Source organism: Bombina bombina, chromosome 7, assembly GCF_027579735.1.
Source record: "Bombina bombina isolate aBomBom1 chromosome 7, aBomBom1.pri, whole genome shotgun sequence".
Taxonomy (NCBI): domain Eukaryota; kingdom Metazoa; phylum Chordata; class Amphibia; order Anura; family Bombinatoridae; genus Bombina; species Bombina bombina.
In genome coordinates this window covers 628,376,677-628,520,855 of record NC_069505.1, presented here as the reverse complement: position 1 = coordinate 628,520,855, position 144,179 = coordinate 628,376,677, and the positions used below count along the sequence as shown (strand labels likewise).

The window sequence follows — 144,179 nt, the reverse complement described above, 5'->3', positions numbered from 1 at the left end:
CCCGCACTTACATGGTCCTAGACCGGGAACGAGCACCTCTCTGACCGCTTGCCCCTGCTGCACGGAGGGTCGGGGCTCCGCTCCGGTGCGACAGGGGTGATACCACCTGTGATCGTCAGTGACGGAGGACCAGCCGACACCTCCGGTGAACCAACTACCCATAACAGAAGGCCTTACCGAGTGAGTCCGGTGGTGTGCGGCGGTTGAGACTGATCCGGCGGTGGCCGGCCCGGGACTGAGAGGTTTGCGGCCTACGGAGGTGTGCCTAGCGGAGACGGGCCGGGATCATTTGGCGCGAACATCCGCCATCTTGGGGCCTGTGTCTACACAACATCCCTGTAGCGCGGCCCACCAGCTAACGAACCCCATCTGTCCGGGCCTTCGCAGAAAGTTGCTGCTACAGAGAGGTAAGAGAAAGCAGCTGGTAAGACACCACACAACACCTCTCCTTCAAATGTGATTCACGCCACTGTGCGCCACTAGCCAGGCCAGGTCCCATCCAGCCTCCTAACGAACATTACCTTGGGGACACATGCTTGTAAGGGGAATCATCTCATCTCCTGTCTAAACCCATAAAGGATCTCACAATATCCCCTCATAGCTGAATTTAATATTCTTACTAGCCTGTGGGGAGTGCTTCTACCACATTTGTGTCCCCTCCTTTTGCAACAGGGAAACTTTGGAGACTGTCGTTTAAAATAAAAGTGAAGCTCTGACCTACTGTTCAGCATTATTATTTTTTTTCTTTTTCCTTTGGAGAAGGAATTTCACTGGCAAGCAAAATTTATGTTTCAGTCCACCCGGCTGCATCACAACAACAACACTTTCTCACCCTCTTAAGCAGGTTCTCTGCAGATTATCTAATTCTCCTTATTAATAAAAACCAAACCTTTTCACTGGTTCAGAACTAGGACCCAAGGTTACAACTGCAAGGCTACACCCCAGGACTCTTTTCAAGTCCCTTAAAGCACAGTACCTACTAGGTGACAAACCTTGTTCTTAATTAATGCTGTTCTCATGAACTGAGGCCACTGCTGTTGAATTGTGTCTTATTGTGCTGCTGCGTCAGCTTTTGTTTCTCTGCAGCCCAGCTCAGAGTGGAGTGTCTTGTTGTGTACTATTTAGTGTGGTGACCTTGCTTAACTTACTCTTTTCCTTTCACAGGACGCTTGATATTTAACTTGTTTGGATCCAGTTGCTCCTGCCCGTTTGCCGCACTTATGTAACTCTTTGACTAATAGTGAGAGCATATTTTGCTTCTCACCTTGTGCGCTGACTGGCAGAAATAACTGTTTCAGGTACTCTGGGCTTAGTCGCCCATATGTGGGTTGTTTTCAATTTCTACCACTGACCCCCTCCTCTCGGACTCATCCTTTCCGGCCTGCTTACGCGGGCTGGTCACTACCACTCTCCTTTTCCCCTTCCTCCGGGTCGTATCCCTCCTTCCCCGAGTCCGGGGGGCTTACCCCCCCTTCAGAATTTCAGAGGCATCTCTCTACAAGTATAAGGGTAATATTAATAAGACGCCTGCCTGGCCTCTCTCTCCACCTAAGTTGGCATCTTTTGATACATACAAAGTCTTGTGGGGCAGTATGTGGCCCATAAACGCTGCTATGGGGAGATAGAGGTTACGGGTGGACGGCTGGCCCTACTCCGTTATGTAACACTATTGTGCATGTGTATTATGCTCTTTTTATTTTTATTAGCCTGTGGGGTCCAATAGCCCTCTCATTTATCCCTAATTCGGGCTCACTGGTTCAGCAAGAGGCTCTCTCTCCTCCTATGAAAATGCCACACAACGCCAGGAGACACTCGAAGCCGCCAGGTTCTGTGAAAAAAACAGTCCTGGATCATTTCACGCAACACCCCAAAGACCAGAATGAGGACTCCAATGAAGGTCTGAGTGAGTCTGAGTCTCTGGGAGATGGTTCCCAACCTGACCTCACGCCTCAAGTGAAATCACAACACCTAATAACGGAAGCAACACTTAAAAAAATGCTTGCAAACCAAACTATCTCCATAACCAAGGAAATCCAACGCAATCATGCTGAACTCCGTAAAGACATCTCTGAGATAGGTGACAGAGTAGACTCCCTGGAAAGAAAACAGGACGATCTTGCCACTGACCATACAAATTTATTAGAAAAAACGATCCAAAGAACAAAGGAGTATATATTAAAACGTCAATTCTTTATTGTAAGATTAAAAAGTATGGGCATCAAAATAGGGGTAGAGGAAGAAAAGAGCAGGTCTTACGCGTTTCGGCAAGGTTCAGCCGTACTCATAGACCATACATGCTCACAGGTGATACAAACTTATATACCTTACAAAGATTACCCATTGGTTAAAACATCACACACCTCCTAAACGCCCTTTTGGAAGGGATAATATCACAAACATTATATATATATATATGTAGAAAATTGGTGATTACAGTACTCAATGGCTTTGTATATGTTAATGAATAATTGAAATAAAATAAAGAAAAATACCTAATTCAATGAAAATATGTGCAAGTATATATACAAAAAATGAAAAAAAAAAAAAAAAAAAAAAACAACACAAAGCAAAATATGTACAGACCAAAAAATATAATAATAATAAAATAGAAGAAACCTATAGGTATAGATCTAATCAGATGATCACACTAATGGATGGCAAATATATATTGGATATATATTGATTATATAATTGAATATATTACAGTTGTTTATTCTGTCAATAATAATAAATTATCTGAATAAATACTAAACATATGCTTGATTATTATAGCTTGATATACATAATGAATATACATAGTTAAATATACAATTCATTCAATATAATTACCAAATATATTATTTTTATATAGTTCAGTGGTATACATATAGATTAATTCTCCCAAAAGTTAATAAGGTCATTCTCTGAATTAAAGCCATCAGGTTTTAATGTGCACAGTTTATGGATCCAATAAACCTCCTGGCGTGCCAGGGTGGACCATTTATCACCACCTCTAGGATTATTCTTAATGATTTCTATGGCATTCCATTTGAAACTGCACACATTTCCATGATGAATATCTATAAAATGACTTGCTAGATCAGAGCAATGTTGTTCATTTCTAATGTATCCCAAATGTTCACGGATACGAGTACGAATATCACGGGAGGTCATACCCACGTACTGGATTTTATGTTCCGTGCAGCAGATGAGATACACTATATATGAAGAAGAGCAATTGATGCATCCCCTGGTATCAAACATCTGGTTAGTAACATAGGAACTAAAAGAACTACCTATCTTTATATGTTCACAGGCTTTACAATTCTTTCCACATTTATAAGTTCCATTATGTCTAAGCCAAGAGCTTTGACTATCAGGTTTACGCAACTGGCTAGGTGAGATCAAATTACCCAATGTAAGCCCCCTTTTGTATGTAAACCTGCATCCTCCTTTGACCACATCCTTAAGAGCGTCATCTCCATATAACATAGGTAAATATTTTTTAACTATGTTACAAATTTGATAGTATTGGTTAGAATACCTTGTAATAAAATTAGGTTTATTGTTGAATTTGGTCTTTCTATCACTGGACTTATCAACTACTGAGAGTAAACTACTTCTATCACATTGTGTTGCATAGTCATGAGCCTGTTTGATAACTTTCTTACAATAACCCCTCTTACGGAGTCTAGTGCCTAGATTGTTACATTCAGAATTGAATACTTGTTCATTTGAACAAATTCTTCGATTTCTCAGGAACTGTCCCTTCGCTATACCCTGAAACACATGTCTTGGATGGGAGCTGGAAGAATGTAGGATTGAATTTCCAGCTATTGGTTTACGAAACAATTGAGTTTCAACTTTATCAGAGTTCCCATCAATGACCAACTCCACATCCAAGAAATGTATTTTATGCTTTTGCCATTCATAGGTAAACTTAATTTCAGGGATGCAAGAATTAAGATACCCAACAAAACTCTGAGCCTCAGAGGAATTGAATTTAGTAAGAAATATAAGATCGTCTATAAATCTTTTGAGTATAAATACCTCTTTGGACCTAATGTCGACTCATCTGGGGGAATTGTTTGCTACAAAAGATTTATAGACGATCTTATATTTCTTACTAAATTCAATTCCTCTGAGGCTCAGAGTTTTGTTGGGTATCTTAATTCTTGCATCCCTGAAATTAAGTTTACCTATGAATGGCAAAAGCATAAAATACATTTCTTGGATGTGGAGTTGGTCATTGATGGGAACTCTGATAAAGTTGAAACTCAATTGTTTCGTAAACCAATAGCTGGAAATTCAATCCTACATTCTTCCAGCTCCCATCCAAGACATGTGTTTCAGGGTATAGCGAAGGGACAGTTCCTGAGAAATCGAAGAATTTGTTCAAATGAACAAGTATTCAATTCTGAATGTAACAATCTAGGCACTAGACTCCGTAAGAGGGGTTATTGTAAGAAAGTTATCAAACAGGCTCATGACTATGCAACACAATGTGATAGAAGTAGTTTACTCTCAGTAGTTGATAAGTCCAGTGATAGAAAGACCAAATTCGACAATAAACCTAATTTTATTACAAGGTATTCTAACCAATACTATCAAATTTGTAACATAGTTAAAAAATATTTACCTATGTTATATGGAGATGACGCTCTTAAGGATGTGGTCAAAGGAGGATGCAGGTTTTCATACAAAAGGGGGCTTACATTGGGTAATTTGATCTCACCTAGCCAGTTGCGTAAACCTGATAGTCAAAGCTCTTGGCTTAGACATAATGGAACTTATAAATGTGGAAAGAATTGTAAAGCCTGTGAACATATAAAGATAGGTAGTTCTTTTAGTTCCTATGTTACTAACCAGATGTTTGATACCAGGGGATGCATCAATTGCTCTTCTTCATATATAGTGTATCTCATCTGCTGCACGGAACATAAAATCCAGTACGTGGGTATGACCTCCCGTGATATTCGTACTCGTATCCGTGAACATTTGGGATACATTAGAAATGAACAACATTGCTCTGATCTAGCAAGTCATTTTATAGATATTCATCATGGAAATGTGTGCAGTTTCAAATGGAATGCCATAGAAATCATTAAGAATAATCCTAGAGGTGGTGATAAATGGTCCACCCTGGCACGCCAGGAGGTTTATTGGATCCATAAACTGTGCACATTAAAACCTGATGGCTTTAATTCAGAGAATGACCTTATTAACTTTTGGGAGAATTAATCTATATGTATACCACTGAACTATATAAAAATAATATATTTGGTAATTATATTGAATGAATTGTATATTTAACTATGTATATTCATTATGTATATCAAGCTATAATAATCAAGCATATGTTTAGTATTTATTCAGATAATTTATTATTATTGACAGAATAAACAACTGTAATATATTCAATTATATAATCAATATATATCCAATATATATTTGCCATCCATTAGTGTGATCATCTGATTAGATCTATACCTATAGGTTTCTTCTATTTTATTATTATTATATTTTTTGGTCTGTACATATTTTGCTTTGTGTTGTTTTTTTTTTTTTGTTTTGTTTTTTTTCATTTTTTGTATATATACTTGCACATATTTTCATTGAATTAGGTATTTTTCTTTATTTTATTTCAATTATTCATTAACATATACAAAGCCATTGAGTACTGTAATCACCAATTTTCTACATATATATATATATAATGTTTGTGATATTATCCCTTCCAAAAGGGCGTTTAGGAGGTGTGTGATGTTTTAACCAATGGGTAATCTTTGTAAGGTATATAAGTTTGTATCACCTGTGAGCATGTATGGTCTATGAGTACGGCTGAACCTTGCCGAAACGCGTAAGACCTGCTCTTTTCTTCCTCTACCCCTATTTTGATGCCCATACTTTTTAATCTTACAATAAAGAATTGACGTTTTAATATATACTCCTTTGTTCTTTGGATCGTTTTTTCTACTACTTTGGGAGGGAGAGGAGCCCTCCTATCCTGTGAAGGAACAAGATTATTCCCAGCTTTGGATTTTGTCCGGTCAATAGAGGTTGTATACACAGCATTTGGATTACTACGCAAGCGAATTGGAAGGGACAGCGTCTGACGTCACCCGGAAGTGCTGAGAAGGTACATGCTGGCCGGAGACGCCGAGGAGGAGAGAACGCTCAGACCTCGTGGAAAGGTGTATTGCCACGGAGCTAATGTTTACACCATAGAGGTGAGCAATACGTCCTCTGACTGTGTGAAGTGGATGGTGGCTGTATACCCACTTACCGTGCGGAGAATTGCCGTAATAGACTTCCTTGGAGTGGTGAGTCAGGACTGCTTTTGATATTGCTGTCTGTTTATTCCTACCCTTCTCTGCTGTGTATACTGAGCAATGTGTTATACCTCTTCTATCTGACTATACAGAATACGTTGGACATATTTATATCCATTTGCCTAACTACACACACGGACTCTGCACATGTGTTTTTCATACAAATTTATTGTCCTACTCAGAATCTCTTGCGGATCAAATCAGCCAGCTGGAGTTCAAATTGGCCGATGTGGAGGATAGGGCACGCAGAAACAACATAAGGTTTAGAGGAATACCTGAGGATATCCAACCAGCAGAGATACAAAATTTCCTGAAAGATCTTTTTAAAGAACTGCTGGGACCAACAGAGGGGCTGACAGACACCATGGAAAGGGCCCATAGAGCCCTACGTCCTAGAACTGTCTCTCAGGAGAAGCCGAGAGATGTCATAGTCTGTTTCCACAGTTTTATCTTTAAGGACAGACTCATGCAGGCGGCCTTTCGGAAGCCGCAAACATCAGAAAGATTTAAAGACATACAACTGCTGCCCGATCTATCCGCACACACTCTCCAACACCGGAGATATTTCCAGCCAGTCACACAGATTCTTCGCAGGGAGAACATTAAGTACAGATGGGGTTACCCTACTAAACTAATAATCACAAAAGACAACAAATCAATCACCGTGACCTCTCTTTCTCAAGGGACTTCTCTCCTTGGCCAATGGGGCCTCATGGCAATAGACTCACGGGGACCTCCGGCTGTACAATCTAAGCTGAGAGTCACAGCCCCCGAATGGTCGGTTAAGGAACAAAGGCCTAAGAGGATGAGAACACAGCAATCTACTGATGAAATCCAACTAGAGTCTCCACCCACCTGAACATGAGACAACTTCTGTTATATTTTGCAGGTCTGATAGGATATAATATGCTTCCCCCACTCTCATTGCCTTGTATTGATGTGTTAACAAGTAACGGAGTAGGAGCCATAGTGTCTGAAAAATGTGACTTCTCACTCATATATGCCCACTTGCTATTGTTTCATGTTAGACTTATGTGTTTTCACTGTCCATTGCCTCCTGATGTTTCATGTTAGATCTTTCAGCCCACCTAGTCTTACATAATACTGACATGACACGATATAATGTCCTCACCTCTGCTCATTCTATCTTATGCTGACACGCAGACGTGTTACTGAGTGAGGTCTGCATTAACTGCAAATACGAGTTCTACATCGTTCGTCACATTCTGTCGTTTCATGTCAGCCCTCTGAGCTCACTATGCTATATATTTTTACAGGCACGATTCGACAAAATGCCCTCACCCCAATCTTCTCACCCTTTGTCGTTATTATGTTGTGTCTTTGAATGGGGTCCGCATTATCCAAATTATGCAATCTTTAATTATATGAAACCAGATTCTTTTGCTTTGAGTTGGCATGTACATGTAGATAGCTTATTGTATCCAATGTTTCCTATCAGGTTCCTGTATTCATTTTAGTTAATTATGCTTTTTTTATTGCACCTTGTTTCATTCCCCATTGTCTAGTTACTTAGCTAGCGGAGTGGGGCTGGACCTTCCAGCTCCTCTCACACATTTGCTCTTAGCTCCCCCCCCATAGGTTAACCCACACCAGGGTTCCGCCTAGGTGGACTATTTCCACCTGTGTTGTCAGTACATTTCCACCTCACATTCTGAATAACCCTCCCCCCCCCCATTCCCCCTACATACCTCTTTCCAAGCCTTTAACCTAAACCTTCCGGATATCCCCACTGCCCACCCACCCCCCTGGGCTAGAAGTGAACTATGTCCCGATTACGAGTATGCACACATAATCCCAGGGGCTTAAACTCTCCCTTCAAAAGGAGCCTACTCACTCGCATGCTTAATCACCATAACCCCGATATTGTGTTTCTACAAGAAACGCACTGGCTGTTAGATGCTCCCCATAGATTTCATTCTCGCTCATACACGACCATAGAATGCTCTTCATTTACAAAAAAAGCTCGAGGGACTGCGGTCCTGATTCACAGAAGGGTAGCTTATGAGGAAATTGAGGTAATAAGGGACCCCCAGGCTAGATACACTATAGTAATCTGCAAGCTTGATCACGTCACGCACACCCTAGTTTCAATATACCTTCCCAATACCCAACAGCCTGCTTGCCTTAGAAAAATCCTGAGATTAATTGACCACCACAAACAGGGCAGAGTTATAATAGCGGGAGACTACAACATGATATGGGACACTAAACTAGACCGCAAGACGTTATCCCCAACCAAGATCACCCCCCAACTAACTCTCCTCTCCACACGCTTTAAATCCATCATGTCTGAATTTGGTTGTTTTTACATCTGGCGATCATTACACACCACAGACAGGGACTTCACCCACTTCTCCCAGGTACACAAAACCTATTCTAGGTTAGACCATATTTTCTGTTCGGCAACGACCCTGGACTCAGTACTCCAATCTAGTATTCCCCTCTGCTCATGGTCAGATCATGACCCGGTGCTTGTAGATCTTCACACTAGTGACCCCTGTCTTCATAAAAGTAGGTGGTCTCTTCCACATAACATCCTAGCAGACATCCCCTTCAGGGAAGAACTACGCAGAGATCTTATAGAACTTATTCGACTTAATGACAATGGTCAGACATCTGATGATACCCTCTGGGGCGCCATCAAGGCGGTCTCCAGAGGTTATATTATCCGTAAGCAAGCTCGCCTTAGGAAACTTGCTGGACTCTCCTTAGCCCAAGCCCACTGCAAGCTTCGGCTACTTGAATCATCCAATAGAGCTAAAGTCTCTGAAGAACTGACCTCCCAGATCTCAGCCGTACGTGCACATATTAACCACCTAGAGTTGAGACGCACCCAAGAGAACCTTACAAAACTTAAGCAATTATTTTATTATAAGGGCAATAGAGCCGACACTCTGTTAGCACACAAATTGGTTCAGCGGAATAGCTCTTCCCACATACACCAAATCATTCACAACAACAAGACTCATAAACTACCCTCACAGATAGGGGAATGTTTCTCAGACTATTATTCTAAACTCTACAACCTTGAGGGCAATGAAATTAAAGCCCCTGCCTCCACACAACAGATTAAAACATTTCTAGAGTCCCTAAAGTTGCCGTCCTTAACCACGGAACAACAAGAGTCACTGTCCAACCCATTTACCCAGCTGGAAATCAAGCAGGTCATCCAGCGCCTTAAACCTCTTAAGGCCCCCGGCCCAGACGGGTTCCCCGCACAGTTCTACAAAACTTATAGTCAAGAACTAATCCCGCTTCTTCTTAGATTTTTTAATACTGCCAGGCAAGAGGGTAGTTTCAATCGAGAATTCTTGGAGGCTGAAATCATCATGATTCCCAAGCCAAATAGGGACCCCTCCTTCTGCCCCAATTATAGGCCCATCTCGCTTATAAATGTTGATATAAAAATTTATTCCAAACTTCTCGCTAATCGAATATGCAAACTTCTGCCCACCCTAGTCAACCCAGACCAGGTGGGATTTGTACTTAATCGTGAAGGCCCGGATAACACTAGGCGCCTTATCAATATCACCTGCGAATCGACAAGAATGAACAAGCCCTTCTCGGTTATCTCTCTGGATGCCGAGAAGGCTTTTGATAGGGTTAGATGGAGTTACCTGTGGGAAACTCTTGTCGCCTTTAAATTCCCATCTGGCATTCGCCTCGCGATCCAAGCTTTATACTCTAACCCCACGGCAACGGTCAGGGGGGTAGGGTTCCAATCGTCCTCATTCCCCATTTTTAATGGCACGAGGCAAGGCTGCCCACTCTCTCCGCTCCTGTTTGCATTGGCAATCGAGCAGCTAGCGGAAACAATACGTACTGATAGGGACATAGTAGGAATCACACTCTCTGGCTCCAAACATAACATCGCCCTGTTTGCGGATGATGTGACTGTATTCTCTGCAGATCCGCTCCGCACAATACCTAGACTTCTGAAGATTCTTGAGGTCTTTGGCTCCCTTTCCTTTTACAAGCTGAACACCCCCAAAACGGAAATTTACTTATGGGGCTTCCCCCAAACATATGTTTCAGCCCTCCAAAGTCAGTTTGACTTTAAATGGTCTAGCAAAGGGATTACCCACCTTGGAGTCCGAATCTCTAACGACTTGAAACAGATGGTTAAGGATAACTATTTACCCCTCTTGGCGGACTTGAGAGCGCTAAAACATGTTTGGGATCATAAGAACATCTCTTGGATGGGCCGCATAGCGTCCCTTAAGATGTCATTCCTCCCTCGGCTCACCTATATTTTCAGATGCCTCCCAATCAGAATTCCCACTCATCTTTTGTTGCAGTTTCAAAGTGAGTGCACAAAATTTATTTGGCAAAATAAAACACCTAGAATAGCCCACGGAACTTTGCAGTTCCCTGTCCAGCTTGGTGGTCTGGCTTCCCCATCCATAGTAAAGTACTACGAGGGTGCTATGCTCACACACATCTCCCAGTGGGGAGTGCTTCACTCACAAGACAGGTGGAGAGACATTGAGCAAGCCTCATTACCATTCGATATCTACCTAAAAGACCTCATCTGGACTCCGGTCCATAGCCGCAGAACCCTACAGATACATAACTCTGTAGTTTTGGAATGCCTGGCAGTATGGGATAAGATCCGGCACCGTAAACTAATCGCGCCGCACCCCTCCCCGATTACTTCCATTCCGGGCCTCTTTACAGGTCTAACAGAAACACACCCCAATACGTGGGTTAGGCTGGGTGTAAAACTTGTTTCAGACTTTTGGTCAGAGACTAACGAGGACGGATATCTATCGCTGTCTAAAGACAGACCAGGCGAAGACATCCCACCCTACCTCTTATTTGAGTTTACAAGGATCAAGAGTTTCCTCTCTAGCTGGGGTTTCTTTCCCTCTGCTCCGCGTCAGCTTACCCCATGGGAGACTGTTTGGAAAGGAGGACGTAGACTCCACAAACCTCTTTCAAGACACTATAGCTTGCTGGACGGTACTGTGCCCCCAGACTTGGCCCCACATTTACGTAAGTGGGACACTATTCTTCACTCTCGAATCCCGGCAGATGCCTGGCAGAGGTCCCTCACCTTAACTAAAAAATCATTACATTGTGTGACAATGTTTGAAACCTATTATAAAGTTATCTCCCAATGGTATTTGGTCCCTGCTCGGTTATCTAAGATGTTTTCGACATCTTCTCCGCATTGCTGGAGAGAATGTGGCTCCCACGGAAATATGCTTCATATATGGTGGGAATGCCCTAAGTTGACCCCCCTGTGGAATATCTGCTTCCGTACTCTGTCTGCTCTAGGGATTCAGCTGCCAAAAACCCCTGCCACTGCACTTCTGCACCTAAACTTACAGGCCCTTCCTAAACACCAGCAGATTCTCTGCGTTTATCTCCTGTCGTCGGTTAAAGCTAATATCGCTAGGCACTGGAAAAAAATATCCCTCCCCCGCTGGCCTGATACCCTCAAAACAATGGCTTACTTACACGCCATGGAAAAGGACATATTTTACAGTCTGGATAAAAGTGACCTTTTTGAAATGGTTTGGGCGGACTGGACAGATATACATAACACCTCATGGCTCCCCCAGGTTAGAGATTAAGATTCCTTGCACCAGGCGCCTCTAGCGACCCCCTGTAGTATACCCCCCCGCCCCTCCCCCCCTCTCTCTCCCATCCTCTCAGATGAACCCTTCCCCCACCCCCCACCCCCACCCTCTTATCCTTCTTTTACAGCTGTTTGGAAAATGTACTGGCTCCATCTATGAGACTTGAATACCTCAGTTGTAATTTTTCCTTAACACTTTTCTACATGTTTTGCACTGAAATTTGCAGGGGTCCTGCGAGTCCCCATTTATTGTTATATATTGTTAAAAAACAAATAAAAACTATTTGGAAAAAAAAAAAAAAATCTGCGACATAAGGTTGTCTGCCACCAGAATACCGAAAAGTAAATAAACAATATTCTAAGATTTCTGGGAAAATGCACATTCTTATACATGTCAGCAGCCAGACGTTGCCGCTTGTCTGACGATTATGACACCTAGATCGTCACGTGGGTAAAGAACTAAATCAATCAGGTCGCAGACTGCTTCTTAACTTTGCTCTTTCGCGCCAAACGAAGCTTCAAAGTTATCAATAATCCGATTGTCTTCGACACACAATAGACGCGAAAATTTACGGCTTGGTTTTTAGTACATTCATGTAACGAAGTCCATCCGCATGGTGCGAATGCCGGCGGGTTATTTCGATACGGTCTGTGCGAAAAAATTGACGCCTTAGTACATGGCGCCCACAGATTCTAACTTAATAGTAGCAGGTGATTCTAAGTTAACTCCTAGATACCAGATTGACAGGAAAAGTTTGAGAAGTAGAGAGAAGGATTATAGAATATCAAAATAAATTAGAATTATACACACATATAAAAGAGCACTCATAATACACAATATTTGGAGGATTCAGAGTCCGGATAATAAATGCTACACATGCTTATCTAAATCGCTATCATCACTGTCTAGGATTGACTATTTCTTAGTAGCGGATGTGTTATTAAAGGAAAATCTAAAAGCTGAAAACAAGGAATTTACAGTGTCAGATCATGCACCTATAACATTAAAAATCTCCATGGGAGATATAAAAAAAGGGTTCAAGAGGAATTCCTTTGTTTTCCCCTAATTATTTGCTGAAAATGTATCCTTTGTTGCTATGCTAAAAGAAAAATTGAACATTTTCCTCAATTTGAACAGAGAATATGAGGATAGGATAGAAATTCTATGGGAAACAGCGAAAGCGGTATTAAGAGGAGAGATAGTTAGTTTCATGGATTTATTTAAAAAAAAAAAAAAAAAGAAAATGGAGGTAGGAACAACTCAATAATCAACTGACCAGTGCATATAATAGTTATCTTCAAATAGCCTCAAAGAATAATTGGTCTAAATACATACAGGCTAAACAAGAAAGGGACGCATTCTTTCTCCAGGAAACTATAAGAGAGGATTTGAAAAGCAAAGCTAAATTTATGAAATTTGGCAATAAAACAGGTAGTTATTTAGTGAAGCTAGTAAAATCTTGGAAAAAAAATATATATAATTAATAAAAATAAAAGTAGGGGAAACATATATACATTACCCGGAAGAAATAAATGATACCTTCTACAAACAATTTGGGGAATTTTATAGTGCTAGCAAGATAGGCAGCTTTAAAAAAGAGCTTTTTTGGGACACTATAACCATCCCCAAACTATCAGCAGAAGAGATAAATATCAACCAGCCAATAACAGAAGAGGAGGTGGAGATAATAATTAGTAAGATTATACTCAATATGGCTCCTGGACCAGATCAATTGCCAGCTGAATTTTATAAAGTATTAAGCAAAGAAATTGTATCCAAACTGACAAAATTATTTAATTATTATTATAGGGACAACGGAGTAAAGTCAAGAAATTTAGAAATTTTACCAAAGCAGTAACTATTTTGATTCTATAAAAAAGGAAGAGACCCCTAATTTCATTGCTCAATACAGATTACAAGATTTTAGCATCAATAATGGCGGGAAGATTAAAGAAAATATTAGGCAATATCATTTACCCGAACCAGGTGGGTTTTATAAATGGCCGAAGCTCTGTAGTTAATATTCGCAAAGCCTGTATTATTCTCAAGCATTTTAATCAATCTGATAAATATAACGAATTTAATCAAGATGCTGTTATGATTGCAATAGACGCAGAGAAAGCAATTGATGCTGTGCAATGGGATTACCTGTTCACATCATTGGCAAAGTTTGGCTTTTTGGGGTCTTTTATTAAGTATATTAAAGTTATATATAATAATCTGATATCACTGATTTCAGTTAATGGCATAGAACCTCCTGATATAAAACTGGAAAGAGGTACCAGACAAGGTTATCCACTCTTGCCGCTATTGTTTAATTTATCTGTTTAATCACTAGCTGTAAAAGTCTGTAAGGACCTACAAGGGGTTGTTTGTAAGAACAGAGGACATTGTTTTATTATATACAGATGATGTGTTAATATTTTTAAGGAATACCAAGCAGAATATTCCCAGGTTAATGGAAATAATAAATATATATAGTGCATTCTCGGGCTATAGAGTTAATATTAAAAAACAGAGTCTTTATGGATAAAGAAAAATAGGGAATCTATAATGAAAAGCCCCTTTAAAATTGTGGACCAAGGGGGGACGGAGCTTGCCAGCAAAGAGAGTGGCAGCACTTCTGTTTAGCTCTGCATAGAAAGTGACAAATAACACTGGTTTTACGCCTTTTCTGGCGGAATATCACCCTAAAAAGCCCTCTAGATGATAGATGCACTCATAGAGATTATCTGATGTAACTTTGGAGTGGATCCCTGCCGATTTCCGGTATACCCGCAAACGAGAACCAGCAGATTTCTAGGAAAGGCTGCGGCTGCGGCCTACTCCGGATCCTCCGGTCCTGAAAAGAGGCTCAAAGAAGCGAGTGACCCACCCGATTACAGGGAGGCAATAGAGAAGGACCCCAGGAGACTACAAATGGTGAGATTGAACGCATTTATTGACAGCAACCTGTTTTAAACACTCCGGGACCTATCTCCCATTACATAACAGGAGGACATTAGCTGCACAAGTTCAGATAACTAACCTCACTTTGGGACACTTTGCTGCTGAAATATAACTTTTTGGGGGTTTATAAGGCCACTTGAAGGACTCACACTACAGTTTAGCAGGACGGCCAGTGGCGGAAAAGGAGGCCATCTTATCTTGCAGCCTTGGCTATAGAACAGCAATCTCTTTTAAATAATGCAGCCTTCATTTACTCAGTTGATTTTCAAACAAGCTGCAGAGAACTGAGAGCCTATATTGCTGTTTATTTTTCTCCTTTTCCAAATAATTTGCAGCTATCAACACACACGACTGTGTGAAGCAGAAACTGCTGACCCCCAATCTGGTTTTGCACATTAAATCTGACACAGAACAGCCGGAGCCCTAGAAGTCTCATCTGAGCAGCAATAAATTAATACCAGCACGGTACTACTCTCTCCCCTCCCTTTTCCTGCCATACTTTGTGGTGGTGGGTCATATCCTGCAGCCCTTTTTCCGTGATCGTCCTGCGAGGACAGTGCCCCTGGGGAGTAGAGATAGGCCGGGAGCGGGGTGAATTCTTACAGAGGCGGTGTGACTAAAGTCTAATAATATGCTGAACGCTTAGCTGCTGACCTTATGCTGTGCAAGTGGGGACAAATACCCTGCTAGCCTGTAAACATGAGTCATACGAAAGTATCTGGGGACATGTGTCCCGGAATATAGTACCCATAGCAGGGCAGAGAACATCAACATTACACCAAGACCACCTTTATAATCCTTATGCATCTCTAGATAGCGACAGTGCGGTGGGAACCTTCCCCTCCAACCTTTAAGAACCTCACAAGTTTCCTTTTTTGCACCAAACGGATCATACTCCTATTGACATCTGCTCCCTGACTCACGACAGTACTTCATAGAGGGAACCTAGGGGTTTTCACAGGTCTCCCGAAATGTCTGCCAGGAAACCCTCTATGGACAAAAGAAGTAAATCTACGTCCTTGAACACATACTTCAAGTCTTCCAAAACAATGAAACAGACAGACCAACCAAATACTGAAAACCCAGAAGATATGGACTCAGATTCAGAGTCTGCAGTATCAAACACAGATCAGACCCCAGTAACTAAAGCAGACTTACAATTCTTAGTTTCAAAACAAGACATCTCAACTAGCTTTGATAAACTATGGTCTAAAATTGATTCTATGCACACGGCAGTTACAGCTAGTCTAACAGAGATCAGGTATGACATTGCAGAACTAGGAGGAAGAATGGATACAATCGAAGAACATACAGAAGCAATTACTGAGGATGTGAATGGACTTTCACAAACCATTGCCTCACATCACCAACTGTTCATAGAGATGCAAGACAATATTGAAGACCTAGAGAACAGGAGTAGAAGAAGCAACCTAAGACTAAAAGGTATTCCGGAAACAGTAGATGGTAAGGAACTACCCACTTATCTGCAACAACTCTTCAGAAGTATAACAGGAAATCGAGGAGACAGTGATTTTACAATGGAAAGAGCTCACAGAGCTCTGAGGGCTAAACCTAAGGGGGAGGCTCCACCGCGAGATGTGATAGTGAAGATGCTACTCTTCCAGGACAAAGAATTAATACTCTCGGCAGCTAGAAATGCTCCTACTTTAAAATTCCAGGGGTCAGTTGTTCAATTCTATCAAGATCTATCCTTTAGAACTCTCCAAAGATGGAATTCTCTTTGTCCCTTAACTCAGCTATTGAGAAAACAACAGATTCAATACAAATGGGGGTTCCCCTTCACTCTATATATCTTGAAGGATAACTTGACTGTGACTATCAAGGAAGCTGCCGACATCCCTGACCTATGCCAAAGACTGGGGCTCGAAACACCAAAAATGCCTGACCTACCGGTCTCGGCCCTACAACTGGAACCCCAGGCATCTCTGAAATCAAACACCATTCCTAGATGGAAAACAGTCAGTAGAAAACGTTCTAAGAATAAGTGAAATACAGTTTCTCTTCAGGTGGAAAACTGTTCTGGAAGTTAAAGAAATGAAAAGCACAGGGTTACAAAAGCAGGAGGAGCATAGCGATATACCATGAACCATCCTTTAATGTGACTCTCTAATGAGTAGGTGGTAACTTTGAAACCTGCTATGGAAGTTTTGTAAGTTTAATAGTTATGATACGGGACTCCCTGTATGGACCTTCAGGTTATATATGAAGATATATGCAGGTAATGGGGTAAAGCAGGGAGTTGGGAGAGAGATGAACTGCAGTTACCATATGCCTGTAAGAAGAGATAGGGCTTACGCCCGTTGTTTTTGTTCTCTATCGCATAGATATAGCACTTGCACAGTTATTTAAATTTGAAATGTTAAGGTTATTTGTCTTATTATCTTGCCCTCGTCAGAGGGAATTATCATGTTTTTTTTTGTGGTTAACTTCTTACTTTGTTATTGTACTCACACTACTTACTATACCCTCCTCTTGGAGCCACATATTGTTGTAACACACCACACACGCCCACATGAACTAGTCATAGAATGGATGTAGGCTTACTCTGGTCAGGGGAGCTTGGATGCACACACCTTTTTTTTTTTTTTTTTAAATAATTTTTATTGAGGTATTCAAAACATACATAAACATAATCAGACATTACTCATGGCAACACGCCTATAGACATACAGCAGGGTTCATACATATAATACATAGGCATGTCTTAACACCTTGAATAACAATGGATTCTCAACAGGAGAATATGCACCTGGCCACGTGTGGTACCTCATTTTACGTATAAACATGTTAGCTTGGACAAGTCAAAAATAACTCAACAAGTGTAGAATCTGAGACCTGGTGTTTGCAGAAGGGTTGTGAACAAGGAAATGTAGGTCCTTATGGGTCCACATCGTTTACCATCAGATATTATAGGAAACATCCCTCTAAATTATATAAAAAAAAAGGGGCACATACCCCATTAAAGGGATAAGTGGTGAGGATTACAGTGAGAGGGTGTTAAGTTTAGTTTCTCCAAATACCTTTAAGGTTACTATAGGCTTGTGCCAAGCCTCAAATTACAGAAAAATTAAGGAAAGTACATCACTGAGTTCACATATTTACATTAGAACATTCAAACAACAATAAAAGTAATATTATAAATTATGTGCATGTTGTTCTAAAAAGCATTATCATTAGCTGTATATGCCGCTTCCAAGCCTCTAAGGTATGTTAGTTCTATTGTACGCAGAACTTAGAAAAAAAAAAATAACACAACTGTAACATTTTCTAAATGCCATCCTGAAGATAACAAGCATAAATAAAATTCCTTACCGGGTCTTACTGATCTTCAAAGGATGATAAAACATCGTTATATAGGTATCTCCACCTTAGAATCTCTCCATACTGCATATATTTCGCTACAAACCCATATGGATTACTTATTTTCTATTGGGAGGATATAACCGGACCAATATTTATATTTATATCAGGGCCTATATTTATGTTCATTTCCCAGTTGTAGGAAGACCTAGATATTTAGCCCTGGAGGAGAATATATAGATTGCTATAACCACTATTGCAGGGGGACATTTATCCATATGAATCAACAGAGCATAAAGACATAAGTAAAACCTCTTATAACCTTTTGAACTAATAATAAATAAATATAGGATAACGTTGGTTAAGAGGTACGAATTGTCCCCCCCCCCCCCTTAAGGCAGGAAAAAACCTTTTGCAAATCAGTGGGAGCACATTGTAAACACATCAGACCAAAAAGTCGTCATTAGTCCCAATAGGAGGAACACGGTGGCCATTTACAAGTAGTTCTTATTCAGGAATAAATAGGAACTGAAGGCCACTAACTATAGGCCCAGGGGGGATTTCCATTGCTACATTGGGAGTTAATATTATACTGAAGCTAAGGAACGATACTGCAACAACTCTAACACAGCAAGGTGTCTATATTTAAGTAAAGTACAGTGTACTGGGTTAGCAACATAATACAGCCAATAATCCTAAATCAACAAGTTTTAAATGCAGAAGTATAGGTATGCAAACACACCAGCAATAATATGTACAACAACCCAATAGTATTTACAAAAAAGACATAACATGGATATATATCTGAAATTCACAGCGTTACCTTGCTCTAAGCATTTTTTAATTTTACACGTGCGGGGGGGACATAATAAACGAAAGTACATATAGGCATGGCTCTAATAATCAGAGGAGAACAATTCAGATCAATTGCGCACTGTGAATGCTTAGTGTCAATCGGGTTACTAAGAGTATACTTAGCCCATAGTCCACCAGCGGGGAAAACAAATCTAGCCGATACCGGCTCTGAGGAGTCCGCAAAGTCCCAACCTGGTCAGCAGAACAATCTCAGAAGAGTCAATCCTTCCTCTCAGGACCCCCTGCTGTATTCGCCAATGTGATCTTGCGCCAGGGTGCTCTCCGGTAAGTGCCACCATGGTAGCCTGAATGAGCACAGGACTCTTCATGTCTGTGTGGACGCCAGTCTGCGACGGAGCATTCCGTCCTGCGGCTCTCGGCCCATATTCTTGAGCAGTGTGGAAGCGCAGCAGGTCTCTCTGTGAAGGGGCATCCCAAGCTGCGCCTGTCTCAGCATTTGGAATGGTGTCTCCAGATTCAGTTGCTAATGGGCTGATGCCTGCCTGCCTCACACGCTGAATGTGCAGGGATTCAAAATGCCGGGACATCTGCCGATCGCCACGCTGCAGGGAGCAACCCCTCCTCTCAGCCATATGTGACTCATCGTCTTCTTCCTCTTCCATATTCTGGGTTCCTGCCAGTGCCATCAATCGATCAAATCGGCTGTGCATTTGCCGGTCGGATTCAGCAAATAAAGCCTGTATCTGGCATAATAGGAGGTCCCCCATATTCAGAAAATAGTGTATAGAGCTTTAGGTCAACTCTCAATGCAGGTAACCTTAGTTTACACTGCTTACCCGGTTTCCCGGGGGGGGTGCTGAGCCCTTTCTCCACCAGAGCCGCCAAAAGAGCCCAGCAGTCCAGTCTGGGAAAGTCTGATTTGTTCAATATATATATTATCCAACTCAGGGGATCATTAGTTCTGTCGTAAGGCACAATTGCAGGCTGGATGGGTACACAGTTTTCAGATAACAAGGCGGATTGTAGATCTGGATACAGAGCTTCCCAGTTTAGCGGCCATCTTGGGTCCAAGCCCGGACACGCCCCCCCCCTGCACACACCTTCTTAATCTGTGCTCTAATATATTTATGGTACGTCTTACACCCACTTAGATGGCCCCAAAAATTAAATTAATTTCTCACAATGTGAGAGGCCTGAACACTGATGTGAAGAGACGAGTGGCAATGAACCAATATATAAATATCAAAGCTAATATTCTCTTCCTACAGGAGGCTCACTTTCTTAATAATCAGGTTCCTAAATATTGGTCCAGACACTTTCAACAACACTACCATGCCACAGCCTCTACCAAAAAAAGAGGAGTGTCCATCTTAATTCACTTGGCCCTTAACTTTGAACTTGAATCTATAATCACAGATGAGGAAGGAAGATATTTAATAGTTAAAGGTCAAATTGATAACACAGACATAGTATTCTGCAATGTATATGCACCTAATACAAAACAGACAGAATTCTTTGCCCATATATCATATCTTCTAACTTAGTGGTCCCAAAATAGGATCATAGTAGCTGGAGATTTTAACATTAATTTGTCTCCGATCCAGACACCCAACCGAGAGACTTTGTCACATAAGAAACAGCAACACAATCGGGACATAAACACATTCAGGAACACCTGGCGTCCCACACTCTTATAGATACCTCGCAGGCCTTATATGGAACTACAAACGACACTACCTATTACTCTGCTGCGCATAAATCTTATACAAGAATTGATTATATCTATACCAGCCAAATCTTTCACCCGATCCTACTATCCTCTGAGATTCACCCCTGCATGTGGTATGACCACTCTATACTGACGTTAGCATTAGATGGGGTACAAGATCATAAACGGGAAAAATCGTGGTCTTATGACCCACAATACTTTAAGCAGCCCCTGGCACAGGACCATATCCTAAAATATCTTAAAGAATACTGGGACATAAATGTAGATACCACCTCCAACCCTTTATATACATGGGCGGCTCATAAAGCATATCTAAGGGGAATGTTAATGCAAGGGAAAGCGGCACATATCAGACAACTTCGAAAACAGATATCTACACTCCACCAAGAGATAGCCACCTTAGAGAAGTCACACAGACTTACACATAATGAGACTACTTTGAGAACCTTACAGACAAAAAGAACCACATTAGCTAACTTACTCACTACCAATGCAACTTAAACACTACACAAACTAAAAGTACAATATTTCATATTTGCCAATAAACCAGACAGATATCTGGCTCATAAATTACAGGAGAGAAATAGGGTCATGGCTATTCCCTCTTTACAGTTAGCTAATGGAGAAACAACAGCATCTCCCCAAGAGATAGTAGATGAGTTTGCAAGATACTATGGCCAACTTTATGGACACAAAACTGAACACTCACCAGCCATTGAAAAAGACACACATAACTTTTTAATTGACGCTCATCTCTCAGTTATCTCAGACGAAGATAAAAATATCCTAAATGCCCCCGTATCTTCAATAGAGGTTATACAGGTTATAAAAGAATTGAAAGTGGGAAAGGCAGCGGGACCAGACGGCTTCCCGGGAGATTATTATAAGTTATTTCGTACAACACTATTGGCTCATCTCACAAAATTTTGTAATAATTTTTTAGAGGGCCGGGAAATACCACAGGAATTACTAGGGACTAAAATCGTGGTCATTCCTAAAGCAGGGAAAAATCCCAAACTTTGCACCAGTTATCGCCCTATATCGCTCATAAACCAGGATCTAAAGATATTCACCAAAATATTGGCCAATCGCTTAAAAACCATATTACCCTCACTTATCCATCCGGACCAGGTGGGTTTTGTAGCAAATAGAGAGGCCCCGGATAACATAAGAAGAATGATAAATATCATAGAACATCTGGGAAGAGAGGAAACGCCTTCTCTGCTCCTATCTTTGGATGCAGAGAAGGTGTTTGATAGAGTAGATTGGGGCTACATGTTGATGGTACTGCGGCATATGGGGTTTGATGGTCCCTTTATTAAAGCAATCCAAGCGATTTATTCTAATCCCACTGCACAGGTAGTATCGGCAGGATACAGGTCTAGGCCTTTTCCCATAAGGAATGGGACAAGACAGGGGTGCCCTCTGTCTCCCCTGATATTTGCTCTCTGCATAGAGCCCCTAGCAGCTAGAATAAGACTGTCTCCAGACATTACAGGCGCCACAATAGCTAACCATGAATACAAGCTCACCCTCTTTGCGGATGATATTTTGGTTACAGTTACGAAACCCCTGTTGTCTCTCCCGAATTTATACAACCTTCTTGATAAATTTTCACAGATATCGGGATATAAAATCAATCTTGAGAAATGTGAGGCATTACCAATAGCTTTACCCCCTCATACAAAGAAAACCATAGAGCTTAATTTTGAGTTTAAATGGGTGAAACACTCACTTAGATACCTGGGGATCCAGCTGTCAGCTCAATATCACCAACTATATAAATATAATTACACGCCGTTATTTAAAACTATAAGAAAAGACCTCCAGAGTTGGAAGAGACATTCCTTTTCTTGGTATGGCCGACTTTCCGCAGTCAAAATGAATGTTTTCCCACGTTTACTTTACCTATTCCGCACACTACCTATACCAATTCCGATTCTGGAACTATCTACATTACAAAAGGAACTAATAGCCTATGTTACGGGTAGCAAAAAAGCAAGGATCCCTTCAGTGGTTTTGACACAACATAAAACTTTAGGGGGGGTGGGTGTCCCAAACCTAATTGACTACTACAAGGCAGCCAGAATTTCACAAACAACTCTAATGGGGAGGAGACTAGAGGACATTATCTGGCCCTAAATAGAAGCAGGGATAGAGGGACTACCACATGCAGACAACGTGTTATGGAATGACCAAACAAACAATACACATATATTTAGATCACCAATTTATGCATCCACCAAACAAGTTAAAAAATGGATAGCAGACCACCACAACATACTACCTCTTTGATCAGTGATGATTCCACTCAGGAAAATTATGCCTCAAGAGCTTCATACCTCTATAGATAAATGGGCCAATAAAGGGCTCTATAGGGTGGTGGACGCCTTACTTAATAACACACTGATGACCTACACTCAGATTCAAGATAAACTGACCCCAATGAAGATAAGGTGGTTTCAATATCTAGTTGTCCACCTCCATTCGTAAATACATGGGCAGTGCTAGGGCCTCTTCCCCCACAACACTGGAAAGTATATACTCACAAACCTCTAGACCTAAACATACAATCTCTATACTATATATTGCTATACAGAAAGACCACAATGTCCCTAAAACAACTCTGATGCGCAGGTGGGAAGGTGACATTAATGTTACTTATGATAGACCTACATGGGAGAATATATTTAGCTCCATGGGAAGAGGGTTGATCAGTGCAGATTTACGTGAAAATGCCCTCAAGATTGCATTTCGCTGGTATCTAACACCAAATGTTACCTCTCACATGTCACAGGCGGCATCCAATCTATGCTACAGGGGATGTGGGAATATAGGCACCTTTAGACATATGTGGTGGGACTGTGATGGAGTAAAACAGATATGGCATTCCCTTTCCACTTTACTTAGCTCGATCCTAGGGGAAGAGATAGAGCTTGATATTTCTCAAGCTTTATTACACACAGGTTTTAAAAAATATAATAAAGAAATTAATGCCTTTATTAGAATTTTATGCACGACCACAAGAATAGCAATAGCATACCACTGGAAAACGGGGGGTACCAACATGGATGGAGGTGAGGAATAAAATAAATAACATGTTTAGCATGTACGAATCTGCCTCATGTATCATGAATACCAGAGAGTCATTTGAGAAGGTGTGGTTCTATTGGGTCCTGAATAACTCCACTACCACTTAACCACTATATAGTCTGGAGGCCTGATTTGGGTGTTGGATCGATAGAAAACATATATACAATAGCAGCGGTGTGTTGGCTCGAGAGGAACTAAGTAGCTTCTACAGAATAATTTCTAAATGCTTCTTTCTTTTGCAAAATGAGATACATGATAGTGTTGCATATTACTTTGATGTGAGTACAAAACCTGTTCTCCCCCCCCTACTACTTTTGAAGTCTATTTTTATTTTCTTTATTATTTTTTTTTTGTCTATATCTCTTTATTTTTAAAGATATGTGTCCAATCCTGCCCATATATTATTTAATTTTAACCTTTTTTGAAACCTCAGGGCAACTCCCTTACCTTCCCATTCCTTCTTTTTATTTTATTTTTTTATTTTTTGTCTTTCCCTTTTTCTATGTTATATTGAGAGGCATTCATATGAACATGTGATACAAGCTACCCCCCACTTACTGGGGTTTTTATGTACTTGCCATATGTAACAGTTCACTTGTTGTTATATTCATGTTGGAAAAAACTTAATAAAAATATTTAAACATAAAATTGTGGACCAAATTATATACCTAGGGATTAGTCTTAATAAGAATCCAAAACTCTGGTATGATCAGAATTTTAAGCCAATATTTCAAAAGATACGTGACCAGATCAATGCCTGGAAACATTTGCCTATGGCTCTATCGGGCAAGATTGGTTTAATTAAAATGATCTTATTTCCAAAAATGTAGTATAAATTACAGAATTTTCCACTACAAAAAAATAAGTCAGACATAAAAGCTTTCAATAAAGATATGACTAAGTTTTTCTGGGGAACAAAAAGGAAAAGAATTTCATTAAAAATATTATCACACCCCAAACAATGTGGAGGTTTTGCGCTCCCAGATTTGGAAAAATATAACATCTTGTCTTGTTAAAATAGCTGCTGAATGGTTATTAGACATGGAATATTACACATGAAAACATTTAGAAGAGGAGCTAGTAAAACCCTTTTCATTAAAAGCTTTATTACATCCTAGGTGAATTTTTTTTTCTTCTTTTGAGTATATAACCTCAGGATTTGATAAAATGTATTGGTTATTTAAGGGAGTGTTTTTTAATATGTTTCTCGTCTATTTTAATTTATGGCTGGTTAAAGCAAAGAGTCTCAAAACTCTTTGTGGGGAAGGGGGGTGCTCCTTTTTTTTTTCTATCTTTTTTCTAAGAAAAGTTAACTCCACAATATTGTTAAATGGACCCATGTTTCACGGGCCCTCTGATGGGATTTGGAAGGGTTGTTGTAGAATGTCTGTGTGTTTTTTTTTTTTTTTTTAATTTAGTTTGGTATTTCAACATATATTGTCACTTGGGGATAGTATACCCAATATTTTTTTTTAAAGCAACACCATAAGTGAGCCGGATGTTTGGAAATTATAAATATAGGTTAAGATGCACGAGGAGGGTTTTTTTTTCTTTTCTTTTCTCCTTCTCTGCTCCTCGCCCCTTGTTTGTTCGCTGCTTCCTCCCTCTCCTCTTCCCCTTCCATATTTATTATTAATGTATTATGGTATGCAGTACCTAAATTATGTCTTTCAAGAATAGTTCATGCCATTTAAATTCATGTCGTGGAATGTGGGAGGTTCTCATTCAACTATCAAAAGCACATAATACTAAACCATTTAAGAAGGTTAAATACAGATGTAGCTTTCTTACAAGAGACACATTTGTCCGATCAGGAACATGTAAAATTACATAGGGACTGGGTGGGGACAGTAGTCTTCTCCTCTTATTCTAGAGCAAAAAGGGGCGTGGCAATCTTGGTGGATAAACGTCATGTGGTAAAAGTGATCAATACTATTTATCTATATCTATATATGTGATAGCTCAAATTAACATAGGAGTTGGGATATAAACTATCTGCAACATTTATGCTCCAAATGAAAAATCTTATAGATTCAGGACTAAATTAGTCTACACATTGCTTCCATATTAAGATCAAAATCACATGTAAGGAGATTTTGGAGGAGGTTTGGCCCTATGTGCCCTCTCTATAGGAACTTCAGGTGAGCCAGGTGTACCTTTCATTGTACAAAACAAATCTTGCAGATAGCCACCCAGGACCACCGCTGAAATGGTTTCAGGAACTCCTCTAATAAATATATAGCACATACACTTTCATACAACACACACACCAAACACTCAATCATACAACACACACAAACACACTCTCATACAACACACATTTTCATGTAACGCACATACTACACACACTCTAATACAACACACACACTTTCATATAAGACACACTTTCATATTACATGCATACCACACACACACTCTCATACAACACACATACCACACACTCACACTCATACAACACACACCCCACACACTCTCATACACAACACACACAGAGCACACACACAATCTCATACAATACAACACACACACTCATACAACACTCACCCCACACACACAATCTCATACAATACATTACACACACTACTACAACACACACACAAGTCGCGACCCAGTACACATGGTTTTGTGACCCAGTAATGGGTCCCGACCCATGGTTTGAAGAACCCTGCCTTAGAGGACCATACATATGTATAGGCATGTATGTATATATATATATATATATATATATATATATATATATATATATATTTCTCATTGACTGTTGAGAATTTAATTTGTTTTTAAACCCCAGGGATATATATTAGGTAAAATGTGGCTGGACAGAAGCTGCTGTATGTTTGGGCCAGTGCTCTACTGCACAGTTCACATATATCTGAAGGTGAGGAATCAGGAAGGTATTTTCATCATCTGTACATTATCAAGGAGTTTAATTAATTCTCTAGCTGCTAGGTGAAGAGTGAGTGAGAGAGTGAGAGAGTGAGAGAGAGAGTGAGAGCGTGAGAGTGAGAGAGCAAATGATGGAGCGAGTGAGAGAGTGTGAGAGAGAGTGTGAGAGTGAGAGTGAGTGTGAGAGTGAGAGTGAGTGTGAGAATGAGAGTGAGTGTGAGTGTGAGAATGTGAGAGAGAGTGTGAGAGTGAGAGTGAGAGAGAGAGAGAGTGTGAGAGTGAGAGTGAGTGTGAGAGTGAGAGTGAGTGAGAGTGAGTGAGAGAGTTAGAGTAAGTGTGAGAGTGAGTGAGAGTGAGTGAGAGAGTGAGAGTGAGAGAGAGAGTGAGAGAGCAAATGATGGAGTGAGTGAGAGAGTGTGAGAGATAGTGTGAGTGTGAGAATGAGAGTGAGTGTGAGTGTGAGTGAGAGAATGTGAGAGAGAGTGTGAGAGTGAGAGTGAGAGAGAGAGAGAGTGTGAGAGTGAGAGTGAGTGTGAGAGTGAGAGTGAGTGAGAGTGAGTGAGAGAGTTAGAGTAAGTGTGAGAGTGAGTGAGAGTGAGTGAGAGAGTGAGAGTAAATGATGGAGTGAGTGAGAGAGTGTGAGAGATAGTGTGAGCGTGAGAGTGAGAGTGAGTGTAAGAGTTAGAGTGAGTGTGAGTGTGAGAGTGAGTGAGAGAGTGAGAGAGCAAGTGATGGAGCGAGTGAGAGAGAGAGTGAGAGAGAGTGTGAGAGAGAGTGTGAGAGAGAGAGTGTGAAAGTGAGAGTGAGTGTGAGAGTGAGGGTAAGTGAGTGAGTGAGAGAAAGAGAGTGCGAGAGCAAGTGATGGAGTGAGTGTGAGAGTGAATGAGAGTGAGTGAGTGAGAGAGTAAAAGTGAGAGAGAGAGAGAGAGAGAGAGAGAGAGAGAGAGAGAGTGAGAGTGCAAGTGATGGAGCGTGTGAGAGAGAGAGTGAGAGAGTGTGTGATAGTGAGAGAGAGTGTGAGAGTAAGAGTGAGAGAGAGCGTGAGAGTGAGAGTGAGAGTAAGTGAGTGAGAGTGAGAGAGAGAGTGCGAAAGCAAGTGATGGAGCGAGTGAGAGAGAGAGTGAGAGAGAGAGTGTGAGAGCAAGTGATGGAGCAAATGAGAGAGAGAGATAGAGTGTGAAAGAGATTGTGAGAGTGAGTGTGAGAGTGTGAGAGAGAGTGAGAGAGAGTGAGAGAGAGAGAGAGCAAGTGATGGAGTGAGTATGAGAGTGAATGTGAGAGTGAGTGTGAGTGAGAGTGAGTGAGTGAGTGAGTGAGTGAGTGAGAGAGCAAGTGATGGAGCGAATGAGAGAGAGAGATAGAGTGTGAAAGAGGTTGTGAGAGTGAGTGTGAGAGAGAGTGAGAGAGAGAGAGAGAGAGCAAGTGATGGAGCGAGTGAGTATGAGAGTGAGTGTGAGAGAGTGAGTGAGAGTGAGAGAGAGAGAGAGAGAGACAGAGTGAGAGTGAGAGAGTGTGAGAGTGAGAGTGAGAGAGAGTGTGAGAGTGAGAGTAAGTGAGTGAGTGAGAGTGAGAGAGAGAGAGTGCAAGAGCAAGTGATGGAGCGAGTGAGAGAGAGAGTGTGAGAGAGAGTGTGAGATTGAGAGAGAGTGTGAGAGTGAAAGTGAGAGTGAGAATGAGTGTGAGAGTGAGTGAGAGTGAGTGAGAGTGAGTGAGAGAGTGAAAGAGAGATTGAGTGAGAGTGAGAGAGAGAGATAGAAAGAGAGAGAGAGAGAGTGAGAGAGAGAGTCCAAAGCAAATAGTCAGACGAGCCGTGTCAGGAGCCAAAGCAAGTAGTCAGACGAGCCGGAATCAGGAACAAGGAAAGAGAGAGAGAGAAAGGGAGAGAGAGAGAAAGAAAGAGAGAGAGACAGAAAGATAGGAAGAGAGACAGAAAGAGAGAGAAAGAGAGAGTGAGTGAGAGAGTATGAGAGATAGAGTGTGAGAGAGAGACAGAGAGAGAGAGAAAGAAAGAGACTGAGAGAGAGAGTGAGAGAGAAATTGAGGGAAAGAGAGACAGAGAGAGAGACAGAAAGAGAGAGAGAGAGTTAGTGAGTGAGTGAGAGAGTGAGAGAGAAAGAAAGAGAGAGAGAGAGAGAGCGAGAGAGAGAAAGAGCATAAGAATTATTATCTTGCAGAGAAGCACATTTGCTTAGAAATCTGCTAAAAGTCAGGTCAGTAAAAACCTGTATGCTTTGTTTGTTTAGTTTACCTGGATTGAATAAGGGCTTATTTGCAGGATTCAGTGCATTATAGTGTTGCAAACACACATTGCTGTAATCTGCACTTGTTTGGCAAAATAAAATGGACAAAGACTGTGTTGTTTATACCTTAGAGGACCGTACACATATATAGACATACAGTATATATATATATATATATATATATATATATATATATATATCCCGTATATATACACCCACCCACATTCTAGCTTTTTCCAGTCACAAACCTTGTCATATACCATATACTTTTTAATCTTTATAATCATTTTTTACTAATATTTATATGAATAATATTGATCAGATAGTGTATATATGAGTGTAACACTTTTTTTTAATTAAAATGTATTTATGATGTGTTTGGTGCACACCTTTTTTAACTCTAAGGGGTAGATTTACCAATGTCTGTCTGACATGATACGCTGTAGCGTTTCATGTCCGACAGACATCGCTGAATGTCGACAGCATATGCTATCAGCATTTATCATTGCACAAGCAGTTCATCAGAACTGCTTGTGAAATGCCGCCCCCTGCAAATTGGCGGCCAATCAGCCGCTAGCAGGGGGTGTCAATCAGAGCGATCGTATAGAATCAGGTGGATTGAAGACCGCAGCCTCAAAGGCAGTGGACAAGTTATGGAGCAGCGGTCTTTAGACCGCTGCTTCATAACTGCTGTTTTCGGCGAACCTGAAGGCTCACATGGAAACAAGGGGAATAAGGGTCATTTGGCCTTTGTTATATCAACCCCTTACTCTTTACGCTAGGTTTTCACTCAAGCTAAGCTGACGTGCACAAATTTAGATTGTGCACAAGCGAATGTGTTTACTTTAAACTTGTAATACAGGCGCAAGTTAATGCTGGTCCTATATATTGCATTATCACAACCACTTGTAATCTAACCCTCTGTATGTTGTGTTTTAAATTTTGATCTCACTTATCCTGTTGGTCTTTGCACCTAGGGTCATCTATGGTTAACCTCTTGGTGCACTGGAAGTAAAGCCAGAATTCTATGAGTGCCTGGTGAGCACCTAGAGTTATGAGCTTGGTGAGTGCCATGGGATCTGTACCCACTCCGGTTTAAGACTACAGTCCACTATACATAGTAAAGTACAGTTTTTCAAGAGACAGCTCTTATCATTTCTAGTAGGTTCTAGGAAAGTCAGATGCCTAAGTGTTAGAATATAGAATTTGCTAATGAATTTTGAAGCACACTGCTAATCACAAGTTCTGTATCCTTCAAAAATAGACTTTATATTTGTCATATGATGAAAACGTCACATATCACAATATTTACTATATTCCTCTTATGATATTTATCTAGTGTGATACAACAAACATCTATAGTATAAAACTCAGGTGCAGCTGAGAGTGAGTCATCTTTACCCTCTGATCGCAAGGATGGAGTCAAGCTCAAATCCCAGCTCTCTGAAGCATTATCTAATGGAAGAGTTTGATCCTCGGATTTTCTCTGACACTTATTGTTCCCATACTTCTCACAAGGAATTGTTAGAAGAAACAACTTTACTTCCATTGAGACAACTGCATAAATTGTTGTCTCCAGGTAAGTTAATATATCTATTTAGCTGAAATTATTATCATTACTATTATGATGATCAACATTTTTTTGCAAAGCTCCACTCTAGCACGACAGTACTGAATACATTATCATTGGGGTAAAAGGTAATACAGCACAGAAAATATATCAATTTGTTGTTCTGAAGAGAACTCAACTTATATATATTTTTCATTTATCACACTAACAGCATGTATAAAGGGAAAAGTAGCCACTATCTAGAATTCCTACTAAATTATTTCAGTAGATGGACACAGGATCATGGGAATCAGATATCTGTGTGCTAGCTTCTCTTGGTTATGTCATAGCGGATTAGTTCCTAGTAGCTCCTCCCACAAGTGTGATGGGCGTGTCCTTACTGCACAAGCTCAATATGCAATAGATGTGCCTGAATTTGGTAAGAGTCAAAACCACTTTTCCCTCTATCGACCTCAAGTACACCCCTATCCCTCACCCATGCACACTTCTAAAAAGCCCTGTGTGAGCTCCCTAATATGCAGTGGCCACTGAACTAAAAATTTGCAAACAACCATCTCCTAGATCTCTTTCTGAAAAGCCCTAACTTTTATCTCTCTACAGCACAATGTGCCCTGATTATAAAAGCTGTTATTCTCATTTTCCTACAGTACAGTTTCATATGATTAACACAAACACCATCTTCCCTACCAGCCTCTGCATAATCCCACCCATCATTATTCAGTCATAAAAAATAACCATCAATAAGTAAAACCCCTAAAACAACTCTAATACTAGATATACTCATGTAATCATTCTCAATGTATTTCTCTGATGTCTTCCCTTCCCCTATTGGTAGACAAACCCAAGCTCTGCTGTACATACTGCCTTACCTAATAAGTCACACTCACGTCATCTGAGCACTGACCTGCCCTATTGTTAGACAAACCCAAGCTCTGCTGTACATAATGCTTTACTTAATGAGTCAAACTCAAGTCATCTGACCTATGACCTGCCCTTTTGTTAGACAAACCTAAGCTCTGCTGTACATAATCCCTTACCTAATAAGTCACACTCAAGTCATCTGAGCACTGACCTGCCCTATTGTTAGACAAACCCAAGCTCTGCTGTACATACTGCCTTACCTAATAAATCACACTCACGTCATCTGAGCACTGACCTGCCCTTTTGTTAGACAAACCCAAGCTCTGCTGTACATAATGCCTTACCTAATAAGTCACACTCAAGTCATCTGACCTATGACCTGCCCTATTGTTAGACAAACCCAAGCTCTGCTGTACATAATGCCTTACCTAATAAGTCACACTCAAGTCATCTGACCTATGACCTGCCCTATTGTTAGACAAACCCAAGCTCTGCTGTACATAATGCCTTAACTAATAAATCACACTCAAGTCATCTGACCTATGACCTGCCCTATTGTTAGACAAACCCAAGCTCTGCTGTACATAATGCCTTAACTAATAAATCACACTCAAGTCATCTGAGCACTGACCTGTCCTATTGTTAGACAAACCCAAGCTCTGCTGTACATAATACCTTACCTAATAAGTCACACTCACGTCATCTGACCTATGATCTTCCCTATTGTTAGACAAACCCAAGCTCTGCTGTACATAATGCCTTAACTAATAAATCACACTCAATTCATCTGAACACTGACCTGCCCTGTTGTTAGACAAACCCAAGCTCTGCTGTACATAATGCCTTACCTAATAAGTCACACTCAAGTCATCTGACCTATGACCTGCCCTATTGTTAGACAAACCTAAGCTCTGCTGTACATAATCCCTTACCTAATAAGTCACACTCAAGTCATCTGACCTATGACCTGCCCTAATGTTAGACAAACCCAAGCTCTGCTGTACATAATGCCTTACCTAATAAGTCACACTCAAGTCATCTGAGCACTGACCTGTCCTATTGTTAGACAAACCCAAGCTCTGCTGTACATAATGCCTTACCTAATAAGTCACACGCAAGTTATCTGAGCACTGGCCTGTCCTATTGTTAGACAAACCCAAGCTCTGCTGTACATAATGCCTTACCTAATAAGTCACACTCAAGTCATCTGACCTATGACCTGCCCTATTGTTAGACAAACCCAAGCTCTGCTGTACATAATGCCTTACCTAATAAGTCACACTCAAGTCATCTGAGCACTGACCTGCCCTATTGTTAGACAAACCCAAGCTCTGCTGTACATAATGCCTTACCTAATAAGTCATGATCAAGTAATCTGACCTATGACCAATGTTCCATCTAAGGCCAGTTTTGTGAGTATTGTTAGACAAACCCAAGCTCTGCTGTACATAATGCCTTACCTAATAAGTCACACTCAATTCATCTGACCTATGAACTTCCCTATTGTTAGACAAACCCAAGCTCTGCTGTACATAATACTTTACTTAATGAGTCACACTCAAGTCATCTGACCTATGACCTGCCCTATTTTTAGACAAACACAAGCTCTGCTGTACATAATGCCTTACCTAATAAGTCACACTCAAGTCATCTGACCTATGACCTGCCCTATTGTTAGACAAACACAAGCTCTGCTGTACATAATGCCTTACCTAATAAGTCACACTCAAGTCATCTGACCTATGACCTGCCCTATTGTTTAAAAACCCAAGCTCTGCTATACATAATGCCTTACCTAATAAGTCACACTCAAGTCATCTGACCTAATACCTGCCCTATTGTTAGACAAACCCAAGCTCTGCTGTACATTATGCCTTACCTAATAAGTCACACTCAAGTCATCTGAACACTGACCAGCCCTATTGTTAGACAAACCCACACTCTGCTGTACATAATGCCTTACCTAATAAGTCACACTCAAGTCATCTGAACACTGCCCAGCCCTATTGTTAGACAAACCCACACTCTGCTGTACATAATCCCTTACCTAATAAGTCACACTCAAGTCATCTGAGCACTGACCTGCCCTATTGTTAGACAAACACAAGCTCTGCTGCAAATAATAGCTTACCTAAGTAGGCTGACCATATTGCCGCTTTAAAAAGGGACACATATGAAAAATACATATGTCAGGGCTGTTTAAAGAAATGGTTGTGTATAAGAGCCCTCACATATGTATTTTTCATATGTGTTCCTTCTTAAAGCGGCAATATGGTCAGCCTACTAATAAGTCAAACTCGTCATCTGAGCACTGATCTACCCTTTTGGTAGACAAACCCAAGCTCTGCTGTACATAATGCCTTACCTAATAAGTCACACGCAAGTCATCTGAGCACTGACCTGTCCTATTGTTAGACAAACCCAAGCTCTGCTGTACATAATGCCTTACCTAATAAGTCGCATTCAAGTCACCTGAACACTGACCTGCCCTATTTTTAGACAAACCCAAGCTCTGCTGTACATAATGCCTTACCTAATTAGTCACACTCAAGTCATCTGACCTATGACCTGTCCTATTGTTAGACAAACACAAGCTCTGCTGTACATAATGCCTTACCTAATAAGTCACACTCAAGTCATCTGACCTATGACCTGTCCTATTGTTAGACAAACCCAAGCTCTGCTGTACATAATGCCTTACCTAATTAGTCACACTCAAGTCATCTGACCTATGACCTGTCCTATTGTTAGACAAACACAAGCTCTGCTGTACATAATGCCTTACCTAATAAGTCACACTCAAGTCATCTGACCTATGACCTGTCCTATTGTTAGACAAACCCAAGCTCTGCTGTACATAATGCCTTACCTAATTAGTCACACTCAAGTCATCTGACCTATGACCTGTCCTATTGTTAGACAAACACAAGCTCTGCTGTACATAATGCCTTACCTAATAAGTCACACTCAATCATCTGACCTATGACCTGCCCTATTGTTAGAGAATCCCAAGCTCTGCTGTACATAATGCCTTACCTAATAAGTCACACTCAATTCATCTGACCTATGACCTGCCCTCTTATTAGACAAACCCAAGCTCTGCTATACATAATGCCTTACCTAATAAGTCACACTCAAGTCATCTGAGCACTGCCCTGCCCTATTGTTAGACAAACCCAAGCTCTGCTGTACATAATACGTTACCTAATAAGTCGCACTCAAGTCATCTGACCTATGACTTGCCTTGTGGTTAGACAATCCTAAGCTCTGCTGTAGATAATACGTTACCTAATAAGTCACACTCAAGTCATCTGACCTATGACCTTCCCTATTGTTAGACAAACCAAAGCTCTGCTGTACATAAGAATTACCTAATAAGTCACACTCAAGTCATCTGAGCACTGACCTTCCCTATGGCTATACAAACCCAATCTCTGCTGTACATAATACCTTACCTAAAAAGTCACACGCAAGTCATCTCAACACTAACCTGCCCTATTGTTAGACAAACCCAAGCTCTGCTGTACATAATGCCTTACCTTATAAGTCACATGTTTAAACCTAAAACTGTCTGATCATAAGCTTGAGAACTTACCTTACCTAATAAGTCACACTCAAGTCATCTGACCTATGACCTGCCCTATTGTAAGACAAACCCAAGCTCTGCTGTACATAATGCCTTACCTAATAAGTCACACGCAATCATCTGAGCACTGACCTACCCTTTTGTTAGACAAACCCAAGCTTTGCTGTACATAATGCCTTACCTAATAAGTCACACTCAAGTCATCTGACCTATGACCTGCCCTAATGTTAGACAAACCCAAGCTCTGCTGTACATAATGCCTTACCTAATAAGTCACACTCAAGTCATCTGACCTATGACCTGCCCTAATGTTAGACAAACCCAAGCTCTGCTGTATATAATGCCTTACCTAATAAGTCATACTCAAGTCATCTGACCTATGACCTGCCCTAATGTTAGACAAATCCAAGCTCTGCTGTACATTATGCCTTACCTAATAAGTCATACTCAAGTCATCTGAGCACTGACCTTCCCTATGGCTATACAAACCCAATCTCTGCTGTACATAATACCTTACCTAAAAAGTTACACTCAAGTCATCTCAACACTAACCTGCCCTATTGTTAGACAAACCCAAGCTCTGCTGTACATAATGCCTTACCTAATAAGTCACACTCAAGTCATCTGACCTATGAACTTCCCTATTGTTAGACAAACCCAAGCTCTGCTGTACATAATGCCTTACCTAATAAGTCACACTCAAGTCATCTGACCTATGAACTTCCCTATTGTTAGACAAACCCAAGCTCTGCTGTACATAATGCTTTACTTAATGAGTCACACTCAAGTCATCTGACCTATGACCTGCCCTATTTTTAGACAAACACAAGCTCTGCTGTACATAATGCCTTACCTAATAAGTCACACTCAAGTCATCTGACCTATGACTTGCCCTATTGTTAGACAAACACAAGCTCTGCTGTACATAATGCCTTACCTAATAAGTCACACTCAAGTCATCTGACCTATGACTTGCCCTATTGTTAGACAAACACAAGCTCTGCTGTACATAATGCCTTACCTAATAAGTCACTCTCAAGTCATCTGACCTATGACCTGTCCTATTGTTAGACAAACACAAGCTCTGCTGTACCAAATCCCTTACCTACTAAGTCACATTCAAGTCATCTGACCTATGACCTGCCCTATTTTTAGACAAATCCAAGCTCTGCTGTACATAATGCCTTACCTAATAAGTCACACTCAAGTCATCTGAGCACTGACCTGTCCTATTGTTAGACAAACCCAAGCTCTGCTGTATATAATGCCTTACCTAATAAGTCACACTCAAGTCATCTGAGCACTGGCCTGCCATATTGTTAGACAAACCCAAGCTCTGCTGTACATAATGCCTTACCTAATAAGTCACACGCAAGTCATCTGAGCACTGACCTACCCTTTTGTTAGACAAACCCAAGCTTTGCTGTACATAATGCCTTACCTAATAAGTCATGATCAAGTAATCTGACCTATGACCAATGTTCCATCTAAGGCCAGTTTTGTGAGTTGACCAGCAGTGAAACAGTTATTTAGAGCAATTAGAAAACACTAGACATTACAGACTGCAAGGTGTGGTTCCTTTGTTAACTGTTTTACTGCAGGGCTGCTAAAAAAAATCTGTCCTTAGAGGGAGCACTGCCTATGACCTGCCCTAATGTTAGACAAACCCAAGCTCTGCTGTACATAATGCCTTACCTAATAAGTCACACTCAAGTTATCTGAGCACTGACCTGCCCTATGACCCATTTACTTCCTTATGTTTAAACCTAAAGCTGTCTGATCATAAGCTTGAGAACTTACCTTACCTAATAAGTCACACTCAAGTCATCTGACCTATGACCTGCCCTATTGTAAGACAAACCCAAGCTCTGCTGTACATAATGCCTTACCTAATAAGTCACATGCAATCATCAGAGCACTGACCTACCCTTTTGTTAGACAAACCCAAGCTTTGCTGTACATAATGCCTTACCTAATAAGTCACACTCAAGTCATCTGACCTATGACCTGCCCTAATTTTAGACAAACCCAAGCTCTGCTGTACATAATGCCTTACCTAATAAGTCACACTCAAGTCATCTGACCTATGACCTGCCCTAATGTTAGACAAACCCAAGCTCTGCTGTACATAATGCCTTACCTAATAAGTCACACTCAAGTCATCTGACCTATGACCTGCCCTAATGTTAGACAAATCCAAGCTCTGCTGTACATAATGCCTTACCTAATAAGTCACACTCAAGTCATCTGAGCACTGACCTGTCCTATTGTTAGACAAACCCAAGCTCTGCTGTACATTATGCCTGACCTAATAAGTCACACTCAAGTAATCTGAGCACTGACCTTCCCTATGGCTATACAAACCCAATCTCTGCTGTACATAATACCTTACCTAAAAAGTCACACTCAAGTCATCTCAACACTAACCTGCCCTATTGTTAGACAAACCCAAGCTCTGCTGTACATAATGCCTTGCCTTATAAGTCACACTCAAGTCATCTGACCTATGAACTTCCCTATTGTTAGACAAACACAAGCTCTGCTGTACATAATGCCTTACCTAATAAGTCACACTCAAGTCATCGGACCTATGAACTTCCCTATTGTTAGACAAACCCAAGCTCTGCTGTACATAATGCTTTACTTAATGAGTCACACTCAAGTCATCTGACCTATGAACTGCCCTATTTTTAGACAAACACAAGCTCTGCTGTACATAATGCCTTACCTAATAAGTCACACTCAAGTCATCTGACCTATGACTTGCCCTATTGTTAGACAAACACAAGCTCGGCTGTACCAAATCCCTTACCTACTAAGTCACATTCAAGTCATCTGACCTATGACCTGCCCTATTGTTAGACAAATCCAAGCTTTGCTGTACATAATGCCTTACCTAATAAGTCACACTCAAGTCATCTGAGCACTGACCTGTCCTATTGTTAGACAAACCCAAGCTCTGCTGTACATAATGCCTTACCTAATAAGTCACACTCAAGTCATCTGACCTATGACCTGCCCTAATGTTAGACAAACCTAAGCTCTGCTGTACATAATCCCTTACCTAATAAGTCACACTCAAGTCATCTGAGCACTGGCCTGCCCTATTGTTAGACAAACCCAAGCTTTGCTGTACATAATGCCTTACCTAATAAGTCACGATCAAGTAATCTGACCTATGACCAATGTTCCATCTAAGGCCAGTTTTGTGAGTTGACCAGCAGTGAAACAGTTATTTAGAGCAATTAGAAAACACTAGACATTACAGACTGCAAGGTGTGGTTCCTTTGTTAACGGTTTTACTGCAGGGCTGCTAAAAAAAAATCTGTCCTTAGAGGGAGCACTGCCTATGACCTGCCCTAATGTTAGACAAACCGAAGCTCTGCTGTATATAATGCCTTACCTAATAAGTCACACTCAAGTTATCTGAGCACTGACCTGCCCTATGACCCATTTACTTCCTTATGTTTAAACCTAAAGCTGTCTGATCATAAGCTTGAGAACTTACCTTACCTAATAAGTCACGCTCAAGTCATCTGACCTATGACCTGCCCTATTGTAAGACAAACCCAAGCTCTGCTGTACATAATGCCTTACCTAATAAGTCACACGCAATCATCTGAGCACTGACCTACCCTTTTGTTAGACAAACCCAAGCTTTGCTGTACATAATGCCTTACCTAATAAGTCACACTCAAGTCATCTGACCTATGACCTGCCCTAATGTTAGACAAACTCAAGCTTTGCTGTACATAATGCCTTACCTAATAAGTCACACTCAAGTCATCTGACCTATGACCTGCCCTAATGTTAGACAAACCCAAGCTCTGCTGTACATAATGCCTTACCTAATAAGTCACACTCAAGTCATCTGACCTATGACCTGCCCTAATGTTAGACAAATCCAAGCTCTGCTGTACATAATGCCTTACCTAATAAGTCACACTCAAGTCATCTGAGCACTGACCTGTCCTATTGTTAGACAAACCCAAGCTCTGCTATACATTATGCCTGACCTAATAAGTCACACTCAAGTCATCTGAGCACTGACCTTCCCTATGGCTATACAAACCCAATCTCTGTTGTACATAATACCTTACCTAAAAAGTCACACTCAAGTCATCTCAACACTAACCTGCCCTATTGTTAGACAAACCCAAGCTCTGCTGTACATAATGCCTTACCTAATAAGTCACACTCAAGTCATCTGACCTATGAACTTCCTTATTGTTAGACAAACCCAAGCTCTGCTGTACATAATGCCTTACCAAATAAGTCACACTCAAGTCATCTGACCTATGAACTTCCCTATTGTTAGACAAACCCAAGCTCTGCTGTACATAATGCTTTACTTAATGAGTCACACTCAAGTCATCTGAGCACTGACCTGTCCTATTGTTAGACAAACCCAAGCTCTGCTGTACATAATGCCTTACCTAATAAGTCACACTCAAGTCATCTGACCTATGACCTGCCCTATTTTTAGACAAACACAAGCTCTGCTGTACATAATGCCTTACCTAATAAGTCACACTCAAGTCATCTGACCTATGACTTGCCCTATAGTTAGACAAACACAAGCTCTGCTGTACATAACGCCTTACCTAATAAGTCACACTCAAGTCATCTGACCTATGACCTGCCCTATTGTAAGACAAACCCAAGCTCTGCTGTACATAATGCCTTACCTAATAAGTCACACGCAATCATCTGAGCACTGACCTACCCTATTGTTAGACAAACCCAAGCTTTGCTGTACATAATGCCTTACCTAATAAGTCACACTCAAGTCATCTGACCTATGACCTGCCCTAATGTTAGACAAACCCAAGCTCTGCTGTACATAATGCTTTACTTAATGAGTCACACTCAAGTCATCTGACCTATGACCTGCCCTATTTTTAGACAAACACAAGCTCTGCTGTACATAATGCCTTACCTAATAAGTCACACTCAAGTCATCTGACCTATGACTTGCCCTATTGTTAGACAAACACAAGCTCTGCTGTACCAAATCCCTTACCTACTAAGTCACATTCAAGTCATCTGACCTATGACCTGCCCTATTGTTAGACAAATCCAAGCTCTGCTGTACATAATGCCTTACCTAATAAGTCACACTCAAGTCATCTGAGCACTGACCTGTCCTATTGTTAGACAAACCCAAGCTCTGCTGTACATAATGCCTTACCTAATAAGTCACACTCAAGTCATCTGACCTATGACCTGCCCTAATGTTAGACAAACCCAAGCTCTGCTGTACATAATGCCTTACCTAATAAGTCACACTCAAGTCATCTGACCTATGACCTGCCCTAATGTTAGACAAATCCAAGCTCTGCTGTACATAATGCCTTACCTAATAAGTCACACTCAAGTCATCTGACCTATGACCTGCCCTAATGTTAGACAAACCCAAGCTCTGCTGTACATAATGCCTTACCTAATAAGTCACACTCAAGTCATCTGACCTATGACCTGCCCTAATGTTAGACAAACCCAAGCTCTGCTGTACATTATGCCTGACCTAATAAGTCACACTCAAGTCATCTGAGCACTGACCTTCCCTATGGCTATACAAACCCAATCTCTGTTGTACATAATACCTTACCTAAAAAGTCACACTCAAGTCATCTCAACACTAACCTGCCCTATTGTTAGACAAACCAAGCTCTGCTGTACATAATGCCTTACCTAATAAGTCACACTCAAGTCATCTGACCTATGAACTTCCTTATTGTTAGACAAACCCAAGCTCTGCTGTACATAATGCCTTACCTAATAAGTCACACTCAAGTCATCTGACCTATGACTTGCCCTATTGTTAGACAAACACAAGCTCTGCTGTACATAACGCCTTACCTAATAAGTCACACTCAAGTCATCTGACCTATGACTTGCCCTATTGTTAGACAAACACAAGCTCTGCTGTACATAATGCCTTACCTAATAAGTCACTCTCAAGTCATCTGACCTATGACTTGCCCTATTGTTAGACAAACACAAGCTCTGCTGTACCAAATCCCTTAACTACTAAGTCACATTCAAGTCATCTGACCTATGACCTGCCCTATTGTTAGACAAATCCAAGCTCTGCTGTACATAATGCCTTACCTAATAAGTCACACTCAAGTCATCTGAGCACTGACCTGTCCTATTGTTAGACAAACCCAAGCTCTGCTGTACGTAATGCATTACCTAATAAGTCACACTCAAGTCATCTGAGCACTGGCCTGCCCTATTGTTAGACAAACCCAAGCTCTGCTGTACATAATGCCTTACCTAATAAGTCATGATCAAGTAATCTGACCTATGACCAATGTTCCATCTAAGGCCAGTTTTATGAGTTGACCAGCAGTGAAACAGTTATTTAGAGCAATTAGAAAACACTAGACATTACAGACTGCAAGGTGTGGTTCCTTTGTTAACTGTTTTACTGCAGGGCTGCTAAAAAAAATCTGTCCTTAGAGGGAGCACTGCCTATGACCTGCCCTAATGTTAGACAAACCCAAGCTCTGCTGTACATAATGCCTTACCTAATAAGTCACACTCAAGTTATCTGAGCACTGACCTGCCCTATGACCCATTTACTTCCTTATGTTTAAACCTTAAACTGTCTGATCATAAGCTTGAGAACTTACTTTACCTAATAAGTCACACTCAAGTCATCTGACCTATGACCTGCCCTATTGTAAGACAAACCCAAGCTCTGCTGTACATAATGCCTTACCTAATAAGTCACACGCAATCATCTGAGCACTGACCTACCCTATTGTTAGACAAACCCAAGCTTTGCTGTACATAATGCCTTACCTAATAAGTCACACTCAAGTCATCTGACCTATGACCTGCACTAATGTTAGACAAACCCAAGCTCTGCTGTACATAATGCCTTAACTAATAAATCACACTCAAGTCATCTGACCTATGACCTGCCCTATTGTAAGACAAACCCAAGCTCTGCTGTACATAATGCCTTACCTAATAAGTCACACGCAATCATCTGAGCACTGACCTACCCTATTGTTAGACAAACCCGAGCTTTGCTGTACATAATGCCTTACCTAATAAGTCACACTCAAGTCATCTGACCTATGACCTGCCCTAATGTTAGACAAACCCAAGCTCTGCTGTACATAATGCCTTACCTAATAAGTCACACTCAAGTCATCTGACCTATGACCTGCCCTAATGTTAGACAAACCCAAGCTCTGCTGTACATAATGCCTTACCTAATAAGTCACACTCAAGTCATCTGACCTATGAACTACCCTAATGTTAGACAAACCCAAGCTCTGCTGTACATAATGCCTTACCTAATAAGTCACACTCAAGTCATCTGAGCACTGACCTGCCCTATTGTTAGACAAACCCAAGCTCTGCTGTACATAATGCCTTACCTAATAAGTCACACTCAAGTCATCTGACCTATGACCTGTCCTATTGTTAGACAAACCCAATCTCTGCTGTACATAATGCCTTACCTAATAAGTCACACTCAAGTCATCTGACCTATGACCTGTCCTATTGTTAGACAAACCCAATCTCTGCTGTACATAATGCCTTACCTAATAAGTCACACTCAAGTCATCTGAGCACTGACCTGCCCTATTGTTAGACAAACCCAAGCTCTGCTGTACATAATACCTTACCTAATAAGTCACACTCAAGTCATCTGAGCACTGACCTACCCTTTTGTTAGACAAACCCAAGCTTTGCTGTACATAATGCCTTACCTAATAAGTCACACTCAAGTCATCTGAGCACTGACCTACCCTTTTGTTAGACAAACCCAAGATTTGCTGTACATAATGCCTTACCTAATAAGTCACACTCAAGTCATCTGACCTATGACTTGCCCTATTGTTAGACAAACACAAGCTCTGCTGTACATAATGCCTTACCTAATAAGTCACTCTCAAGTCATCTGACCTATGACTTGCCCTATTGTTAGACAAACGCAAGCTCTGCTGTACCAAATCCCTTACCTACTAAGTCACATTCAAGTCATCTGACCTATGACCTACCCTATTGTTAGACAAATCCAAGCTCTGCTGTACATAATGCCTTACCTAATAAGTCACACTCAAGTCATCTGAGCACTGACCTGTCCTATTGTTAGACAAACCCAAGCTCTGCTGTACATAATGCATTACCTAATAAGTCACACTCAAGTCATCTGAGCACTGGCCTGCCCTATTGTTAGACAAACCCAAGCTCTGCTGTACATAATGCCTTACCTAATAAGTCATGATCAAGTAATCTGACCTATGACCAATGTTCCATCTAAGGCCAGTTTTGTGAGTTGACCAGCAGTGAAACAGTTATTTAGAGCAATTAGAAAACACTAGACATTACAGACTGCAAGGTGTGGTTCCTTTGTTAACTGTTTTACTGCAGGGCTGCTAAAAAAAATCTGTCCTTAGAGGGAGCACTGCCTATGACCTGCCCTAATGTTAGACAAACCCAAGCTCTGCTGTACATAATGCCTTACCTAATAAGTCACACTCAAGTTATCTGAGCACTGACCTGCCCTATGACCCATTTACTTCCTTATGTTTAAACCTAAAACTGTCTGATCATAAGCTTGAGAACTTACTTTACCTAATAAGTCACACTCAAGTCATCTGACCTATGACCTGCCCTATTGTAAGACAACCCAAGCTCTGCTGTACATAATGCCTTACCTAATAAGTCACACGCAATCATCTGAGCACTGACCTACCCTATTGTAAGACAACCCAAGCTCTGCTGTACATAATGCTTTACTTAATGAGTCACACTCAAGTCATCTGACCTATGACCTGCCCTATTTTTAGACAAACACAAGCTCTGCTGTACATAATGCCTTACCTAATAAGTCACACTCAAGTCATCTGAGCACTGACCTACCCTTTTGTTAGACAAACCCAAGCTTTGCTGTACATAATGCCTTACCTAATAAGTCACACTCAAGTCATCTGACCTATGACTTGCCCTATTGTTAGACAAACACAAGCTCTGCTGTACCAAATCCCTTACCTACTAAGTCACATTCAAGTCATCTGACCTATGACCTGCCCTATTGTTAGACAAATCCAAGCTCTGCTGTACATAATGCCTTACCTAATAAGTCACACTCAAGTCATCTGAGCACTGACCTGTCCTATTGTTAGACAAACCCAAGCTCTGCTGTACATAATGCCTTACCTAATAAGTCACACTCAAGTCATCTGACCTATGACCTGCCCTAATGTTAGACAAACCCAAGCTCTGCTGTACATAATGCCTTACCTAATAAGTCACACTCAAGTCATCTGACCTATGACCTGCCCTAATGTTAGACAAATCCAAGCTCTGCTGTACATAATGCCTTACCTAATAAGTCACACTCAAGTCATCTGAGCACTGACCTGTCCTATTGTTAGACAAACCCAAGCTCTGCTATACATTATGCCTGACCTAATAAGTCACACTCAAGTCATCTGAGCACTGACCTTCCCTATGGCTATACAAACCCAATCTCTGTTGTACATAATACCTTACCTAAAAAGTCACACTCAAGTCATCTGACCTATGAACTTCCTTATTGTTAGACAAACCCAAGCTCTGCTGTACATAATGCCTTACCTAATAAGTCACACTCAAGTCATCTGACCTATGACTTGCCCTATTGTTAGACAAACACAAGCTCTGCTGTACATAATGCCTTACCTAATAAGTCACTCTCAAGTCATCTGACCTATGACTTGCCCTATTGTTATACAAACACAAGCTCTGCTGTACATAACGCCTTACCTAATAAGTCACACTCAAGTCATCTGACCTATGACTTGCCCTATTGTTAGACAAACACAAGCTCTGCTGTACATAATGCCTTACCTAATAAGTCACTCTCAAGTCATCTGACCTATGACTTGCCCTATTGTTAGACAAACACAAGCTCTGCTGTACATAACGCCTTACCTAATAAGTCACACTCAAGTCATCTGACCTATGACTTGCCCTATTGTTAGACAAACACAAGCTCTGCTGTACCAAATCCCTTACCTACTAAGTCACATTCAAGTCATCTGACCTATGACCTGCCCTATTGTTAGACAAATCCAAGCTCTGCTGTACATAATGCCTTACCTAATAAGTCACACTCAAGTCATCTGAGCACTGACCTGTCCTATTGTTAGACAAACCCAAGCTCTGCTGTACGTAATGCATTACCTAATAAGTCACACTCAAGTCATCTGAGCACTGGCCTGCCCTATTGTTAGACAAACCCAAGCTCTGCTGTACATAATGCCTTACCTAATAAGTCATGATCAAGTAATCTGACCTATGACCAATGTTCCATCTAAGGCCAGTTTTGTGAGTTGACCAGCAGTGAAACAGTTATTTAGAGCAATTAGAAAACACTAGACATTACAGACTGCAAGGTGTGGTTCCTTTGTTAACTGTTTTACTACAGGGCTGCTAAAAAAAATCTGTCCTTAGAGGGAGCACTGCCTATGACCTGCCCTAATGTTAGACAAACCCAAGCTCTGCTGTACATAATGCCTTACCTAATAAGTCACACTCAAGTTATCTGAGCACTGACCTGCCCTATGACCCATTTACTTCCTTATGTTTAAACCTTAAACTGTCTGATCATAAGCTTGAGAACTTACTTTACCTAATAAGTCACACTCAAGTCATCTAACCTATGACCTGCCCTATTGTAAGACAAACCCAAGCTTTGCTGTACATAATGCCTTACCTAATAAGTCACACTCAAGTCATCTGACCTATGACCTGCCCTAATGTTAGACAAACCCAAGCTCTGCTGTACATAATGCCTTAACTAATAAATCACACTCAAGTCATCTGACCTATGACCTGCCCTATTGTAAGACAAACCCAAGCTCTGCTGTACATAATGCCTTACCTAATAAGTCACACGTAATCATCTGAGCACTGACCTACCCTATTGTTAGACAAACCCAAGCTTTGCTGTACATAATGCCTTACCTAATAAGTCACACTCAAGTCATCTGACCTATGACCTGCCCTAATGTTAGACAAACCCAAGCTCTGCTGTACATAATGCCTTACCTAATAAGTCACACTCAAGTCATCTGACCTATGACCTGCCCTAATGTTAGACAAACCCAAGCTCTGCTGTACATAATGCCTTACCTAATAAGTCACACTCAAGTCATCTGACCTATGACCTGCCCTAATGTTAGACAAACCCAAGCTCTGCTGTACATAATCCCTCACCTAATAAGTCACACTCAAGTCATCTGAGCACTGACCTACACTTTTGTTAGACAAACCCAAGCTTTGCTGTACATAATGCCTTACCTAATAAGTCAATAGTGAAAAAGGGTGTGTGTACAAGCGCTAAGGTAATCCCCAAGCTGTATCCAAACAGAGATCCTAACCAACCTCCAAAAAATATGCACAAGTAGTAAGAAGTGAATACAGCGCCAACAAGAGGCCAAGGGATAAATATACTCACAGAGAGATAAAAGAAGATTATTTAATGAACCATGTTAAAAAGCATCAGTAATAAAAGACTATATATAAAAAATGTAAAAAGCACATATAAATAAAATTACAAATACAGGAATATCTTACAGAAGCGGCTCAAAGGGCCAAAGCTGATAATTACAATAAAAACAGAGGTAATAACAGGTGATCAGTGTGAGTGGTACACCAGAATAAGAGTTTATACTAATAAAACAGAATTAGCCTAAGTACAACTGTAGCAAGTGCATCAAGCAAAAAACTAATACACAATAATACAAACAATAGTGTTCAAAATTAGTGTTACAAAAATAGTGTTCCAAAAAATAGAAAAATGCACTGCAGTGCAAAAAAAGGGGGGTAGCAAAATAATTGTATAGATACAATCAAATAGTGAGTGAGTGCAAATGGATATAAAAATGCTAGCTACTTAATCCAGTGAGGTTAAGATATAATTAAATAAAATACACAATATGCAATAACATAAAAATAAAATACACAATATGCAATAACATAAAAAATAAAATATAATCCAAAAAAGTATTCAAAAAGTTGATCAACAAATGTTAGTGAAGAACAAAAATAAGTCAATCAAAACAAAAAAATGGAAAAAATGGGTGATGAAAAGCAAGGTGAAAGTGAGGAAATTGATTCCTTCCAATGTTAGTTACTTTAACAGATCCAAATTCCTGAGTGTGGTTGCTGAAGTAGCTGATTGGATCCTAGCACCTGTCAGCTGCTCCTATGGTATCCTAAAAAGTGTCCCTGTAAAAAAAGAAATTCACAACATAGTGTATCCAATATGATAATGAAGTAAAGATTAAAGTAATGCTTACCAATATGTCAACGCGTTTCTGCCCTCAAAAAAGGGCCTTTCTCAAGACTAGAATATTGGTAATGGCAGCTGGCCTTATATACAGTTTAGAAGTAGCCTATATGGTAGTTTAATTGATTAATTGTATTGTTTGGGCGCCAAATCCCTCCACTTCCTGTGTAACATCTAAAAGATTCCCCCATAAAGTGTAGTATCACTTCCTGTGTAACATCTAAAAGATTCCCCTCCACTTCCTGTGTAACATCTAAAAGATTCCCCCATAAAGTGTAGCATCACTTCCTGTGTAACATCTAAAATATTCCCCTCCACTTCCTGTGTAACATCTAAAAGATTCCCCCATAAAGTGTAGTATCACTTCCTGTGTAACATCTAAAAGATTCCCCTCCACTTCCTGTGTAACATCTAAAAGATTCCCCCATAAAGTGTAGCATCACCTCCTGTGTAACATCTAAAAGATTCCCCCATATGGCAAACCGGAAGTATATAAATTTTCCCGGATACATTTTATACATATCTAAATATATAGGTCATTCAAAAGGCATGTATATGGCCTTAGATTTATCCAGTTGTTTCTTTCTCGATTGCCGGTATCTTTGTTTTGGCTTACCAGTTTCAAGCCCAATATCGGAGCTACCCGGTAGTGACGTAACCGTTGACGTCACTTCCGGTCCGGCGATATTACATAGACAAGCCGCTAGCAACATTAGCATGCTGTACAATGCTAATATATGCGGCTGTCAGTTACGCCTCCCATCTAGTATATTAAATCCTTAGAGAGCCCTGGGGATAAAGATGTCAGAACAATGCCCACCAATGTGTCAATAAAGGGGATAAGTGTCAAGGCACTATTGGCCCCCAAACGTTATAACGATAGATAAAGGCTATGTAATCACAAACATTGAGATTTACAAAAAACTAACACATATTTTATGTCAGTGGGACAAAGGAAACAATAAAAACAATAACGGCAAGTATTTTTGGAAATTAAATAACGGTTTTGTTATCTATTTCTCTTAAGTCCAAAGGGGTCAGATAATATTTTCTTTCTATAGCCATATTTTATATATCCATCATTATACTAGTAGATGGATTGAATGATCTCAAATATTATAATATGTGTTAACATATTGTCAAAGTGTGTTTAAGATACACTGGTAGTGGATTAAGTGATCTTAAATATTATAATATGTGTTAACATATTGTTAAAATATTTTGAGATATGTTTGACATTTCATAAAGAGAAGAGAAGTTGTATATACTTTTATGGATCCTTCAATGTCATTGAGCCATGCTCAGATGGTAAGATCTCTCATATTTATAAGAAATAAAGTTATTTTAATTTATTTTATAAAAGATCAGAATCATAGTGAGAGGAGGAAGAAATTAACCTGTGATGAATTATTTACAGAGGGCAAACTGCTTAGTTATTAAAAAAGTCCTAGAATGTATTTTTATATATATATATATATATATATATATATAGATATAGATATATATATATATATATATATATATATATATATATATATATATATATATATATATATATCTCGTTTGCTCCAAAATTTGAGCATAGAGAATACAAAGTCCCAATAGAAACAATTTGGACTTAGTTGTCCATCTATCTGATATGTAAAATTAGTTATATGTATATAAAGATATAGATAAAACCAGGACATGGTATCTCATATTTAGCGAGAAATAAAAGGGATATGTACCTGATTCTGGTCGCATAAATATATTAGATTACAACGCCATCATAGTAATTGAATAAGGAAACTAGTGATAGCTGGACAAGTCCAGTGTATAAATTTCTATGTCAGAGAAAGAAACATTCAAGTGTATGCTCATGAATGTAATTAAGGGTATATATATAAAAGGGTATATAAATAGGAAACAGTCTACATTTGCTGTTTAATAGTTGAGAACTAGAACAATAGAGGAAAATAGAGGAAAAAGCCTTCTTCTTATGTTAATAGGATAACTGTATAGATGTCCACACTAATTGCTTTGAAGATTGAATCTGCAAAACCTACTTTTAAATCATTCTAACCCACAATTATATAGTATTGTGTAGCTTAGATTTTAATGGTGATCAGAAGATCAAACAGAAGATGGTAAACAAATATGTGGTAGGGTGAAGGGTAACCTTAAGCAGACAAAAATTGATACGCAATTAATGAGTAAAAATGGATGAACTTCTATATATTTGGGTGGAGGGCTACAATGCCTATATAATGAGACTTTGGATTGGATATATACGATACCAGACCTTCTATAAATTTAGGTCTTTATAAAGGCTAAATTGTGTAATAACCCAGAAGCTTTAAAACAGCGGGTTTATAGAATTCTAAATGATACAGCACTATCTTATAAGTCTAGCTTGTGTCTTTATATAGACTAGTTGTTCAATAGCCCAGATGATTCAAAGGTCTTTTTGTTTTTTTAAAAAGTCTTTGGAGAGGAATTTTATACTGTCCTATGAGGACATTGGCAGATACATATCATAAATTGAAGAGGTAGGTAAGATCCTCCCTATTATTCAGACCTTTCGGGTGTAAGCAGTCTAATAAGAAGATCCATTTGGATTCTGCTTTCAAGAGGCTCTTTTCAAAATTACCCCCTCTCCAGTTCTTGGCAACTTTTTGTATACCTATAAATTTCATGTCTTGTATTCTACCATTGTGCTTCGTGGCAAAATGTTTATAAAGTGTTGTTTCTTTATTTTGTTTTTCGATCAACAGTATGTGCTCTCTGAGCCTATCTCTGAGGCTTCTAGAGGTTTGGCCGATGTATTGGAGCCCACATGAGCATTCCATAAGGTAGATTATCCCCGTATTTTGACATCTAATCAGATCTTTGATAGTAAATTCTTCTCCAGTCTGATTGGACTTGAATTTTTTAGTCTTTACCCCTCTTCTGCATGCTTTGCAGGTGGGGCATGGAAAAAATCCCTTTACTGGTCTCCCCATTGCATCATGTGTATTGGTCTTCTTCTTCTTGGGTAGACTTGGTGCTAATCTATTTTTGAGATTTCCTGTCTTTCTATAAACAAATTTTGGCTGGTTGGGGAGTTTATCTCCAATAATGTCGTCATTTTTTAGAAGGTGCCAGTGTCTTTTAAAGATATTTTCAATGATGTATCGATTGCTGCTGTATTCTGTTATTAATGGTACATTTATAGCATCCTCTGTCTCATATTGCTTATGATCTTTGTATTTGGTTAACTCTTTCCTCTCCACCTGTCGTACTTCTTCTATTTTTTGGTCTAGATGTTCCTCCTTATAACCTCTTTCCACAAATTTCTCTTTTAGTCATCTCACTTGTTTTTCCCAGGTTTCGATATTTGAACAATTCTTTCGGACCCTTAGGAATTGGCTCTTTGGGATATTTTCTTTCCATTTCTCATGGTGGCAGCTCTTTTAGATGTTACACAGGAAGTGATACTACACTTTATGGGGGAATCTTTTAGATGTTACACAGGAAGTGAAGGGGAATATTTTAGATGTTACACAGGAAGTGATGCTACACTTTATGGGGGAATCTTTTAGATGTTACACAGGAAGTGGAGGGATTTGGCACCCAAACAATACAATTAATCAATTAAACTACCATATAGGCTACTTCTAAACTGTATATAAGGCCAGCTGCCATTACCAATATTCTAGTCTTGAGAAAGGCCCTTTTTTGAGGGCAGAAACGCGTTGACATATTGGTAAGCATTACTTTAATCTTTACTTCATTATCATATTGGATACACTATGTTGTGAATTTCTTTTTTTACAGGGACACTTTTTAGGATACCATAGGAGCAGCTGACAGGTGCTAGGATCCAATCAGCTACTTCAGCAACCACACTCAGGAATTTGGATCTGTTAAAGTAACTAACATTGGAAGGAATCAATTTCCTCACTTTCACCTTGCTTTTCATCACCCATTTTTTCCATTTTTTTGTTTTGATTGACTTATTTTTGTTCTTCACTAACATTTGTTGATCAACTTTTTGAATACTTTTTTGGATTATATTTTATATTTTATTTTTTATGTTATTGCATATTGTGTATTTTATTTTTTATGTTATTGCATATTGTGTATTTTATTTAATTATATCTTAACCTCACTGGATTAAGTAGCTAGCATTTTTATATCCATTTGCAATCACTCACTATTTGATTGTATCTATACAATTATTTTGCTACCCCCCTTTTTTTGCACTGCAGTGCATTTTTCTATTTTTTGGAACACTATTTTTGTAACACTAATTTTGAACACTATTGTTTGTATTATTGTTTATTAGTTTTTTGCTTGATGCACTTGCTACAGTTGTACTTAGGCTAATTCTGTTTTATTAGTATAAACTCTTATTCTGGTGTACCACTCACACTGATCACCTGTTATTACCTCTGTTTTTATTGTAATTATCAGCTTTGGCCCTTTGAGCCGCTTCTGTAAGATATTCCTGTATTTGTAATTTTATTTATATGTGCTTTTTACATTTTTTTATATATAGTCTTTTATTACTGATGCTTTTTAACATGGTTCATTAAATAATCTTCTTTTATCTCTCTGTGAGTATATTTATCCCTTGGCCTCTTGTTGGCGCTGTATTCACTTCTTACTACTTACCTAATAAGTCACACTCAAGTCATCTGAACACTGACCTGCCCTATTGTTAGACAAACCCAAGCTCTGCTGTACATAATGCCTTACCTAATAAATCACACTCAAGTCATCTGAGCACTGACCTGTCCTATTGTTAGACAAACCCAAGCTCTGCTGTACATTATGCCTTACCTAATAAGTCACACTCAAGTCATCTGACCTATGACTTGCCCTATTGTTAGACAAACACAAGCTCTGCTGTACATAACGCCTTACCTAATAAGTCACACTCAAGTCATCTGACCTATGACTTGCCCTATTGTTAGACAAACACAAGCTCTGCTGTACATAATGCCTTACCTAATAAGTCACTCTCAAGTCATCTGACCTATGACTTGCCCTATTGTTAGACAAACACAAGCTCTGCTGTACCAAATCCCTTACCTACTAAGTCACATTCAAGTCATCTGACCTATGACCTGCCCTATTGTTAGACAAATCCAAGCTCTGCTGTACATAATGCCTTACCTAATAAGTCACACTCAAGTCATCTGAGCACTGACCTGTCCTATTGTTAGACAAACCCAAGCTCTGCTGTACATAATGCATTACCTAATAAGTCACACTCAAGTCATCTGAGCACTGACCTACCCTTTTGTTAGACAAACCCAAGCTTTGCTGTACATAATGCCTTACCTAATAAGTCACACTCAAGTCATCTGAGCACTGACCTACCCTTTTGTTAGACAAACCCAAGCTTTGCTGTACATAATGCCTTACCTAATAAGTCACACTCAAGTCATCTGAACACTGACCTGCCCTATTGTTAGACAAACCCAAGCTCTGCTGTACATAATGCCTTACCTAATAAATCACACTCAAGTCATCTGAGCACTGACCTGTCCTATTGTTAGACAAACCCAAGCTCTGCTGTACATTATGCCTTACCTAATAAGTCACACTCAAGTCATCTGACCTATGACTTGCCCTATTGTTAGACAAACACAAGCTCTGCTGTACATAACGCCTTACCTAATAAGTCACACTCAAGTCATCTGACCTATGACTTTCCCTATTGTTAGACAAACACAAGCTCTGCTGTACATAATGCCTTACCTAATAAGTCACTCTCAAGTCATCTGACCTATGACTTGCCCTATTGTTAGACAAACACAAGCTCTGCTGTACCAAATCCCTTACCTACTAAGTCACATTCAAGTCATCTGACCTATGACCTGCCCTATTGTTAGACAAATCCAAGCTCTGCTGTACATAATGCCTTACCTAATAAGTCACACTCAAGTCATCTGAGCACTGACCTGTCCTATTGTTAGACAAACCCAAGCTCTGCTGTACATAATGCATTACCTAATAAGTCACACTCAAGTCATCTGAGCACTGGCCTGCCCTATTGTTAGACAAACCCAAGCTCTGCTGTACATAATGCCTTACCTAATAAGTCATGATCAAGTAATCTGACCTATGACCAATGTTCCATCTAAGGCCAGTTTTGTGAGTTGACCAGCAGTGAAACAGTTATTTAGAGCAATTAGAAAACACTAGACATTACAGACTGCAAGGTGTGGTTCCTTTGTTAACTGTTTTACTGCAGGGCTGCTAAAAAAAATCTGTCCTTAGAGGGAGCACTGCCTATGACCTGCCCTAATGTTAGACAAACCCAAGCTCTGCTGTACATAATGCCTTACCTAAAAAGTCACACTCAAGTTATCTAAGCACTGACCTGCCCTATGACCCATTTACTTCCTTATGTTTAAACCTAAAACTGTCTGATCATAAGCTTGAGAACTTACTTTACCTAATAAGTCACACTCAAGTCATCTGACCTATGACCTGCCCTATTGTAAGACAAACCCAAGCTCTGCTGTACATAATGCCTTACCTAATAAGTCACACGCAATCATCTGAGCACTGACCTACCCTATTGTTAGACAAACCCAAGCTTTGCTGTACATAATGCCTTACCTAATAAGTCACACTCAAGTCATCTGACCTATGACCTGCCCTAATGTTAGACAAACCCAAGCTCTGCTGTACATAATGCCTTAACTAATAAATCACACTCAAGTCATCTGACCTATGACCTGCCCTATTGTAAGACAAACCCAAGCTCTGCTGTACATAATGCCTTACCTAATAAGTCACACGCAATCATCTGAGCACTGACCTGCCCTATTGTTAGACAAACCCAAGCTTTGCTGTACATAATGCCTTACCTAATAAGTCACACTCAAGTCATCTGACCTATGACCTGCCCTAATGTTAGACAAACCCAAGCTCTGCTGTACATAATGCCTTACCTAATAAGTCACACTCAAGTCATCTGACCTATGACCTGCCCTAATGTTAGACAAACCCAAGCTCTGCTGTACATAATGCCTTACCTAATAAGTCACACTCAAGTCATCTGACCTATGACCTGCCCTAATGTTAGACAAACCCAAGCTCTGCTGTACATAATGCCTTACCTAATAAGTCACACTCAAGTCATCTGAGCACTGACCTGCCCTATTGTTAGACAAACCCAAGCTCTGCTGTACATAATGCCTTACCTAATAAGTTACACTCAAGTCATCTGACCTATGACCTGTCCTATTGTTAGACAAACCCAAGCTCTGCTGTACATAATGCCTTACCTAATAAGTCACACTCAAGTCATCTGACCTATGACCTGTCCTATTGTTAGACAAACCCAATCTCTGCTGTACATAATGCCTTACCTAATAAGTCACACTCAAGTCATCTGAGCACTGACCTACCCTTTTGTTAGACAAACCCAAGCTTTGCTGTACATAATGCCTTACCTAATAAGTCACACTCAAGTCATCTGAGCACTGACCTACCCTTTTGTTAGACAAACCCAAGCTTTGCTGTACATAATGCCTTACCTAATAAGTCACACTCAAGTCATCTGAACACTGACCTGCCCTATTGTTAGACAAACCCAAGCTCTGCTGTACGTAATGCCTTACCTAATAAATCACACTCAAGTCATCTGAGCACTGACCTGTCCTATTGTTAGACAAACCCAAGCTCTGCTGTACATTATGCCTTACCTAATAAGTCACACTCAATCATCTGACCTATGACCTGTCCTATTGTTAGACAAACCCAAGCTCTGCTGTACATAATGCCTTACCTAATAAGTCACACTCAAGTCATCTGAGCACTGACCTACCCTATTGTAAGACAAACCCAAGCTTTGCTGTACATAATGCCTTACCTAATAAGTCACACTCAAGTTATCTGAGCACTGACCTGCCCTATGACCCATTTACTTCCTTATGATTAAACCTAAAGCTTTCTGATCATAAGCTTGAGAACTTACCTTACCTAATAAGTCACACTCAAGTCATCTGACCTATGACCTGCCCTATGACCTGTGTTTACTTCCTCTTTCTTTTGTTTAAACCTAAAACCTTTAGGTCATAAGCTTCAGAGATTCCCTGCCTGTAGTGCACTCTGTATAATGATGAACATATATTAGACACATTGGGACCAATTTACTATTGTGTGAGCGGACATGATCCGATATTGCGGATCAGGTCCGCCGCACATCAATAAATGCAGACAGCATACGCTGTCAGCATTTATCTTTGCAGCAGCAGTTCTTGTGAACTGCTGGTGCAATGCTGCCCCCTGAAGATTCACGGCCAAACGACTGCTAGCAGGGGGTGTCAATCAACCCGATCGTATTCAATCATATTGTTTTCCGGCGATGTCTGTCCACCTCCTCAGAGCAGGCGGACAGGTTATGGAGCAGCGGTCTTTAGAAGGCTGAAGGCTCGCCAGAAACACGGGGCTTCAAGCTCGGTTCGGAGCTCAATAAATGAGCCCCTTAGCAGTGGGTCTTCCCCACCCTTGTTCATGTATTTGTTTACACCTGTGCTGTCTTTATCTCATGTACGTAATAAAGCCCTGTATAGCTCAATATCATTTTTTTGGCCTCTTATTCACAAAAGATAATATTAATTACAGCCACATAATTACCATTTAGGTGGAGCATACAGCTGATGTTTAAAATGACTTTAAACACTTTGATATTGTAGTAAAATATTAATAATATGTAGTAAAAATACTTTGTGATAAAAGTCAATGATTTATTTACTAGGTAATAAGCCAGCCCAGAGGGCAGTCTATGTTAAAAAAATACCAACCCCCAAGCTAAATTTACAAAAAAATTAAAAAAGTAAAATTACAGAAAACAAAGCTATCTAAAATAAAAAAATAAACCTAAACATATATCCCTATAAAAATAAAAAATCCCCCACAAAATAAAAACACCCCCTAATCTAATACTAAACTACCAATAGCCCTTAAAAGGGCCTTTTGTAGGGCATTGCCCTAAGTTAAATAGCTCTTTTACCTTTAAAAAATACTAAGTCCCCCCTAACAATAAAAAACCCCCACCCACCAAACCCCTCAAAATAAAAAAAACTAACACAAAAAACTAAACTACCCATTGCCCCTAAAATGGCATTTGTAAGGGCATTGTTCTTAAATGGGCATTCAACTCTTTTAATGCCATTAAAACCTCTTTTTCTAGCCCAAAACAACCCTAATCTAAAAAAAAAAAACACCCAACAATTAAAATAAAAAAGCCTAAACCTTAGCCCCAAATAGGTACTCACTGTTCCTGAAGTCCGGCGGAGAAGGTCTTATTCCAGACAGATCCATCATCTTCGATCTTCATCCGGAGTGAAGGCAGCATGGAGCGGAGGTGCGGAGCTGTGTTCCCGATGCCTGGATCCTCAGCGGCAGTCCCCAACGGCGGCGGTCCTTAGAGGCAGTCCTAAGCAGCGGTCCTCGGTGGCAGCTGCGGTCCTCGGCTGTGGCGGCTTTGCTCGGCAGCATGGAGGCTCCTCTTCATCTGATGTCCGTAGTAAACTGAAGATTGAATGCAAGGTACTGCAATCAATTTGGGGTACCTTGCATTCCTATTGGCTGACATTTTGAAATCAGCCATTAAGATTAGAGCTACTGAAATCCAATTGGCTGTTCAAATCAGCCAATAAGATTTCAGTAGCTCTCATCGTATTGGCTGATTTAAAAAAAAAATGAGCAATCTTCAGTGTGTGACAGACGATCACATGAAGAGCGGCCTCCACGCCGCCGAGGATTGCCGTCGGCGAGGACCACGGCCTGAGGATTGCCACATCTAGGAACACCACTCCACACCTCCGCTCCATGCCACCTTCATTGTGGATGAAGATAAAAGATGATGGACCCACCTGGAAGAAGATCTTCTCCGCTGGACTTCAGGAACCGTAAGTACCTATTTGGGGCTTTAGTGTTAAGGTTTTTTGGGGGTGTTTTTCAGGGTTTTTTTAGATTAGGGTTTTTGGGCAATTTAAAAAGAGCTAAATGCCCTTTTAAGGGCAATGAAAAAGAGCTGAATGTCCTTTTAAGAACAATGCCCATACAAATGCCCCTTTAGGGGCCATAGGTAGGTTAGGATTTTTAGTGTTAAGTTTTACTGTTAGAGGGGGGACTTAGTATTTTTTTTAAGGAAAAGAGCTGTTTAACTTAGGGCAATGCCCTATAAAAGGCCCTTTTTGTTAGTTTATTCTTAGATTAGGGGTGTTTTTATTTTGGGGGGCTTTTTTATTTTCATAGGGATTAGGTTTATTTTTATTTATTTTTTTTGGATAATGTGGTTTATATTTTCTGCAATGTTAGCCTTTTTTATGTAATTTTAGATTAATTTAATGTTATCTTATTTTTTTTTTTATTAAAGTAATGTTAGGATATTTTATTTTAATTGTAATTTAGAATTTATTATTTTAAGTAATTGAGGGGTTAATTTAGGGGTGTTAGGTTAGGGGGCTTAGTCATTAAATTAGTTATTTGAGCTGTGGGGATTGGCGGTTTAGGAGTTAATAGGTAAATTAGGTTTAATGCATGGGGGGGTTGGTAGATTAGGGGTTAATATGTTAATTAAGTTTATTGCATTGGTGGTGGATGGTGGTTTAGGGGTTAATAATTGAATTAGATAGTTGGCGATGTTGGGGTTGGCTGATTTAGGGGTTAAAATTTTTACTATGTAGTTGTTTTTTGTTAATTTTTTAATACTTTGTGCGGGCGGTTAATTTTTTTCTTAATACTTCATACGGATGTTTAGTTTTTTTTGTTTGTTTTTTTTTAGATTTTTAAAAAGCTTTATTAAGTAAAACACGGTACAAAATAAATGCAGAATGTAATACATAAAACAAACTGCTTAAGATCAGGCTTTCGAACAATTCTCATAAATATAATACAGGGTCATTCATTGTACATATCTAGCATGTGAATTTTCATAAGGGAGCTATACCATCTTGTGAGTTAACTCACACTCCTACAACTATGAGGTGAAAAATCACTAGGGTCAGAGTTTACTGACAGGGAAATATAATATCGGTAAAATAGCTGAGGAGTGTCATAGTGTATATTCCCTATGCTGCAATCTACAGTCATGTCACAGTGTAAGGACATGTAACTCCTAGTAGGTTCAATACAGAAAAAAACATCACAGAGATTTGAAGCAAGATTGGAAGAAGAAGAATAAGATAAAGATAAGGAAGGAAGAGGTAGGAAAAAAAATAGGGGGGGGGGGGGTTAGGGATGGGAGGGGTACCTCAGGGAAATGGGAAGGGAACCAGCAGATAGATCTGAGTGGCGGTAGGGTATATGTGGATGTCTAACGGGGTTTGAGGAACCACTTACTCCAGACCATCCAATACTTGTCCATGCATTCAGTCACATTATAAAAGCCTCTTTCCATAGAAGCTAAGAGTGGGTATAACTAGAAAACGGGGCAGCATAGGAGAAGAAAAAGTGAGGGAATGTGGTTACATTTTATCACAGGAATATTGGAATATAGCTCACAGATTTTATACCTGGCAATTCACATAGCTGGTTTTAAAGTTGAATATTCAAGTAGTTCTTTTGTCTAGTGTCTGTCTAGGTGGGACACTCCCAATGGCCTTTGAGTGGCATTTGATAGGCCACTCCCTTTTGAATTGGGGTATAAAATACTGTAACATTAGAACCTCTGTCTCTTTTTCTTATCTTACTTATCCTGGAAAGATGGCTGATGGTGGACACCTTGGAAAATGTGGCTAAGTATATTCCTATGATTATTTTAGCATTATTGGACAAATTGTGGTATTGTAGTAAAGTTGCCCTATATTCAATATGTGGACTGTTTATATATTCCTGTAAATATTTCTCTTATTATTAACATATATTGATTCCAAATAAATTGTTTGAAAGAATGGAGACCCTCTCATGGAGTTTATTTCACAACTTATTTGTATTGGTTTAGTGGTATTACCATAGAGATGACTAAATTAGAATTATATTTAGAATAAATTAAAGATATTTTAAATTAATTAATAACCACATTAAGTATTCTATAAGTTGGGTTATCTGAGCTAGAGTCGGAGCTTCTGTCTTTTTCAATGCCCTAGCAATACAGACCTTAGTAGCAATTAGGATTGTGGCTCCTAATATTTGTTGAGATTTCTGCAAGTCCTGGATACCTATATGCAAGAGGGCCATAGCTGGGGACATAGGAAGTATCATACCTAGGTCTGAGAGTAGGGAAAATGTCTCACTCCACAAAGGAGCAATTTTTGGACAGGACCACCATATATGTATATTAGCGCCCTGTTGGCCACATTCCCTCTATATCAGTGCCCTGTTGGCCACATTCCCTCCAGCACTTCGGAGAGGCAGTGGGATATATCTTGGGCAGCTTGAGAAGAGTTAAAGGGACACTAAACAAAAAAATTTCTTTCATAATTCAAGTAGAGAATAAAATTTTAAACAACATTCCAATTTTATATATATCCTTTGTTGAAGAAATAGCAATGTACATGGGTGAGCCAATCACACGAGGCATCTATGTGCAGTCACCAATCAGCAGCTAATGAGCCTATCTAGATATGCTTTTCAGCAAATAATATCAAGAGAATGAAGCAAATTAGAAAATAGAAGTAAATTAGAAAGTTGTTTAAAATTGCATACTCTTTCTATATCATGAAATAAAAAATTTGGGTTTCATGTCCCTTTAAGTACCATTTTAAGAGAACCTTAAAATATGTCTCTAGATGAGATATGCAATGTATGGCTGATTTAGTAGTCATTGTCACATGTTCTACTTCCTCATGGGTGATCTGGACATTCATCTCACGACCCCAAGCCTTTATCTGCCATGGCATTGCCACGCTATAATCGCTGAGGAGAAGTAGGTGATGATTTGTAAGTGGTTTTATGAGTTTGTTTCCTGATTTCCATCTTTTTTCCCAATTAGTACATTCTCTCAGGTTTGTCTTGGGAAATCCCCAAGCCTGACAGTAACCCAGTATTCTATAACTTTCAAACATGAGCCACCTAGGGGCCTCATGCACTTGTTCCACTATTTGCTTAGATGTTAGTAACCTCTTTTGTCTGTAAAGGTCCCCTATACAAGTAATGTTCCACAAGGACCATTCATGCGTATGAATATCCGGAAGGCCCGTCAGCAGTCCCTGAAGACTATGAATAGGTGAGGGGTGTGGAGCTATTCCCTCATGATGCCTGAGTCTATGCCACGTCTGGCAATTGTCAAGCATTATATTATTCATGAGCAACAGATCTGGGAGCCTGTGTTTGGGGATCCATATCAGGTCTTTTAAGTGGAGGTTCTTAGGAATAATAGCTGCCTCAATCAGAAACCACACTGGTTTCTCTACCTCATTGCTCCATCCAGCAATATGAGTCAACCTGGTTGCATCATGATATAAATGTATATTGGGGAAAGCAATACCACCTTTGCATATTGGTAATTGGAGAATGCGATTCGCCACTCTCGCTTGCTTCCCTCTCCACACATAGTTAATAAATAAGGAATGAATCTGAGAGAGGTAAGTTTTCGGGATCGTGAAAGGTATGCACCTGAACAGGTACAGGATTTTGGGCAAAATAGCCATTTTTAGGGTAGAGATACGTCCCATCCAGAAAATTTCTTTGTAGTCCCACCTCTGTAGAAGTTTTAATTTCGGCAATCAGTGGCTCAAAATTATGTTTAATGACCTTACTCATGTCGGGACCAAGTAATACACCTAGATGTTTTATGAGTTCCGTATGCCAGGTAAAGGAAAAACGGGTCTTGAGTTTAGCCAGGGTCGATATTAATAGCTAGGGCTTCAGTTTTGAGTATATTTACTTTGTAGAGACTTATAGTCACAAAAAATTCCAAGGTCTTAAAAACTTCTGATATTGAGGAGCTTGGATTAGTTAACAGGATGGTTAGGTCATCTGCAAAAAGGGCAATCTTCTCAGATCGCTCGCCTATCGTGACCCCTTCTATTCTCTGGGAATGTCTAATCACTTGGGCTAGAGTTTCCATAGCCAAAGCAAAAATCAGAGGTGAAAGAGGGCAATCCTGGCAGGTGCCATTTGTTACGGAAAAGGTTTTAGATCTAAAGCCCACTCCTCTAACAGTTGCAAAAGGTGCAGAATATAATGCCTGGACCATTTTAATGAATTGCGGGGGAAAGCCAAATGATTCCAGGACCTGCCAAATATAGTCCCATCGGACCCTGTCAAATGCTTTTTCAGCGTCTAAAGACAGGGCCATGATGGGAAGTCCTAGCTTAGCGGATTCAGAGAAAACCTGCAGTAGTTTACGGGTGTTGTCAGGCTCTTGTCTACCAAAAGTGAAGCCATCTTGATCTATCTGTATAATAGCAGGCAACAAGTGAACAATCCTGTTAGCCAATAACTTAGAGTAAAGCTTGACATCCAAATTTATCAGTGAAATAGGCCTGTAACTGGCACAATAGAGGGGGTCTTTCCCTGGTTTGGGAATCACAATTATGGATGCTTCCAGGAACTCTCTTGAGAAACTTCCCAATGTGGCCACTACAGTAAATAGGGAGCATAAAAGGGGTGCCAAGTGCTGTCTGAATACTTTATAAAAGGAACCTGTAAAACCATCAGGTACAGGAGACTTATTCAGCTCAAACTAGTTAATGACATTATAGATTTCCTTAATAGAAAACAGGTGTAAAAGTGAGTTTCTCACTTCTTCTGAAAGCATAGGGAGCTCGAGGGTATCTAGAAACCCCTGTATCCTATCTGCAGAGGGTGTAACCAAATTTTCCACGTCTGAGAGATGATAGAGCTTATAGAAGTAGTCAGTGAAGGCATTGACGATAGCTTCAGGCACTAACATTTTGGAACCATTGACCTCTAAGGCCTGAATCCTGGAGTGGGCAGTTCTAGCGTTGAGTTTCCATGCAAGGAGCTCATTCGCCTTGTTACCCTTGTAATACATTATTTGTTTAAATTTTGCCAGATTGGCTTTGACTCTATGTTGTTCTAACTGGAGGATTTGCTGTCTAAGAATACCAATTTCATCAGACATTGAGATGGTAGGATTTTTTTTATTGTTTTTCTCTAGGTTCCTTAATTTCATAACCATTTGGCCCAGAGGGCCTCCTTTACTCTTCCGAAACCTGGCAGATTCAGAAATGCAGAACCCCCTAATGAATGCCTTGAACGTCCCCCATAAAGTTTGAAAAGAAGTCTGACCTGGTTTGTTAAATTGAATAAATTCATTTAGTGCTTTTGTGAGGGAGTCCTTGAACCCTGGCTCCTCCCATAGAGAATTTGGGAACCTCCAGGTATGTCCCCCTTTGTGAGCGGCTGGTGGAAAAATATCAAAGGATACTGCATCATGATCTGACCATGTACAGATATGTATACGGGAGTTGGTAACCTCATTAAGAAGCCTGGAATCCAAAAGAAAATAATCAAGCCTGGAATAAGATCTATGTGGATTGGAAAAGAAAGTAAAGTCCCTGTCTTCAGGGTGACATGACCTCCAGACATCGTATAGTTCATGTCTTGCAGACAGAGATCTAAATTTGGTTGCTGTAGAACTAGTATAGGGATCAATGGATTTACCAGAAATAAGTTTATCTAGCTTAGGGTCCCATATAAGATTAAAATCACCCCTACTACGATATGTCCTTGTCTTACCAATTTCGCTTTGTTTAGGACTTTTTTAAGAAATTGTAACTGTTGTTGGTTTGGGGCATATAAGTTCACTAGGGTATATAGATTGCCGTTAATTTTACATACACAGATGATGAATCTACCCTCATGGTCCCTTTCCAAGTATATTTGATCAAATTGGAGATGCTTATGCAGGAGTATCGCAACTCCTCTTATTTTGACAGTGTATGAGGCTGTGATAAGGCCTGGATATATAGACGATTTATAGAGTTGAGGTCGATCTATGGTCCAATGAGTCTCCTGGACAAACAGAACGTCAACTTTAAGTTTCTTGCCATAAGCCGTCAGCAAGCTACACTTACCGGGTGAATTCAAGCCCTTAGTATTTAAGGTAAGAAACCTCACGGAGGTCTCCATATGTGGAGGTGGGGTAAAGGGGGTGAGAGGACGGAGAAAAAAAAAGGGAAAAGGGGAGAGTGGGAGGGGGAGAGGTAAGGGGGCGAGTTACAAGAATAAAGAGAAGATTAAAGTTGAGAAGACATAGAAGAGAAGAGGTCGAAGAGATAAGAAAATATGATAAAATTATCTCTAGGGGTTAAATGTACTGAGAGTTAGCCATATGAGGAAGAATATAGGGATTCTTAATGATCCACAAGTTTACGTCCGTAAACTTAAATATTATTGAGGGGGGAAAACAAGGCCAGATGAATAAGGCCTCCGAATGAAATAACAGATAGTGTGGAGACAGAGAATTGAGATTGTGAATTGATATTGATAGATATGTAATTGCTAGTAGTGTATTGGGTATATATAGGGAAGTAGAGCTAGTGTCCTCCCTTAAATGATATGTATTTGAGATCCAAGGGGGAGGGGCAGGAGTGTCTGATGTTGATCTATATATTCATTCCAAAAAACCAGTGAGTCAGGGCCAAACGAAAATTAGGGGTAATTGCCAACTAGGTACTAGCTACCTATAAAAAACATTGAACAAATAAACATGCTAATGATCTGCACGCGGCCTATGATAAAGGGTGGTCACCATGTATTCTACAAAACCACTTGAAAATATAAGGGCTCCTGAAATCTCAGTAGGACTAAATATCTCTGATAAGCCTACTATTAACCCGTTATAAGCAGTACAAGTGGCAGCTTTTCTGTTTACATGTGAGATTAGATAGATGAAAACAAAAAATGTAACATAGACCTTACAAGATATCATACCAATGAGTTAATTTCAGAGCTAAGATCGACAACTCTCCCTAGGCTATCCGTCGGCCAAAGGGAAACTAATTTTATCTCCATGTGTTGTCTAAACTAGCAGGGAAAGTAAGCCATAGGTTTTGTCAATGCAGAGCAAAAATATTTTAGGCAAAGCATGTATAGCAAACATTAAATATATAAACATGAAAACATAAGTCAAAGATTATCCAAACAATAATTGAACATAGCTAAAGGACCATAATTATGCAAGTAACTCATATCCTTTATGTAGTATTGTGGGTATGAATGTAGCAAAGGGTGTCATTCCCACTTTTACCCAGGGTCGCAATGGCAGTTTACCATAATGGTTATACTCAACAACAGGTGGAAACAAACAAAATGATACAGAATTGAAGACGCAACCTGTTATTAATTTAGTTCTCACATTGGAGACGGCAAAGCTTATGAAAAGTGTGCTTAAACGGCTACATGTTGTCCTATCCCGCGGGGGAAACAGACCTAGTACCATAAAACAGCAGGTTCCTAAGCAAGGAAATATATCAATTTTGAGAAGGCCTAATATGGGAGTTACATGATGATACAGTGTTACCATACAGCACAAGTAGGATGCCTCTAGGGCACTTAAATACAAGCATCCCATAACAATCGATCATAATATAAATGAGCCTAAGTGTAACCCCTATGATGGGATAAGTCTGGGATAGGACTAACTGTACCCATTAATTAATAGGGCGAGAAAAAGAACATCTTATAGCACTTTCAATGTTACCTAAGTAAGTAATACAGGATCTCAAGGGTACCATGCCGTTGATTCCTCTCCCATGTCGGACACAGCAACACCTCCCAGGAAGCAAATCTTTACAAGCCCATGTATGATGAGACAGACAAGTAAAAAACAAAAAACAATAATGACTTCTTTTCAAGCTACCTTGGGCCACAGGTCTGGTGTAGGGGAGACAGTACAGAATAGTCTATGTAACTCTATCTAAAAAGTGACCTGCATAAGACACAAAATTGCTGTTAGGCAAAATCTAGCAATCCGAAACCGAGTGTCCCCTGAAGCAGATCAATGCTGATTGTTACTCACAGCCTGCCACGTGAGACGTTTATGAGGTCTTCTGCCTTTAAACTCTGTCTGGGGGTTGGTAGCTGTCTGCACTGCTTTCTCTTTCAGGGCAAATTATGTGCAGGCATTCCCGGTCAGACAATCTTGTAGTTGGTGGTTGTGTAAACTCCGGTTTCGGACGGTCACGAGTTCCACTACAGGCTGCAGCCGCGGCCTTTCCTGAGGATGCCTCCGGTTCTCTTTAGAGGCCTATCATGTCACCCGCTATTTACTCTCAAATCGGATAGGATATGGCGTCAGGTGTCTCCTCCAGCTACCAGAAGACATTTGTGGGCAAATCCGCAGGTTTTTGGGAAAGTAAACCAAGTTATTTTTTTAATTTTTTTTTTAATATCTTTATGTATTGAAAACCAAGATGGGTGCGTCACCACGAGAAGAAAACATAGTGCATGATAAAGCAATAATTCAGGTTACATAATAATGGTTTTGTGGAAAGAGACTTACATCATGTGATTGGTGCAAAACAGATAGCACCCATCTAGGTAGGTTTTTTTTTTTAAAAAAAAAAGAAAGGTGGGGAGGAGGAGAGGGGGGGGGAAGGAGGAAGAGGGGGGGAGGAAAGGGGAAAAAGGGGGGGGAGAGGGTGGGACCAGTTAGGGGAGGGACCAGCTGGAGAGAGGTGGGGGGACCCAAAGTTGGAAAAAGGGGGGGAAGTGGAAGAAGGGGGGGTGGGAAAACCAAAACATTCCCAATAAACAAGAACAATCAATAACAATAACACTAGCAGAACCTTTTGTCTGGGTAGCATGACTCGGTTCAACGATAACTTTGAGAAAGGCAATATACATGATATGGCAACAGTTCAGATTACACACTAATGGCTCTACAAGAAGGAACTTACATCATGTGGTCAGTGCAAAAGATGGAACAAACATCTAGGATAAAGGGAAGAAGGAGGGGGGGAAAGGGGGGTGAGTTGTCGTGCCTCAACAACATCAGGGTGAGAGGGGGGGGAGAGGGGAAGAGGAAGAGGGGGGAGAGCAGATGGAGAGCAGGTGAGAGCAAACTACCTTCGTACACGATTCTTTTGAATGTGTTTAACCTTGTACAAACAGAAACCTAAATCAAACGGCATAATAATATGTTTTAACTCAGCATAACATTACATTACATAACGAGGTTTGAGTCCCTTGGCTGCATAGGGAGATCATTCCTGGATTCTTTGGATAGGAGGAGACACCCGGTCCGCCCAGTGTACAGGGTATTCTGTCTGGGTAAGTCCCTTAACGTGAAAGGTTAGGAGGATGATTAGGAGGATTAGAAGAGAAGGGAAGGAAGGCAGGCAGGACAGGGGGGGGCAAAGTACCGGAGTCAAGTGTCAGTTAGGTTTCTCACCGGCCAGTTACATTTCAGTCTCTCTGTCATGAGGTATGTACTGTTGGAAAAAGGTGCCAATATCTGCGTGTATATGTTGTCGGGTAAGGAGAGTAGGTAAGGCTGCCACTTTGTGCAAAAAGCTTTAAGTCGTTTCTCAAGATCTCCCCTGTCGTCTGCCTGCTCGATCAGTCGTTGTGTATGTATAGAGCTAACAAATTGGGTCACATGCGGTGGTTTCCTCATGGTCCAGTGTTTTAGTATCAGTTTCCTGGCTATCAGTATTGCAGTGTTCAAGAAACGTTTGTGGGGGGTGCTCTGTGTGTGTCCCTAAAGAAAAAAGGCATCTTCAATCGTAAGGATTGTCATTGTGCCATAGGTTTTTGAGAGCCAGTACTGGATCTTACCCCACCACTGGGCTATCTTGGGACAGCTCCAGAACAGGTGTTTAACATCTGGTCTAGGTGAGGTGCATTTAAGGCAGGTGTCTGATGCGTCCGGAACCCATTTAGCACGCAAGTGAGGAGTTATGTAGATTAGGTGTATGAATCTTAGGTGCATTTCCCTGTGTGCCATCGCAAGGGTATTGGTAGCTGCTAATTTAAAGCTGTCTGAGATCATGGATTCACTGACATCAATGTCGGCATATCGCTTCCACTTAGCACTTAAATGCTGTAGCGTTTCTGTGGATTTGCTCTCTAGGATTAAAGCATAAATGTTTGCGATGGAGTGTGACCCCTGTTTAGTCAGGGAGCAAATGGTATCAATCGGAGTGGTATTTCTACCACTGAGCCCTTCAGACAACAACATGTGCACTTAGTGATAGGCTTGAAAAAATGCGAATGTGCTATGTCTGGGAAGTTCAAATCTTTCCTGTAGGTGAGCTAACGGGAATGTTTTGTTTGTAAGGGGATCTATCAGTTGCGAGATTGCAGTTAAGCCCCTCTCCCCCCAATAGGGTAAAGATTTGCGTGGTCATACCTGGGAGGAAAGTAGGGTTGCCCTGTAATGGAAGGTATCTAGTAACTTCAGCAGGAAGCTTCCACCATCTGCATAATTTTTTCCAGGCTCTAAGCGGGTCCTTAAATAATATGTTATCTCTAATATGATCAGGGAGGGTGCGTAGGGGGACGTGCGGCAGGAATGCTAAGTGGAGTGGGTATGTTAAGGATTTCTCGAGGTGTTCATCATTGAAAACTGACGTACCCGCAAGCCAGTCAAAGGCTAGCTTTGCCAGTGTGGCCCAATTGTACCATTCAACATTCAAAAGTTTAAGACCCCCTTTGTCAATCGGCAGAGCCAGTTTCGTTCTGCTGATTCTGTGCTTCTTGGAGTTCCACACGAATGTTCCGAAAGCATTGGTAATGCTCTCTAAATCTTTCCGTGTCAACAAAAAGGGGAGTAGCTGTAGTGGGTATAATAGTTTAGGCATCGCTATCATTTTAATTAAGCTCACCCGGCCCGACAGGGAGACAGGTAATTTGGCCCAGCTTTTCAACAAAGAACGGATGTGTACAATCACTGGTGGGATGTTCAGTTTATAGATTAGGTGCGGGTTAACGTGTAAGTGGAGTCCTAGGTACTTGAAAGAGCCATCCGTAACCCTGAGTTTGTGTAGAGTTGGTGTAGGGGGGTGAGTTTTAGTAAGCTATGTCAACTCCGACTTTTCCAGGTTTACTTTATAGCCCGAAATGGTTCCGAACTGGTGAAATATGGAGACTAGCGTAGGAATAGTGGTGTTTGGGTTGGTTAAATATAAAAGCAGGTCGTCAGCATATAGTGATAAGTGCATAGCATGCGACCCTATCTTCAACGCTGGGGTTATATTTCTTATGTAAATGGATAATGGTTCTATGGCTAGGTTAAACAGTAGGGGGAGAGGGGGCATCCCTGTCTCATTTCCCGGCCAAGAGTGAAGGGGTGGGACACCGAGCTGTTTACTATGATGGAGGTGCAAGGGTTGTGATATAATTTTTGTATAAGGTTATGAAAGTTTCCAGTTATGCTGAATTTTTCCAGGGTAGTCAGGAGGTGATCCCACTCCACCCTGTCAAACGCCTTTTCGGCATCAACAGAGAGGAGGCATGCCCCCTGGGGTGTCCCTGTGCCAGCCTGATTCCCTCTGCTACCGCCACCTCCCTCCCACCAGAAGTGATCTATTACCGTTAGGGTCTTGCGAATGTTGGCAACTGAGGAGCGGTGTCTCATGAAACCTGTCTGGTCTTTGTGGATGACTGTACCCAGCACAGCCGCTAGTCTGTCCGCCAAGATGGCAGTGAATAGTTTGTATTCATTGTTTAAGAGTGCTATTGGTCTGTAGGAGGCTGGGATCGTCGGGTCTCTGCCTGGTTTAGGAATTAGGCACATTAATGCGTCTGCAAAGTCTGCTGGAGGCGCCAATGAGCCCTGCAAGTAAGCCGTAAATGTTTGTGCCAACAAGGGGCTAAGTTCTGTCTGTAGCAGTTTGTAATATTCAATTGGTAATTTGTCTGGACCTGGGGTTTTACCCAGTTTGGCTGATTTAATTGCCCTTAAGACTTCTGTTGCCTGAATTGAGCTTTCCCAAGTTTTCTGCGTCAAGGGTGGGGGGGGTGATGTTGTCCCAAAATTGTTCTTTGTCACGTTGTGTGCATGGTTGGGCTGTGTAAAGTGTGGAGTAGAATTTTAAGAATTCGTTTGCAATTGATTTGGGGTCTGAACGGAATGCCTTTTGCACTTGAATAGATGGGATAATGGATTGGTCAATTTAACCATGTTGGCTAACAGTCTCCCTGTTCTGTCCCCAAATATATAAAACTTGCCCCTTCTGTGTGTTTGGAAGAGGGGGTCCTGCTGAAGCAGGGCATCCTCCTTTAGTTTTTTTTTCTCTTAGTAGTTATTTCTATGTTGGGGGAAGGGTGGGCCAGATATTGATTATATGCAGTAATAAGTTCTGAGGTGGTGACAGGTTCTATCTTTTTCCTTTTGGCATTATAATGCGCCATGAAGCTAGTAATTTGGCCCCACATAACAGCCTTGGATGCTCCCCAAAACACACCTGGGTTGCTGAAATGTTGGGTGTTAAAATTGCAATATTCCTCCCAGTGAGTTTTTAAATGCTGTCTGAATTCGACATTGTGATATAGATAAGTGGGGAATCTCCAATTTTCTGAAGTTCGCGTATTGGGTCTTGGGCCGAGTTGCAGCCATATGGGTGCATGGTCCGAAATTATAATGTCCGAGATGTCTGTTTGTACGATTTGCGTGTGTAGTTGTTTAGAGCAGAAAAAATAATCGATGCGTGAGATTGTGTTGTGTGCTTTTGACATGCATGTGATGTTCCTCCTGGTCGGATGGCATGATCGCCATGGGTCTAAAAGGCCTAGTGAGGACTTGAAGGCAGCAACAGTTGCCATTTCCTTTCTCCTTATTTTGGCATAGAGTTTTTCTTGTATTTTTGTGTGGTTGTCAGCCCTGCGGTCTAGCGGCAAGTCTTGTGCTAAGTTAAAATCGCCTCCTAGCAGTAATGGATTATCAGCATGTAGGGCCAGAATGGTCTGAAGGGTGTGCCAGAATGATGGGGTTAGTTGATTAGGGCCATATATATTAGTTATGATGTATGTTTGGTTAACTAAGTGAAGGGAGGCTATGATGTATCTACCCCTCTGGTCTATTTTAAAAGGCTTAATTTGGCCGGAGAGTCCTTTTTTAACTAGAATGGCTACCCCTCTCTTGCATCCCTCTGTAGGGGTGTAAAGGATCTTACCCACCCAGCGGCATTGTAGTTTCTCATGTTCCACTTCCGTGAGGTACGTCTCCTGTAGGAGAGCAATGTCTGTTTGTAAACATCTCAGGTGTTGCAGTATGATACTGCGCTTGGCCGGGGAGGTGATACCTCCCACGTTCCATGATACTTTTTTAAGCGGGTATGTCATAATGTTGAAAGAGGATAGATAAGTGAGAATGATGTCTGGTAGTGGTTGTCTGGGTTATGTGGTCGTAAAGTCTCTGATTTTTTAAGTTAGAGGTGGTAGGTTTGTCAGGAGGGGGATCAGAGGGTATGATGTCTGTTGTGGCAGAACTAGATTTGAGTAGTTGTAGTGTGTGTGGCCACTGTGGGGCTGACTTACAGTTACCGCTCTCCGCCTGCAGGTGTCTGGGCGGAATCCGGGTGCTCCTCCAGGTAGCTAAAGGGGAGAAATAACATAATTTTGACATTCTGGCAATATTGCAAGTAACATTGTGCATATCTTGATACAGGAGATGAGGAGATGGGAGGGATGGGGGAGAGGGAGGGGAGCATGGGACAAGCAGGCCCAGGGATGGGGAAGCAAAGCAGCTCTTGTGAGGCCGGGGAGGTCTCATCCAAAGCTCCACACAGCGCTCAACCATGAACATTCGCAAAACTTCAGCAATAGTAAAAACATTGAGAACAAGAACTAGAGCAAATAAGAATAAATACTTAGACCTCAGCTTAAACTTTGGTATAAACGTCAGTGGTGGACTGAGTATTATAGCACCCATCTTGTCAAGTGGGTAAGATACACTAGTAACCTTTTAACTGCATAGTCCTCTCAGCCTTCTCCATTGCGGCTCTCAGAGTCTAGGAACTCCTGTAGTTGCTGTGGGGTCGTGAAAAACTTAGTGCCACCATGTGTTGTTAGCCTCAGTTTGGCTGGGTAGAGAAGCAAAGCTTTACGTCCCAGGGAATGTAGTTTAGAGCAGATGGGGGCAAACTCCTTCTGTTTCCTAGGCACCTCAGCAGAAAAGTCCTGGAAAAGTAAAAGTTTGTGTCCTTCAAAAAGTAGATCGGGTTGAGATCTGTAAGACTTTAGGACTGCCATCTTCTCTTGGTATCTGAGTAACTTGAAAATAACTTGTCTTGGCCTCTGGTTGGGCTTAGCAGGCAGCTGATCTGGGCCTATCCTGTGTGCCAGTTCTATGTCTAGGGGCATTGTTTCTTGATCCATCTTTAGTAGTTTAGGTAGTGTGTAGGCTGTGAACTCTAGAAGATCCTTGTTTTTAATCGACTCTGGGACCCCGATTATCCTTAAATTGTTGCGTCGGGATCGGTTCTCAAGGTCATCGAGTTTGTCCTGGAGCTGTGAGTTGTGGCGTTCTAAATGTTGCACAGCTAAAGTAGATGTTTGTTGGGAGTCCTCTACATCAGATATCCTTTGCTCCGCATGTTGGAGCCTTGTGGAGTATTGGCGTATCTCAGAAGTTAAAGTGTCCATCCCTGCCTGCAGTGTCTCCATTTCAGGGAGAAAAAAGGCCTTGAGATCTTGGAGTAAGTCTGGTGGTGGTTCCAGACTAATGTCTCTTTGGGTAGGATAGGTCAGCTCTGGATGTATTTCCGCCGCCTGCTTCTTGTTCATGTCCGATGATTTTTGCTTGCCAGCCATGATGGGTATGGCTTGTGATGCTGAGACCTTGAAATATTTGTCCAATTTCATAGATGGTAGTATTGTGAGGCGTCTTGCTGCGTGTGTCTTTGAAATTGCGGTAGCCAGGAATGGCGAGAGCACCAAAGGCACTGCTGCGTGTTCTTTCCAGATCAATAGGTTAGGTAGTTTCACCTCACAGCAAGTCGGATAGTAAGACTGTGTCCAACCTCTGAATCCTCTCTTCAGCTCTTTTTGTGAACAGGAGGACTCAAATCTCTCAGGGGGTCTACACAAGAGGCAGAAAAGGCAAGATAGTATGTGTAGTGTGGGCCAGTATAGACCCTGTGGTCTCAAACAGAAACTCTGAAATATGATTTCTTATTTTACAATGGCATTCAAGAGTCATTTCTCATCAGTTTAATGGTTTCTTTCACAGTAGTTGGTATCAGTTAAGTGGTAGTGTGTAGCTGACCCAGGGCCAGAACAGGCCATGCAGGGGGTGGGGGGAAGGGGGGGGAGATGAGAGATGTCCCAATAAATGTCAGCTTGTCAAGCAGAACAATTGTGCACAAGTTCAACACTGCAGGTTTCTTTTCCTCGTTTTTCCCCCAAAAATCAGTCACAGACGAATGTCCAATTCTGAGTAACAAAGGTTTTGAGTCAGTGAGGTGTAGGAAAAATGCTATTTCAGCAGATATTAGGCTTCCAGATGACCACATGGGGGGAGAGGGGGAGGTACATGATAGGCAAAGCAGGCTGCATATTTCTGCAAGGGGCCCCTGGCCCAGTAAGTAGGCTGATGGTGTAGTTGTGCCCAGAAAAATTACTCTCTTATCAATTCGACAGTCACTCGCACAGCAACCGAAGATCAGTCAAAGTGCGTTGTTACAAACTGCTGTTTGTAACTGGCCCTTTAAATGGAAAATTGCCCTGCTTCCCTGGATTTTGGAGAAGCCTATTTGCCAGCCTCCTTCCACATGACTATGGCCCCTGGAAGATTGTGCCCCTGAGGACATATTGACTTTTGTTGGGTGTGTGTGGCCCTTTAAGAACCGTCTGGGGACATATTGTGACTTTGGTGAACAATGCCCCCTTTAAGACTATGTCCCCAGACCTGTGAAATGACTTGTCCTTGGCTTTCTCCCACTTGGTTCAGTTTTATTGTGTGCCATTAAGAGTTAATTTTGTTCAATTCTAAATACAAGTCTGCTGGGATTAGCTCTAATTAGGTTTAGTGATCAACTTTCCCATTGTCTAATCAGACTAGTATTGATAAGGTGGACTGCATTGTTTTATTGTGTGTAATGTTATCTGCTGAAGTAATGTTGTGGCCTGTCAAAGGGAGTGTCTCTCTATCTAATATCAAATGTGTGATGGGGGATTTTATGCCTCCCCCTGAGAGTGTCCTTTTTGTATGTAACCTCAATAAAAAGGAGGCTGTGTGCTCCAGCACATCAGACCTATGTTGACCCTCTAACTTGAAGCTTTGACTCATGTTTGTAGGATACAGCTTATATCACTACAGGGATTGCTATGTTTTTCATACTCCCTTAGCTACAGGGATTGCTACAGAAGGAAGAGGTTCGCCTACTGGAGCCTGGTCGTAGGTCCAGGGCGCAGAGCAGACGGCGAGATACCAGCCCAGCAGCGGTGGTTCATAGAGTCTGCATTACTGATGGTGGCTACGCAGTAGTTATAGTGTCCACGGTGCTGCTGCTCCTTTGGTGAGCGCTAGGAGCATCCTTTTCTACGGTCCAACTTCCAGCCAGCCTGGAGGCAACCGTAACATGCGTTGTGTAGCAGGCTCAGGGCCAGAATAAAGTAAAGCGGGCGGGAGGCTGGGGAGTGCCCTAATAGTGTTCAATCTGTGATGAGCAGAGTTGATGTTATGCAGCACTGTGTTGCGGTTACTCTTCGCTCTGTATCCTGAGTTTGTGCTCCCCAACCTGTATTATCCCAGCCACTTTCCAAAAGCTGTGTAGCCTAGTCACTCTGTGTGATTAGCTTAGGGTGGCTATGTGCTCCTAACAAGTATGTCTTCTCCCTCCCTTAAGAGTCCTCCAGTGTACTGAGCACTGTAATGTAGCCGTGTGCGTAGCACTGATTGCGGTCCTAACGGTTGCAAGATGGCGGAGATCTGACTCACCCTCCCACTCTCACTGCTCCGCTCTGCACCTGCCGTGAGTCTTTGCGGATTGACCACTCTCCCTTTATGGCTCTCCGGCTGGAGACCGGGTCTGTGGAGGTAGTGCTCCTCTGTTGCAGGAGCCGTTGTGCTTGTGGCCTCTCTCTCCTACGCTGTTAGCCGCCGACTTTTGCGATGGGGGAATCGGATGATAGATTCCTTGCTGCTGGGTATGCTCCAGACAAGTGATGTGTCCACCTGTCAAGGAGGGTAGCTTTATCGGGCTGTTTCGTTAGTTTGAGCCGAGTTTAGGGGAACTCAGGGTCCGCAGCTCTTCTCTCTGCGTCCTCACTCAGCGCCTGCCCACCGGAAACATCAAACCAAGTTATTTTAATTATTTTTTGCAGAGCTCTGTCTCCACACGTCTGCACTGTTAGGCCGTAGGCTCCGCCCCCGGTTAGTTTTTTTTAACACTTATTGTGGGCGGTTAGGTGTTTTTTTAACACTTATTGCTGGTGGTTAGTTTTTTTTTTAACACTTATTGTAGGAGGTTAGTTTTTTTTTGTAATGCTAAGTTTGCCTTCGCAGTATCCCGGTGGATTCCAAAAATGGTAGGGTGGTGAAAGAATCCGCCTTCGCTGCTTCCAGGTGAATTATTTTTGCTGCCATCCCTTTAAAGATGTGTGCGCAACTGGCGACACCGACAGACGTGTTACAAACGCGATTATAGTATAGGTTGTTTAGAGAGATTCATTTTCAGATGAACGCACATTTACTTGTATCACGAAAATCAGATTTTTGTTTCATTTTAATTAAACAAATATTCGAATGAATGCACCAACGAAAATAAAGAAAACGAAAAAATCATCAGTATTTATTCATTTACTTAATGAGTAAGTTTTCTAGCTACAGGTGATACTTACCTTAGAGCGCTCTCCAGATCACATTAAGGTAAGTATTGTAGCTACAAGTGATACTTACTTTAGCACGCTTCCCATGCTCTCCAGAGCACATTAAGGTAAGTTTGTAGCTACAGCTGATACTTACATTAGTGTGCTCACTATTCTCTCCAGAGCACATTAAGGTAAGTACTGTAGCTTCAAGTGATACTTACCTTAGCACACTCTCCATGCTTTCTAGAGCACATTAAGGTAAGTATTGTAGCTACAGGTGATACTTACCTCAGCACACTCCCCATGCTTTCTAGAGCACATAAAGGTAAGTATTGCAGCTACAGGTCATACTTACCTTATCTTAGCGCGCTTTCCATGCTCTCCAGAGGGCATTAAGGTAGGTATTGTGGCTACAGGTGATACTTACCTTTGTGCACTCTCTATTCTCTCCAGAGCACATTAAGGTAAGTATTGTAGCTACAGGTGATACTTACCTTTGTGCACTCTCTATTCTCTCCAGAGCACATTAAGGTAAGTATTGTAGCTACAGGTGATACTTACCTTAGCACACTCCCCATGCTCTCTAGAGAACATTAATGTAAGTACTGTAACTACAGGTGATACTTAAAATTGTGTACTCTCTATTCTCGCCAGAGCTCATTAAGCTAAGTATTGTAGCTACAGGTGATACTTACCTTAGCACTCTCTCTATGCTCTCCAGAGCACATTAATGCAAGTATTGTAGCTACAGGTGATAGTTACCTTAGCACGCTCCCCATGCTCTCCAGAGCACATTAAGGTAAGTATTGTAGTTACAGTTGATACTTAATTTTGCACGCTCTCCATGCTCTCCAGAACACATTAATGTAAGTATTGTAGCTACAGGTGATACTTACCTTAGCGCTCCCCATGCTCTCCAGAGTACATTAAGGTAATTATTGTAGCTACAGGTGATACTTACCTTAGTGCGCTATCCATGCTCTCCATATGACTTAAAGGTAAGTATTGTAGCTGCAGGTGATACTTACCTTAGCGTGCTCCCCATGCTCTCCAGATCACATTAAGGTAAGTATTGCAGCTACAGGTGATACTTACCTTAGCACTCTCGCCATGCTCTCCAGAGCGTATTAAGGTAAGTATTGTAGCTACAAGTAATACTTACCTTAGCATGCTCCCCATGCTCTCCAGAACACATTAAGGTAAGTATTGTAGCTACAAGTAATACTTACCTTAGCACGCTCTCAATGCTCTCCAGAGCATATTAAGGTAAGTATTGTAGCTACAAGTAATACTTACCTTAGCACTCTCGCCATGCTCTCCAGAGCACTTTAATGTAAGTATTGTAGCTACAAGTGATACTTACCTTAGCACGCTCCTCTTGCTCTCCAGAACACATTAAGGTAAATATTGTAGCTACAGGTGATACTTACCTTAGCGCTCTCTCCATACTCTCCAGACCACATTAAGGTAAGTATTGTAGCTACAGGTGATACTTACATTAATGCGCTCACCATGCTCTCCAGAGCACATTAAAGTAAGTATTGTAGCTACAGGTGATACTTACCTTAGCGCGCTTTCTATGCTTTCCAGAGGGCATTAAGGTAGGTATTGTGGCTACAGGTGATACTTACCTTTGTGCACTCTCTAATTTCTCCAGAGCACATTAAGGTAAGTATTCTAGCTACAGGTGATACTTACATTAGCACGCTCCCCATGCTCTCCAGAGAACATTAAGGTAAGTATTGTAGCTACAGGTGATACTTACATTAGTGTGCTTTCTATTCTCTCCAAAGCACACTAAGGTAAGTATTGCAGCAACAGATGATACTTAACTTAGCGCTCTCTCCATACTCTTCAGACCACATTAAGGTAAGTACAGGTAGCCCTCAGTTTACGCTGGGGTTAGGTTCCAGAAGGAATGGTTGTAAATCGAAACCTTTGTAAATTGAAACCCAGTTGATAATGTAAGTCAATGGGAAGTGAGGGAGTTAGGTTCCAGGCCCCTCTCAAAATTGTCATAAGTAACACCTAATACATTATTTTTAAAGCTTTCGCCTAGATTACGAGTTCTGCGTTAGCCTTAAAAAGCAGCGTTAAGGGGTCCTAACGCTGCTTTTTAACGCCCGCTGGTATTACGAGTATGGCAGGTACAGGTGTACCGCTCACTTTTCTTCCGCAACTTTTGGCTACCGCAAATCCCCTTACGTCAATTGCGTATCCTATCATTTTAATGGGATTTGCCTAACGCCGGTATTATGAGTCTTGGAAGAAGTGAGCGGTACAGCCTCTACCTCCAAGACTCCTACCGCATAAAAAGTCAGTAGTTAAGAGTTTTATGGGCTAACGCCGGAACATAAAGCTCTTAACTACAGTGCTACAAAGTACACTAACACCCATAAACTACCTATTAACCCCTAAACCGAGGCCCCCCCCACATCGTAAACATTAAAATAATTTTTTTTAACCCCTAATCTGCCGACCGGACAACGCCGACAACCTACATTATAACTATGAACCCCTAATCTGCTGTCCCTAACATCGCCGACACCTATATTTTATTTATTAACCTCTAATCTGCCCCCCCAATGTCACTGCCACCTACCTATACTTATTAACCCCTAATCTGCTGACCGGACATCGCTGACACTATAATAAATGTATTAACCCCTAAACCGCCGCAATCCCACCTCGCAAACACTATAATACATTTTATTAACCCCTAATCTGCTCCCCCCAACGTCGCCGCCACCTACCTACACTTATTAACCCCTAATCTGCTGACCGGACATCGCCGCCACTATAATAAATGTATTAACCCCTAAACCGCCACACTCCTGCCTCGCAAACACTATAATACATTTTATTAACCCCTAATCTTCCGCCCCCACCGTCGCCGCTACTATAATAAAGTTATTAACCCCTAAACCTAAGTTTAACCCTAACCCTTACACCCCTCTAAGTTAAATATAATTTAAAGCAATCTAAATAAATTTACTATAATTAAATAAATTATTCCTATTTAAAAATAAATACTTACCTATAAAATATACCCTAATATAGCTACAATATAACTATTAGTTACATTGCCGCTATTTTAGGATTTATATTTATTTTACAGGCAACTTTGTATTTATTTTAACTAGGTACAATAAGTATTAAATAGTTAATAATTATTTAATAGCTACCTAGTTAAAATAATTACAAAATTACCTGTAAAATAAATCCTAACCTAAGTTACAAATACACCTAACACTACACTATCAATAAATTAATTAAATAAATTACCTACAATGATCTAAACTAAAATACAATTAAATAAACTAAACTATATTACAAAAAAAACAAACACTAAATTACAAAAAATAAAAAATATTACAAGAATTTTAATTTAAACCTAATCTAAGCCCCCTAATAAAATAAAAAAGCCCCCCAAAATAATAAAATTCCCTACCCTATACTAAATTACAAAAGTAATCAGCTCTTTTACCAGCCCTTAAAATGGCTTTTTGCGGGGCATTGCCCCAAAGTAATCAGCTCTTTTACCTGTAAAATAAAATACAAGACCCCCCCAATATTACAACCCACCACCCACACACCCCTACTCTAAAACCCACCCGATCCCCCCTTAAAAAAACCTAACACTGCCCCATTGAAGATCACCTTACCTTGAGCCGTGTTCACCCAGCCGGGCACCGATGGGCCAGAATAGGACATCTGGAGCGGCAGAAGTCTTCATCCGATCGGGGCAGAAGAGGTCCTCCATCCAGCAGAAGTTTTCATCCAAGCGGCACCTTCTATCTTCATCCATCCGGCACGGAGCGGGTCCATCTTCAAGACATCCGACGCGGAACATCCTCTTCTTCCCGATGACTAACGACGAATGAAGGTTCCTTTTAATGACGTCATCCAATATGGCGTCCCTCGAATTCATATTGGCTGATAGGATTCTATCAGCCAATCGGAATTAAGGTAGGAAAAATCTGATTGGCTGATGTAATCAGCCAATCGGATTGAAGTTCACTCTTATTGGCTGATTGGATCAGCTAATAGAATGCGAGGTCAATTCTATTGGCTGATTCAATCAGCCAATCGGATTGAACTTCAATCCAATTGGCTGATTACATCAGCCAATCAGATTTTTCCTACCTTAATTCCGATTGGCTGATAGAATCCTATCAGCCAATCGGAATTCGAGGGACGCCATATTGGATGACGTCATTAAAAGGAACCTTCATTCGACGTTAGTCGTCGGGAAGAAGAGGATGCTCCGCGTCGGATGTCTTGAAGATGGACCCGCTCCGCGCAGGATGGATGAAGATAGAAGGTGCTGCTTGGATGAAAACTTCTGCTGGATGGAGGACCTCTTATGCCCCGATCGGATGAAGACTTCTGCTGCTCCAGATGTCCTATTCTGGCCCATCGGTGCCCGGCTGGGTGAACACGACTCAAGGTAGGGTGCTCTTCAATGGGGTAGTGTTAGGTTTTTTTAAGGGGGGATCGGATGGGTTTTAGAGTAGGGGTGTGTGGGTGGGAGTAGGGGTGTGTGGGTGGTGGGTTGTAATGTTGGGGGGGGTCTTGTATTTTATATTACAGGTAAAAGAGCTGATTACTTTGGGGCAATGCCCCGCAGAAAGCCCTTTTAAGGGCTGGTAAAAGAGCTGATTACTTTTGTAATTTAATATAGGGTAGGGAATTTTATTATTTTGGGGAGCTTTTTTATTTTATTAGGGGGCTTAGATTAGGTTTAATTAGATTAAAATTCTTGTAATATTTTTTATTTTTTGTAATTTAGTGGGTTTTTTTTTAATATAATTTAGTACCTAGTTAAAATAAATACAACGTTGCCTGTAAAATAAATATAAATTCTAAAATAGCTACAATGTAACTAATAGTTATACTGTAGCTATATTAGGGTTTATTTTATAGGTAAGTATTTATTTTTAAATAGGAATAATTTATTTAATTATAGTAAATTTATTTAGATTTCTTTAAATTATATTTAACTTAGGGGGGTGTTAGGCTTAGGGTTAGATTTAGGTTTAGGGGTTAATAACTTTATTATAGTAGCGGCGACATTGGGGGCGGCAGATTAGGGGTTAATAATTGTAGGTAGGTGGCGGCGATGTTAGAGAGGGCAGATTAGGGGTTAATAAAATTTATTATAGTGTTTGCGAGGCGGGAGTGCGTCGGTTTAGGGGTTAATACATTTATTATAGTGGCGGTGATGTCCGGTCGGCAGATTAGGGGTTAATAAGTGTAGGTAGGTGGCGGCGACATTGGGGGCGAAAAATTAGGGGTTAATAAATATAATATAGGTGTCGGCGATGTTGGGGGCAGCAGATTAGGGGTTCATAGGGATAATGTAGGTGGCGGCAGTGTCCGGAGTGGCAGATTAGGGGTTAATAGTATAATGCAGGTGTCAGTGATAGCGGGGGCAGCAGATTAGGGGTTAATAAGTGTAAGATTCGGGGTGTTTAGACTCGGGGTTATGTTAGGGTGTTAGGTGTAGACTTAGAAAGTGTTTCCCCATAGGAAACAATGGGGCTGCGTTAGGAGCTGAACGCTGCTTTTTTGCAGGTGTTAAGTTTTTTTTCAGCCAGCTCAGCCCCATTGTATCCTATGGGGAAATCGTGCATGAGCACGTTTTTCCATCTTACCGCTACCGTAAGCAACGCTGGTATTGAGGGTAGAAGTGGAGCTAAATTTGGCTCAACGCTCACTTTTCTGAGGCTAACGCAGCCATTCAGAAAATTCGTAATACCAGTGTTGGCTTAAGGGAGCGCTGGAAAAAAAAGGAGCGTTAGCTCCGCAAGTTTTACCGACAAAACTCGTAATCTAGGCATTTGAAATTAAGACTTTAATTGCTGAACAGCATTATAAACCTAATAAAATAATCACACAACACATAATATATAATTAAACTAAGTTAAATGAACAAAAACATTTGAAAAACCGCATTATAAAATAATCACACAACACAGACTTTACTGCAAGCAGTTCTTTCTATTAATTCCAATCTGGACTGATTTATAGACAGGAAGATATTATTCCTTTGAAATCTGCTCGATAGCTCAGGTCTGGTTAAACTGATTAATTTCAGCTTGCTTTACTTGCATATCTTTGCTGCAACATAAGCGGACAGCTCCAGCTACTAGCTATTTTAATCAATGCACTGCTTCTCAATGCATTTCAATAGCAGTCACATGACTGAAAAAAAGGTTGTTATTCTGAAACAGTGCAAATTGAACCGTTGTAAATCGAGGGCCACCTGTATTGTAACTACAGGTGATACTTACATTAGTGCGCTCTCTATTCTCTTCAGAGCACACTAAGGTAAGTATTGTAGCTACAGGGGATACTTACCTTAGCATGCTCCCCATGCTCTCCAGAGCACATTAACGGCTAGATTTAGAGTTCTGCGGCCAAAGGGGTGCGTTAGCTACGCTGGCTTTTTTTCGCCCGCACCTTTTAAATACCGCTGGTAATTTAGAGTTCACAGAAGGGCTGTGTTAGGCTCCAAAAAGGGAGCGTATAGCATATTTACCGCCACTGCAACTGTAAATTCCAGCGGTGCTTACGGACGCGGCCAGCTTCAAAAACGTGCTCGTGCACGATTTCCCCATAGGAAACAATGGGGCTGTTTGAGCTGAAAAAAACCTAACACCTGCAAAAAAGCAGCGTTCAGCTCCTAACGCAGCCCCATTGTTTTCTATGGGGAAACACTTCCTAAGTCTGCACCTAACACCCTAACATGTACCCGAGTCTAAACACCCCTAGCCTTACACTTATTAACTCCTAATCTGCCGCCCCCGCTATCGCTGACCCCTGCATATTATTATTAACCCCTAATCTGCCGCTCCGTACACCGCCGCAACCTACATTATCCCTATGTACCCCTAATCTGCTGCCCCTAACACCACCGACCCCTATATTATATTTATTAACCCCTAATCTGCCCCCCACAACGTCGCCTCCACCTACCTACAATTATTAACCCCTAATCTGCGGACCGGATCTCACCGCTACTCTAATAAATGTATTAACCCCTAAAGCTAAGTCTAACCCTAACACCCCCCTAAGTTAAATATAATTTAAATCTAACAAAATAAATTAACTCTTATTAAATAAATTATTCCTATTTAAAGCTAAATACTTACCTGTAAAATAAACCCTAATATAGCTACAATATAAATTATAATTATATTGTAGCTATTTTAGGATTAATATTTATTTTACAGGCAACTTTGTAATTATTTTAACCAGGTACAATAGCTATTAAATAGTTAATAACTATTTAATAGTTACCTAGTTAAAATAATTACAAAATTACCTGTAAAATAAATCCTAACCTAAGTTACAATTAAACCTAACGCTACACTATCAATAAATAAATTAAATAAACTACCTACAATTACCTACAATTAAACCTAACACTACACTAGCAATAAATTAATTAAATACAATACCTACAAATAAATACAATTAAATAAACTAACTAAAGTACAAAAAATAAAAAAGAACTAAGTTACAAAAAATAAAAAAATATTTACAAACATTAGAAAAATATTACAACAATTTTAAACTAATTACACCTACTCTAAGCCCCCTAATAAAATAACAAAGACCCCCAAAATAAAAAAAATGCCCTACCCTATTCTAAAATTAAAATAGAAAAGCTCTTTTACCTTACCAGCCCTGAAAAGGGCCCTTTGCGGGGCATGCCCCAAAGAATTCAGCTCTTTTGCCTGTAAAAAAAAACATACAATACCCCCCCCCAACATTACAACCCACCACCCACATACCCCTAATCTAACCCAAAGCCCCCTTAAATAAACCTAATACTAAGCCCCTGAAGATCTCCCTACCTTGTCTTCACCACACCGGGTTCACCGATTCGTCCGGGCTCCGACGTCTTCATCCAAGCCCAAGCGGGGGGCTAAAGAGGTCCATGATCCGACTGAAGTCTTCATCCAAGAAAGAAGATTGAAGATGCCGCTTGATAGAAGACTTCAGCCCGATCATGGACCTCTTCAGCTCCCGCTTGGATGAAGACTTCAGCCCGATCATGGACCTCTTCAGCTCCGGCTTGGATGAAGACTTCAGTCGGATCATGGACATCTTCAGCCCCCCGCTTGGGCTTGGATTAAGACGTCGGAGCCAGGACGAATCGGTGAACCCGGTATGGTGAAGACAAGGTAGGGAGATCTTCAGGGACTTAGTGTTAGGTTTATTTAAGGGGGGTTTGGGTTAGATTAGGGGTATGTGGGCGGTGGGTTGTAATGTTGGGGGGGGTATTGTATGGGTTTTTATTACAGGCAAAAGAGCTGAATTCTTTGGGGCATGCCTCGCAAGGGCCCTTTTCAGGACTGGTAAGGTAAAAGAGCTTTTCTATTTTAATTTTAGAATAGGGTAGGGCATTTTTTTATTTTGGGGGTCTTTGTTATTTTATTAGGGGGCTTAGAGTAGGTGTAATTAGTTTAAAATTGTTGTAATATTTTTCTAATGTTTGTAAATATTTTTTTATTTTTTGTAACTTAGTTATTTTTTATTTTTTGTACTTTAGTTAGTTTATTTCATTGTATTTATTTGTAGGTATTGTATTTAATTAATTTATTGCTAGTGTAGTGTTAGGTTTAATTGTAGGTAATTGTAGGTAGTTTATTTAATTTATGTATTGATAGTGTAGTGTTAGGTTTAATTGTAACTTAGGTTAGGATTTATTTTACAGGTAATTTTGTAATTATTTTAACTATGTAGCTATTAAATAGTTATTAACTATTTAATAGCTATTATACCTGGTTAAAATAATTAAAAAGTTGCCTGTAAAATAAATATTAATCCTAAAATAGCTACAATATAATTATTATTTATATTGTAGCTATATTAGGGTTTATTTTACAGGTAAGTTTTTAGCTTTAAATAGGATTAATTTATTTAATAAGAGTTAATTTATTTCGTTAGATAAAAATTATGTTTAACTTAGGGGGGTGTTAGGGTTAGGGTTAGAATTAGCTTTATGGGTTAAAAAATTTATTAGAGTAGCGGTGAGCTCTGGTAGCTACAGGTGATACTTACCTTAGTGCGCTATCCATGCTCTCCATATGACTTAAAGGTAAGTATTGTAGATGCAGGTGATACTTACCTTAGCGTGCTCCCCATGCTCTCCAGATCACATTAAGGTAAGTATTGCAGCTACAGGTGATACTTACCTTAGCACTCTCGCCATGCTCTCCAGAGCGTATTAAGGTAAGTATTGTAGCTACAAGTAATACTTACCTTAGCATGCTCCCCATGCTCTCCAGAACACATTAAGGTAAGTATTGTAGCTACAAGTAATACTTACCTTAGCACGCTCTCAATGCTCTCCAGAGCATATTAAGGTAAGTATTGTAGCTACAAGTAATACTTACCTTAGCACGTTTTTCCATCTTACCGCTACCGTAAGCAACGCTGGTATTGAGGGTAGAAGTGGAGCTAAATTTGGCTCAACGCTCACTTTTCTGAGGCTAACGCAGCCATTCAGAAAATTCGTAATACCAGTGTTGGCTTAAGGGAGCGCTGGAAAAAAAAGGAGCGTTAGCTCCGCAAGTTTTACCGACAAAACTCGTAATCTAGGCATTTGAAATTAAGACTTTAATTGCTAAACAGCATTATAAACCTAATAAAATAATCACACAACACATAATATATAATTAAACTAAGTTAAATGAACAAAAACATTTGAAAAACCGCATTATAAAATAATCACACAACACAGACTTTACTGCAAACAGTTCTTTCTATTAATTCCAATCTGGACTGATTTATAGACAGGAAGATATTATTCCTTTGAAATCTGCTCGATAGCTCAGGTCTGGTTAAACTGATTAATTTCAGCTTGCTTTACTTGCATATCTTTGCTGCAACATAAGCGGACAGCTCCAGCTACTGGCTATTTTAATCAATGCACTGCTTCTCAATGCATTTCAATAGCAGTCACATGACTGAAAAAAAGGTTGTTATTCTGAAACAGTGCAAATTGAACCATTGTAAATCAAGGGCCACCTGTATTGTAACTACAGGTGATACTTACATTAGTGCGCTCTCTATTCTCTTCAGAGCACACTAAGGTAAGTATTGTAGCTACAGGGGATACTTACCTTAGCATGCTCCCCATGCTCTCCAGAGCACATTAACGGCTAGATTTAGAGTTCTGCGGCCAAAGGGTTGCGTTAGCTACGCTGGCTTTTTTTCGCCCGCACCTTTTAAATACCGCTGGTAATTTAGAGTTCACAGAAGGGCTGTGTTAGGCTCCAAAAAGGGAGCGTATAGCATATTTACCGCCACTGCAACTGTAAATTCCAGCGGTGCTTACGGACGCGGCCAGCTTCAAAAACGTGCTCGTGCACGATTTCCCCATAGGAAACAATGGGGCTGTTTGAGCTGAAAAAAACCTAACACCTGCAAAAAAGCAGCGTTCAGCTCCTAACGCAGCCCCATTGTTTTCTATGGGGAAACACTTCCTAAGTCTGCACCTAACACCCTAACATGTACCCGAGTCTAAACACCCCTAGCCTTACACTTATTAACTCCTAATCTGCCGCCCCCGCTATCGCTGACCCCTGCATATTATTATTAACCCCTAATCTGCCGCTCCGTACACCGCCGCAACCTACGTTATCCCTATGTACCCCTAATCTGCTGCCCCTAACACCACCGACCCCTATATTATATTTATTAACCCCTAATCTGCCCCCCACAACGTCGCCTCCACCTACCTACAATTATTAACCCCTAATCTGCGGACCGGATCTCACCGCTACTCTAATAAATGTATTAACCCCTAAAGCTAAGTCTAACCCTAACACCCCCCTAAGTTAAATATAATTTAAATCTAACAAAATAAATTAACTCTTATTAAATAAATTATTCCTATTTAAAGCTAAATACTTACCTGTAAAATAAACCCTAATATAGCTACAATATAAATTATAATTATATTGTAGCTATTTTAGGATTAATATTTATTTTACAGGCAACTTTGTAATTATTTTAACCAGGTACAATAGCTATTAAATAGTTAATAACTATTTAATAGTTACCTAGTTAAAATAATTACAAAATTACCTGTAAAATAAATCCTAACCTAAGTTACAATTAAACCTAACGCTACACTATCAATAAATAAATTAAATAAACTACCTACAATTACCTACAATTAAACCTAACACTACACTAGCAATAAATTAATTAAATACAATACCTACAAATAAATACAATTAAATAAACTAACTAAAGTACAAAAAATAAAAAAGAACTAAGTTACAAAAAATAAAAAAATATTTACAAACATTAGAAAAATATTACAACAATTTTAAACTAATTACACCTACTCTAAGCCCCCTAATAAAATAACAAAGACCCCCAAAATAAAAAAAATGCCCTACCCTATTCTAAAATTAAAATAGAAAAGCTCTTTTACCTTACCAGCCCTGAAAAGGGCCCTTTGCGGGGCATGCCCCAAAGAATTCAGCTCTTTTGCCTGTAAAAATAAAAAAAAAATACCCCCCCCCAACATTACAACCCACCACCCACATACCCCTAATCTAACCCAAAGCCCCCTTAAATAAACCTAATACTAAGCCCCTGAAGATCTCCCTACCTTGTCTTCACCACACCGGGTTCACCGATTCGTCCTGGCTCCGACGTCTTCATCCAAGCCCAAGCGGGGGGCTAAAGATGTCCATGATCCGACTGAAGTCTTCATCCAAGAAAGAAGATTGAAGATGCCGCTTGATAGAAGACTTCAGCCCGATCATGGACCTCTTCAGCTCCCGCTTGGATGAAGACTTCAGCCCGATCATGGACCTCTTCAGCTCCGGCTTGGATGAAGACTTCAGTCGGATCATGGACATCTTCAGCCCCCCGCTTGGGCTTGGATTAAGACGTCGGAGCCAGGACGAATCGGTGAACCCGGTGTGGTGAAGACAAGGTAGGGAGATCTTCAGGGACTTAGTGTTAGGTTTATTTAAGGGGGGTTTGGGTTAGATTAGGGGTATGTGGGCGGTGGGTTGTAATGTTGGGGGGGGTATTGTATGGGTTTTTATTACAGGCAAAAGAGCTGAATTCTTTGGGGCATGCCCCGCAAGGGCCCTTTTCAGGACTGGTAAGGTAAAAGAGCTTTTCTATTTTAATTTTAGAATATGGTAGGGCATTTTTTTATTTTGGGGGTCTTTGTTATTTTATTAGGGGGCTTAGAGTAGGTGTAATTAGTTTAAAATTGTTGTAATATTTTTCTAATGTTTGTAAATATTTTTTTATTTTTTGTAACTTAGTTATTTTTTATTTTTTGTACTTTAGTTAGTTTATTTCATTGTATTTATTTGTAGGTATTGTATTTAATTAATTTATTGCTAGTGTAGTGTTAGGTTTAATTGTAGGTAATTGTAGGTAGTTTATTTAATTTATGTATTGATAGTGTAGTGTTAGGTTTAATTGTAACTTAGGTTAGGATTTATTTTACAGGTAATTTTGTAATTATTTTAACAATGTAGCTATTAAATAGTTATTAACTATTTAATAGCTATTATACCTGGTTAAAATAATTAAAAAGTTGCCTGTAAAATAAATATTAATCCTAAAATAGCTACAATATAATTATTATTTATATTGTAGCTATATTAGGGTTTATTTTACAGGTAAGTATTTAGCTTTAAATAGGATTAATTTATTTAATAAGAGTTAATTTATTTCGTTAGATAAAAATTATGTTTAACTTAGGGGGGTGTTAGGGTTAGGGTTAGAATTAGCTTTATGGGTTAAAAAATTTATTAGAGTAGCGGTGAGCTCTGGTCGGCAGATTAGGGGTTAATTCTTGAAGTTAGGTGTCGGCGATGTTAGGGAGGGCAGATTAGGGGTTAATACTATTTATTATAGGGTTATTGGGGCGGGAGTGAGGCGGATTAGGGGTTAATATATTTATTATAGTAGCGGTGCGGTGCGGTCCGGTCGGCAGATTAGGGGTTAATAAGTGTAGGTAGGTAGCAGCGATGTTGGAGGCGGCAGATTAGGGGTTAATAAATATTATGTAGGTGTCGGCGATGTTAGGGGCAGCAGATTAGGGGTACATAGGGATAACGTAGGTGGCGGCAGTGTGCGGGTTAAAAATTTTAATAGAGTGGCGGCGATGTGGGGGGGGCTCGGTTTAGGGGTACATAGGTAGTTTATGGGTGTTAGTGTACTTTAGAGCACAGTAGTTAAGAGCTTTATAAACCGACGTTAGCCCAGAAAGCTCTTAACTACTGACTTTTTTCTGCGGCTGAAGTTTTGTTGTTAGAATTCTAACGCTCACTTCAGCCACGACTCTAAATACCGGCGTTAGAAAGATCCCATTGAAAAGATAGGATACGCAAATGGCGTAGGGGGATCTGCGGTATGGAAAAGTCGCGGCTGCAAAGTGAGTGTTAGAACCTTTCCTGACTGACTGCAAATACCAGCAGGCGGCCAAAACCAGCGTTAGGAGCCTCTAACGCTGGTTTTGATGGCTACCGCCCAACTCTAAATCTAGCCGTTAGGTAGGTATTGTAGCTACAGGTGATACTTACCTTTGTGCACTCTCTATTCTCTCCAGAGCACATTAAGGTATGTATTGTAGCTACAGGTGATACTTACCTTAGCGTAGTCCCCATTGTGTCCAAAGCACATTAAGGTAAGTACTGTAGCAACAGGGGATAATTACATTAGAGCGCTCTCCATGCTTTCCATAGCACATTAAGGTAGGTATTTTAGATACAGGTGATACATAACTTTTAGCTCTCTCCATGCTCTCTAGAGTATATTAAGGTAAGTACTGTAGATACAGGTGATACTTACCTTAGCGTGCTCTCCATGCTCGCCAGGGCACATTAAAGTAAGTATTGTAGCTACAGGGGATTCTTACCTTAGCACGCTCTCCATGCTCTTGAGAGCATATTAAGGTAAGTATTGTAGCTACAGGTGATACTTACCTTAGCGTGCTTCCCATGCTCTCCAGAGCACATTAAGGTAAGTATTGTAACTACAGGTGATACCTACCTTAGCGCTCTTCATGCTCTCCAAAGCATATTAAGGTAAGTATTTTTAGCTACAGGTGATACTTACCTTAACACGCTCCCCATGCTCTCCAGCGCACATTAAGGTAAGTATTGTAGCTACAGGTGATACTTACCTTAGCACACTCTCCATGCTTTCCAGAGCACATTAAGGTAAGTATTGTAACTACAGGTGATACTTACCTTAGCTCACTCTCCATGCTCTCCAGGACACAATAAGGTAAGTATTGTAACTACAGGTGATACTTACCTTAGCACACTCTCCATGTTCTCCAGAGCACTTTAAGGTAAGTATTGTAGCTACTGGTGTTACTTACCTTAGCACGCTCTCCATGCTCTCCAGAGCACATTAAGGAAAGTATTGTAGCTACAGGTTATAGTTACCTTAGCTCACTCTCCATGCTCTCCAGGACACATTAAGGTAAGTATTGTAACTACAGGTGATACTTATATTAGTGCACTCTCCATGCTTTCCAGAGCACATTAATGTAAGTACTGTAGCTACAGGCGATACTTATCTTAGCAAGCTCCCCATGCTCTCCAGAGCACATTAAGGTAAGTATTGTAGCTACAGGTGATACTTACCTTAGCACGCTCTCCGTGCTCTCCAGACCACATTAAGGTAAGTATTGTAGCTACAGGTTATATTTACCTTAGCATGCTCTCCATACTCTCCAGAGCATATTAAGGTAAGTATTGTAGCTACAGGTTATAGTTACCTTAGCATGCTCTCCATACTCTCCAGAGCACATTAAGGTAAGTATTGTAGCTACAGGTGATACTTACCTTAGTGTGCTCTCCATGCTCTCCAGAGCACATTAAGGTAATTATTGTAGCTACAGGTTATAGTTACTTTAGCATGCTCTCCATGCTCTCCAGACCACATTAAGGTAAGTATTGTAGCTACAGGTGATACATACCTTAGCGCGCTCCCCATGCTCTCCAGAGCACATTAAGGTAAGTATTGTAGCTACAGGTGATACTTACCTTAGCACGCTCTCTATTCTCTCAAGAGCACATTAAGGTAAGTATTGTAGATACAGGTGATAATTAACTTAGCGCACTCTCCTCGCTCTCCAGAGCACATTAATGTAAGTATTGTAGCTACAGGTGATACTTACCTTACACGCTCTCCATACTCTCCAGAGCATATTAAGGTAAGTATTGTAGCTACAGGTGATACTTACATTAGCATGCTCTCCATGCTCTCCAGAGCATATTAAGGTAAGTATTGTAGCTACAGGTGATACTTACCTTAGCCCACTCTCCATGCTCTCCAGAGCACATTAAGGTAAGTATTGTAGCTACAGGTGATACTTACCTTAGCTCGCTCTCTATTCTCTCAAGAGCACATTAAGGTAAGTATTGTAGATACAGGTGATAATTAACTTAGCGCACTCTCCTCGCTCTCCAGAGCACATTAATGTAAGTATTGTAGCTACAGGTGATACTTACCTTACACGCTCTCCATACTCTCCAGAGCATATTAAGGTAAGTATTGTAGCTACAGGTGATACTTACATTAGCATGCTCTCCATGCTCTCCAGAGCATATTAAGGTAAGTATTGTAGCTACAGGTGATACTTACCTTAGCCCACTCTCCATGCTCTCCAGAGCACATTAAGGTAAGTATTGTAGCTACAAGTGATACTTACCTTACACGCTCTTCATGCTCTTCAGAGCATATTAAGGTAAGTATTGTAGCTACAGGTGATACTTACATTAGCACGCTCTCCATGCTCTCCAGAGCACATTAAGGTAAGTATTGTAACTACAGGTGATACCTACCTTAGCGCTCTTCATGCTCTCCAAAGCATATTAAGGTAAGTATTTTTAGCTACAGGTGATACTTACCTTAACACGCTCCCCATGCTCTCCAGCGCACATTAAGGTAAGTATTGTAGCTACAGGTGATACTTACCTTAGCACACTCTCCATGCTCTCCAGAGCACATTAAGGTAAGTATTGTAGCTACAAGTGATACTTACCTTACACGCTCTTCATGCTCTTCAGAGCATATTAAGGTAAGTATTGTAGCTACCGGTGATACTTACATTAGCATGCTCTCCATGCTCTCCAGAGCATATTAAGGTAAGTATTGTAGCTACAGGTGATACTTACCTTAGCCCACTCTCCATGCTCTCCAGAGCACATTAAGGTAAGTATTGTAGCTACAAGTGATACTTACCTTACACGCTCTTCATGCTCTTCAGAGCATATTAAGGTAAGTATTGTAGCTACAGGTGATACTTACATTAGCACGCTCTCCATGCTCTCCAGAGCACATTAAGGTAAGTGTTGTAGTTACAGGTGATACATACCTTACAACAACAGAAGAAGCAGACACCAGGTAACGGCAGTTTCGAAATCCAAATTTATTTCTGTGAGACAGTGCAAGAACAATGTGCCCCAAACATGTAGAGAGAACAAGGCCTCTTACGCGTTTCGTGTGAGAAAACACACTTCATCAGAGAGATGCAAATGTGTGAACGTGTGAACAATTTATAGACAAAACTTTAATTAGTGTTGTTAACCCTTTAGTGATAAGTGAGTAATTGTTTAATCATGAACAGTGTAACAGTGCTTATTAAGTTTTATAATATAGCTTATCTGGGTAAATATCTAGAGCTAGCTAGATTTAAACAAATAAATATATATATCATACATTCAAAAATCAAAAATTGACATATTATGAAAAAATATAATAATATTCTAAATTATGAAATTCATAAATGTGTACATAAATAAAAATACAGTGTAAATGTGCCTTGTAAGTAATTTATATGAATCAAATTTGATTTTCTATTAGTTCTAAATATTACTATTGATTCAACTTTTCATAATTGATAATAGTACAACAAAATAATTAAAAAAATAATAATACAAATAATAAATGTAAAATACTAATCGGGACTTTAGGGGGTCGATCCGATATAAAGCGTCGCCCGCAAAAGCCGGCGACGCCAATATTTGCGCGGATTTGGTATCACATATACGGCGTAACCTAGAAGTTACGCGCGTATATTTCTGCCGTCGCCCGCAGTTTTTTGGGCCATAGGCAGGTATACCAAACCCGCGCAGTTTGGTATCCAATATGCAGCGTAAGGACTTACGTGGCGAAAATGGAGAAAACTTACTCCATTTTCACCTCGCCACAAAAAGCAGCCGTAAGAAGCCTTACGCTGACTATTGGAGCCCCGTAACTCCCTAAACTAACTAGAAAATAAACCTAACACCTAACGCATGCGCAATGTCTATCTCCCTGTCAACCGCGATCTGCTAAAATAAACCTAACACCTAACGCATGCGCAATGTCTATCTACCTGTCAACTGCGATCCCCCCCCCCCCCGAAATCCCTAATAAAGTTATTACCCCTAAACCGCCGCTCCCGGACCCCGCCGCCATCTACATAAACTAACCCCCTACTGTGAGCCTCTAAAACCGCCGCCATCTACCTTATCTATCCCCTAATCTGACCCCTTACACCGCCGCCACCTATATAAAAATGATTAACCCCTAATGTAAGCCCCTTACACCGCCGCCATCTCTATTAAAATGATTAACCCCTAATTTAATCTACCTACCCCGCCGCCAGCTATATTATCTATATTAACCCTAAGTATATTATAGTTAATATAGGTATTACATTATATATATTAACTATATTAACCCTAATTATATTAGGGTTAATATAGTTAATATAGTTACTATAGTATTTATATTAACTATATTAACTCTATCTAACCCTAACTAAATTTATATTAAATTAATCTAATTCATTTATAAACTAAAATGTTCCTATTTAAATCTAAATACTTACCTATAAAATAAACCCTAAGATAGCTACAATATAATTAATAATTACATTGTAGCTATGTTAGGGTTAATATTTATTTTACAGGTAAATTGTTAATTATTTTAACTAGGTATAATAGATATTAAATAGTTATTAACTATTTAATATCTACCTAGTTAAAATAATTACCCAATTACCTGTAAAATAAATCCTAACCTAAGTTACAAATACACCTACACTATCAATAAATTTAATAAACTACTAACATCTATCTAAAAATACAATTAAATTAACTAAACTAAATTACAAAAAAAAACAAACACTAAATTACAAAAAATAAAAAAAAGATTACAAGATATTTAAGCTAATTACACCTATTCTAAGCCCCCTAATAAAATAATAAACCCCCAAAATAAAAAAAATTCCCTGCCCTATTCTAAATTCAACAAATTTCAAAACTCTTTACCTTACCAGCCCTTAAAAGGGCCTTTTGTGGGGCATGCCCCAAAGAATTCAGCTCTTTTGCATACAAGAAAAACAATACCCCCCCCCATTACAACCCACCACCCACATACCCCTATTCTAAACCCACCCAAACCCCCCTTAAAAAAGCCTAACACTACCCCCCTGAAGATCTCCCTACCTTGTCTTCACCACACCGGGCCGAACTCCTGATCCGATCCGGGCGATGTCTTCCTCCAAGCGGCAAAGAAGAATTCTTCCTCCGGCGATGTCTTCCTCCAAGCGGCAAAGAAGAATTCTTCCTCCGGCGACGTCTTCCTCCAAGCGGCAGCAAAGTCTTCATTCTTCCGGCGGCATCTTCAATCTTCTTTCTTCGCTCCGCCGCCGCGGAGCATCCATCCCGGCCGACTGCTGAACTTGGAATGATGTACCTTTAAATGACGTCATCCAAGATGGCGTCCGCCGAATTCCGATTGGCTGATAGGATTCTATCAGCCAATCGGAATTAAGTTAAAAAATTCTGATTGGCTGATTGAATCAGCCAATCAGATTCAAGTTCAATCCGATTGGCTGATCCAATCAGCCAATCAGATTGAGCTCGCATTCTATTGGCTGATCGGAACAGCCAATAGAATGCGAGCTCAATCTGATTGGCTGATTGGATCAGCCAATCGGATTGAACTTGAATCTGATTGGCTGATTCAATCAGCCAATCAGAATTTTTTAACTTAATTCCGATTGGCTGATAGAATCCTATCAGCCAATCGGAATTCGGCGGACGCCATCTTGGATGACGTCATTTAAAGGTACATCATTCCAAGTTCAGCAGTCGGCCGGGATGGATGCTCCGCGGCGGCGGAGCGAAGAAAGAAGATTGAAGATGCCGCCGGAAGAATGAAGACTTTGCTGCCGCTTGGAGGAAGACGTCGCCGGAGGAAGAATTCTTCTTTGCCGCTTGGAGGAAGACATCGCCGGAGGAAGAATTCTTCTTTGCCGCTTGGAGGAAGACATCGCCCGGATCGGATCAGGAGTTCGGCCCGGTGTGGTGAAGACAAGGTAGGGAGATCTTCAGGGGGGTAGTGTTAGGCTTTTTTAAGTGGGGTTTGGGTGGGTTTAGAATAGGGGTATGTGGGTGGTGGGTTGTAATGGGGGGGGGGTATTGTTTTTCTTGTATGCAAAAGAGCTGAATTCTTTGGGGCATGCCCCACAAAAGGCCCTTTTAAGGGCTGGTAAGGTAAAGAGCTTTGAAATTTGTTGAATTTAGAATAGGGCAGGGAATTTTTTTTATTTTGGGGGTTTATTATTTTATTAGGGGGCTTAGAATAGGTGTAATTAGCTTAAATATCTTGTAATCTTTTTTTTATTTTTTGTAATTTAGTGTTTGTTTTTTTTTGTAATTTAGTTTAGTTAATTTAATTGTATTTTTAGATAGATGTTAGTAGTTTATTAAATTTATTGATAGTGTAGGTGTATTTGTAACTTAGGTTAGGATTTATTTTACAGGTAATTGGGTAATTATTTTAACTAGGTAGATATTAAATAGTTAATAACTATTTAATATCTATTATACCTAGTTAAAATAATTAACAATTTACCTGTAAAATAAATATTAACCCTAACATAGCTACAATGTAATTATTAATTATATTGTAGCTATCTTAGGGTTTATTTTATAGGTAAGTATTTAGATTTAAATAGGAACATTTTAGTTTATAAATGAATTAGATTAATTTAATATAAATTTAGTTAGGGTTAGATAGAGTTAATATAGTTAATATAAATACTATAGTAACTATATTAACTATATTAACCCTAATATAATTAGGGTTAATATAGTTAATATATATAATGTAATACCTATATTAACTATAATATACTTAGGGTTAATATAGATAATATAGCTGGCGGCGGGGTAGGTAGATTAAATTAGGGGTTAATCATTTTAATAGAGATGGCGGCGGTGTAAGGGGCTTACATTAGGGGTTAATCATTTTAATATAGATGGCGGCGGTGTTAGGGGCTCACTTTAGGGGGTTATAGATATAATATAGCTGGCGGCGGGGTACGGGAGCGGCGGTTTAGGGGTTAATAATTTTATTAGGTTGCGGCGGGGTAAAGGAGCGGCGGTTTAGGGGTTAATAGCATTTTTATTGTTAGGCTAGTGAGGGGGGATAGCGGATAGAGGGTTAGACAGTGCGGGCTATGTTAGGGAGGCGTGTTAGACAGTGCGGGCTATGTTAGGGAGGCGTGTTAGACAGTGCGGGTGTTTTAGACTTTAGTCAGGTTTTATAGGCGCCGGCAGATTCTAACGTGGCGCAAGTCACTGGCGACGCCAGAAATTTGTACTTACGCAGATTTCTGGACATCGCTGGTTTGTCAGACTTACGGCACGTTAGCATCTGACGGCGACCTATATGGGATGGCTCGAGTTGCGAGCTGAAACTGCGGGCGACGCCGGTTCCCTCGCTTGCGCCGCAAACTGCGATCGATATCGGATCGCGCCCTAGAATGGTATATAATATATTAGTTTAACTAGAAACTATATGGAATAATTTGTTAGAGTTGTATTTCCTAGTTTGTAAATTACATATACAATTTTATAAAATTAAGTACCCAATAGCTGCTGTACTAAAAAAAGAAAAAATATTTCTTATTTTATAACCACTCAATCAGATAAACTAAAAAATAATAAAGATTCTTATTTTATTCTCCTAATAAAAGTTTTTAATAACTTTTGACCACACATTAAAGGTGAGTTATATGTTTTGTCATTACATTATTTAAGGAGTATATACAAATATCAAAAAAGGGATATACACACTAATATATATACGTGTGTCCATAAGTATATACATACACCAATTAATGAAAAAACATAATTAGAGCAAGAAATAATGAAGTTGAACAAAGAAGAGGGGAACTATCAAACATGATCTTTTTATACAAGATCATATATTCATTAAGAAGACTTACTCATATAGTCCACTAATATCAACAAACTTGTATAACTTAATTATTGCCTGCTAAACTCACCAATGTCAAAACCTTATTAGCAATATATATGCATAGAGAAACAAGCATTTTATTTAGTTAGTGCTTAAAAGTTGGACCTAATTAGCAATATCTTGGTATTTAACACATTTTTGGTATTATTTTGGTTTATTTAAACTTAAAATTGTATTTTATCACTAGTGTGTAAGTGTTAAAAAACTACCATTTAATGGAAAATTTGCTATTCTTGAGCCTTTGTGATTGCAAAATTTCATTTTAAAACTGTATATCTAGATAGTTTACCGTATAAAAAAAGCAAAAAGACTTGCACTCACAAAGGTTCAATTGTTAGGTATTACACTCGTTTAGTACTAAAACTAATAGGATTTGTATTGATTCCCTGTACATATATTATTATATATTGGACTCAAAATTTACTTTGATTTATTCTGTATACAGATCTACATCCCATTGGGAATTGAGACCTTTGGGTTTGCGAGTCTCTAACGTGAATATCCAATATGCCTCTTTTCTATTTAAACCTTTTAACCTGTCTCCTCCTTTTAAACTCTTGGGAATTTGATCAATTATTTGGACTGAAAAATGTGTCAATGGATTATCATGTGTCAAAAAATGTCTAGCAACTGGTGTTTTTGGTGGATCTTGGTCCATAGAGAGTAGATGTTCTCTGATGCGATCCTTTGTCATACGTGTGCATCTGCCTACATATTGAATCCAACAAAATTTGCAAGTAATAAGCTATACTGTATAGGTTGAATTACAATTCAAACGTTGATTAATATTGAAGGATTTTTGGGTCACAGTTGAAGTGAAAGTATTACTGACCTCAATATGTGTGCATGTTTTACACGGCTTGTTACCACATTTAAAGCAACCATTAGTGGGGGTTAGCCAATTTGTTGTTTGTCTATCCATTTTAGTAAAATCTCTACTCAATCTATTTTGCAAAGTAGTACTTTTTTTAGCTACAAACTTGAGTTTATTTTTCAACATAGTATGTAATTTTTTTATCTCCCCACAGTATACCTAAATTAGATTTTATAATATTGCAGATGCTGTTGTATTCCTTACTGAAAGCTGTGGAAAATACTACTTTGTCCATACTTGTGTAATTACTAGTGTTGGCCACTTGTGTATATTTGTCTTGGTTTATTTCATGTTTGATTTTGTTCAAATGTTTTTTGTTATATCCCCTATCAATTAGGCGTTTCTCTAGATCATCTGCATGTTTAAGATACAATTCCTGATTGCTACAATTTCTTTTGGTCCTGATAAATTGACCTTTAGGTATAGCTTTTGTAACATGACTGGGATGACAGGAATCAGCCCATAAGATATTATTACCTGATGTTGGCTTTCTATATAGTTCTGTTGTAATTATTCCTGTCTCCAAGTCATTGCTCAACATAAGATCTAAAAAAGGAATATTGTCATGAGAACATTCAAAAGTAAAATGTAAATTTACCTCATTGTTGTTTAAATACTCAATGAAAGAATTCAGTCGTTTTTCATCTCCATACCAAATTACAATGACATCATCGATGAACCTCCCATAATAAACAATTTCCTGTCTGAAGGGATTATCATCACAAAAAACTTTGGTGAACTCAAACCAAATCATAAAGATATTGGCATAGGAGGGGGCAAATTTTGCCCCCATCGCTGTGCCTCTTTTTTGTAAAAAGTAATTCCCCTCAAACAGGAAAAAGTTATGGGTTAATAAATACTCTGTGATCTTAATGAGGAACCCAATGAAATCTAAATTGCAATTGGTATATTTCAATAAAACCTGAAATAAGGCTTCTAAACCATCTTTATGAGGTATGCTGGAATATAAAGCAGAAACATCAATAGTGGCCCATATATAATCAGGTTTCCATCTGATGTTTGTAATATTTTGTTTAAGATGATATGAATCTCTAATATAACCAGGGCTTTGTGTTACTATTGGCTGTAAGTAAAAATCTAGCCATTGTCCTAATTTTTCTCCCAAAGTTCCAATAGTGGAAAATATGGGGCGACCGGGTGGATTGGTTAGATCCTTGTGTATTTTAGGAATTATTCTGAACACTGATATTTTAGGTTGATCTACTTTCACAAAATCATAAGTTGCTTGATTGATCAATCCCTTGTGAACTGCTTCATCAAGTATAATGTTAAGTTAATTTTTAAATTTGTTGGTAGGATTAAAGGTTAACTTAGTATATTGTGATGAATCATTTAATTGTCTATTCACTTCTATTACATATTTGAGTCTGTCCAATATGACAATTTTACCTCCCTTGTCCGCTTCTGTAATGACTAGATCATTCCTCTTTTCTAGATTGTTTAAAGCTTGGATTTCATATCTAGTAAGATTGTTCTTATAGGGTCTAGTCTCATTGTTATCCACCGGTCTTGCCAATTCTATTAAATCTAAAGTTACCTTCCTCTGAAATATCTCCAAATAATCTTCTCTATTTTGTATAGGATCAAAATCAGATGTTTTTCTCAAGTGTGTAGAGGGTGGACTGTCAGTATGTGTAAAGGATTCTGCCCTGAGTGATATTAAATCATTCTGTGCACAAAGATCAGAGAAATCAATAAATGTGTGTTTGAATGTCAGGAGTAACAGTTGTTTGCTCCTCATTGTCATGTAATTCATTGAAATAAAAAAATTTTAATGTCATTTTTCTGACTAATTTGTTAATATCAACCACTGTATTAAATAAATTGAAATGTCTGATAGGTGCAAATTTTAAACCTTTAATTAACAAACTGCATTCATGAGGAGTAATAGAATGACTAGACAAATTCACAACATTAGTTATTTCTTTTTGTTACTTACCTTAGCCCACTCTCCATGCTCTCCAGAGCACATTAATGTAAGTATTGTAGCTGCAGGTGATACTTACGATAGCGCGCTCTCAATGCTCTGCAGACCACACTAAGGTAAGTACTGTAGCTTTAGGTGATACTTACCTTAGCATGCTCTCCTTGCTCTCGAGAGTCAGAGCACAATAAGGTAAGTATTGTAGCTACAGGTGATACTTACTTTAGCATGCTCTCCATGCTCTCCAAAGCACATTAAGGTAAGTATTGTAGATACAGGTGATATTTACCTTAGCACACTCTCTATGTTCTCCAGAGCACATTATAGTAAGTATTGTAACCACAGGTGATACTTAACTTAGCGCACTCTTCATGCTCTCCAGAGCACATTAATGTAAGTATTGTAGCTACAGGGGATACTTACCTTAGCACACTCTCCATGCTCTCCAAAGCACATTAAGGTAAGTATTGTAGTTACAGGTGAAACTTACCTTAGTGCGCTCTCCATGCTATCCAGAGCACATTAATGTAAGTATTTTAGCTACGGGTGATACATCTGATCTCTGCTGTAAGGACAGCACCTCAAAAAGCCCTTTTTAGGGCTAGAACATCAGGGGTTTTTTTTTTTGGTTTTTTTTGCCTGTGTAATTTTGACTGTGAAACATCAGTCTTCTAGTGTAATCTAATTGCAGTTGCCTGCCTGCAGTGACACCACTCATATCTGTTGTAACAGTAGTGTAAATTTTGTAAAAAAAAAACAATTTTGACTGTGAAACATCAGTCTGCTAGTGTAATCTAATAGCAGTTGCCTGCCTGCCAGCGTGTGTGCCAGGCCTACTTGCCAAGTTCCACCACTCATATCTGTTGTAACAGTAGTACTTTTTTGACTGTGAAACATCAGTCTGCTAGTGTAATCTAATACCAGTTGCCTGCCTGCCAGCGTGTGTGCCAGGCTCACTTGCCAACTAGTGCCACCACTCTTATCTGTTGTAACAGTATTGCAAAATTTAAAAAAAAAACTTTTTTGACTGTGAAACATCAGTCCGCTAGTGTAATCTAATAGCAGTTGCCTGCCTGCCAGCGTGTGTGCCAGGCCCACTTGCTAAGTGCCACCACTCATATCTGTTGTAACAGTAGTGTAAATTTTGTAAAAAAAAACAATTTTGACTGTGAAACATCAGTCTGCTAGTGTAATCTAATAGCAGTTGCCTGCCTGCCAGCGTGTGTGCCAGGCCCACTTGCCAACTAGTGCCACCACTCATATCTGTTGTAACAGTAGTGTAAATATTTAAAAAAAAAAACTTTTTTGACTGTGAAACATCAGTCTGCTAGTGTAATCTAATAGCAGTTGCCTGCCTGCCAGCGTGTGTGCCAGGCCCACTTGCCAAGTTCCACCACTCATATCTGTTGTAACAGTAGTGTAAATTAAAAAAAATAAAAATCTTTTTTGACTGTGAAACATCAGTCTGCTAGTTTTATCTAATACCAGTTGCCTGCCTGCCAGCGTGTGTGCCAGGCTCACTTGCCAACTAGTGCCGTCACTCTTATCTGTTGTAAGTGTATTGTAAAACATTTAAAAAAAAACTTTTTTGACTGTGAAACATCAGTCTGCTAGTGTAATATAATAGCAGTTGCCTGCCTGCCAGCGTGTGTGCCAGGCCTACTTGCCAACTAGTGCCACCACTCATATCTGTTGTAACAGTATTGTAAAAAATTTTTTAAAATTTTTTTTGACTGTAAAACATCAGTCTGCTAGTGTAATCTAATTGCAGTTGCCTGCCTGCCAGTGTGTGTGCCAGGACCCCTTGCTAAGTGCCACCACTCATATCTGTTGTAACAGAAGTGTAAATATTTAAAAAAAAACTTTTTTGAATGTGAAACATCAGTCTGCTAGTGTAATCTAATTGCAATTAACTGCCTGCCAGAGTGTGTACCAGGCCCACTTGCCAACTAGTGCCACCACTCATATCTGTTGTAACAGTAGTGTACATTTTTTTAAAAAAACTTTTTTGACTGTGAAACATCAGTCTGCTAGTGTAATCTAATTGCAGTTGCCTGCCTGCCAGCGTGTGTACCAGGCCCACTTGCCAACTAGTGCCACCACTCATATCTGTTGTAACAGTAGTATACTTTTTTTTTTTAAAAACTTTTTTGACTGTGAAACATCAGTCTGCTTGTGTAATCTAATTGCAGTTGCCTGCCTGCCAGCGTGTGTGCCAGGCCCACTTGCCAACTAGTGCCACCAATCATATCTGTTGTAACAGTAGTGCAAATATTTTAAAAAATCCTTTTTTGACTGTGAAACATCAGTCTGCTAATTTAATCTTATAGCAGTTGCCTGCCTGCCAGCGTGTGTGCTAGGCCCACTTGCCAAGTTCCACCACTCATATCTGTTGTAACAGTAGTGTAAATTAAAAAAACCTACTTTTTTGACTGTGAAACATCAGTCTGCTAGTGTAATCTAATAGCAGTCACCTGCCTGCCAGCGTGTGTGCCAGGCCCACTTGCCAACTAGTGCCACCACTCTTATCTGTTGTAACAGTATTGTAATTTTTTTTTTTAAACTTTTTTGACTGTGAAACATCAGTCTGCTAGTGTAATGTAATTGCAGTTGCCTGCCTGCCACTGTGTGTGCCAGGCCCACTTGCTAAGTGCCACCACTCATATCTGTTGTAACAGTAGTGTAAATTTTGTAAAAAAAAAAACTTTTTTGACTGTAAAACATCAGACTGCTAGTGTAATGTAATTGCAGTTGCCTGCCTGCCAGCGTGTGTGCCAGGCCCACTTGCCAACTAGTGCCACCACTCATATCTGTTGTAACAGTAGTGTAAATTTAAAAAAAAAAACTTGTTTGACTGTGAAACATCAGTCTGCTAGTGTAATCTAATTGCAGTTGCCTGCCTGCCAGCGTGTGTGTGCCAGGCCCACTTGCCAACTAGTGCCACCACTCATATCTGTTGTAACAGTAGTGTGAATATTTAAAAAACACTTTTGGAATGTGAAACATCAGTCTGCTAGTGTAATCTAATTGCAGTTGCCTGCCTGCCAGAGTGTGTGCCAGGCCCACTTGCCAACTAGTACCACCATTCATATCTGTTGTAACAGTAGTGTAAATATTTTTTAAAAAAAAAACGTTTTTGACTGTGAAACATCAGTCTGCTAGTGTAATCTAATAGCAGTTGCCTGCCTGCCAGCGTGTGTGCCAGGCCCACTTGCCAACTAGTGCCACCACTCATATCTGTTGTAACAGTATTGTACATTTTTAAAAAAAAAACTTTTTTGACTGTGAAACATCAGTCTGCTAGTGTAATCTAATTGCAGTTGCCTGCCTGCCAGCGTGTGTACCAGGCCCACTTGCCAACTAGTGCCACCACTCATATCTGTTGTAACAGTAGTGTACATTTTTTTAAAAAAACTTTTTTGACTGTGAAACATCAGTCTGCTAGTGTAATCTAATTGCAGTTGCCTGCCTGCCAGCGTGTGTACCAGGCCCACTTGCCAACTAGTGCCACCACTCATATCTGTTGTAACAGTAGTGTAATTTTTTTTAAAAAAACCTTTTTTGACTGTGAAACATCAGTCTGCTTGTGTAATCTAATTGCAGTTGCCTGCCTGCCAGCGTGTGTGCCAGGCCCACTTGCCAACTAGTGCCACCAATCATATCTGTTGTAACAGTAGTGTAAATATTTTAAAAAAAACTTTTTTGACTGTGAAACATCAGTCTGCTAATTTAATCTAATAGCAGTTGCCTGCCTGCCAGCGTGTGTGCTAGGCCCACTTGCCAAGTTCCACCACTCATATCTGTTGTAACAGTAGTGTAAATTAAAAAAAAACCTTTTTTGACTGTGAAACATCAGTCTGCTAGTGTAATCTAATAGCAGTTGCCTGCCTGCCAGCGTGTGTGCCAGGCCCACTTGCCAACTAGTGCCACCACTCTTATCTGTTGTAACAGTATTGTAATTTTTTTTTTATTAAAACTTTTTTGACTGTGAAACATCAGTCTGCTAGTGTAATCTAATTGCAGTTGCCTGCCTGCCACTGTGTGTGCCAGGCCCACTTGCTAAGTGCCACCACTCATATCTGTTGTAACAGTAGTGTAAATTTTGTAAAAAAAAACTTTTTTGACTGTAAAACATCAGACTGCTAGTGTAATGTAATTGCAGTTGCCTGCCTGCCAGCGTGTGTGCCAGGCCCACTTGCCAACCAGTGCCACCACTCATATCTGTTGTAACAGTAGTGTAAATTTAAAAAAAAAAAACTTTTTTGACTGTGAAACATCAGTCTGCTAGTGTAATCTAATTGCAGTTGCCTGCCTGCCAGCGTGTGTGTGCCAGGCCCACTTGCCAACTAGTGCCACCACTCATATCTGTTGTAACAGTAGTGTAAATATTTAAAAAAACACTTTTGGAATGTCAAACATCAGTCTGCTAGTGTAATCTAATTGCAGTTGCCTGCCTGCCAGAGTGTGTGCCAGGCCCACTTGCCAACTAGTGCCACCACTCATATCTGTTGAAACAGTATTGTACATTTTATTTAAAAAAAACTTTTTTGACTGTGAAACATCAGTCTGCTAGTGTAATCTAATTGCAGTTGCCTGCCTGCCAGCGTGTGTGCCAGGCCCACTTGCTAAGTGCCACCACTCATATCTGTTGTAACAGTAGTGTAAATTTTTTTAAAAAAAACTTTTTTGACTGTGAAACATCAGTCTGCTAGTGTAATCTAATTGCAGTTGCCTGCCAGCCAGCGTGTGTGCCAGGCTCATAGCATATACTGTGCCCACTTGCCCAGTGCCACCACTCATATCTTGTTTAATAGTAGTGTAAGTGTACATTTAAAAAAATAAAAACTTTTTGGACTGTGAAACATCAGTCTGCTTTTTTGTGTCAGGCTCACAGTGTATACTGTGCCCACTTGCCCAGTGCCACCACTCATATCCTGTTTAATAGAAGTGTAAGTGTGCATTTAAAAAAAAATGACAGGCAGAGGCAGGCCACCCCGCAGGTGCCGTCGTGGTAGTGGTGCTGTGATTCCCTTTGGCCGTAGAATAATGCCCAGTGTTCAGAGGCCACGTCCCATGAACTCGAAAAGTTCTGAGGAGGACATAATTGACTTTTTAACACAGTACATCCAATCTTCTATAGCTTCCGCTCCAAACCTTGAAGCACCATCCTCCTCCAGCTTATCTTCGGGCACCTCTCAAGTTACCACCACTCGCCCGCCTGCCACCACCACCAACACTAGTACATTTTTTTTAAAAAAAACTTTTTTGACTGTGAAACATCAGTCTGCTAGTGTAATCTAATTGCAGTTGCCTGCCTGCCAGCGTGTGTGCCAGGCCCACTTGCTAAGTGCCACCACTCATATCTGTTGTAACAGTAGTGTAAATTTTGTAAAAAAAAAAACTTTTTTGACTGTAAAACATCAGACTGCTAGTGTAATGTAATTGCAGTTGCCTGCCTGCCAGCGTGTGTGCCAGGCCCACTTGCCAACTAGTGCCACCACTCATATCTGTTGTAACAGTAGTGTAAATTTAAAAAAAAAAACTTGTTTGACTGTGAAACATCAGTCTGCTAGTGTAATCTAATTGCAGTTGCCTGCCTGCCAGCGTGTGTGTGCCAGGCCCACTTGCCAACTAGTGCCACCACTCATATCTGTTGTAACAGTAGTGTGAATATTTAAAAAACACTTTTGGAATGTGAAACATCAGTCTGCTAGTGTAATCTAATTGCAGTTGCCTGCCTGCCAGAGTGTGTGCCAGGCCCACTTGCCAACTAGTACCACCATTCATATCTGTTGTAACAGTAGTGTAAATATTTTTAAAAAAAAAACGTTTTTGACTGTGAAACATCAGTCTGCTAGTGTAATCTAATAGCAGTTGCCTGCCTGCCAGCGTGTGTGCCAGGCCCACTTGCCAACTAGTGCCACCACTCATATCTGTTGTAACAGTATTGTACATTTTTAAAAAAAAAACTTTTTTGACTGTGAAACATCAGTCTGCTAGTGTAATCTAATTGCAGTTGCCTGCCTGCCAGCGTGTGTACCAGGCCCACTTGCCAACTAGTGCCACCACTCATATCTGTTGTAACAGTAGTGTAATTTTTTTTAAAAAAACCTTTTTTGACTGTGAAACATCAGTCTGCTTGTGTAATCTAATTGCAGTTGCCTGCCTGCCAGCGTGTGTGCCAGGCCCACTTGCCAACTAGTGCCACCAATCATATCTGTTGTAACAGTAGTGTAAATATTTAAAAAAAAACTTTTTTGACTGTGAAACATCAGTCTGCTAATTTAATCTAATAGCAGTTGCCTGCCTGCCAGCGTGTGTGCTAGGCCCACTTGCCAAGTTCCACCACTCATATCTGTTGTAACAGTAGTGTAAATTAAAAAAAAACATTTTTTGACTGTGAAACATCAGTCTGCTAGTGTAATCTAATAGCAGTTGCCTGCCTGCCAGCGTGTGTGCCAGGCCCACTTGCCAACTAGTGCCACCACTCTTATCTGTTGTAACAGTATTGTAATTTTTTTTTTATTAAAACTTTTTTGACTGTGAAACATCAGTCTGCTAGTGTAATCTAATTGCAGTTGCCTGCCTGCCACTGTGTGTGCCAGGCCCACTTGCTAAGTGCCACCACTCATATCTGTTGTAACAGTAGTGTAAATTTTGTAAAAAAAAACTTTTTTGACTGTAAAACATCAGACTGCTAGTGTAATGTAATTGCAGTTGCCTGCCTGCCAGCGTGTGTGCCAGGCCCACTTGCCAACTAGTGCCACCACTCATATCTGTTGTAACAGTAGTGTAAATTTAAAAAAAAAAAAATTTTTTGACTGTGAAACATCAGTCTGCTAGTGTAATCTAATTGCAGTTGCCTGCCTGCCAGCGTGTGTGTGCCAGGCCCACTTGCCAACTAGTGCCACCACTCATATCTGTTGTAACAGTAGTGTAAATATTTAAAAAAACACTTTTGGAATGTCAAACATCAGTCTGCTAGTGTAATCTAATTGCAGTTGCCTGCCTGCCAGAGTGTGTGCCAGGCCCACTTGCCAACTAGTGCCACCACTCATATCTGTTGTAACAGTATTGTACATTTTTTTTAAAAAAAACTTTTTTGACTGTGAAACATCAGTCTGCTAGTGTAATCTAATTGCAGTTGCCTGCCTGCCAGCGTGTGTGCCAGGCCCACTTGCTAAGTGCCACCACTCATATCTGTTGTAACAGTAGTGTAAATTTTTTTAAAAAAAACTTTTTTGACTGTGAAACATCAGTCTGCTAGTGTAATCTAATTGCAGTTGCCTGCCAGTCAGCGTGTGTGCCAGGCTCATAGCATATACTGTGCCCACTTGCCCAGTGCCACCACTCATATCTTGTTTAATAGTAGTGTAAGTGTACATTTAAAAAAATAAAAACTTTTTGGACTGTGAAACATCAGTCTGCTTTTTTGTGTCAGGCTCACAGTGTATACTGTGCCCACTTGCCCAGTGCCACCACTCGTATCCTGTTTAATAGAAGTGTAAGTGTGCATTTAAAAAAAAATGACAGGCAGAGGCAGGCCACCCCGCAGGTGCCGTCGTGGTAGTGGTGCTGTGATTCCCTTTGGCCGTAGAATAATGCCCAGTGTTCAGAGGCCACGTCCCATGAACTCGAAAAGTTCTGAGGAGGACATAATTGACTTTTTAACACAGTACATCCAATCTTCTATAGCTTCCGCTCCAAACCTTGAAGCACCATCCTCCTCCAGCTTATCTTCGGGCACCTCTCAAGTTACCACCACTCGCCCGCCTGCCACCACCACCAACACTAGTACATTTTTTTTAAAAAAAACTTTTTTGACTGTGAAACATCAGTCTGCTAGTGTAATCTAATTGCAGTTGCCTGCCTGCCAGCGTGTGTGCCAGGCCCACTTGCTAAGTGCCACCACTCATATCTGTTGTAACAGTAGTGTAAATTTTGTAAAAAAAAAAACTTTTTTGACTGTAAAACATCAGACTGCTAGTGTAATGTAATTGCAGTTGCCTGCCTGCCAGCGTGTGTGCCAGGCCCACTTGCCAACTAGTGCCACCACTCATATCTGTTGTAACAGTAGTGTAAATTTAAAAAAAAAAACTTGTTTGACTGTGAAACATCAGTCTGCTAGTGTAATCTAATTGCAGTTGCCTGCCTGCCAGCGTGTGTGTGCCAGGCCCACTTGCCAACTAGTGCCACCACTCATATCTGTTGTAACAGTAGTGTGAATATTTAAAAAACACTTTTGGAATGTGAAACATCAGTCTGCTAGTGTAATCTAATTGCAGTTGCCTGCCTGCCAGAGTGTGTGCCAGGCCCACTTGCCAACTAGTACCACCATTCATATCTGTTGTAACAGTAGTGTAAATATTTTTTAAAAAAAAACGTTTTTGACTGTGAAACATCAGTCTGCTAGTGTAATCTAATAGCAGTTGCCTGCCTGCCAGCGTGTGTGCCAGGCCCACTTGCCAACTAGTGCCACCACTCATATCTGTTGTAACAGTATTGTACATTTTTAAAAAAAAAACTTTTTTGACTGTGAAACATCAGTCTGCTAGTGTAATCTAATTGCAGTTGCCTGCCTGCCAGCGTGTGTACCAGGCCCACTTGCCAACTAGTGCCACCACTCATATCTGTTGTAACAGTAGTGTACATTTTTTTAAAAAAACTTTTTTGACTGTGAAACATCAGTCTGCTAGTGTAATCTAATTGCAGTTGCCTGCCTGCCAGCGTGTGTACCAGGCCCACTTGCCAACTAGTGCCACCACTCATATCTGTTGTAACAGTAGTGTAATTTTTTTTTAAAAAACCTTTTTTGACTGTGAAACATCAGTCTGCTTGTGTAATCTAATTGCAGTTGCCTGCCTGCCAGCGTGTGTGCCAGGCCCACTTGCCAACTAGTGCCACCAATCATATCTGTTGTAACAGTAGTGTAAATATTTAAAAAAAAACTTTTTTGACTGTGAAACATCAGTCTGCTAATTTAATCTAATAGCAGTTGCCTGCCTGCCAGCGTGTGTGCTAGGCCCACTTGCCAAGTTCCACCACTCATATCTGTTGTAACAGTAGTGTAAATTAAAAAAAAACCTTTTTTGACTGTGAAACATCAGTCTGCTAGTGTAATCTAATAGCAGTTGCCTGCCTGCCAGCGTGTGTGCCAGGCCCACTTGCCAACTAGTGCCACCACTCTTATCTGTTGTAACAGTATTGTAATTTTTTTTTTATTAAAACTTTTTTGACTGTGAAACATCAGTCTGCTAGTGTAATCTAATTGCAGTTGCCTGCCTGCCACAGTGTGTGCCAGGCCCACTTGCAAAGTGCCACCACTCATATCTGTTGTAACAGTAGTGTAAATTTTGTAAAAAAAAACTTTTTTGACTGTAAAACATCAGACTGCTAGTGTAATGTAATTGCAGTTGCCTGCCTGCCAGCGTGTGTGCCAGGCCCACTTGCCAACTAGTGCCACCACTCATATCTGTTGTAACAGTAGTGTAAATTTAAAAAAAAAAAACTTTTTTGACTGTGAAACATCAGTCTGCTAGTGTAATCTAATTGCAGTTGCCTGCCTGCCAGCGTGTGTGTGCCAGGCCCACTTGCCAACTAGTGCCACCACTCATATCTGTTGTAACAGTAGTGTAAATATTTAAAAAAACACTTTTGGAATGTCAAACATCAGTCTGCTAGTGTAATCTAATTGCAGTTGCCTGCCTGCCAGAGTGTGTGCCAGGCCCACTTGCCAACTAGTGCCACCACTCATATCTGTTGTAACAGTATTGTACATTTTTTTTAAAAAAAACTTTTTTGACTGTGAAACATCAGTCTGCTAGTGTAATCTAATTGCAGTTGCCTGCCTGCCAGCGTGTGTGCCAGGCCCACTTGCTAAGTGCCACCACTCATATCTGTTGTAACAGTAGTGTAAATTTTTTAAAAAAAAACTTTTTTGACTGTGAAACATCAGTCTGCTAGTGTAATCTAATTGCAGTTGCCTGCCAGCCAGCGTGTGTGCCAGGCTCATAGCATATACTGTGCCCACTTGCCCAGTGCCACCACTCATATCTTGTTTAATAGTAGTGTAAGTGTACATTTAAAAAAATAAAAACTTTTTGGACTGTGAAACATCAGTCTGCTTTTTTGTGTCAGGCTCACAGTGTATACTGTGCCCACTTGCCCAGTGCCACCACTCATATCCTGTTTAATAGAAGTGTAAGTGTGCATTTAAAAAAAAATGACAGGCAGAGGCAGGCCACCCCGCAGGTGCCGTCGTGGTAGTGGTGCTGTGATTCCCTTTGGCCGTAGAATAATGCCCAGTGTTCAGAGGCCACGTCCCATGAACTCGAAAAGTTCTGAGGAGGACATAATTGACTTTTTAACACAGTACATCCAATCTTCTATAGCTTCCGCTCCAAACCTTGAAGCACCATCCTCCTCCAGCTTATCTTCGGGCACCTCTCAAGTTACCACCACTCGCCCGCCTGCCACCACCACCAACACTAGCACCACAGCCACTTCACTTGATGTGTCAGAGGAGTTTTTTACACATCAGTTGGAAGAAATGAGTGATGCGAAACCATCATTGACAGAGGATGTAGATAACAGTGATATGTCTCAGTCAGGCAGCATTACAGACATGGACATACGGTGTGATGATGATGATGTTCTACCCGCTGCTGCTTCCTTTGTTGATTTGTCAGATACAAGTGAAGCGGTTGATGATGACGATGCGTCCGTGGATGTCACGTGGGTGCCCGCTAGAAGAGAAGAAAAACAGGGGGAAAGTTCAGATGGGGAGACAGAGAGGAGGAGGAGGAGACGAGTTGGAAGCATGGGAGGTGGTCGCAAGGAGCTAGTGGCACAGTCAGATAGCATGCATTGGCACCCGGGGTCAGCCAGGCAGAACGCCAATCAATGCATGCTGTTGCCACCACCAGAATGCCGTCATCGCAGTGCTCAGAAGTGTGGCATTTTTTTTGTGTGTCTGCCTCTGACAACAGCGATGCCATTTGCAACCTGTGCCAAAAGAAACTGAGTCGTGGGAAGTGCAACACCCACCTAGGTACAACTGCTTTGCGAAGACACATGATCGCACATCACAAACGCCTATGGGATCAACACATCAGTAGAAGCAGCACACAAACTCAAAGCCGCCATCCTCCTCCTGGTCCAGCATCTTCAGCCACGTCAACCACTGCTGTCCTCCTTGCCCCCTCTCAACAATCCACCACTCCATCTCTCTTCCAGAGCAGTTCCTGCTCATCTGCCCACAGTCAGGTGTCTGTCAAGGACATCTTTGAGCGTAAGAAGCCAATGTCACAAAAGTCACCCCCTTGCCCGGCGTCTGACTGCTGGCTTGTCTGAATTCGTAGCCCGCCAGCTTTTACCATACAAGCTGGTGGAGTCTGAGTGCCCTGCGAAGAGTGCTGGATCAAGGCATAGATGAGCGTGAAGAGGAAGAGGAAGAGTTGTGGTCACCATCACCACCAGAAACTGCCTTATCAGCATCGCTTGCTGGACCTGCGGCAACACTGGAAGAGGATTGTGAGGAAGAGGAGTCAGTGGAGGAATGTGGCTTTGAGGAAGAGGAGGAAGACCAACCACAACAGGCATCCCAGGGTGCTCGTTGTCACCTATCTGGTACCCGTGGTGTTGTACGTGGCTGGGGGGAAGAAGATACCTTCAGTGACATCACTGAGGAGGAGGAACGGGACATGACTATCTCGGCATCCAACCTTGTGCAAATGGGGTCTTTCATGCTGTCGTGCCTGTTGAGGGACCCTTGTATAAAAAAGCTGAAGGTGAACAACCTGTACTGTGTGTCCCGCTACTAGACCCCCGGTATAAGCATAAAATGCCAAAAATGTTACCGGAAAGGATGCAGCATTTCCAAAATAAATTAAAAAGTATGCTTTACACAGCGTATAAGGGTGATGTCACAGCACAACGTGAATCTAACAGGGGAAGAGCTGAAAGTAATCCTCCGACTCCCACGACCACGCCAGCAAGGACAGGAAGCTTTACAGATGTGTTGTTGATGGAGGACATGCAGAGCTTTTTAACTCCTATGCATCGCCACAGCCCTTCGGGGTCCACCCTCAGAGAATGACTCGACTGACAGGTAGCAGACTACCTCGCCTTAACTGCAGATCTCGACACTCTGAGGAGCGATGAACCCCTTGACTACTGGGTGTGCAGGCTTGACCTGTGGCCTGAGCTATCCCAATTTGCGATAGAACTTCTGGCCTGCCCCGCTTCAAGTGTCCTGTCAGAAAGGACCTTCAGTGCAGCAGGAGGTATTGTCACTGAGATGAGAATTCGCCTAGGTCAAAAAAGTCTAGATTACCTCACCTTTATTAAAATGAATGAGGGATGGATCCCGAAGGGACTGACATTGGGCGATACATTCGAGTAAAAAGGCCTGATGACATGAGCCTTGGGCTGAAAATGGTCCACACGCTGCTGTATTTTATCTTCAAATGCCGGATGACTTGCGTGACTCATCCGCCACCAACTAGGGTTCAAGCCGCAATGTTTTAGGGCACTTTCTGCCTGTGAAACAAACATCAATTTTTCTGGCCGCCGACTACAGCAGCGCCTGCAAAAATACCTAATTTTTCAGGCATGTGTACATGCCAAATTTTTCTGGCCTCTGGTGCTGCACTGTGGCTTCAAAAACTAAACAAAAAAAAGACACTTAACAGGATTAAACTGATAGCAATAGTACTACTTAAAACACCACTCCTATCTGGTGGCACATTAGATTGCACGCGCAGTGCCCCAAATTTGAAGTAGGAGGACCGACCAAGCATCTTTTTCCATCTCCCGGTTCCTAAAATCCATGTCATATACACATCCCCTGATAGGGGACACCGCAGTGGAAGGTACCCGTCCGAAATTTCTTTGCACAAAAGGCAATCCCCAACCTGTACTCGATTGTGCAAAAGGAAGTAACCTTACCATGGGTCCCAGAGGCACGTCTTGTAATTCTCTGTCTGGGAAATTATATATCTATCAAATCTATCTATTTATCTATCAAATCTATCTAACTATCATTCGTATCTATCAAATGTATTTTGCATCTATTGATCTATGTATCTATCTATCTATCAAATCTATCTCGTGGCCGGATGGTTTTGTGACAGCCACTGGTGTTTCGGCCAAATGTCTGTCGGACAAATGTCCGTCTGCTAAAAGTCTGGCCATGATTTCACGCGCAGAGCCCCAAATTTCAAGTAGGAGGACTGACCAAGCATCTTTTTCCATGTTCCGGTTCCTAAAATCCATGCAATATACACCTCTCCCGATAGGGGGAGTAACAGGTATTAAATTGATCAGAATAGTACAACTTAACACCACTCATATCTGGTGCCACAGTAGATTGCACTCGCAGTGCCCCAAATTTGAAGTAGGAGGACCGACCAAGAATCTTTTTCCATCTCTCGGTTCCTAAAATCCATGCCTTATACACCTCCTCCAATAGGGGGAGTAACAGGTATTAAACTGATCAGAATAGTACTACTTAACACACCACTCATATCTGGTGCCACAGTAGATTGCACGCGCAGTGCCCCAAATTTGAAGTAGGAGGACCGACCAAGCATCTTTTTCCATCTCCCGGTTCCGAAAATCCATCTTGTAATTCTCTGTCTGTGAAATTATATATTTATCAAATCTATCTATTTATCTATCAAATCTATATAACTATCAATCGTATCTATCAAATGTATATTGCATCAACTGATCTATGTAATCTATGTGTCTATTTATCAAATCTATCTATCTCATGGCCGGACTGTTTTGTGACAGCCACTGGTGTTTCGGCCAAATGTCAGTTGGCCAAATGGCCATCGGCTAAAAGACCGGCCACGATTGCACGCGCAGTGCCCCAAATTTGAAGTAGGAGGACTGACCAAGCATCTTTTTCCATCTCCCGGTTCCTAAAATCCATGCCATATACACGTCCCCTGGTGCCGCAACTGCCTCTGGGAACCTTACCATGGGTCCCAGACCGCACGTCTTGTAATTCTCTGTCTGGGAAATTATATATTTATCAAATCTATCTATTTATCTATCAAATCTATCTACCTATCAATCGTATGTATCCAATGTATATTGCATCTATTGATCTATGTAATCTATGTATTTATCTATCAAATCTATCTATCTCATGGCCGGACTGTTTTGTGACAGCCACTTGTGTTTCCGCCAAATGCCCGTCGGACAAATGTCCATCAGCCAAATGGCTGTCGGCTAAAAGTCCGGCCATGATTGCACGCGCAGTGCACCAAATTTGAAGTAGGAGGACCGACCAAGCATCTTTTTCTATCTCCCGGTTCTGAAAATCCATGCCATATACACGTCCCCTGGCGCCACAACTGCCTCTGGGAACCTTACCATGGGTCTCAGACCACACGTCTTGTAATTCTCTGTCTGGGAAATTATATATTTATCAAATCTGTCTATTAATCTATCAAATCTATCTAACTATCAATCGTATCTATCAAATGTATATTGCTTCTATTGATCTATGTAAACTATGTATTTATCTATCAAATCTAACTATCTCATGGCCGGACTGTTTTGTGACAGCCACTTGTGTTTCGGCCAAATGCCCGTCGGACAAATGTCCGTCGGCCAAATACCCGTCAGCTAAAAGTCCGGCCACGATTGCACGCGCAGTGCACCAAATTTGAAGTAGGAGGACCGACCAAGCATCTTTTTCCATCTCCCGGTTCTGAAAATCCATGCCATATACACATCCCCTGGCACCGCAACTGCCTCTGGGAACCTTACCATGGGTCTCAGACCGCACGTCTTGTAATTCTCTGCATGGGAAATTATATATTTATCAAATCTATCTATTTATCTATCAAATCTATCTAACTATCAATCGTATCTATCAAATGTATATTGCATCTATTGATCTATGTAATCTATGTATTTATCTATCAAATCTATCTATCTCGTGGCCGGACTGTTTTGTGACAGCCACTTGTGTTTCGGCCAAATGCCCGTCGGACAAATGTCCGTAGGCCAAATGCCCGTCGGCTAAAAGTCCGGCCACGATTGCACACGCAGTGCCCCATATCAGAAGTAGGAGGACCGACCAAGCATCTTTTTCCATCTCCCGGTTCCGAAAATCCACGCCATATACACGTCCCCTGGTGCCACAACTGCCTCTGGGAACCTTGCCATGGGTCCCATACCGCACGTCTTGTAATTCTCTGTCTGGGAAATTATATATTTATCAAATCTATCTATTTATCTATCAAATCTATCTAACTATCAGTCGTATCTATCAATTGTATATTGCATCTATTGATCTATGTAATCTATGTATTTATCTATCAAATCTATCCATCTCGTGGCTGGACTGTTTTGTGATAGCCACTTGTGTTTTGGCCAAATGGCCGTCGGCCAAATGGCCGTCGGCTAAAAGTCCGACCACGATTGCACACGCAGTGCCCCAAATTTGAAGTAGGAGGACCGACCAAGCATCTTTTTCCATCTCCCGGTTCCGAAAATCCATGCCATATCCGAAAATCCATGCCATGTACACCTCCCCTGGCGCCACAACTGCCTCTGGGAACCTTACCATGGGTCCCAGCCCGCACGTCTTCTAATTCTCTGTCTAGGAAATTGTATATTTATCAAATCTATCGATTTATCTATGAAATCTATCTAACTATCAATCGTATCTATCAAATGTATATTGCATCTATTGATCTATGTAATCTATGTATTTATCTATCAAATCTATCTATCTCTTGGCCGGACTGTTTTGTGACAGCCACTTGTGTTTCGGACAAATGTCCGTCGGACAAATGTCCGTCAGCCAAATGGCTGTCGGCTAAAATTCCAGCCACAATTGCACACGCAGTGCTCCAAATTTGAAGTTGGAGGACCGACCAAGCATCTTTTTCCATCTCCCGGTTCCGAAAATCCATGCCATATACACGTCCTCTGGCGCCGCAACTGCCTCTGGGAACCTTACCATGGGTTCCAGACCGCACGTCTTGTAATTCTCTGTCTGGGAAATTATATATTTATCAAATCTATCTATTTATCTATCAAATCTATCTAACTATCAGTCGTATCTATCAAATGTATATTGCATCTATTGATCTATGTAATCTATGTATTTATCTATCAAATCTATCTCGTGGCCGGACTGTTTTGTGACAGCCACTTGTTTTTCGGCCAAATGCCCGTTTGACAAATGGCCGTCGGTTAAAAGTCCGGCCATGATTGCACACGCAGTGCCCCAAATTTGAAGTAGGAGGACCGATCAAGCATCTTTTTCCATCTCCCGGTTCCGAAACTCCATGCCATATACACGTCCCCTGGCGCCGCAACTGCCTCTGGGAACCTTACTTCTATCCCTTACCACCTCTTTAGGCCTATCCAAGTGGACAACATCTCCAACACACTGTGAAGGCAACTCCATAGACCTGGTCTTCATAAATCTCTGTGCTGTTTCCAACTCCCTTAACTTCCCCTTTTCTCTCTCACTCTACCTGCTACATCTTTGCAAGCCCCCAAAAAACTGCTACCTCACGGGAATTTAAATGACTTGGATCTCACAGACTTTTCCACTCAACTGAGTCCTCTGCTCTCTGACATTTCATCCCTCTCTTGTCCAACCCTCGTGACTCTACAGTATAATTCGGCACTAAAATCAACACTTGACAAAACTGCACCCTCCACTCTTCGACGTACATCAATCACTCGACGGCAACCGTGGCACACTAAACAGACCAGATATCTTCAGCGATGCTCACGGGCCGCTGAACGGCAGTGGAGGAAATCACGCACCTTTGCTGATTTCCAACATTATAAATTCACCCTTAAGTCCTACAACTCTGCGCTCAGCCTTGCAAAACAAGTCTATTTCTCCTCCCTTGTGTCATCTCACACATCCAACCCCAGAAAACTGTTCTCAACCTTTAACTCCCTTCTACGTCCGCCTGCCCCCCTGCCCACTACCAACCTCACTGCTCAAATTATTGCTGATCACTTCAAAAATAAAATTGACACCATTAGAAAAGAGATCTGCACCTCGCACCCCGCAAGCCCAGCGATCCTACCCTCTTCTATTAACAAAAATCTATGCTATTTCCCTCCTGTAACAGAGGAAGTAGTCTCTGCACTCCTATCCTCGGCTCATCTCACAACCTGCCCACTTGACCCTATTCCTTCACGACTTATTCCCCTCTCTCTGCTTCACTAACCCCTACCCTAACTCATCTCTTTAACCAATCCCTCACTGCTGGCACATTTCCTGACACATTCAAGCATGCGTCAATCATACCAATCCTAAAAAAGCCCTCACTTGACCCCTCCACGCCTTCTAACTATCGACCGGTCTCCTTACTTCCCTTTGCTTCAAAATTATTGGAACGACTAGTCTATAATCGGCTAACTCAATTTCTCACAACTAACTCCTTACTTGATCCACTACAATCTGGTTTCCGCCCTAAACACTCAACAGAAACCGCTCTTGCTAAAGTAACAAATGACCTGTTATCAGCCAAAGCAAAAGGCCATTATTCATTACTGATTCTTCTTGACCTGTCCGCAGCTTTTGACACAGTTGATCATCCTCTTCTCCTAAAAATACTACATTCATTTGGCATCCGAGACACAGCCCTCTCCTGGTTTGCATCATATCTTTCAAACCACTCGTTTTCAGTTTCCTTCAACAACATATCTTGTGATCCTATGCCTCTCTCAGTTGGAGTACCTCAAGGCTCTGTCTTGGGTCCCTTGCTTTTCTCTCTTTATACATCCTGCCTTGGAAAACTTATAGCCTCCTTTGGATTCCAGTACCACCTATATGCTGATGATACCCAAATCTATCTTTCCTCTCCTGATATCTCTCCCTCTTTACTCATCCAGATTTCTGACTGTCTCTCTGCAATTTTCTCTTGGATGTCTTCACACTACCTCCAACTCAATCTGTCCAAAACTGAGCTGCTTCTTATTCCCCCCTCTTCAAGACATCCGACACCTGACATTTCTCTGATGGTCGGAGACTCTATTCTCAACACCTCATCCCAGGTCCGCTGCCTTGGGGTCACACTAGACTCAGAACTCACATTCAACCCACATATACAAACGCTTACCAAATCATGCCGTTCACACCTACGCAACATTTCCAGAATTCGTCCCTTCCTTACTCAAAATACTACAAAAATACTTATTCATTCCCTCATCCTGTCATGCATTGATTATTGCAATCTACTCTTAAATGGCCTTCCAAAACACTGCCTCTCCTTCCTCCAATCTATTATGAATGCTTCTGCTAGACTCATCCACCTAAGTCGATGATCTACATCAGCTGCTCCGCTCTGCCAGTCTCTACACTGGCTCCCCATACACTCCAGAATACAATTTAAAGTATTAGCCCTAACCTACAAAGCACTCAACAGTCTAACTCCCAACTATATTTCCTCTCTCATTGTGAAATACTCCCCATCCCGTCCTCTTCGATCAACCTTTGACCTACGTCTCTACACTCCTGTTATCTCTACAACCCACACCCGCCTCCAAGACTTCGCACGTGCTGCTCCTGTCCTCTGGAACTCTCTACCCCGCTCCATCAGACTGTCTCCAACCTTGTATAGCTTCAGAAGATCCTTGAAAACCCACCTATTAAGAGAGGCTTATCTCTCCTCCATCCCGCATCCGAACCAAGCTAATACATGTACATGAACTGCCTGACTCACTGTTGCAAATACAACCGATGTAACAAGCTACCCCAACCTTATGTCTTTGCACCCTAAACCTATAGACTGTGAGCTCTCCGGAGCAAGGCCCTCTTCCTCCTGTGCTAGATTTGTTTAGTCTTGTTATGTTTTGTATTGTATCACAAATCTTTGTCATTGTATACCCCTATCATTGTACCCAGCGCTACGGAATTTGGCGGCGCTATACAAATAAATGATAATAATAATAATAATAATAATAATAATAATATTGCATCTATTGATCTATGTAATCTATGTATTTATCTATCAATTCTATCTATCTCATGGTTGTGCAAATGGACTGTTTGCAGTTGTTTGCGGTGTGTTACACGGGGTGTTTGGTCTGTCACTGTGAAGCGGGCATAACCCTTACACTACCTGATCGATACAACATCATACCTGATGTTTTAAAGCACGTTATTCCAAACAATTTAGGAATGTTAGGTGATTTATGTCCTTTATGGATCTGCATCAACTATGTAAATCTCCGTGGGAGTTTTGCCATGGATCCCCCTCCGGCATGCCACAGTCCAGGTGTTAGTCCCCTTGAAACAACTTTTCCATCACTATTGTGGCCAGAAAGAGTCCCTGTTGGTTTTAAAGTTCACCTGCCTATTGAAGTCAATGGTGGTTCGCCCAGTTCGCCGGTTCACAAACAGTTGCGGAAGTTCGAGTCCGCCGTTCTCGAACCAAAATTTTTAGGTTCGCGACATCACTACCCACTGATTCTAATAAAATAAAACACAAATACTACCTTTTTTACTGCACATAATTAAACTTTGTATTCTAAAATATTTAAGCATTCAACAAGCGTACGATCACTGAAAAATAGGTTTGTTGTATGTGATTGTGCAATAAAGCTACTTTTTTTTTTAAATGTGACTTTAGTGGGAAGCTACTTTAATGATAAGTCACAATCTTATTTAGGGTTTCAAGGTGTCCAATATATAACTGGGGGGGGGGGGGGTAGCGGCGCAGTAGTGGGTGAAACCACCTCCCTGAAATTAGTTTTTGCAGGTTGGGATGTCTGTACTTACCTTAGCATGCTCTCTATGCTCTCCAGAGAACAATAAGGTAAGTATTGTAGCCACAGGTGATACTTACATTAATGTGCTCCCCATGCTCTCCAGAGCACATTAATGTAAGTATTGTAGCTACAGGTGAAACTTACCTTAGCGTAGTCCCCATTCTGTCCAAAGCAAATTAATGTAAGTATTGTAACTACAGGTGATACTTACCTTAGCGCACTCTCCATGCTCTCCAGAGCAAATTAATGTAAGTATTGTAGCTACAGGTGATACGTACCTTAGCGTAGTCCCCATTCTGTCCAAAGCACATTAAGGTAAGTATTGTAACTACAGGTGATACTTACTTTAGCACACTCTCCATGCTCTCCAGAGCACATTAATGTAAGTATTGTAGCTACAGTTTATACTTACATTAGAGCGCTCTCCATGCTCTCCAGAGCACATTAAGGTAAGTATTGTAGCTGCAGGTTATCGTTACCTTAGCACGCTCTCTATGCTCTCCAGAGCACATTAAGGTAAGTATTGTATTGTAGCTACAGGTGATACTTACCTTAGGGCGCTCCCCATGCTCTCCAGAGCACATTAAGGTAAGTTTTGTAGCTACAGATGATACTTACCTTAGCATGCTCTCCATGCTCTTTAGAGCACATTAAGGTAAGTACTGTAGCTACAGGTGATACTTATCTTAGCGCGCTCCATGCTCTCCAAAGCACATTAAGGTAATTATTGTAGCTACAGGTAATACTTACCTTACACGCTCTCTAGAGCACATTAAGGTAAGTATTGTAGCTACAGGAGATACTTACCTTACACGCTCTCTAGAGCACATTAAGGTAAGTATTGTAACTACAGGTGATACTTTCCTTAGCACACTCTCCATGCTCTCCAGAGCACATTATGGTAAGTATTGTAGCTACAGGTGATACTTACCTTTGCGTACTCTCCATGCTCTCCAGAGCACATTAAAGTAAGTATTGCAGCTACAGGATATACTTACCTTAGCATTCTCCCCATGCTCTACAAAGCACATTAAAGTAAGTATTGTAGCTACTTACCTTAGTGCCCTCTCCAGAGCATATTAAGGTAAGTATTGTAGCTACAGGTGATACTTACCTTAGTGCACTCTCCATGCTCTCCAGAGCACATTAAGGTAAGTATTGTAGCTACAGGTGATACTTACCTTAGTGCACTCTCCATGCTCTCCAGAGCACATTAAGGTAAGTATTGTAACTACAGGTGATTCTTACCTTAGCGCGCTCCCCATGCACTCCAGAGCAGATTAAGGTAAATAATGTAGCTACAGGTTATACTTACTTTAGTGCGCTCTCCATGCTCTCCAGAGGGCATTAAGGTAAGTATTGTAGCTACAAGTGATACTTACCTTAGTGCACTCCCCATGCTCTCCAAAGCACATTAATGTAAGTATTGTAGCTACAGTTGATACTTACCTTAGCGCTCTCGCCATGCTCTCCAGAGGACATTAATGTAATTATTGTAGCTACAGGCGATACTTACATTAGCGCACTCCCCATGCTCTCCAGAGCACATTAAGGTAAGTATTGTTGCTGCAGGTGATACTTACCTTAGCACGCTCTCCATGCTCTCCAGAGCACATTAAGGTAAGTATTGTAGCTACAAGTGATACTTACCTTAGTGCTCTCCCCATGCTCTCCAGAGCACATTAATGTAAGTACTGTGCTACAGGTGATACTTTAAATATTGTAGCTACAGGCGATACTTACCTTAGTGCGCTCTCTGTGCTCACCAGAGCACATTAAGGTAAGTACTGTAGCTACAGGTGATACTTACATTATCACACTCTCCATGCTCTCCAGAGCACATTAATATAAGTATTGTAGCTACAGGTGATTATTACATTAGCATGCTTTCCATACTCTTTAGAGCACAAGTATTGTAGCTTCAGGTAAAACTTACCTTAGCGTGCACTCCATGCTCTCCAGAGCACATTAAGGTAAGTATTGTAGCTACAGGTGATAATTACCTTAGCAAGCTCCCCATGCTCTCCAGAGCACATTAAGGTAAGTACTGTAGCTTCAGGTGAAACTTACCTTAGCGTGTACTCCATGCTCTCCAGAGCACATTAAGGTAAGTATTGTAGCTACAGGTGATACTTACATTAGCGCATTCCCCATGCTCTCCAGAGCACATTAAGGTAAGTATTGTAGCTACAGGTGAAACTTACCTTAGCGCGCTCTGCTTACTCACTAGAATACATTAAGGTAAGTATTTTAGCTTTGAAACATTTACATTCATTTTAATGATAAATAATGAAAAAGTTTAACAAAAATTCAGTATTTGCTTGGTTTTAAAGAATACTGAATAGTGCAGCCACTGGATATTCAAGGCAATTAATTTTCCTGAATATTTTGAAGGAAACAATGATCAAAAACAAAATTTCATTCGCTGCACATTTCAATTGCTGCAAAGAAATTTGTTTATAATGAATAATTTATTTTTATAAGAATGAAGATCTGGACAAAAGTCTATGAGGCCCATTTATGAAGCTCCGTACGGAGCTTTAGGGCCCGTGTTTCTGGCGAGTCTTCAGGCTCGCCAGAAACAGCAGTTATGAGGCAGCGGTCTAAAGACTGCTACTCCATAACCCTGTCCACATGCTCTGATGAGGCAGAGAGGAATCGACAGAAATCAACCCGATCGAGTATGATCAGGTTGATTGACACCTCTTGCTGGAGGCCCAGTGGCCGCGAGTCTGCAGGGGGCGGCATTGCACTAGCAGCTCTTGTGAGCTGCTAGTGCAATGATGAATACGGAGAGCGTATTGCTCTCCACATTCAGCGAGGTCTTGTGGACCTGATCCACACTGTCGGATCAGGTCTGCAAGACCTTTGATAATTTGACCTCTATGAGGCAAAATATATGGTAGTGTTATCCTTCATTTAAAAAAAAAAAAGTTTCAATGAACCTATATATTTTTATTAAAGCAATTGAAAAAAATAATATTATATAAATAAATAATATATAGAGAACAACATTAATGTATTGGCCATCTGGATTAAGTTATTTTGTATCTAAAGCTTGGTTAATTGTTGTACGTGTCTATTAGTAAAACACATGTAAATAAGAAGAACCTTTAATCACAAATCCGGTTGTTATTGATTTGGATGTTGACAAATTTCATCTTTTCCCATAGGTCGTATTACAGGCGAAACTTTGATTTGCATACCAGTCGCCTCCATTATTTTTCCCCTTATTCCATTCTTGGAGTTCTTTAATGACATCACCGTGTTGGAATGCAATGACGTTTGCATAAAGGAATTGGAAAAATGGAGAAATTCTCATGACGAAGCCTATGATTGGTCTCATGCATCCAAGATTAGTGCAGAACTGAAAGGCAAAGGGTTAAGTATATTTCCAACATCCAACACCCCAATTTAGGACTGGATTACATGTGGCCCTCTACAATGGAGCCAAAATGGAAAAAATAGAAACACTAGATGTCTTATGCAGCTTCATTTTAGAATCAGGATAATAACAACACACTAGGAGGCCCATTTATCAAGCTCCGAATGGAGCCTAAGGGCCGGTGTTTCTGGCGAGCCTGCATGCTCCCCAGAAACAGCAGTTATGAAGCAGTGGTCTAAAGACCACTGCTCCATAACCCTGTCCTCCTGTTCTGAGCAGACGGACAGAGATCGCCACAATTCAACCTGATCGAGTACGATCAGGTTGATTGACACCTCCCTGCTGGCGGACAATTGGCCGCAAATCTGCAGGGGGCGGTGTTGCACCAGCAGCTCACAAGAGCTGGAGGTGCAATGCTGAATATGGAGAGCATATTGTTCTCCGCATTCAGCTAGGTCTGTCGGACCTGATCCGCACTGTCGGATCAGGTCCGACAGACCTTTTTATAATTAGGCCTCGTGTGGCTCACTAAATAATAGTGAGCCCTGACAGCTGATGACTATAGCCAACATCCCAGGCACTTCTGACCCTAACTGCTATATAACTAGAGCCTGCATTAATAAGACACTAGTGTTATAGAAGATTAATTAGCAAGAAATAAAGAAACATGCTCTGGTTGACCTGACAATCTTTTGCTGCCCACAGAATAAAGTTCTGTACCATCTAGCAGTGCCATAGTTCTGTTTCCTTTATGACTTGCCATGGCTGCTTTGTCTACTGATCTTCAGCTTGTCCTTGTCCCATGAGATGCTATTCGCTCAGTTGGCCAAAGCTCTCCCTAGTGCTTGTCTTGATACAGCATTCAAGCAATACTTTATTTATGGCCAGATTACAAGTGGAGCTCTATTTAATGCTCATACTCAAGTGTTAACTGCACTAGAAGAAAGCTTTTTGCGTGAGTCAGGGCCCATAGAAGTCAAATGAGCAAACAACACCCTACTCATGCACAAACTTAATTGCATATCCTTAAGTGCACTAACCCAAAATGTAAATATTTCACATTCCAATGTTCTTCACATAGAAGAATATGTTCTATGTATTCATAAATAAATATTTCTCTATATATATATGATTTTTGTACAATATATATCTGTACCAATATATATATAAACAAAAAGTTCAAAGGGTATGTGCACTCTCACCACCATCCTGCAGCTGCCAGGGTGCTCTTAAGAAGTATGTAGCAAAGAAATAGAGTAAAGCACTCGCTGGACTTTGGATATCTGTGTAAAAAATTATTTATTCATGTGTATAAATATATAAATAAATACTTTTTTACACAGATATCCAAAGTCCAGCGAGTGCTTTACTTTATTTCTTTGCTATATATGTATATAGGTATAGATATATACAGATATGTATAGGAATATATATATAATAATACTTAGAGCATATTCCGCTATGTGCAGAACATAGGAAGGCAAAATATTTACAGTAAATACACTTTATTAAATATGAATATACATACAAAGCCCTCAACTGCACTGCTCCCCCCTATATCTCAGATTGTGTCTAAAAATAGTCTCCCTCCGGCCCCCTTCGCTCTGCTCACGACCTCCTCCTCTCTTGTTACCTCCTCACATTCCCATTTACAGGACTTCTCCAGACTGGCTCCCATCTTGTGGAACTCTCTGCCTCGCTCCACAAGATTCTCCCCTAGGTTTAAAAGCTTGAAGCGCTCCCTAAAGACTCTACTGTTCAGGGATGCATACAACCTACACTAACCTTTCCTAATACCAGTTCCTCTCTTCCATTTCTACCCACCATGAACCCCTTAGCATGTAAGCCTATGAGCCCAGCTGTTTGTAGATCAACAGTGCAACTCTGGGCAGGGCCCTCTATCCATTTGATCCCTATAAATGTTACCTTGTATACTGCCTATGTTTATAGCTCTGCAGAATCTGTTGGCGCTCTACAAATAACCGATAATAATTATAATAAATCTACTTTTACATGTTTTCATCTTCTTTACTGCAAAGGGCTTTAATGCACTTATATATTTTTATATATATGTGTACATACTGTATATGTTTATGTATTTATATTTGCATATATGTATTTACAGACATACATACAAATATAAATACATAAATACAAATTAACACAGACACACACACATATATATATATATATATATATATATACTTATATTTTTATCTTTAGACATGTATTTGTATGTATCTTTATGTTAAAGCCATTTGTATGCCTTTTTTCTATCACCTGATACCTACAATCTTTGAGTCCCTATTACATTTTGCGTGCAATATGTTTTAAAAATTTTATTTGACAGTTTTATTATGACTGTACTTTTAAAAGTATTTGTGTAACATATCTCAGCCTAATATCACTGTTCCTTTAAGACTGCCTTCCCTGCTTCTGACAAATCAAGCTGGTTTGGGCTAGTAATTGCATTCAGCTTGCCTGCCTGATTAATCATTCATGCAACTGATTCCCTCAGCCTCTTTTTAAGTCTTCTCAGGACTAATGTGCTTTGCATTAACTTTGAAGTTGTGATCCTGAAAAACAGAGGTCTGTGACTGTTTCCTGCATGAATTTACCAATATATTCAAGCTACAGCCTTTTCTATTACCTATGCTTAAAATCATCAAATCGTAAGTATCCACATAATTCCATTCTGTTTCCTGGACACTGCTACTTAACAAACTCTGAACTTTATTATCAATCACAAGTATGCTTTTGGTTATCATCACACTCTAATTACAACTACAGTATCTTACTCAGAACTTTATAACTATTTCTCTGCTAGAAGTTGTCATAGCTCAAATAACCTACTGCAAATATGTTAATAAATTCAGAACTCTGCATCTATGTGTTCAGTTAAAAGCTTCCATGTGAGTCTCCAATATATGCACAAACAGTAATTAATGCCTTTAACTTGCAACTTGTCTATCACCTGTGCTGCTTTGCTTAATTTTAACATTCAGCTCTATATAATACCATGTACTGTGAACCTGCAACAAACCTTAGTCTGCATCTATGAGTCAATCTTCTACCAGTTTACTCTAAAGCCTGAACATCCTACATTGCTATATTTTCCTCTCTTTGAATCCTGCAGCTACTCCTATTAACTAACTATAGTCAGAGTGAAGCCAGAATATATTGTATACTTATGTTGCACTCTCCATGAATTCTACAATAACTTCTTGCAACTATGAATCACAGAATATCATCTATCCACATCCAGGATACTCTTCCCCGGGTCAGGGGTCGGTGTCTCCAAATCCCTACCACTGCCCCGAGGGTCTGTGTCCTGAGCGCATGTACACCGGATCATGACAGAAAGTTAATGCCTAAAAAAGGGATCCGCAGTGGTAGTGGATGCACCGACCCTCTAAGGAAAATAAAAAATTACAACCTATCTCAGACCCAAGCTGTCCCCAAAAGAAAAACAGAAGATTTTCATACTTTTAAAAATTTAAAGACACAATACTCCCATTCTAGAGTATCCTTTACTCATGTTCGTGGTTACCATTTTGGTGAAAGTGATCCTGAATCTGACTATGACAATGAAGAGAATGTAAAATCAAGAGAATAGAGAGACGCACTCACTGAGACAGAACAATAGCTAGAAAAACATCCGTGCTTGTCCACAAGGCCAGTGCCACTCAGGGTGCAGTCTCTTTTTGCACACTATGCCTTTTCACAGAGAAAAAATATCCTGTAGCATATCAGTCTGATCCTGCCCAATGACAGTCCAGCACCGAAATACCAGGCAATTCTTCTCTGAACAAGACAAATAACAAACCCCAGACGTACGTTTCGGCCTCTCTTGGGCCTCGTCAGTGAGGTGCAGTTGCATATCTCTAGGGCATGTGTGCAAGGAGTCCAACGTCTGGTTTCCCCCTTTTACTCTTAGGGGGACCTAAGAGTAATTTACATAAAATCAAGAGAATAGAGAGACGCACTCACTGAGACAGAACAATAGCTAGAAAAACATCCGTGCTTGTCCCCAAGGCCAGTGCCACTCAGGGTGCAGTCTCTTTTTGCACACTATGCCTTTTCACAGAGAAAAAATATCCTGTAGCATATCAGTCTGATCCTGCCCAATGACAGTCCATCACCGAAATACCAGGCAATTCTTCTCTGAACAAGACAAACAACAAACCCCAGACGTACGTTTCGGCCTCTCTTGGGCCTCGTCAGTGAGGTGCAGTTGCATATCTCTAGGGCATGTGTGCAAGGAGTCCAATGTCTGGTTTCCCCCTTTTACTCTTAGGGGGACCTAAGAGTAATTTACATAAAATCAAGAGAATAGAGAGACGCACTCACTGAGACAGAACAATAGCTAGAAAAACATCCGTGCTTGTCCACAAGGCCAGTGCCACTCAGGGTGCAGTCTCTTTTTGCACACTATGCCTTTTCACAGAGAAAAAATATCCTGTAGCATATCAGTCTGATCCTGCCCAATGACAGTCCAGCACCGAAATACCAGGCAATTCTTCTCTGAACAAGACAAACAACAAACCCCAGACGTACGTTTCGGCCTCTCTTGGGCCTCGTCAGTGAGGTGCAGTTGCATATCTCTAGGGCATGTGTGCAAGGAGTCCAACGTCTGGTTTCCCCCTTTTACTCTTAGGGGGACCTAAGAGTAATTTACATAAAATCAAGAGAATAGAGAGACGCACTCACTGAGACAGAACAATAGCTAGAAAAACATCCGTGCTTGTCCACAAGGCCAGTGCCACTCAGGGTGCAGTCTCTTTTTGCACACTATGCCTTTTCACAGAGAAAAAATATCCTGTAGCATATCAGTCTGATCCTGCCCAATGACAGTCCAGCACCGAAATACCAGGCAATTCTTCTCTGAACAAGACAAACAACAAACCCCAGACGTACGTTTCGGCCTCTCTTGGGCCTCGTCAGTGAGGTGCAGTTGCATATCTCTAGGGCATGTGTGCAAGGAGTCCAACGTCTGGTTTCCCCCTTTTACTCTTAGGGGGACCTAAGAGTAATTTACATAAAATCAAGAGAATAGAGAGACGCACTCACTGAGACAGAACAATAGCTAGAAAAACATCCGTGCTTGTCCACAAGGCCAGTGCCACTCAGGGTGCAGTCTCTTTTTGCACACTATGCCTTTTCACAGAGAAAAAATATCCTGTAGCATATCAGTCTGATCCTGCCCAATGACAGTCCAGCACCGAAATACCAGGCAATTCTTCTCTGAACAAGACAAACAACAAACCCCAGACGTACGTTTCGGCCTCTCTTGGGCCTCGTCAGTGAGGTGCAGTTGCATATCTCTAGGGCATGTGTGCAAGGAGTCCAACGTCTGGTTTCCCCCTTTTACTCTTAGGGGGACCTAAGAGTAATTTACATAAAATCAAGAGAATAGAGAGACGCACTCACTGAGACAGAACAATAGCTAGAAAAACATCCGTGCTTGTCCACAAGGCCAGTGCCACTCAGGGTGCAGTCTCTTTTTGCACACTATGCCTTTTCACAGAGAAAAAATATCCTGTAGCATATCAGTCTGATCCTGCCCAATGACAGTCCAGCACCGAAATACCAGGCAATTCTTCTCTGAACAAGACAAACAACAAACCCCAGACGTACGTTTCGGCCTCTCTTGGGCCTCGTCAGTGAGGTGCAGTTGCAGATCTCTAGGGCATGTGTGCAAGGAGTCCAAAGTCTGGTTTCCCCCTTTTACTCTTAGGGGGACCTAAGAGTAATTTACATAAAATTAAGAGAATAGAGAGACGCACTCACTGAGACAGAACAATAGCTAGAAAAACATCCGTGCTTGTCCACAAGGCCAGTGCCACTCACTTTATTATCAATCACAAGTATGCTTTTGGTTATCATCACACTCTAATTACAACTACAGCATCTTACTCAGAACTTTATAACTATTTCTCTGCTACAAGTTGTCATAACTGAAATAACCTACTGCAAATATGTTAATAAATTCAGAACTCTGCATCTATGTATTCAGTTAAAAGCTTCCATGTGATTCTCCAATCTATGCACAAACAGTAATTAATGCCTTTAACTTGCAACTTGTCTATCACCTGTGCTGCTTTGCTTAATTTTGACATTCAGCTCTATATAATACCATGTACTGTGAAGCTGCAACAAACCTTAGTCTGCATCTATGAGTCAATCTTCTACCAGTTTACTCTAAAGCCTGAACATCCTTCATTGCTATATTTTCCTCTCTTTGAATCCTACAGCTACTCCTATTAACTAACTATAGTCAGAGTGAAGCCAGAATATATTGTATACTTATGTTGCACTCTCCATGAATTCTACAATAACTTCTTGCAACTATGAATCACAGAATATCATCTATCCACATCCAGGATACTCTTCCCCGGGTCAGGGGTTGGTGTCTCCAAATCCCTACCACTGCCCCAAGGGTCTGTGTCCTGAGTGCATGTACACCGGATCATGACAATTTGTTTAACTTTTCTCTTTTTTATAGTGGAAAATAATTAATTTACAACCAAATATCCCATGATAATATCATAACAATATACAATATACTTTCCATTGGTACATCACATTACATAAGGTAGGACTCTTCCCCCTCCTCCGCCCTCCCTCCTCTACCAACCCTGGAATTTGTTATTTGCTATGGCAAGCTCAAGAAACATAGTGCCCATAAAAGGTGTGATGAGCTGCAATTGTATCTCTGTAGGGTAACTTAAAATTACATTCTTTCATTTATAAAAAAGCATTTAATTTGAGTTTCTGAGCTTATTGAGGTGTCCATTTGCTATCTGTTTTTCTATATTTCATTTGAAATTCTGTCAAATTTGGTGCCTTGTTCGATTTCCAATATTTAAAAATCAATAATCTGCCTACCATAATTATGGCATTAAATTGGTGAGGATTTACACATTGATGTTGTTTTTGACCATCTAATAAAAAAAAGATGTGATTGTTATTTGTATATAATTTAGGTTGGTCTTTTTTATCCAGTAGATGATTTTATACCTGAATGTCTTTATTTTAGGGCAACCCCAGAAACAATTGTAAATGTCTGCTTCGGATACCTTGCACTTGTAGCAGTAGGTTCCTGTTTAATCCCAGCAAGCTTTAACTGTTGTAAGCCCTATTTACAAGTTTAGTGTGAGATTCTCTCCAGGAAGTGGAGAGTATTGCAGTGTCTAGTAATTTAAAGCTCCTCTTCACAACCTTCGTTGTGACCTGCCATATCTGGGCAATTTTTTGCACCTTCGCTTTCCCTATGTGATTGTTTTGTATAACAATGATATTGAGTATTTACCCGCTCTGAAAAGATTCAATACTGGCTCTACAATTCTCCAAGTGTCCTCCGCTAAGCCCTCATATACAGCCGTCTGGATAAAATGTTGCACCTGTTGAAAGGCAATAAAATCTCTATTTGCTATCCCAAATTCCTGTTTAAACTCCATAAATGACTTACATCTCCCTGACCTTTGTTTTCTAAATTGGTATATATATGTGCGTTAATCCTTTTGAAGCCCATTCTCTAAAAACTTTTGAATATAAGGCTGGTATGATATTGGGGTTACCCATGATGGGCAGGTATTTAGAAAATCTATAATCAATGTGCATCATTTTAAGTATTTTTTGCCAAGCAATAATCACATTGCAAATAGCCGGCAGCTGTTTAATTTTACGAGGACATTTATTAGAAGAGCAATGGCAATAGCTTTCCGTCCCCCCCTTTCCCACAAAAATTGAAGACATACATGTTTAAATGTATTTACCTCTTTCCTTCAAGCGCTCCCTAAAGACTCTACTGTTCAGGGATGCATACAACCTACACCAACCTTTCCTAATAACAGTTCCTCTCCTCCATTGCTACCCGCCATGAACCCCCTTAGCATGTAAGCCTATGAGTCCAGCTGTTTGTAAATCACCTTCATAAGAGCAGACTACAACAGTGCAACTCTCGGCAGGAACCTCTATCAATTTGATCCCTATAAATGTTACCTTGTATACCGCCTATGTTTATAGCTCTGCGGAATCAGTTGGCACTCTACAATTACCAGATAATAATAATAATAATAATAATAATAATAATAATAATAATATTCTTCTAATCCCCCATCTAATTCTACTCTAGTTTCTAACTTTACTATCACTGTTGGTGACACCACTATATCCCCATCACCACAAGTCCGCTGCCTAGGAGTTACACTTGACTCCAATCTGTCCTTCATAGCCCACATCCAATCGCTCTCTTCATCCTGTTGCAACCACCTACTCAATATCTCCAAAATCTGTCCTTTTCTGAGTGCTGAAACTACTAAACAGCTAATCCATTCCCTAGTAATTTCCTGGCTTGACTACTGTAACAACCTACTAACTGGCCTTCCTCTCGCCCGCTTCTCCCCCCTTCAATCCATCCTAAATGCTTCTTCTAGGTTAATCCATCTCTCCCGATGCTCTGTATCCGCTGCACCCCTCTGTGAGTCCCTTCACTGGCTCCCCATTCACAGCAGAATTAAATTCAAAATTCTCACTCTGACCTACAAAGCCCTTACCAATGCAGCCCCCCATACCTGTCCTCACTCATCAACAAATATACTCCAGCCCGTCTCCTAAGATCCAACAATGATCTACTCCTTGCCTCTTCTACCATCACCTCCTCTCATGCTAAACTACAGGACTTCTCTCGTGCGGCACCAACCATCTGGAACGCACTTCCTCGAGCTGTCATACATTCCTCCAACCTCTACTCCTTTAAACGCTCCCTAAAGACCTTCTTGTTCAGGGAAGTCTATCACCAAATCAGCAACTAATGAATTTCACTTGCTTAATAGTTGCCCTCATCTAACGCCACACTAACATCATTCCCACCCTTGCAGTCCCCACCTCCTGTTTCTTACCTTCCTACCCATTTAGATTGTAAGTTCCCATGAGAACAGGGCTCCCAATTCCCCCTGTATTTGCTTGTTAAATTTTGTCTGGTGTCTCATATTGTACTGTCCTTTTACCTTGGTTACACATGGACAGCGCTGCATAATCTGTTGGCGTTTTATAAATAAATAATAATAATAATAACAACAATAATAATAAATATACTTTTACATGTTTTCATCTTCTTAACTGCAAAGGGCTCTAATGCACTTAAATATTTGTAAATATGTGTTTATGTATTTATATGTGCATATATGTATTTATATGTGTATATACTGTATGTATTTATATGTGTATATATGTATTTACAGACATACATACAAATATAAATTCATAAATACATATGAACAGACACACACATACACACGCACACACACATACATATATATATATATATATATATATATATATATATATATATGTGTGTATGCGTGTCTGTGTTATATATATATATATATATATATATATAGGTAGATAGACGAAAGCACTCACTTCCTTCTTATTTTGGTCCTATAAAATTTGACCTCATTTCTGAGCTTTGATACAAGTATGGAGTCTATGAATATCCCCACTGAAGTGGAGGGTGCCACAAGTGGTGGTACAGTGGAGGATAAGGAGGAGGATATTCTAATGTTTACAGATGAAGATGCTGACTTAATTAGATTTGGTTCTATTGAAGAGCAACAGATGGAGGAATCTACCCAATCTTTGTATAATACATGGGCAAAATTGAAACAATGAGAAATTGATCTCAACCTTCATGGTACATATTTATCAGAGTACCATAAGAAAAGAATGCTACCCAGGGGTTTTCGAGTTAGAAATGTACCCACTCTTGGGAGATCTAATGCCGAATTTTGTACTAACTGGTGCAAAATTCTTAATAAATGTTAATTCAACTTGATGCTATTAGTGATCGGTGAAGCGAAAAGATTATTGCAGAAGGTCAAGTCTGAGATCTATACCTTTGAGAGTGAACAATTGAAAAAATTGAGGTCTGACAGTTCCTGTGACTGGTTGGATAAATTGGCTAAACAGGTGAAAACCTATAAACAGGAACTGATTGCATTCAAGAATCGTAAACTGCAAACGGTGGGTCTAGATTACACCCAAAAGAGTGTATATTGGTGGATGCTTGCTCCAGAGGAAAGGAACGCCCTGAGACCCTGCAGGGAAAGAAGATTCACTAAGAGAACTGTGAATACGGTCAATATGAGCTCGGGCGATAGCTCAGGCATAGAGAACCCCTCCAATCAAGATACGCAATCTTATAGAGGCATCACTACAAGATCAAGAGGAACAGGTGGCTTTTTCAAATGGGATAATAGTCAACAAGATACCTTTTCAAGACCACCTTTGGCCCCACATTCAATATCAGCTCGTTTTTTAGGACGGGGTCCGGGCCGCACACAAGGCGAGGGGGGGCATGCCCTGCCGCCCCCCTGTTCAAAGAAAATAGAGAATAATGTTTTCAATATCAGCACAAGACCATTGGATGAAGCAGAAACCTCACTATTGAACAAGGGATTATCATTTGTTCCTACAACCAAGAGAGATCCCTTTAATTATTTTATTGATATACAAAAGTTTGGCAGAAAATTGCGCCTAAGAGAATTTTTTAGGAACGAGAGTGATGAAGGCACACGCTTTAGAACTGCTGGTACTTTTGATCCTACCTCAAATAATCCGTCTATCACAGCCTATACAAATTATTTGTCAAGAATCAGTCAAGAACCTGTGAATACCAGAAGACATAGGAAGAATCTAACGAAAGAGGAACAATTGGCTCTTAAAACACTCAGGGAAGATGAGACGATACTGATACGGCCTGCGGACAAGGACGGTGGAGTGGTAGTGATGAACACAGAGAACTACAAAGCGGAAATCATCCGCCAGCTTTCTGACACAACCACGTACAAAGTTTTACCTGGAGATCCCACCATAGTATTAAAACGTAAGATTGACCAAAAAATAAATGTATGTAACGAATCTGAGGTGATTTCGGAACAGGAAGCGCACTTCCTACAGAGGGACTTTCCTATAACCCCTGTTCTTTATACACTTCCAAAAATGGAACACGGACATGAGTTGTCCACCTGGCAGACCCATCGTCTTGGCGAGAGGATCGCTTCTACAGCCTTTAGCGATCTTTACTGATTATTTCCTACAACCCATGGTTAAACACATGAGGTCTTACACACAAGATTCTTCAACGTTTATACGGGACATTTTACAATTATATGATATTACAGAGACAGACTTATTGGTGACGATGGACATCTCAAGTTTATACATGGTAATCCCTCCCTCATTGGGTATTGCAGCTGTGACAAAGTGCTTGAGAACCTCCAGAGGTTGTTCTAATGGAACTTTTATCGATCTGCCTGAAAGAAAATTATTTTCGCTTTGACAACAAGTTCTATCTCCAGATAGCAGGCACAGCGATGGGGTCCAATGTGGCCCCATCACTGGCGAATCTGTTTATGGCAGAATACGAAACAACACAGATGAAGGTATATGAAAACTCAGCCATAAAATTTTATTGCAGAGATATAGATGATCTGTTTCTGATCTGGCAAGATGGCATTGAGGCATTGAACACTTGGATTGAGTCACTAAATACAATGGAGAGTACCATCAGATTTCAACATGTTGTGGACAAGTCTTCGGTGGATTATCTTGATGTGAGGGTATTTAAAGCGAATGGATCACTGGGAACTACTTTATTCAGGAGGAAAACGGACCGTAACTCTATACTTCACGCTTATAGTTGTCATCAACCTGCACTGATCCATAACATTCCAAAGGCCCGACTTCAGAGGGTTATTCGGAATAATACCGATACATCAAAGGGTGAAACACAGTTGAACAAAATGGTAGAGAGATTCTCCCAACGGGGTTATAAAAAAACATTACTTCAGTCTATGTGTGAACAAGTATTGAAGGGAGAGTCTGGGGACAATTGTAATACTACAGAGGAGCCGGCACAACTAACATTTGTGACAACTTATACCCCTCATCAGCAGTGCATCACTAAGGCCGTCAAAGAGGAATGGAGACTAATCCATTCAGACCCTTTATTACCGTTCTCCTGTTGGGAAGCCCCTTGACTGGCATACAGGAGGGGGAAGAGCTTGAAGGATCTCTTGATGAGAACTGATTTCCGCACACCTACTGAAAAACAAACATGTCTAAAATGGAAAAAGGGCTGTTTCAAGTGTCTGGGCTGCGTAACATGCAACAGTATGCATGCAGGAAGTGTGTTCCAACATCCTGAGAAGAGAAAGAAGTACATGATCAAATACTTCCGCACGTGTACAACTACATATATCATCTATCTCCTGAATTGTCCATGTGGACTATTTTATGTTGGAAAGACCATTGATGATGCCCGAACACGCATGGCAAAACATCGATCAGCCATCAGGGCTGCATTGAAAAATGACAAAGCGGTACAACCAGTAGCCAGACACTTTTTGGAGAATAAACACACAGTTACTGACCTGAGGTTCCGCATAATTGATCACGTTCCATTATTGAGCAGAGGTGGCAACAGAGAGAAGATCTTACTTCAAAAAGAAGCCAGATGGATTCATGAACTTGGCTCCCTAGCCCACAGAGGTCTGAATGTTCAATCTGGCTGGCAGGCATTCCTGTGAGAAGTCCGTAGATGGCGATTCAAGAGAGTTCACAATTCCATCAGGAGATGAGAGTTCATGGTGCCATTCTGCTAAATAATCTTTAGATTATTTCATTGGTGTTTTTCCTCCCACTATTGTTAGAGAACATTAGTTTGTTACTTTCCCCTCCTTGACCCTATTGATCCCAGTTGGGTCTCTTTATGATTATGGTTGATGAGACGTAGGATCAATTGTTTTTAATTAGGGGCCCCCCTGTTTTAGGCCCCATTTTTAATTTTAACTTTATGAAATATTTTTATTTTATCTTTTTGTTATTATGTTTTGGACTTACATAACTGGTAGTCTATTGGGTTATATGTATGTTACATTCACTTTTTCACTTTTTCACTTATTCAACACATATAAGATTTTCTTGGGTTTCGTGCCTTGGTCCGGGTCCTCCCTGGTGGTGGTTGAGCTCAGCATATGGGACAGGTTCCCCATTGATGTAGAGGGGATGAGTCACCAGATAAGCATTTTTATTTGTGATTTGTAAGAGGGACAATCAGGGTATTATTTTTCATAGTAGGCAACAATACGTGTTTGATATCTATATCAATAATTTGGGCAGTTTCATGGTATATAATTTTTGCGATTTGCCTCAAACTGATAATGAAATTTATTTTTTTATTTTTTTACTGATAATATGTTTTGGCATTATGTATTGGGTTAGTTTGATTCTGTTCACCAACCGGTATAGCATTCATTTTAGGGGGGTGCTATATGATATTTTATTATTTAAGTTTTTGTTTTTGTTGATGTAATGAAATAATACTTGGAGAGTTGGTATCAATGAGTTAGGCAAGCACGCTGTGACTTTGAATAGAAATATTGTTTGTAGTTTATGTAGGATTGATGTGATACTGAAGATTAACCTTTTATGTGATTGTTGCTTGTTTTAGGGCGTAAGTGGCTCTTCCACCTAGATTTTGGATTCAAGTGTGAGTTTTTGTAAGTCATTCATCCGAGCGATTAATGCTCTGCGAGGGGGTCATTGATGTTTTTTAGTTATACGTGTAAGATTGACGGTAACCATTGACTACTGTGTGTTGTTGACAGTGGATGACACTTGGATCTCATATGGGGGCGTGCAGGAGGAGTGCACATCCCTATACTTCTATAGCCTATCAACACACAGATGCGCCGTATTTTAGCCTATGATGGAGTAAGGGGTGTGTCTGCAGATTAGATATACACAGCACCCGGAGTGTTATGGCAGAATCGATCAGATTTTTTGAGCAATTATAGCGGTGGAGAGTTTAGTAGTATTAGTGTTGACACTAAATTAGAATCACAGCTTCTTATACTGTGATGGATGTGGTGTTTTTCTGTGGTTAATGTCGACAATGGTAACGCCCATGGGGGCGGATTACATTAGTGATGGGATAGCTATGCAGTGTTCCATTTGCTGGCTCGGACCACACCAGGGGTTTCTGTGAGTGGGGATATGAAACCAGGGTGAATTCTCATGATTATCACACTGATATATACTGTTGACACTGATGATTTAACATTTTTTGTATACTAGTTAAGTACACAATTGATCATATAGAAATGTGGCAATATATATTTGCTAATAATATGACACTGTATCTGTCTCCAATGATTGGTGGCCTCACTGGGGGAGGGTTTTACAGGCCTTTATTAGTATGTTTGTTTGTAGCTTCTGGTTGTCAGAGGAAGGGACGTTTGTTGTCCCGAAACATTCCAAATAAATTATTGTTGGTTCTAAGAATGCTGAAGTCCAGTGAGTGCATTCATCTATCTACCTTATGATTATTCCTGCAGAGCACCCTGGCGGATGTTGGAAGTTGGTGAGAGTGCACATAAATCCCCATGTCATAACAGTTTCTTCCAACCACCCCCAGTGTTTCAAGATGCATCTGACAGTGGAGCGGACTACCCAACTGCCAAAAATAATCACTTTACTGCTATTTTCAGTGCATTATCCCTAATAGTGACTCCCCACCCCAAAGAAACATAATTGCACTGTCCTGATGTCCCACCACAATTATCCCTAACAGAGACCCCCAAAAACAAATACACCTAAATGCACTGTCTTGCTGTCCCACCACAATTATCCCTAACAGAGACCCCCAACCACAAATACACCGAACTACACTGTCCTACTGTCCCATCATGATTAACCCTAACAGAAACCCCCAACCACAAATACACCTAACTGAACTGTCCTGCTGTCCCACCACAATTATCCCTAACAGAGACCTCCAACCACAAATACACCTAACGGCACTGTCCTGATGTCCCACTTCAATTATCCCTAACAGAGACCCTCAACCACAAATACACCTAACTTCACTGTCCTGATGTCCCACTACAATTATCCCTAACAGAGACCCCCAATCACAAATACACCTAACTGCACTGTCCTGTTGCCCCACTGCAATTATCCCTAACAGAAACCCCCAACCACAAATACACCTAACTGCACTGTCCTGCTGTTCCACTGCAATTATCCCTAACAGAGACCCCCAACCACAAATATACCTAAATGCACTGTCCTGCTGTCCCACTACAATTATCCCTAACAGAGACCCCAACCACAAATACACCTAAATTCACTGTCCTGCTGTCCCACCACAATTATACCTAACAGAGACCCCCAATCACAAATACACCAAAATGCACTGTCCTGCTGTCCCACCACAATTATCCCTAACAGAGACCCCCAACCCCAAATTTATCTAACTGCACTGTCCTGTTGTCCCATTACAATTAAACCTAACAGAGACCCCAAACCCCAAATTTATCTAACTGCACTGTCCTGCTGTCCCACCACAATTATCCCAAACAGAGACCCCCAACCACAAATACACTTAAATGCACTGTCCTGCTGTCCCACCGCAATTATCCCTAACAGAGACCCCCAACCACAAATACACCCCACTGAACTGTCCTGCTGTCCCATCATAATCATCCCTAACAGAGACCCCCAACCACAAATACACCTAACTGCACTGTCCTGCTGTCCCACCATAATCATTCCTAACAGAGACCCCCAACCACAAATACACCTAACTGCACTGTCCTGCTGTCCCACCATAATCATCCCTAACAGAGATCCCCAACCACAAATACACCTAAATTCACTGTCCTGCTGTCCCACCACAATTATACCTAACAGAGACCCCCAATCACAAATACACCAAAATGCACTGTCCTGCTGTCCCACCACAATTATCCCTAACAGAGACCCCCAACCACAAATACACCTAACTGCACTGTCCTGCTGTCCCACCATAATCATTCCTAACAGAGACCCCCAACCACAAATACACCTAACTGCACTGTCCTGCTGTCCCACCACAATTATCCCTAACAGAGACCCCAAACCCCAAATTTATCTAACTGCACTGTCCTGCTGTCCCACCACAATTATCCCAAACAGAGACCCCCAACCACAAATACACTTAAATGCACTGTCCTGCTGTCCCACCGCAATTATCCCTAACAGAGACCCCCAACCACAAATACACCCCACTGAACTGTCCTGCTGTCCCATCATAATCATCCCTAACAGAGACCCCCAACCACAAATACACCTAACTGCACTGTCCTGCTGTCCCACCATAATCATTCCTAACAGAGACCCCCAACCACAAATACACCTAACTGCACTGTCCTGCTGTCCCACCATAATCATCCCTAACAGAGATCCCCAACCACAAATACACCTAAATTCACTGTCCTGCTGTCCCACCACAATTATACCTAACAGAGACCCCCAATCACAAATACACCAAAATGCACTGTCCTGCTGTCCCACCACAATTATCCCTAACAGAGACCCCCAACCACAAATACACCTAACTGCACTGTCCTGCTGTCCCACCATAATCATTCCTAACAGAGACCCCCAACCACAAATACACCTAACTGCACTGTCCTGCTGTCCCACCACAATTATCCCTAACAGAGACCTCCAACCACAAATACACCTAACTGCACTGTCCTGCTGCCCCACTACAATTATCCCTAACAGGGACCCCAACCACAAATATAACTAACTGCACTGTCCTGCTGTCCCACCATAATCATCCCTAACAGAGACCCCCAACCCCAAATACACCTAAATGCACTGTCTTGCGGTCCCACCACAATTATCCCTAACAGAGACCTCCAACCACAAATACACCTAACTGCACTGTCCTGCTGTCCCACCACAATTATCCCTAGCAGGTACCCCAACCACAAATACACCTAACTGCACTATCCTGATGTCCCACCACAATTATCCCTAACAGAGACCCAAACCACAAATACACCTAACAGCACTATCCTTATGTCCCACCACAATTATCCCTAACAGAGACCCCCAACCACAAATACACCTAACTGCACTGTCCTGATGTCCCACAACAATTATCCCTAACAGAGACCCCCAACCGCAAATACACCTAACTGCACTGTCCTGCTGTCCCAACACAATTATCTCTAACAGAGACCCCCAACCACAAATACACCTAAATGCACTGTTCTGATGTCCCACCACAATTATCCCTAACATTGACCCATACTGCAAATAAACTGTATTGCCCGGATATATCTACAATTATCCCTTAAAGTGACCCCCTCACCACAAATAAACCTAGCCACACTGATAATCACCCAATTAACACTAAATGCAACCCCTATCATAAAAAACTGACAGCATTACGCAAGATATGCATTATTTTGTTTGTTAGTGAGCAATACTTCTTCCAACTGCCACTTTTATTTCAAAATGTAATTGACAGTGTAGACTCCAACTTCCATACCAGTTACTTAACCAACAGTTATGGTGCATTAACCCTTACAGGGACCTTGAATTTAAAGGCACATACCTCATGTTCCCCCTTCTCACTAATTGTGACTTCCCCAACCCAATTTACTGACCAGACCCACCCTCAAAAGATAACTGTTACTGTGTCTGAACCATCAATAATAATTCCTTTATTACCCATTCCCCAGTTTTGCATAACCAACACAATTAAAATATACTTTTTACCTCTGTGATTACCATGTTTCTAAGCCTCTGCAGACTGTCACCTTATCTGAGTTCTTTTGACAGACTTGTATTTTAGCCAATCATTGAGCACAATGTGATCTATATGGCACACACAAACTAGCACTGTCTGGCTGTAGTGCACAGGAGTGAGCACAATGCTTTCTATATTGCACACATGATAACTGATTCTATATTTTCATTGTCAGTAACATAACTAGCAATAGTAATATAAGCAGCAAATGTGTGATATTGTTCATGGAGTAAAAATATGCTATTTATTAGTATCATTAAAGGGACACTAAACTTTATTTGTATGGGATGCTTTAAATACATTGCAGAAAGGTTTACTGAAAGCTCACCTACTTGGGTGCTGAAAAGCTCATAAAGTGTATGTTCCAATCTTGTCAAATACTGGGTGCTAGCCCACGCTGCCAGCACACCCAATCATCTGCTCTACTGCCAATATCAGAATGGCATAGACTATTCAGAGTGTGTTCATGTTACCTGTATGCAAACATTAGTAAGCAATATATGCAGAGTATAGGGAACTTTAGGGTTGGCAGCTGATTGCAAAGAAACAAAGCATAATTGCAAACAGAGCCTTTAGGAGACTTTTCAGCACCCTGTAGATAGATTTTCAGTAATATTTCAAAGCATTGCAGAATAAAGTAGTGTACGGTGAGCCCAGGGGCGGAGCTATCCTTGTACAGCAGGTGCGGTTGCACCAGAGCTTTCAATTGGGTAGGTTAACTACTGGGTGTGCCTATAAGAATCCCATGTTTCATGTCTGCATGTGCTGATGGTGCTGGAGAAGACTTAGTACACTTTACAACTGGTAGATTATTATTGAATCTGATTTCATTTAATGTGCTGTAAATATTTATCTTTTTAGTGATGAGTGGAAGATAAGGGAAGAACAACTTAAAATATCAATTAAACGAATTCTGAAATGTGATTTCACCAAAGAAAATCCAACGGACCCAGTTACTCTTCATAAAGTTGACTGTTTATATGTTAATTGCTCCCTGGAAACTATCTGCAAAGACCAAGATGAATATTTCAGTTGTCTGAAGAAGATATCTGAGTGGCTTAAACCAGGTGGTCATCTGATATTAATGGCTGTATTAAATGGTTCATTTTACATGGTTGGGGAACACCGGTTCCACCTTCTCACATTGGATGAAGAGTTTATAAGAAAAGCTCTCAGGGACATAGGGTACGTGACTGAAACCATAGAGGTGGTAGAAAGGAAATTAAAATATGAGGCTGCATCTTATGATCACCTGGCATTTATAACTGCCGTAAAGCAATGAGATGTTTAAAAGCCCATCAATCTGTATCACATTGCGCCCTATCAGTGCTGGGTGTAATGGGCATTTATGTGCAACCGTCCTTACATTCTGCTAATCTTGTGCAAGAATTTATTACTGCTAACTGTGACTTTTGATTGCCAAAATAAAAAAAGTTACTTTTTCAGTTCATGTCATCATAGTAGTTCATAGCAGGTTAGATCCAATGAGTTGTGATCGTAATAAAAGAACCTTGAGGATTGTGATAATTAATTGCACCTACAATTGATACAACAAAGTATAAAATTATGTGTTTTGGATGCAAAAACTCAAAAGTTAATTTTACACTTAAGCTTGGTAATTATTATTTCAGATAATGTGATTGTTGGTAAGCAATACAGCAACACAGCAGGTAACACCAGTAGGATTTTGGTTCAATAGGAATATATATCAGCAGTAGAAATGTGAGATTCTTATGTCACTTTATAGATTACTAGTGAGGTCTCATCTTGTGTATTGTGTACAGTTCTGGTGACCATACCTCTAGACAATTACAAATAAACTAGGCTCTGTATATTGGAGCCTACTCAAATGGAACTTGGTCTAAACAATAAAACTTACAAGGAAAGATACCATGACCTTAATACTTATAGCTTAGAGATGATAGAAACCTTCATGTATATTAGGGGATTTAATAAAGCTGGGGCAGAAGCTTTTGTTACACAAGGGGTCATCATTTCACATAGGAGGGCAGCAGGTTCAGGATCAATTTGTGCAAGCACTTCTTTACTGAAATGGAGGCTGATTCATAGAATAAACTCCCAATACATGTGGTACAGAGAAAAACAGTAGGTTAAAAATCATAGCACTAAATTTGAACAATTCCTTAAAGGGACAATAAACAACAAGACATTTCTGTTGTGTTGTTTTCAATAGCCCAGCTCCGCTCACCTTTTGCCTTATTCAGAGGATCTTGGGCAACAAGACTAGCCACGAACACTATAATAGCATAAAGTGCATTGTTTTGCAGTTGTTATCTGCCAAAGTCAATGTAGCAGGGTTAGCCTTGAGGAGTCAGCAGAGGGCCTTTCCAGCTCTGAGACTTTCAAAATAAATTATTAAATTATATTGCAAAGTTGTTTTACTATTCATAACTAAACACTTTTTATAATATTTCTAGGAAAAGACAAACAAAAACATATCAATTAACAACTACTATATATAGATAAAAAAACACAAGCGATAATCTGACAAATGCAAAATCTCACTGTATAATAGAGCACAAATCACTATATGTTACAGGAAAATATCTAGCACAGGCAATAGACTGTCCCACTGAATGATAAACACACCTCACAGGTCCTGAATGCTTACGGCAAGGCAGTTGTAGGTCTTGGCTCACTGTAATGAAAATATCAATATAAATACACAAAGGATGAGCCCCATTGGATAGTATGTCTGAGCGGGGCCATCAAGCACATTAAATTAACACTCACAATTAGGCTGGTACCCATGTGTTCCTATAATTGCATGCTGGGTAATTACAAAGTCCCCCAGCTGAACTTACCATGGTCCCCTGTCCTGGGAATCACCAACACTAAGGATTTCTGCTCTTCTCCACACAACTGCAAAAGATAAACAGGATCAACCACTTATGAACGGAAATATTAACCAATATGTACTGGAACATAAACTAATGCTAATGCAGAGGTTTGTTTTACTAAAAGATATTCACCTAGATTACTGGTTTTGCGTTACGTTTTTAACGCTGAAAAAATGGCCATTTTAGTGTAAAAACCATAACGCAGCCATTACGAGTCTTGTCGGTATAGCTGTACATTTTAGCCTGTAACGCAACGTCAATCAAGCACTCAAAAAAATGCCACTAGCAGGTGGTGTCAATCTGCCCGATCGTCGGGGGATAGTGTTATTTTTTTTTTTTAACTTTTTTGGGGTGTTTTTTTTTTTTTTTAGATTAGGGTTTGGTCTTTCTTAAAAGAACTAAATGCCCTTTTCAGGGCAATGCAAAAAAAATAAATGCCCTTTTTAAGGCAATGCCCATACAAATGCCCTTTTCAGGGCAATGGGTAGCTTAGGTTTTTGTTAGAGTTAGGTTTTTTATTTTGGGGGGTTAGTTGGGTGGTAGGTTTTACTGTTGGGGGGTCTTTGTATTTTTTTACAGGTAAAAGAGCTGATTTCTTTAAGGCAACACCCTACAAAAGGCCCTTTTAAGGTCTATTGGTAGGTTATTGTAGGCTAGGGTTTTTTATTTTTATTTTATTTTTTATTTTTATAGGGCTATTAGATTAGGTGTAATTTTTTTTATTTTGGATAATTTCATTTGATATTTTTTGTAATTTAGTGTTTGTTATTTTTTGCAATTTAGTGTTTGTTATTTTTTTGTAATTTAGTGTTTGTTATTTTTTGCAATTTAGTATATATTTTTATATATATATATATATATATATATATATATATATATATATATATATATATATATATATATATATATATATACATATATACTATATATATATTTTGTAATTTTAGAATTAATTTATTTTTAATGTGTAATTTAATTTATTTAATAGTTTTTTTCTTTTATTTTAGTCTAATAGTTATGTTAGGTTAATTGTTAGTTTAAACTTAGTTTTTTTTTTATTTCACAGGTAAGTTTTTATTTATTTTAAGACAGGGATGGTGTAATTTTAATTTAAAGTTAGGGGGTTTTTAGATTTAGGGGTTAATAGTTTAATTTAGTTTTTCTGCAATGCTGGGGTTTAGGGGTTAATAGGTTTATTTAGTGGCGGTGATGTGGGAAGCCAGAGGTTTAGGGGTTAATAGCTTTATTTAGTGGCACAAATGTTTGGAAGTGGCGGAATAAGGGTTAATAGCTTTATTATACTGTCAGCGATGTTGGGGTGCGGGGGAATAGAGGTTAGTAACTTCATTATAGTAGTGGCAATGTCTTGGAGCGGCGGAATAGAGGTTAATAACTTTTATTAGTGGTGGCAATGTCAGGAGAGGTAGAT

General features: G+C 40.5%; 1 protein-coding gene across 1 annotated transcript; it reads left to right on the top strand.

The window, feature by feature from the left end:
• The first annotated feature begins 30,367 nt into the window (after positions 1-30,367).
• Positions 30,368-141,334, top strand: LOC128636762 (indolethylamine N-methyltransferase-like). Its single transcript, XM_053689743.1, has 3 exons — positions 30,368-30,530; positions 122,025-122,232; positions 140,751-141,334. The coding sequence occupies exons 1-3, from the start codon at positions 30,368-30,370 to the stop codon at positions 141,169-141,171; spliced, it is 792 nt and encodes a 263-aa protein (XP_053545718.1). The 3' UTR covers positions 141,172-141,334.
• The last annotated feature ends 2,845 nt before the right edge of the window (positions 141,335-144,179 follow it).

Bases quoted from the DNA above. Each gene is read 5' to 3' on its own strand.
- LOC128636762 (XM_053689743.1), top strand. From the start codon at position 30,368: ATGGAGTCAAGCTCAAATCCCAGCTCTCTGAAGCATTATCTAATGGAA. The intron at 30,531-122,024 runs GTAAGTTAATAT...CTTTTCCCATAG, and splicing joins GCATAAATTGTTGTCTCCAG to GTCGTATTACAGGCGAAACT. The intron at 122,233-140,750 runs GTTAAGTATATT...TTATCTTTTTAG, and splicing joins GCAGAACTGAAAGGCAAAGG to TGATGAGTGGAAGATAAGGG.